We start from the raw sequence: 138058 nt of genomic DNA on the forward strand, positions 1-138058 counted from the left end.
GTTCTCCGGGAAGCAAGGGTCGGGCTCCACAGTCCCCCAGGCTGGGGTTCCAGGGCCCCCGAAGCCCCCACACTCACCTAAAGATGCTCCTGAAGCCCCTCGAAGCTCAATGTGACCCTTAGCAATGACGCCAGCGTCGGACCGGAAGCGGAACGAAGACCGGCCGGAAGCGGGACGAGGCAGCGCACTGGGCAGCCTTCCGCACGGCTAGAGCGCCGTCCCTGGAGCGGTTCAGGCCACGCCCATGCGAGCGAAGTCCAACCTTCCTATTGGGCTGAATGCCTGTTCATCCTCAATCCCGACCCAATCGCAAGCTTGCGTGTCACTTGGAACCGCACGGAGCTATGGCTATGCGAGCTGTGGGCGCAGCATGGTCACCTCTCTGTCTTTACCAGGAGAAAGCAGTCTGGGTCTTGGGGCTGGTTGGAGAGTGGGCATGGGAAAAATATCCTAGCGGAAATGCTCTTATTCGTGCAAGAATTATTTATTGAATGCTTACCCTGACAAAATCCTTGCAAATGACCTACACGGTTTGGCCCCCTTTTATACTCTTATCTCCTTCTCTTAACTGCTGCGGTTCCAGGCACACTGGCCTCCTTAGCAGTTCCTTAAACGTGCAGGCTGGCTTCCCCGTAAGGGCCTTTGCACTTGCTGTCCCTTTGGCCTGGAATGCTCTTCTTGCAGTTGGCTCCCTCCATCATGTCCTGCAGGTCTTTGTTAAAATGTCACCCTATCAATGAGTCCTTCTCAGTCCAAATATTTAAAATTGCTGTCTTGTCAGTTTCTTCCCTACTTTATTTCCCCAAAGCACTTATCTTCTGACATACTGTATCCTTCCTTTTATTGTTTATCTTTTTTTGTCTCCCTCAATATATAATAGAAGCATCATAAAGGAGCAAGTTTTGTCTCATTCACCATTGTTTCTCTAGCACTTAAAACAGTTTCTGGCACATAGTATAGGTACTCTATAAATATTTGTGGAATGCGTGAATTTCTTGTGTGAATAAAGGGGGCTTCCGGGCACTGGAAGAGGAAGCTGGGAAAGAGACCTGCTTTTGCCCCTCCCCTCAGCCTGGCCTCCAAAGCTTCTCACATACTGTGCTGGGTGCAGCGTCCAGGCCTAACTGGGTTGGGGGCCACTTATGCATTCTGTGTTCATCAGCGTTGTAATTATTTGTGGAACTGCCTGTTTACATGCCTGCACCCACCCCCTTCAATGAGATCTTCCCGAAGCCCAAAGCCCTTCCCTGCTTAACCCCCTCCCTGGCTCCCCTGTGCCCTCAGGACAAAGTCCAGGCCCCTTACCATGGCCCACATAGGCAGTTCCAACTGGAGCTTTGTGGACTGAGCCGTGGTCCCCTCTCCAGCCATGCTGATATTTTAGTTCATTGAACAGTGCTGTGAGATCTACCTCCAGGCCTTCGATTACTCTATTTCTCTGACTGGGACATTCTTTGCCTACCTGACTTTTCAAATCAGCTATTCTCTTCTCCAGGAAATTTCCCCTGACCACCCCCCTGCCCCCACCTCAGGCTAGGGCAGATCCCTCTTTTTGGTCCCCCTCTACCCCCTAGAGTTTCCCCATCCCAGCCCTGACCACTCTGGGCTGTCCCTGGCTGGTGATGGGTCTGTCTCCCCACTGGACTGTGAGCTTCCTATGGGCAAGGTCCAGGGTCGTCTTGGTCACTGCTGAGTTCCCAGCATGGCCCATAAGGGGACCACTCAGTAGGCTCTCTTCAGAGGCTCAGTAGTTCCTAGAACAGGGTACGCTCTCCTTGGGGTCTGAGTTCTATGGCCCCCAGCTTGGAGTGGGGAAACAGAGTAGATGGTTTTGGGGCATAAGCTCTAGGTCTAATTCCTTGATGGTTCCTAGCACTGGGAGGTCACACAGTAAGCCCTTTTTGGAGTCTGAGTCCTCTCTTCAAGGTGGGGACAGTAAATAAACTCGAAAGTTAGTGATTGGGTCTGATTCTTGTGCAAGTCCCAGTACAGGGCAGGCACACGGTAGGCAGGCCCAGTGGGGACTGTCTGATTCCTCTGCGTGTCCCACGACACAGTGAGCACACGGTAGGTCCCCCTGTGTGTTTCGGGATCACACGGGGCTGTGGAGGCGATGTGGGTGTGCTGGTGCACACAGGCTCCCTAGCAGACGTAGTTAGTATCCGTGGGAAGGATGCAAACAGCACGCACAACGATGCTTGACCGTGTATTTTTATTGAGTCGTTGCTCCCTGTCCGCTCTCCACGCAGTCGGGATAGACTAGGCCAGGCACGCGGCCCCCGAAGCGGTACGTGTACTTGCGCCCCCCGCTCTTGCGCACGATGTCGCGGCGGTAGTAGTAGCGCAGACCTCGGCTCAGCTTCTCGTAATTCATGCCGGGCTTCCTCTTGCGCTCGCCCCACAGCCGCGCCACCTAGGGCGGAGGCCGGGCTTAGTCTGAGGGGGCGGGAGAGGTGAGGAGTGGGAGGGGCTTGACAATAGATGGGTGGGGCGGGGTTGGGGTTCTGGTCTGTCAGCGTGGAGGTTAGGCCCGGCGGAGCGGGGCGGAGTTGAGGGCGAGGCTGAGGGCGGGGCCTAGCACTAGGCGAAGTGCTGCTGGTGGGGCTAAACTGAACACAGGGAGACCCAGGCGGGACTAAGCGGGTCTGGGAGGCTGCCCCACCTCTTTGGGGTCGCAGAGTTGGAACTCGCGGCTATTGCCCGTCCAGCGGATGCAGCTGCTACGCGCCCCGTCGTGGAGTAGCTCCAGGAGGAACTGCCACAGCTGAATGGGACCTGCGGGGTGGAGGCAAGTGAATACTCAGGTTTCCTGGCCCCAGATCATGTCGCTTCGATGACCCAGGAATCCGGATCCCCTCCTCCTCGGGGACCGAGTCCGGATTCCTCCGTCTAAGGGACCTAAGAGTTGGCCTTGGGGACCCAGGCATCGGGGCCCCCATCTTGGAGATTTAGGAGTTTGGCTGCCCCATCTTGGAGACCCAGGGATCCACATCCTCATCTCTTTCCTCTTGCCTAATGCAGGAGCCTAGGTCCTCCTCCCTTGCTCTCGGGAAGACTACCCGTGTCTTAGTCCTCTCCTCCCTGGGGACCCAACAGGAGGGCCACCGCCCCCTCCTCTCTCGAGCCCCACCAGTTTCCCGGTCCCGCCCCCTTGGCGCCTAGGCCCCGCCTCACTAGACTCCGGCTTCGCTCCCTTGGGACAAAGTGTCTCGGACCTCACCTCGGTGGTTAGCTTTGGGGTAACAAGCCAAGGTTGCGCGGTCCGACTGCTGGCTCGGTTCGGAAGAAGTGGTGAGATCTGAAGTCTGGTACTCCTTCGAAGAGGTGGTGCAGTCCGTATGCAGCCCCGAGTCCCAGGAGATGGTATAGTCCGATCCCGCAGGCCCGCCCCACGAAATGGTAGAGTCGGCGGGCGGCTCCCCGCCGAGGCTCTTGCCCCAATAGGTGGCGCCGTCCGGGCCAACAGAATAGTCCCAGCTGGTGGAGCTGGCGGCGACCTGGACGCCCGACCACGAGTTGGCACTTTCCGCGGAGGTGGCGCAGTTCTGGGCGGCTGCCCCCTCAGAGCCAGCCCAGAGGGCGGGACCCAGGGCCTGGGAGACGCGGCTCCAAGGGACCGAGCCGGTGCACGGCAAGTCTGTCCAGTCTCCCGACCACGGAAGAGCCTGAGGGGCGGGTTCTGTGAGGACGAACGGACCCCAAGTGAGAGGAGCCCAGGTGTCCCGATCCCTGGCCCCCTCGGGGGTTCTAGGGGTCGAAGCTCGCAGCCCTGGCGCCTGGGGCCCCACGCTCCAGGATCTCGGTCATGCCACCTTAAGGGCACAGGCGTCCCCCGTCATATCCCCGTTCCCCCTCAAAGATCGGGGAGTCTAAACCTCTAGTCACAATGGAGGACCCCAGTCCCCTCCTCCCCCCACCTCTCCGCACACACTCACCCGCCCCCCATGGAGCTTCTGGGTACGGTAATGCGGAGCCCCAGTCCGGCTGTGGGAGCCCTGAGAGGGATAGGACGTAGCAGAGTTTAGGGGATGGTGTGCACAATGACTAGAGACTCCCCTCAGCCACTCAACCCAGTGGTCTTTATTTGTCAGGGACTGAGAGTTATTACCCCCGGCCCCTACTCACTCAGACCTGGGACTCAGGAGGCTGTCTGGGCCCCTCCTCCTTCAACCTCTGGAGTTCAAGCCCACACCCCTCTCCCCGCTCAACCCCAGGAGTCCAGGCACGCCCCCTTCCTCCCTTAGACTTAGAAGCCAGCGTCTCACCTTCCCCAGCGCTCAGGGGTCCCAGCCCACAGACACTTTTCCAACCTGTCTCCGCTGTCAGCCTGTCCCCTTGGAGTGCCAGTTCAGGGAAATAGAAGTCGAGTTCAGCTCCTTCTGCAGGCAAGAAGGTTAGAGCCCCGTCAGGGTCAGTGGAGGCGCCCACCTGAGCACCCTCCCCACACACATTGTCTCAGCCCCAGCAGCCTACCCAGACCTGACAGCCTGCTCCCCAGGGGCACTTCCTGTGCTGATGCTTCATCCCAGTTCCACAAATCCATGGCTGCTCGCTGTGAATATTCTGGGTCAGAAAAAAAAAGGGCCCAGGGTGAGCTTAGGGACCCTGGAGTCTGAGCCCCACCCCTTGCTTCACTCAGACAGAGGAGTCCGGGCCTCTGCTCCCTCCTTCCCCAGGACCCTGGATTGTTGGCCTCCAGTGTCCTTTTCTCTCAGACCAGGAGTTAAGGGCCCCCAGACACCCAGACCCAGGAATCCAGGCCCCCAGACACCCAGACTTCCAGTCCCCAGTTCACAGCTCACCTCTGGCAGGTCCCTCTGCCCTCAGCCGGGGGTCTCAGCCCCATTTCATACCATGCACCCCCTCCCCCCGGGGGCCTGGGCAGGAGGGAATTTTCCAAGACGTCAGAGCTGGGGGTCGCAGCGGGGGTCGAGTTGCAGGGGCTGAGGCGGGGCCGAGCTGTGTCACCCCTGCCCCACTCCCCTCTGCCCCCAGAGATGGCCATCCGCCTCCACGGTAGCTTTGGCTGTCCTGCCGCAGGGGTTGCTTGGACTTGAACAGGAGCTTGGGAAACAGCAGGCTGGGAGAGACCCGGGTGAGGAGGGGTGTTTCCGGGGTGACTGGGGCGTGGGGGGGGGGCTTGGGGACTTGATCCTGTGACACGGGAGGTGGTGGGGGAGGAGAGCCTGGGGTCAGCTGGGCTGCGCCAGGCTTATCTGCAACAGGAAGGGGGATTTCCGGCCAGACCCCTGGTGGGCAGACGTCACAGTCCACAGGGGGCCAGTGGGGGTAGGTTGACCTGGGATCCTCCACCAGGCCCACTTCTCCCCTTCTGAGGGCTTTGAGGGGAAGTCCTGGGGCTGCTTCCGAGGACAGTAGCAACAACAGTATGAACAATAACAACAGTGATAATAATAGCTAACATTTATTGGGGGCTCATTACATGCCACCGGCTGTGCCCTGGGCCTTTGTTTAATCCGCTTACCAGGTAGGTACTAGTCTTATCCCGATTTTATGAAAGGGGAAATTGAGGAGGAATTCCTTCCACTTTTCTTCATCTCCAGAATCCATGCCCTTCCCTGCTAATAACAGTTTAGGACAAATGGGGAAATTTGAATATGAACTGAATATGAGATATAGAATTAGTCATTTTCTTAGATGTGATGATGGTACTATGATATGAAAGCTACCTCTATAAGGAACACTGAGATATTTAGGGGTGAAGTGTTGTGTCTGTAACTTGTTTCCAACGATGCAGTAAAAAAACAAACCATGTATACTTGCGACATGTACATGCACACGTGCAATATTTGGGACACACTTATACTAAAAAATTATTTGTTGTTTGTCTTAAGTTCAAATTTAACTAGGTGCCCTGTATTTTTATTTCCTAAATCTGGCAACCCTAAACCCTGGTAGCTTGGGTTCAGAGCCTGTGCTTGTACCCATCCTACAATATTGATAAGTAAATATTTACCATTAAAAATAACCTCTTTAGGGCTTCCCTGGTGGCGCAGTGGTTGAGAGTCCACCTGCCGATGCAGGGGACACGGGTTTGTGCCCCGGTCCGGGAAGATCCCACATGGCGCGGAGCGGCTGGGCCTGTGAGCCATGGCCGCTGAGCCTGCGCGTCCGGAGCCTGTGCTCCGCAACGGGAGAGGCCACAACAGTGAGAGGCCCGCGTACCACAAAAACAAAAACAAAAATAACCTCTTTAATATGGGCCATTTCCAATATTCACCCAGTTCAATCACTAACCACTTGCCATTCTGGGGGTGGGAGGAGTGGGGGGTGTGGGCACTGCCCTTCATTGTTACACGAGGGAAACTGGGCCTCAACGGGAAGAGCAACTTACTAGGTCACACAGTGGGTGGTCCTGGGGCTCCTGGGATTGGACCCAGCGCTGGTTGAACCACAGAGCCCTCGGGCATCACCAGTCCCTCCATCCATCTAACCCAGGGGTCTGAAAGGAGTCTCCACCTGCTGTGCCCCACCAGGCCTGGAGCCTCCTCTCCCTGAAGCTGGCCTCTCTCCTGTCTGTATGTATCTGTCTCTCCATGTCTCTCTGCCCTGGGTTGACGTCCCTGGCCCTGGGTCTCTGTTGTACCAGGCCTGACTGCAGTAACTTTTTTTTTTTTTTGCCACACCTCACAGCTTGTGGGATCTTAGTTCTCTGACCAGGGGTTGAACCTGCACCTTCAGAGGTGAAAGCAAGGAGTCCTAACCACTGGACCCCAGGGAATCCCCCCAAGTCTCTTCTCATGTCTCAGTCCCTCCCCACCTGTCTTTAAGTGTTTCTGTCTCTCTCCCTATCTCCTTATCTGTTTCCATCTCTTTCCCTCCCTGGGTTTTTTCCCCATCTGCCTTCCCATTGTACTGCCTCAGACCCACAATTCCCGTCTCTTCCTGTCTCCCTCCCCACCTCTCTGTCTCTGCTCACTACATCCCTTCCATTTCGGTCCCTCTGTCTCTCAACCCCATTGATCTTTTTCTGTCTCCCCTCAGGACTTAAATGCACACATTTAAAACCCGCCTTTCTGGAATCATTCTTCTTTCCATCTCCTCCTTTGCCTGCAGTGAATAGAAGAGGGTCAGGAGTAGGGAGGGCTAGTGATGTGGGGATGGGGTTTGAGGGTTCTGGAGCTGGGTGGTCCAGCCCAGGTGGCAGGGGGCTGAAGGGTACTTCCTGCCATTGATGGGAGGCCCTCACCCCTCTAACCAGACTGGAAAATGTGACGTCAGAGGGGGCAGTGAGGGAGGAAGACAGGAACTGAGGAAATTTGACACCTTTCCTGGGTAACTGGCTTCCCTGAGAAGCCTTGGCATTGTTTCTCCCCTCCCTCCCAAGCCCTCTCCCAATCAGGGGTTCTGATGGCTATGTCCCAGGGAGGCCCTCATCCCCTCCCCATGCCATCTCCCTCCTTTGCCTGGTCACTGCTCCAGCCTCCTTCCAGAACCCCAGATTTTTCTAAAGTGCAAATCTGTGATGCTAGTCCCCTGCTTAAACTTTGTCTCAGCTTCTCAAGGCTGGCTGCTTTCAGGGTAAAGTCTAAGCTCCCAGTTTGGCATTCAAGTTCCTGCATGGACACTTCTTCAGACAGGCAGAGACAAGCATGGAGCTGAGAAACAGGAGTTGGGGAGAGACTTACAGATGCAGAGAGAGAAGAGAGACTCAGAGAGATACAGACACTTAGAAAGAGACAAGAAACAGAGGGGCACTCACAGAGAAACAGAGAAGGAGAAACAGAGAAACACTCAAAGAGATAGAGCAGAAGTTGGCTGGATTTTGGCAGAGTGAAGAAACTAGAAAACAGTCTCAGAGACCTAGAGGGTGACAACTGCAGAGACTAGGAGAGAGAAAAACAGGAAGAGAATGAGAGTCTCAGAAGTGGCCAGTGCCTTGAGGAAGCCCCTCCCTGACTCCCAGGATGGCTCCCATCCCAACCCTGATCACTCTGGGCTGTGACTGTCTGGCTACAGCCCTATCTTCTGCCACTGGACCATGAACTTGGAGGGAACAGGGCCTGTGGCTGTTTAAGTCACCATTGTGTCCCCAGCACTGTCCAGGCCCTTGATGAGAGTCTGCTGAATGGATGAAAGCCTGGAAGGCTGTGAGCTCCAGAAGGGCAGGGCCCAGAAGACCCCCTTATCTTGGTGCTGAGAACACAGGGTGGAGTCAGAAGACCACAGGTTTGAGCCTCTGCTTGGCTTCGGCCTTGCCCTAAGCCTCTACTTCCTCCTCTGTGGAATAGGCCGCACTGGACGTGCACTTAAGAGGTTTCAAGAAGATGTAAGGGGCATGCAGCAGGGACCGAAAAATGCCCATCTGCATATTTGAGTAAACTTTCAAGGCTCCCCACTATTCCCAGAGTGGGGGATGCTAAGCCCTGCCCCCCAAAGAGTGCTTCCAAGCCTAGCCAAGGATGGAAATGAACGTAAATTTATTGAAACTGGTTTTGGGGAGGATGGGTGGGTGGATAGTTGAGGATTTCCCAAAGAACTGTGGGGAGGAGCCAGCGCCCGGCCGGGTGGGAGCGGGTGCCCAGCCACAGACCCTATCTCAGGCCCAATTTCTTCTTCTCCTTTTGCTTCTTGCGCACCACGTCCAGGTTCCGGTCCTTCCACATGCTCTTGCGCAGCTTGATGGGGCGTGAGCCCACATACTTCCCTGTGGGAGGGAGGGTTCATGGTCAGGCTTGGGGTCAGGCTCAGGCCAGATGCCTGCCATGCCCACTGACCCTAGGGAAGGCTGCACCCACCATTCATCTCACGCATGGCGCGCACATAGTCGCTGGGGTCCTTAAAGCTGACGAAGCCATAGCCCTTGGTTTTGCCCGTGCGCTTGTCGCGGATCACCTTAGCCTTAAGGAAGGATGGGAAGCGGCTGAAGGCTCGTGCCAAGATGTCATCATTCACCTCATTGCCCAGATCCCCACAGAAGATTCGGAAGTCATCTGGGGTTGGGAGAGAGGAGGTCAGAGGATACAGATGTCTGGCTCAGTCTTATTTAAATGACCCCACCTTCTCTGGAAACATCACCAAGCCCTCTTCCTCTGTATGCCCTGCAGTCTCTGCCTGGGGCCCTCTTGGTCATAACAGCCAATGCCTGTATAGTATTTACCCTGTGCTAGGCTCTCTGCTAAGCACCCATGAGGTTCTAGCACATCTGGCACTCCCAACAACCCTTTACACCAAGGCACAGAGAGGTCAAGTCACCCGCCCCAAGTTAATCAGGAAGCGGCAGAGCTGGGACAAGAACTCAGGCATCTGGCTCCAGAGTCCTCACTTTTAACTAACTGCCCTGCCCTGCCCCACCCCAGGGCCAGCTCTCCCATTCCCTCGATGAAGCCCCTACCTTCGTCATCCCAGCCCTGGCCTGTCCTCCAAGCCCACAGCATCCTTTGGTCTCCTGAACACCTCCCCATGGACATTCCCTGGGCCCCTGACACCCACTGGCTCCCATAATGGCACCCCGGTACCACAGAATTCATCGTTCCTCAGCCCTGCTTCCTCTGCAAAGCCCACTCTAATCCCCCTTGAGTCCCTTAAACCTGAACATACTGCCTGATTCTTCTCCAAGGCCAACTTCAGCTGCCACTCCTGGACATATCCCCTGGGCTGGGCCTGAGCCTCGACCAAATGTGCCCAAGCCCAAAGAATCCCTTCCCCCGGGAGCATCTACTATTACCATCCCCTTGCTGGAGATGAGGAGAATGAAGCTTGAAGGGCTAAGCGACTTGCCCAAGGCCACGGAACTAGGGCCTACAGCCTGCACTGGCCACATCTGGGCCGGCGCCGCCATGGCTCTGGCCTGCGGTGGGTAGACGGTCCCAGGGAAAGAGGCAGAAGTCAAAGACTAGGGTGGGAGGCAGGCCCCTCTCCTTGGCTACCGCTGTGGCTGCCCCATAGCTCTGGTGGTGACTGAGGACACTCTCTGAGAACAAGTTAGTTTACCCCAGGCAGAAATAATCTGACAAAGGGTAGGACCTTCTACAAACCAACCAGTCTGAACACATCAAAAAACTATTATACATAAGACAAAGCAGTGGGAGGGAGACAATTCTCATTAAAAGATAATCTAGTGACACAAAACCACATGTATTCTGATTCAGGGGAAAAACAGCTATAATATAGTTTGGGGACAACTGGGAAAATATGAATATAAACAGAATATGAGATGCCACAGAATTATTGTTAATTTTCTTAGATGTGTTAACTGTGTAATGATATGAAAGAAAATATCACTTTTCTTAGGAGATGAATACTGAGGTATTTAGTAGTGAAGTGATAACTTCATTTATAATTTACTTCAAATGACTGAGCAAAAACCAAAAAAAGATACAAACACATGGAAAGTTAAAGTGAATACAGCAAAGTGTTAATCGCTGAATCTAGGTGGTAGATATATAGTTGTTAACTGTGTAGTTCAGTATTAAAATTTTTCATAAAAAGTTAGGAGACAAAAGAATGCTCTTTCACTTTTAGCAAGCCAGGCCCCTCATGAATGAAACAGAGGCCAGAAGGTCCTAGGTGCCAATCCCCTCCACCAAGTTCTGTTCAGTGGCCGGGCAAGGGCCTGCCCCCCAAGTGTCCTAGTCTGGCTCTCCCCGGGGTGGGCTAACCCACTCTGTAGGTGCGCCCTACAGAGAGGTGTGCAGTTACCTGGGTCGCCTTCCCTTGGTGGAGCAGCACAGATCCTGCACTCGAGCCCACTTACCTGCATCCCACTCCAGCAGGCTGGGGTCCTCCCAGCTGCTCCCAGCTGCTGTGCGAATGCAGCGTTTCAATTTCTCTGGCTTTCCTTTCTTCTTGTCCTCACCTAGAGGCTCTGGGACCTGCAGAGGAAAGGGATGGGGTGCAAAGGGCTTGATGCTGGAGTCTGCTGGACCCATATGCCCTCTTCATGTTCCCCCACTTTCCTCTGCCCACCTGGTCCTCCCGCCTCCATAGCTGGGGCGCTGGATGTGCTGCTGGGTGTCAGATGTGTGTGTCTGCCTCCCTATTCCCCATGTCCTCCCAACCCCTCCAATTTCCTGGGTCCCTCCTACCTCCACAGATAGAAGATGACATGTGTTTCTGCGTGAAGAAGCCCCTGGGCTCCTGTCTGCCCAATCAGCCCTTTCTGTGCCCCCACTGCTCTGCTCCCTGCCTACCTCAAGAGCCATAAGCCCAGGGGGTGGTTCAGGCCGAGGGGGCCGGGGTCTCGGACGCAGGGACAGGAGCTCAGGAATGCGCAGCGGGGGCAGTAGGCCTCGCACAACTTCCAGCGGCAGGGGCAGGGGCTCAGGCTCGGGCAGAGGCATGGCCAGGGCCAGTGGCAGGCTGGGCCCAATGACTGCAGGGCCAGCTGGGGTGCCCCCTGCCCCCACAGCCACCGCTGCGCCAGCCTCCTCCAGCCCGGCCGCTGCTGCCACCACAGCCTCCTCCTTCTCTTTCAGGCCCAACCCCAGGCCGAGGCCCAGCTCTCGGGGTGCTGCTGGCTCTTCCTGTAGGAAAAAGGAGGGCATGAGGGGGGCCAGATCACAGGCTCAGACCTCACTACCACCTCCATCCTGTACAACAGAGCAAGGGCTTGGGCACCAGAGAGCAGGCAAGAGACACCTAGACAGGGAAAGGAGTCTCTAGTTAGAGACAAACACAGGGATAGAGAAACACAGGCAGAGAGACAGACAGACATAGGGACAAAAAAAGACATGAAGACAGAAAAACAGAGACAATCAAAGGAAAAATAGAGATACAGAGAGAGAAGTACACCTGTAACTTGTGTTTTCTCTCTATACTTTCCTTATAAAAAGAAAAAAACAGAAAGATATGGCCACAGAAGGAAAGAGGGAAAGACAGAGACAAAGTCAGAGAGTGAGAAGGCAGAGACATGAAAAGCCACAGGAAAGGCGGACTTGGTGGACACAGCCCACCGGGCCAGGATGAGGGCCTCCCTGCCCACTGCACCTCTGACCCTCAGTTCCCTGTACACACTCACCAGAGGAGGCCTCAGAGCAGCCATGGAGCCAAGAGGGGGCCCTGGGGCCCGAGCCATCGGTGGCAGCATCATAGGTGGTCCAGGGGGGCCAGGCAGAGGGGGGCCCACGAGGGCCTGGTGAGGGGGCCGCAGAGCCATAGGGCGGGGGCCACCTGCTGTGGAAGAAAGAGCAGAATCTGTCAGGGTGTTAGTGGGGAAATCGGAGGGCTTGGGGAGGAGTTACGTGGCAGGATGATGACCCTGGCCCCCTCACCTGCTCTCTGTAGCACGTGAGGGATGAAGGCTGGATGCAGAATAGGGGCCCTCTGGGGGGCCGCAGCTGTGGGAGAGATGGGGGTGTGTGTCAAGGGGGACTGGGGCACTTGGGGCAAGGTGTGTGCTTGTGGGTACTCTCAGAACCAAGAAATCTGGAGAAGAGCCTGGGGAGCCTTCTGGGAGATGCAGGGTTCTTTTCATTTGTTCATTCAGCAAAAACTTACCACTGATGATTTCCTCTGGGCCTGGCCCTGTCCTGTGCAATGCTAGGGACACACCAAAGACCAAGGGCTCTAAGGGAGCTCCTGGTCCAGAGCAGGAGAGAGCAGACCTATCACCAGAGTGACAGCCAGAGAGATCAGGGCTGGGATGGGGGAAAGCCCAGGCAGAGTGATGGAGGCTGGGAGTGGGGAGCCCAGGAAGCAGTGGGAGCTCAGAAGACCTATGCCGGGGGGACTAGAGAAGGCTTCCTGGAGAAAGGAACCTGTAAGCTGAGACCCAAAGGATAATGAAGAGTTGGTCAGGCAAAGGGTGAGTTTGGAAATATTACTAGCAAGGAGAACATTTATAAACAAAAATGTTTCCCTTTTCAGTTTAGTGTAATCGTAATAGAGGATGTTAGAGTTGGACAGCATCATAGGAGAATGGTCAAGAGGTCAGTAGGCATCCAAGCAGTCTCGTTGGCTGAACCGTGTATGTCCTCTGGAGGGCACTGGGGAGCCACAGCAGGGTTGGAAGCTGGGCAGGGGACTATGTCAGGTATGCACTTTGATCAAAACCATACTAAAGTGTAGGAGGTGTTAAACCTTAAGTAGCACAATTAACAAGTACAATCTAATAGAGATCACACCAGAACTTTACAGAACACATACCCTTTTCATACACATAAGGAAATACTAATGTCACAAAAATTGTGTGTATAAAGGTCATCTCAACAACACAAAGTAGGAGTGAGTGACCTGTGGAGAGGATAGATTTTAGTTGATTTTGGTTAGCTTGATTTGGGTTTAGTTGATAGGTTTTGGAAGATTAAAGTTGGGCGACAATGAGCAGGGGAGAGAAGGGACCTCAACAAGAGCCCTGCTGGTATATCCCAGCAATGTTTGGGGCTCCTGAGGAGGAAATGCGGATCTCTCTCTGCAAGGGGCTGGGTGATGTAGGGTCCTGACTGACAGGTGAGGAGCACAGGTGCTTGTTTGATGGTTTGTTCATCCCATCAACAGAGAGCACGTAATACTTACTAGCTGGCATGGACCTTATATTTTAGAGAAAGCAAAAGATGATAACCATAATAAATAAATTGTACAACTGTTCTAAAGCATGAAGTGCTATGAAGAAACATAGCAAAGCGTAAGGATTAGGAGTGACAGTAAGGGGGTTGGTTTGCAGTGATCAAGCGAAGCCTTACTAATGCCAAACTGACAAAGTACACGATCAGGTTTATGCTTTAGAAAGACAATGACATCATGGGGATGAAATGGAGAGGGTGAAGTAGTTGAAACAAGAGTGCTTGGTGGAATGTGGGATTTCCTGGCCCCAGACCTACCTGCTCGCCGCAGGAACATGGCTTCTCGAGCCTCTGGACTGTCCAGGTGACTCCGATCACCAGGACCAAAGCCAACTGTTGGGAGGGGAGAGATGAGGATGGTTGGAGGAATGTCCCAGGCATCCCTTTTTCACCACCTTGCCTCCCTCACTCCACCACTCCTTACTTACCTGGGCCCACAAAAGGTGGGCCACCCACCATGGGAGGAACCACTGTGGCTGCAGCGGCTGCTCGGGCCTCCAGAGTCTGTTGGACCTGTTGGAGAGGAGGCTTGGGTGAGAGGCCTGATTCAGTGCCCCCAAGCTGCCCTGGCAGGCTCACCTGGGAGGCCAAGGGTTTCATTCTTTGCACTCTGTGGCTATCTATCAAACTTTAGGTCTCGGCTAAAACATCACTTTTCAGAGAGGTTTTTGGGACCACACTAGCCGAAGGTGTCCTTAGCCCCTCCCAGTTGCAACTTCTCTCATCATCCTGCTTCATCTTCCCCAAAGCACTTAGCACTACCTGAAATTATGTCTAGCGTGTCCTCCTTCTCTCGTGCCATCACCCTGGTCCAAGCCACCATTATCTCTTGCCTAGAGTATTATGGTAGCCTCTTCCTCAGATTCCTTGACTCTGCCCTGGCCCCCTATAGTCTGTTCTCCAAACACAGCCAGAGCGACCCTGGTGACATCTAAGTTGGATCACATCACCTCACTGCTCAAAACCCTTCAACTGCTTCCCATCTCAGAGTAAAAACCAAGGTCCTTGTGATGACCAACAAGGTCCTACTAGATCTGTCTCTACCACCTCTCTGTGCTGTTCTCCTCCCACCCTCTCCCTTGCTCACTGCATTCCAGCCACACTATTCTCCCTGCTGGTCCTTGAACATGTCAGGTATGCACCTACCTCATGGCCTTTGCATTGGCAGTTCTCTCTGCTGGGAATACTCTTCCCCCAGATATCTGCCTGGTTCCCTCAATCATGCCCTTTATATCTGCGTAAATGTCACCTCCTCAGAAAGGCCTTTCCTGATCGCGCTGATAAACCTCTGCCTTTCTTACTCTACTTTGACCTGTCTCTCAGTAGTAAAATGTAAACTCCAAAAAGGTAGTGATTGTTTTTCTGTTTTGTTCTCTGCTATATGCCTAATGTCTAGAATAGTACCTAGTGCAGAAAAGGCACTGGAAAATTATCTGTTGAGAGAATGAACAAGTTTCATTTACTTGTTCTCTTTTTAGTAGTCTCTCTCTTCACTACTCATATATACTTAGCTATAAAACACTTGAATGTGACTAATGATACTGAGGAACTATTTAATTTTAGTATGAATTTTAAATAAATACAGAACATTTCCATCATTGTAGAAAGTTCTACTGACCAACATGATCTAGAATAAAAGCTCCCAAAGGGCAGAAATATTGTTTGTCTTAGTCACTACTGTGTCCTCAATGCCCGGCACCTGAAATATTTGTCACACTAATTAATCAACAAGCCAACATGTTAATAGCTCTCTGTATACAAACACTGTGTTCAGAGGCAACGTGCTCTATTATATGCGTTAGTTCAGCCGTACCTGCTGGTATGTGTTGGTGGCGATAATTGGGCGGATCACAGGAGCTGCTGGGACTTGCATTGCTTCTACCGTGGGGACGGTGGGCACCGCAGGCACAGCAGTTGGGATTCCTGTAACCGGAGCCCCCAGAACTTCCTGCTCAAACCTGGGGTGGGGGCAGGACAGACACCACAGCTCAGGACCTTGCACCAATTCTGGAACGCTGGGTACATCGCGACAGCGCCTTCACCCCTGCCAAGCTCTCCTTCTTACTCCCGCCCCCACAATCCCGAAAGTCCCATTTCCCCAAGATAGAGCCATCTGTCGGGCCTATCGTGGCCTGGAGGGTCCAGGGCTCTGGCTGTGGGACGGCTCTTATCGCGCCCTGTCGCGGGCCTTACAGGGCCATCTCCGCCTCCATCTCCTTCAAGCGTTCCTCGCCGCTCTTGCCCGGGATGCCAGCACCAGGGCCCGGGACCACAGGTCCTCCTGCACCCGGGAGTCCCGGGGCTGGCCCCGCCCCGGCCATCGCTGCTGCCGTCGCTGTCGCCACTACTACCGCCTCAACTCAGTCGCCTCCGCCGGTTCCGCTGTGTACTCCCTGGCTTCGTCAGGGTGGGCGCCAGCGGATGACGTCTCAGCGAGAGTGACGGGCGCCGGTACATGACATAATGCGCCAACGGGGCTCGTCAACGGGGATCTAAGGCCAATGAGAACCCGGCCACACCCGAAGGGCCCGCCCCAAGGAGGAGTATAGGCCAATCAGAGTGCCGGAAAAAAGAGTTTTACGGAAGACTCTGAGTCTATGAGAGTGCAGCCGAGCGAGACCACCACGCCTACATGAAGGAACACGGGCTAATGAAAGTACTGTAAAGTCAGTTGTCCCCGTTCCTGAAGTGGAAACTTGATCTTTAAGAATTCAGGAAAGTTCGGAGGTCCCACCCTTGCCACCGCGAGGCCCGTTCCGGAAGTTTTAAAACACACTGAAATCCGAATGATCCCAGGGCAGGACGAGGCTGGGTATAGCTGGGGGCCGTGGTCGCCCACTCTGGGGTAGACGGACACGCTACCAGACAGTGAGTCCCAGAAAAAACAGGGACATGATGTGGGAAGCTCAGATGAGGTGCCTGACTCAGGCTTCCTGGAGGAGGTGACGTCTGAAAACTTCTGCTGGATGAAAATGAGAGAGATTCTGGGTAGGAGGAATACAGTTCATGCAAAGGCCGAGAGACAGTAGTCAAGTGCGTCACCTCATAAGGTCACGCGTATAGTTTCGGTGTCTGTGCTTTCTAGGGATACAGCTGACCCCTCCTTTTTTTTTTTTTTTAGTCCTCAAAATGTTTTATGAATATTTTCAAAAATACACAACAGTAGGGAGAATGAACATCCACGTACCTCTCAACAATTACTAATATTCTACCCTTCTTGTTTCGTCTATACTTCTTTTATTTTTTTGCTTTACATTATAGCAAATTCCAGACGTCTATCAATTCACCCATAATAGCTTCATGATGTCTCTCTAACATAAGGAGTATTTAAAAGGAAACGAAACAAAACAAAAACAGCATTTTCACACCCAAGAAAATGGGTATCTTAGTATCATCTAACACCCAGACTGAGTTCAATTTTCTCTGCCTCAAAATGTCTTTATACTGGGGACTTCCCTGGTGGCTCAGTGGTTAAGAATCCGCCTGCCAATGCAGGGGACACGGGTTTGAGCCCTGGTCTGGGACGATCCCACATGCCGTGGAGCAACAAAGCCCGTGAGCCACAACTACTGAGCCTGCGCTCTAGAGCCCGCGAGCCACGGCTACTGAAGACTGTACACCACAACTACTGAAGCCCTCTCGCCTAGAGCCTGTGCTCTGCAGCAAGAGGAGCCACTGCAATGAGAAGCCCGTGCACCGCAACAAGGAGCAGCCCCCGCTTGCCGCAACTAGAGAAAGCCCGCGTGCAGCGACGAAGACCCAACGCAGCCAAAATAAATAAATAGTAAAAACAAAAACAAAACTTAATGTTACCGCTTGCCTTGGTTTCTTGAAGCTCCAGTTTGAATCAGCATAAATGAATGCTTTGTTAAAATACTTTGTTTGCTTCTGTGTTAGAGATGTTATAAGAATAGGATGCCTTAAAAAATTATTAACTAGAGTCCACACTTTATTCAATTTTCCTAGTGTTTACCTAATCTCTTTTCTGTTTAAGCATCCCATCCAGGATAACACATAACATTTAGTTGCCTTGTTTCGTTAGGCTCTTCTTGCCAGTGACAATTTCCTACTCTTTCTTTTTCATGACTTTGATAGTTTTGAGTACTGGTCACGTATTTTGTAGAATGTTCCTCATTTGGTACCTGTCTGATGTTTTTCTCATTATTAGGCTGGGGTTATGCTTTTTTTGGGCGGGGGAGGGAGACCACAGAGGTAAAGTGCAATTTTCATCATATCATACCAAGGCTACATACTATCAACATGAATTATTATTGTTAACTTTGATCTCCTGAAGTAGCACTTGTCAGATTTCTTTATTATAAAATTACTTTTTAAAAACTCCCTGGGGGCTTCCCTGGTGGCGCAGTGGTTAAGAATCCACCTGACAATGCAGGGGACACGGGTTCGAGCCCTGGTCCAGGAAGATCCCACGTGCCGCGGAGCAACGAAGCCCATGAGCCAGAACTACTGAGCTCACGTGCTGCATCTACTGAAGCCCGCACGCTCTAGAGCCCGTGCTCCGCAACGAGAGAAGCCACCGCAATGAGCAGCCCACGTACTGCAACGAAGAGTAGCCCCCGCTCGCGGCAACTAGAGAAAGCCGCGCGCAGCTATGAAGACCCAACATAGCCAAAAATAATAAATAAATAAAAATTAAAAAATAAAATAAAAACTCCCTGGGCTTCCCTGGTGGCGCAGTTGTTAAGAATCTGCCTGCCAGCTCATGCAGCTCAATATCAAAAAAACAAACAACCCAATCCAAAAATGGCCAGAAGACCTAAATAGACATTTCTCCAAAGAAGATATAGAGATTGCCAACAAACACATAAAAGGATGCTCAACATCACTAATCATTAGAGAAATGCAAATCAAAACTACAATGAGGTATCACCTCACACCGGTCAGAATGGCCATCATCAAAAAATTTACAAACAATAAATGCTGGAGAGGGTGTGGAGAAAAGGGAACCCTCTTGCACTATTGGTGGGCGTGTAAACTGATAAAACCACTATGGAGAACAGTATGGAGTTTCCTTAAATAACTAAAAATAGAACTACCATATGACCTAGCAATCCGCTACTGGGCATATACCCTGAGAAAACCATAATTCAAAAAGAGTCATGTCCACAATGTTCATTGCAGCACTATTTACAATAGCCAGGACATGGAAACAACCTAAGTGTCCATCGACAGATGAATGGGTAAAGAAGATGTGGCACACGCATACAATGGAATATTATTCAGCCACAAAACGAAACGAAATTGAGTTATTTGTAGTGAGGTGGATGGACCTAGAGTCTGTCATACAGAGTGAAGTAAGTCAGAAAGAGAAAAACAAATACCATATGCTAACACATATATATGGAATCTAAAAAAAAAAAAAAAAAAGGTTCTGATGATCCTAGGGGCAGGACAGGAATAAAGACGCAGATGTAGAGAATGGACTTGAGGGACACAGGGAAGAAGAAGGTTAAGCTGGGACGAAGTGAGAGAGTAGCATTGACATATACACACTACCAAATGTAAAATAGATAGCTAGTGGGAAGCAGCTGCTTAGCACATGGAGATCAGCTCGGTGCTTTGTGACCATCTAGAGGGTTGGGATAGGGAGGGTGGGAGGGAGATGCAAGAGGGAGGGAATATGGGGATATATATATATGCATATAGCTGATTCACTTTGTTATACAGCAGAAACTAACACAACATTGTAAACCAATTATACTTCAATAAAGATGTTAAAAAAAAAAAAAAAGAATCCGCCTGCCAGTGCAGGGTGCACGGGTTTGAGCCCTGGTCCAGGAAGATCCCACATGCCGCGGAGCATCTAAGCCCATGCGCCACAACTACTGAGCCTGCACTCTAGAAACCGCGAGCCACAACTACTGAGCCCGCGTGCTTAGAGCCCGTGCTCCTCAACAAGAGAAGCCACCGCAAATGAGAAGCCCACGCACTGCAATAATGAGTAGCCCCCGCTCGCCGCAACTAGAGAAAAGCCCGCGCACAGCAACGAAGACCCAACCCAGCCAAAAATAAACAAACAAACAAATAAATAAATTTATAAAAAATAAATTAAAAACTCTCTTTTTATGCTCTTTGGAAGGAATTTACTATGCACAGCCCATACTTAAGGGGTGGAGTAGTTAAGTTCCACCTCCGTGAGAGTGAGATATCTACATAAATTATTTGGAATTCTTTTGCACAAGGGATGTCTATTGTACCCCCTTTATTTCGTTATTAAATCACTTGTATCAGTATGGACTCATGGATATTCTATACTTTCGGTTATTATACAATTACACTTTAGTTATTTTGTTGCTCAAATTGTTCCAGCTTTTAAAATCCTATTAAAGTCTTTTTTTTAACCTGAAAATTTCCCATCTCCTGCCTTTTTCTTCCTCCCCCTTTTCTTTCTCTTTCTCCCCCCACCCTCTCTTTTTTTTGTCTTCTATTTGCTGCAGAAACTGATCAATTGTCCTATAGGACGTCTCACATTTTGGATTTAACTAATTACGTTGTTTCACTTGTTCCTCGCTGCCTCCTCTCCCTTGCTTATTTATTGCAGTAACAGAAGCTTGATTAGATTTAGGTTTAATTTGGTAAAAGAATACTTAAGAGGTAATCCTGCTGTATCTCATCAGGAGCACATGGTATCTGGTTGTACTCCTTTGGTGATGCCAAGATTGACCAGCAGTGTCGTCCTGTTCCATCCATTTTAAAAAGCTCAATCAATCTTTCCATTAATAGTTTTAGCAGCACTTGATCATCATTACCTGTATCTATTACTTATTAACATATGGAAGATAGTGGTTTTCGAATTTTATCATTCTCTCTGAAATTATTAGTGACTTCTATAAACGTCCTCCTTATCAGGAATTGGGTTACTTTTTCACATACAGGAAAGAAGACAGAAAATGCTTGATTCTTTCTCTATTTTATATTGGGGGGGGAAAGAAATGAGTTGGTTACTAACACCCTTCAAAGGTGACCAGTGAGGAATGTGTGTGTGAATATCAATATGAACTGACATTTTCAAACATATTTATGTGCTTCAAGTCATTGCAGTCATTCTTTTTATTAAATATTTATTTTTTATTTATTTATTTATTTATATTTAATTTTTTTTTTGGCTGCATCGGGTCTTAGTTGTGGCATGTGGGATCTTCACTGAGGCATGCAGGATCTTTTGTTGCGGCGCGCGGGCTCTTCCTTGTGGTGTGCGGGCTTCTCTCTAGTTGTGGCATGCGGGTTTTCTCTCTCTAGTTGGGGCACACGGGCTCCAGGGCACGTGGGCTCTGTAGTTGGGGCGCATGGGTTCCAGAGCGCGTGGGCTCTGTAGTTTGTGGCACACGGGCTCTAGTTGAGGCGCGTGGGCTCTATAGTTGTGACACGCGGGCTTAGTTGCCCTGCGGCGTGTGGGATCTTTGTTCAAACCCGCGTCCCCTGCATTGCAAGGCGGATTCTTTACCACTGGACCACCAGGGAAGTCCCCATTGAAGTCATTCTAATTGCTGCTCAAAATGTCCCATCTTTAGCCAGTGGCAACGCCTTCATACAGACTCCTGAGTCCTTTTGACTCAATCCCAGTAGTTTTGGAGGACGACCTTGCTCTCTGGTACAAAATGCTTCATACTCATTTTGCGCATTTCCTGCCCCAGACCTAGAATCAGCTATTTCCCCAAGGATCCCTGGTTCCTTTGAGTCAGAAATGGTATTTAGAGGCCACAGCCTGGGCACTAGGTTGCTCATTGTTACTGCGTTGTCATATGTAGAGCTTTTCCGTGGACTTAGCTAGGGAAATATATATATATATAATACATATTTATATATATTTATTATACGTATTATATATATAGTTTAGAAAGAGAAAACCCCATGAGTTCATTCTAATATTTCCAATTCAAATGAAAGATTACAGGGTATTACTTCTTTGATTTTGTATTTGTATCTCTTTTCTTCTTTTTTTAAAAAATATTTATTTATTTATTTGGCTGTGCCGGGTCTTAGTTGCGGCAGGTGGGGTCTTCACCGCCACGTGCGGGATCCTCAGCTGTGGCATGTGGGATCTTTTAGCTGCAGCATGAGGGATTTTTAGTTGTGGCATGCGAACTCCCAGCTGCCGCATGTGGGATCTAGTTCCCTGACCAGGGAGCGAACCTAGGCCCCCTGTACTAGGAGCCCAGAGTCCTAGCCACTGGACCACCAGGGAAGTCTCGTGTATCTCTTTTCATTTGCATTAAAAACTTAGTCCCCAGTAACATTAGCATAGCTACATATTTGCTTTAGTCTAATATATAATTTCAAAATATATGATGTTGGGTCTCAAAATTTTAAACTGTATTTTACCAAAATAAAAAAAATCAGTATTATTATGAACAATAAGACTATTTGAAAGTAGGTTGCAGACATCATCCTTAATACTTCAACACACATTCTCTAAGAACATTCTCCCACTTAACCACGATACCATTATCACACCAAAGAGATTTTATAAAGATACAGTATTATCCAATATACCAATCTCTCATTTCTCATATTCAAATTTCCCCAGTTGACCCAAAAATGTACTTTCGCGGGACTTCCCTGGTGGCGCAGTCGTTAAGAATCCGCCTGCCAATGCAGGGGACACGGGTTTGAGCCCTGGTTTGGGAAGATCCCACAAGCCGCGGAGCAACTAAGCCCGTGCGCCACAACTACTGAGCCTGCACTCTGGAGCCCCCAAGCCACAACTACTGAAGCCCACACGCCTAGAGCCCGTGCTCCGCAACAAGAGAAGCCACTGCAATGAAGAGTAGTCCCTGCTCGCCGCAACCAGAGAAAGCCCGCCTGCAGCAATGAAGACCCAACGCACCCAAAAATAAATTAAAAAAATTTTTTTAATGTACTTTCGGGACTTCCCAGGTGATCCAGTGGCTGACTCTCACTCCCAATGCGGGGGGACCCAGGTTTAATCCCTGGTCAGGGAACTAGATCCCACATGCCACAACTAAGACCTGGTGCAGCCAAATAAATATTAAAAAACAACCCCAAACCCCACAAAAAACAACACTCCAAACCAAAAAATAACCCCAAAATGTACTTTCAAACGCAAATGCTTAAAAAAACTTAAAACACCCCACCCTGATTCAATCAAGATTTTGCATTGCATTTGGTTGTCATGTCTCTTTTAATCTAAAACAATCCCCACTGTACCCCCACTGACTTTCTGAAGAATATGATCTAGTTGTTTTGTACAAGGTCGCACAACTTTTATTTCACCCAGAATGTCTTTGGGATAGATTCCTATAAGTAGCATTGTCTGGGCAAAGAGTAAATGCTTATATCGTTTTCTTTTAATTAAAAAAATTATTATTATTATTTTTGGGGTTTTATTAATTTTATTTATTTATTTTGGCTGAGTTGGGTCTTCGTGGCTGCGCACGGGCTTTCTCTAGTTGCAGCGAGCGGGGACTACTCTTCGTTGTGGTGTGCGGGCTTCTTATCGCGGTGGCTTCTCTTGTTGCAGAGAACGGGCTCTAAGCGCGCGGGCTTCAGTAGTTGCAGCACGCGGGCTCAGTAGCTGTGTCTCACAGGCTCTAGAGTGCAGGCTCAGTAGTTGTGGCACACGGGCTTAGTTGCTCCGCGGCATATGGAATCTTCCTGGACCAGGGCTCGAACCCATGTCCCCCACATTGGCAGGCGGATTCTTAACCACTGCACCACCAGGGAAGTCCAATAAATGCTTATAGAGTTTTTCTGGAGATGATCCCACAGATATTCCATATTGCACATCCACTGATGTATCAGAGTGCTGTTTCCCATAGCCTTACCAACAGAGGGAGCTGCCAAAATTACAGGTTTCCTTTTTCCCAGTCTGGTAGGTGAGAAATGTATCAAAGTGGGGTTTTAATTTGCTTTTCTCTTAGAGAGTTTGAGCATATTTTCTGAGAACTGTCCATTCATATATTTTACCCATTTTTCCATGGACTTGGAATTTTTCTTTTCCACTTTGACACTACACACACACACACACACACTTTTATGTTATAAACTGCGAACATTTTCCCCCAATTTGTCATTTCTTCTTAGTTTTTTTTTTTTTTTTTTTTTTTGCGGTACACGGGCCTCTCACTGTTGTGGCCTCTCCCGTTGTGGAGCACAGGCTCCGGACGCGCAGGCTCAGCGGCCATGGCTTACGGGCCCAGCTGCTCCGTGGCATGTGGGATCTTCCTGGACCGGGGCACGAACCCGGGTCCCCTGCATCGGTAGGCGGACTCTCAACCCCTGTGCCACCAGGGAAGCCCTGCTTTTTTTTTTTAAACCAAGTAAAAGTTTCTTTTATTTTTTTTGTCAGTACTTCTCCTTACTGCATCTGGATTTCAAATCATATTTTGGAAAGTTTGTCCAACTTCTAGTTTATAGAGGAATTCACCTACATGGAGCTCACATTTTGTTTGAGGACAATAAAAGATAAAGTAAAACAGTATGTTAGAAGATGTGCTATGGAGAAATATTGAGCAAGGATGGGGGTAAGGACCCTCTTGTTCAGTAGGGGGGTGGCTCGGAGCTGAGATGAAAAGGAGGGGGGACACTAAGGTGGTACATAGGAAGGCAAATGTGTAAAGACTGGGAAAGAGTAGCCAGGGATAGGAGAACTGGGAGAGTGAGGGTGCTCTGGAGGCCAAGAGAGGAGTTATGGGAAGGGAGGTGGAAAATCAGGTTTAAAATCTCAAAGATGTCAAATATCCCTAATTTGTAAACTAACTGCAACCCCAATAAAACCCCCATCTATGTTTGTATTTCTTCTGGGACCAGGCAAATTGGGTATAAAGTTCACTTCATTTGGGAGAAAAACCTAGCAAGAGACAGGGACACATTGAAAAATAAGAGCAAGACGGCAATCAGCCATTTCAGGTACTAAGACGTATTACACAGCCTTTATAATTAAAACACTGTGGGGATGGCACACAAGCGTCAGACAGACAGTGGACTTGGAGAGAACACAGATGCAGCCAAATTAACCGTGGAAACTTAGTGTATGAAAAGGTGGCATCTCAAGTCACCTAAAACTACTTTATAAAGTTTAGGGATGTAAAGTTTTACTTTATAAGTTGAAGATAATTCACAGCGAAATGCTACAATCTAATCAGTACAGCTAGATTAGTTCTGAAAAATCTATACACCTGTTTAACCCCACCACCTTCAATGTACAACATATTCCCAACTCGAGAAAGTTTGTCTCCTCCTTGGTTGATCCCTGCCACCCAGCCCTCCTTCAGAGGCAATCACTGCTCTGAATGAGAATTTTAATAAATGATAGTGAGATATATTTAAAATAAAATTGAATCCATTTAGATAAATTCCAAATGGCTCAGAGATTTAAAATTTACATTTACAAAAGAAATTGTATAAAACTAGAAGGCAATGTCATCTCTTAAACCCTCCCCTCTTCCAGCAGATGCACTGCCTCCTCAGCCCTCACACCAACACATCTGAACGCAGGGCCTTTGCATGTGCTGTAGTCTTCCCCTCTGCAAGCCTTCCTCAGATACCCATGTACTTCCTTCTCTCTCTACCTTTACAGAGTGTCACCTTTGCTGTGTAGCCCTCTATTTAAAAATCACACCACTACAACCGCTTTTTCTCCACAGCAGTTCTTCCACATACTAAATATTTTGCTTACTTATTTTGTCAGTGGTCTGTTCTCCTGTCCTAGAATGACAACTCCCTGAAGGCTGGGACTTCTGTCCATTTTTTTAGTGCTGGATCCTCAGTATTTAGAGCAGGTGCTTGATTACTTTTTGTTGAGGGTAGAAGTGACGAGGAGAGTTTCAGGTAGGGTGGGGCACACAGTACCCCATTCTCTTGGCTTTAGTGGGATGATAGGACAGTGGCAAGGCAACTGAGAGGAAAAACAGAAGAGCCTGTGAAGGGGGACGGCAGGTGTGGGTAGAGACAATGGGCTGGCGCATCCAGGCAATGCTTTCTTCCGAAAGTCTTATTAAGGGAAGTGAAGTGTTGGGGTGAACGAATGCGAAGCTCTGGGCTTCTCTTTGAGCCACGTCTTCATCTGCACAGCTGCTGCAGGGCGCCTTGGGCCTGGATCCAGCGCAGCTGCCACTGGGGCAGGGACAGGCCTTGGCAGAGCTCCCCGGAGAGGGCGGCTTGTCCTGGCTGCTCCCACCTGGAGAAGGGGATGGCATGAGAGGGAAGGCCTGACCTCCAGACCTTCTCTGGCCTCCGCTCAGCACCATGCTCTGCTTGTCATCAGCCCCCCACCCCCACCCCCGCCCGGTCTAAGTTCTGCCTGTTCCACCAGTCAGCCCCCACCTCATCGTGCCCCCCTCTCACCAGTCCCCCACAACTCCCTGCAGCTCGGGGATTCGCTTCAGTGCTTGTTTCAGCAGGTTCTCCAGGCGCTTCAGAGCCTGCCCCAGGTTCTCTTTCTGCTCCTTTTCCTGGGATGCCCAGATCTGCAGCAGCTCTGCAGGTTAGAAACCCGGGGGGCAGCAATGAATCCTCTGGCTCCCTGGTGCCTTGCAGCCATTGGGTCACCAAGTCTCCAATCATCTAGCCTTCACCTGAGCATCTCTCCTAATCCTCTCTCTCCTCCCAGGTCCTCTTACCATGTGCAAGCCCACCATACCTGAGGCGTCATTCTGAATGCCTTCCTCCTTCCCCCTGATGGTCCCTCGATCTCCATGGCCCAACCCTCAGTGTCCTCCCTGCTTCCTTACTTGTCCCCCAGCCTTCCTCCTTGGGCCCAAACCTCAGTCTCTTATCGGTCCATCCTTCACATGGCAGCCAGAGTGATCTCACAGCCTAAACCTGATCCTTTCCCTCTCCTGCTTGGAACCCTGCAAGGCTCCCCAGAGCCCCAAGACAGAGCCCAGGCTCTCAGCCTAGTACTTGAGGGGTGCATCATGTGACCTCTGCTTACTACTCCTAAGCAAAACCTCACCTGTCTCCCAGGGCCCACTGGAGACACCATCTTTCCTCCTGGACAGCTCTCACCTCTTTCCCCATTAAGCTCTCAGCGCCAGCACATGGCACATACCCAGCGAGTGCTTGCTGAGTGAATCCAGGAATAAATGACTTTTCTGAGTTTCAGCTTCCTCTCTGTAAACTGGGGTCTTATGCTCCCTTCCCTTATGGTAAGGACTGGAAGACACTGTGCATGTGCAGATAACAGTGACTAGAATCACACCAGAGACAGAGTGCTTACTGCAGCCAGGCACGGCTCAATACCCTGTTTGGGTCACCTGACTGAATCTTTCCAACAACTCTGTAAGGTATTATGATTATGCTTATTCCACTGAGGAGGAAGCTGAGGCACAGGGAGATCACGCAGCAAGGAAGAGGTGGCGCTGAGAAGAGAATCCAGGTAGTTTAACTACACAGCCCACTTTCTAACTACTCAAGTATACTACTGTTTGGTGATGGATGAGTATTTGGCAATTCAATGAGCAGTGCTGCCTCATGGTTAGGAGCACAGACCCATGTTAGATGGCCTGGACTCAAATCCCAGCTTGGCTGTCTGGGCAGCTACCAAGCCTTCTGCTTCGCAGTTCTCTCCTCTGTAAAACGGAGAGAACCCCTGGGCTGCTGTGCAGATGAAACTAGTGAGCATGCTCAAAGCACTCAGCACACTGTATAAGCAGTGGGTGTTTGTGATTTCTCCTGGACGCTGACGGTCCTGGGAAGGGGCTGGGATGCTGGATAAGGAAGCAGGGCAGGCCTACCCCGGGTGGATGGTCCTGGCGGCAGGCTGGTCTTCATGTGGAGCAGATACCAGCATCGGAGACTTCGCTGGTCCTGGAGGAACAGAAGGTCCTGGCGAAGAGAGGCAGCCTTCGGAAGGAGCAGCTCCGGAGCCTGGAGGAAGGGGGAAGGACAGTCACCTGGGGTGGGGGTAGAGGTGGGAAGACGGGTCCTAAGGGACACGCACTCACCTTCCCTGCGGGCAGCCCCAATGTGTGGCTCAATACTATGAGGCTGGAGCCTCTTGGGGATGCAGGATGCAGCTGGTGGATGGATGGCAGGACCGTAGGGAGGGGCTGCAACCTGTGGGGGAAAATCCAGGTTGGGTGGGGCACTGAGAGGGAGGCTTGGGTTCCAGAGGCTCTGGGGGCTGGGAGCTGGACTCAGGAGGCCCAGGAACTTGGAGGTGGGTCTGAGGACTAGGATTCCAGCATGGGGCTGAGGACCTGAAGGTGAGGTCTGGCAGCTCGGGAACACTGGGAGGACTGGAATTGATTTTGTGGAGTGGGCCCAAGGAGCAACAGTCATCCATGGCAGGGGACATGGTGATGGCCCAGTCTCACCCTCCAGGGCTGTGCCGCAGCAGGGTGCCCAGCAGAAGATGCGGCAGATGCTGGGCTCCCTCCTCTAGACACCGAAGCAGCTCCTGGCTCTGTGGTGCCAGCATCTCAGATGTGGGGACCACTTTTTGCCGAACCAAAGCTAGCACCTGTGGGGAAGGAAAGGGATGGGAAGGGCAATGTGAGGCCGCTTAGCCCCCTCCCTAGGAAACCCAGCCCTACCCAGAATTTGCCCCAACTCCCATCTCACCTCCCCAGGGCTCCGGCACAGGCTCGTCTTGCTGGCTGAGTTGCCCTTGATGAGCAGGCGGACCTGTTCCTGTGTCTCCTCCTAGGCAACAGAGAGGTCACGGAGATGGGCTGCTTTTCCTTGTCACCTTCCAGCCTCTGCCCTTGCTCACCCCTTTGCACAGGTCCTGATTCCTCTTGGGAGTCTCACCCTGGCCCCCTCCCCTCACCAGGAGGCCCAGTTCTGGATCTTAAGGGTCCCGCCTCACTCCAGCCCTCCACCAGGCCCTGCCACTTCTCCCGGAGTCCCGCCTCTCACCACCAGTTGGCGCCAGTGCAAGATCCTCTGCTGTTTGGCCTGTAGCTCCTGGAGCAGAAGCTGCCGCTGCCCAGCAGCCTCCTCCAGCTCCTGGCTCATGGCACGCAGGGCCTTGAGTTCTGCCCACAGGGCAGAGCTCCGGAGCCCCAGCACCAATGCCTGCCTGGGGCACGAGTAGAAAAGAGCAAAGGAGAAGGAAGGTGACTAAGACTCACCACAGAGGAGGGAGATCAGATCTGCAAGGATGCACAAGGAGCCATAGCACAGGGAGACAAACCAGAAGAGCAAGCAGGGATGCAGAAACAGGAGCCACAGGTGCAGAAAAAGTCCAATAACCTGAAACCTCTGGGAGAGAGATGGCCTAGAGGCCTCTGCCCATGGAGACCCCTCACCTCTCGCTGGATCCCACAGTACATCTCTCCATCTGCTCCATCAGGCCTTGGAGGTGCCGGGTCAGGATTTGATGGTCCTCCAGGAGGGGGCCCCGCTGGGTGACCAGCGCAGCCACAGACTGCCAGCCCTCCTGGAGCGAGGCACAGAGTCAGGGTGGGCATGGTCCCTGGGGTTGGGGGCTGGGGGAGGGGATCGAGTGGGTTGGGAAGGGGATGGAGTCCTGGGGGTCACCTGGATGAGATGCACCATGGACGGCAGGGCCTGGCTAGAGTTGGGCTGGTCTGGGGCCTGGGAGCCGAGAGTAGGGGCCGAGCTGCAGAGAGAGGAGACCTGTCCCCTTGCCTGGGCCCTTGGGGGTAACCAATGTCAGCCCACCTGCCAGATTGGTTACTGGGTTTCAGTTCCACCCCCATCAGCAGGTCACCCTGCCTGGTCCTGACCTGTCCCAATTTACTCAGCCCACTGCCCTGCTCTGACTGTGGGAGCATCCACGCCACACCTGGCTATCTCTGTATCTTGGAGCTCATCCACGGTGCACAGGGACTGGATCTCTGCCTCCCGCTCTGCAGCCAGATGCTCCAAGGCAGCCAGGATGTGGCCCGGAGGGTGGTTTGTCAGCAGTGTCTGGTGAGGAGAGGAGTGAGGTCAGGGCAGGATGGAGGAGGGCTACGAGCTGGGACCCATGGAGAAGGGGAAGGATCACGAGTTAGGTCCTGGCACCCTGAGGTTTACATGGGGCAGAGGGTGTGTCCTTTTTGAGAGCCCCCTCACCTCCACTGAGCTAAGCCACTGCTGGTAGGAAGTTCCAAAGAGATCATCTCGAGGGGTTCTGTGGAGTTGGGGAAGGGGACAGAGAATGTTACAGAACACATCAACTCACCCTCTAATGATCACCACCACCCTATAGGGTAGGGGTTGTCATTGTCCCCATTTTAAGGACTGGAAACCAGGCTCTTTCTCTACACCTGTCAGACTTGAGTTCCCCACTTAATATCAACTCGCTGGTCTTGGGCCCCTTCACGTGTGCTGTTTACCTGGAACACCCTCTCAACCTTTTACCCTCCTCACCAGAGAACCCGTCCTGTCTCCTTAGCTGGGTAAGGCATTTCATTTGGGTTCCCTGCGCCTCTCAGGCCTCCCCACCCTCTGACAGCCCCAACTACCTGGGTTGTCACTGTCTATGATCGTCTGTTTCCCTCTTTTCCCAGCCTGGGAGCCCTATCAGGGCAGGGCCTGGGCTAACAGAGCCCGGAGGCCCAATGTCTGTAACAAGTGACTACCCCCAAAGCCCAGGTTCTTTGCAGGGTCTTGGGGGTTGAGGGATACTCACGGAATGCTGCCTCCCTTGGCCCGAGGCATCAGGAGCTTCTGCAGGAACTGGGTCCGGAGGCTGCAGGCTGTTCGGACATCACCCTGTGAAGAAGGGAGTGTAGCATGAGGAGGGCCCAAAGGTCCACCGAATCCCAGGCTTCCCACCTTTTCCCCCATGGCCCAGGACTCTTACCAGGACCACAGGCTCCAGGCTCAGGGCTGCTGATGTCAAGGGTCCAAAGTTTATATCCACTTTGGCCTTCCTGGAGAGAGGAGTGCAGTTGGGGCTGAGGTTCCTGGGAGGAGGGAGCTGGCAGCACAGATGTCTGTGTCCCCTCTCGCTGCCAGCAAAGCTAGCCTTGATCTCAGAGGCCAACCCCAAATTAGACCACTGTCATCTCCTGGCTAGATGACTGCATTAACCTCCTCATCGGTCTCCCTGCTCTTGCCCACTGCAGTCTGCTCTCTACCCAGTAGTCAATGATCCTATTAAAACCTCATACAGATCATGTCATTGTTTTGCTCAAAACCCTTGAAAACAATGTGATGTGGCCCCACTACACTCAGAAAAGCAACAATGGGTATTAGAACTCTTCTAAGCACTCCGCGTGATTTGACTCACTCAATTATCATACCTACCCTATAAAGTAGGTATTAATATTATCCCCATTCTATAGTACTTAGAAACTGAGGCACAAAGAAGTTAAATACTTTGCCCAAAGTCACACAGCTGTAAGTGGCTGAGCCAGGCCATGAATCCAGCCTGAGAATAAAATTCCAATGCCTCCATGGCGCTCTGTCCACCTCTCCAACCTACCACCTCACGCTCTCCCTCTTGCCTACGAAACTTAAGCTGAACTGGCCTCTTGGCTGTTCTTCCCACATGCCAAGCTCAGGGCTCTGCTTCTGCTGTTCCTCTCCATGGAAATTCCTCCCCCAACTCAAATGTTACCTCCTCAAAGAGGCCTTCTCTGACCATCATACCTAGGGCAGGATGTCCCTCTCCCTTTCTATCATATCACCTTTTCTTCATAGCGCTCATCTCTACCTATGATTACAGGGTCTGTCTCCTAGTTTACCACCTGTCTCCTCTGCATCACAGTGTGAGGTCCATGAGGGCAGGACTGTCCCGTTTACCGTTTTTTCCCCCGCACCGGTGTTCTAGATATATAGCTGGCACTATTCTAGGCACTGGAAATACAGGTGGCTGAGATGACAAAACTTCCTGGCCTCATGGATGTTATATCTTAAGGAGTGGAGCTCAGAATTCTGGAACCCAAGAAGCGTTCAGGGCAGAGCACTGGGTCTTTAAGAATGTGTCTACCCAGCCTGGTGAGGGCTGCTCCCTGGACACCTGAGGCTTACCGCTCTATGTCCTGCAAATGCTTGAGCTGATTCTGCAGCTGCTGCATGGGACCTTGGAGCACACGCTGCTGTCTTTGCATGGCCCCAGCTTGGGCCCGGAGGAGGAGAGCACGACGCTGGGTGTCTTGCACGCTCTGTAGGGCCTGCTCCATGGCCATGTCTGTGAGAGGAACAGGGGCGGCCATCAGTACTTTCCTTAACCTTGTTCTGCTGCCCATCTGTCCAGCCCCATGGGTCACCCTGAGCCTCAGTCTCTCGCTCCAACAGCTCCAGGCTCTGGTCTAACTCCAGGATCTCTGCCCGCAGGTGGGCAACAGCGGCTTCCAGCTTCAACTTCCGACGGGCCTGGTGGAATCAGGTACAGGGTCAGATGCATGGCCTGGCTGGGGCTCGGCCTGGCCTGACTGCCCTGTGTGGAGCAGCAGTCTCTTACCTGCCCAGTTAGGTGGCAGAGGGTTTTCCCTAGGCAGTTTCGGTGCCTGAACTTCTAGGACCAGAGGAGCACTATGGTACTATCCTGTCCCCCTCCTTCCTCCTGGGATTGCCTCATCTAGCCTCCCACCCTGTTTCTTGTCTCTGTCCCAGTCGTCATCTCCCCACTGAGCCCCACACCTGGGAGTCCTGAGGTCTCCTGGAAGTCTCCCCCGCCCCAGATGTCACCTGGGCACCATGCACACATTGGGTCCCATATTGGTCTCAGTATCTCTCCCAAACCAGTCTCTTTTCCCAACCTCACCAGCTTTGATGCCCCATATCCATGTCCCCCCAACCACAGCTCATACCTTCTCCCCCTAGACTGTAAGCCCTGTGAGTACAGGGATCAGGGCTGTTTTGTGACACAGTGACCCTAGCATCACCCAGCACAAGGCTGGGGCTAGAGCAGGTCTACAAGTCCTCTTTTTGGATGAAAGAAAATCTTGCAGCACGTGCTTCTCACCTCTGGACTGTCCTGGTGGCCATACCTGAGGAAGTGAGGCCAGAGTTAGGGGATGACAGGGACTTCCAGGGGGAGACGGGACGCTGAGGCTGTGGGTGGGGACATGGCTTGAGGGGGCTGGGGAAGACAGGAGGGGACAGCTTTGAGGACCAGTTACCAGAGCAGGTTTCCCCGGATCTTCTTGACATTCCTATAGTGGAGAGGTAGGAAGAAGGGGAGTTACTGTAGGACTCGCCTAGGTCCCCTCCCCTGCCACAGCTTCCCTCATGCAGCCAGGCTCACCTCTGGCTGTGCACATGCCGCAAGACGTAGGCCCAGATATCGGCCCCCTGGCCCAGACACAGCCTGTGGGAAAAGTATGTAAGGGGATGCCTGGGACGTCACACAGGGTGGAGGATGTTCATTCACAGGGTGGTGGGGGGTAAGGTCTTTACTAGGGAATTCTCACCTCTTGGGGGAGGGAGGGTCCATACTTTTGGGGGTAAGGTATTCCCTCCTGGGGAGTTCTCAGTCACTGAGAGGGTGGGCTTCTCACTAGGTGTAGGGGTATTCTCATTCCATGGTGGAGTGCTCCCTTTCTCCTGGGAGAGGGTTATCTCCAGTCACTTCCAGAGGTGGGGGTGAGGGCTATACTGCCTGGAAGGGCTCTCTCATTATCAGCTGTGGGTCATCACTCCTATACATTCAATCTTCAGTGGGGTGATCTTTGCTGACTCCAGAGGGTCCTCACTGGCTGGGCTGGGGTGTGTGGTGGGTGATGAAGTGCTGCAGGGACAGCCTTACTCTGGAGATCCAATTTCCCCACCGGGAGGGGGCATTCATTACTAACTCACTGGTGCAAGGGACCTCACTCTGGGCGGCCTCACAGGATGGGCGCGGGAGTGTTGGAGTCACCGCCAGGACGTCCTCACACAGTTCAGGATTCTCTGCCTGGATTTGCTACTCGGGGGGCGGGGGCGCCCTCAAGGGTTATTCTCACTCGGGCAGAGGGGGATGGGGAGGGCGGCGCGTCTTAGATGAAGATGTGGTTCTCACTCCCCGGGACTCTATCTCCAGGGTGGGGAGTCGTCACTCCTAGAGAGGTCCTCACCTGCGCAGCGTCGACTCCGGGGCCCGGGCGGCCACGGGCGCCTCCATCTCTTCCGCCGCCCAGCAGCCCAGTTCCCGCGCTTGCTGCGCTAACTCCATGACAGCGCCTCAGCCACCGCCTCCCGCCCCTTCTTCAAGTGTGGCTTCCGCCTCTGACGTCACGAGTGCGCCGGAAGTGACGCCATCGATCGCCAGACAGGCAGGGGCTTTCCGGCTCTGCAAGATGTCAGAGCCGATCTACGTTTCTCATGTTTGAGGGTCCGGTCCCTTTGAGTGGAGATGAAAGGGGCGTGGAGAAACGGTGGGGGCCCGCTAGCCTTCTGCGTCCTCCTTCCTACTACCATCTGTTCCCTAAGAGACAAAAGGTCCCCAATGCCTCCCTTCATTTTCTTGACAAAATGGGACTTTCATCCCAGAAGGATGAGAATCAGGCGAGGAGATGCCAAATTTACTGCTTTTTGGTTTCAGAAACAGGGTGTCAGGTCTGAGTGAGGGATAGAGGGCAGATGGCATGACCCTAATATCTCTCTGGCATGCTTTCTTCTAGGTATTCGTTCGTCCTTACCATTCTGTAACATTCGTGAGCTGACCCTGTGCTGGGGACACCCCGGTGGCTGAGACAGCCCCAGTCTCAGCTACTCGAGCCCCAGTCTCAGCTACTCGAGCCCCAGCTACTGGAGCTACCAGTTCAGTGAGGGACACAGACGCATCACCAGGTAGGGATGGTAGAACATAAGCAGCAGGGGTGGGTCAATTTGGGACACAAGGAATGTGAGAGGTCTATGGAGTGCCCCAGAAAGCACTGGATACTAGGGGTGGAGTTCTGGAGAGCCCACTCAATCTCAGACATGGCCCTGAGAAATGGCAACATTCAGGGACTTTTCATTCAATATGATTCATCACTGTCCTCAGTGTCCAGTACAGAGCCTGACGCTCTAAATAGTTGTTGAAGAAACAAATGGCAGGAAAGGTGGTGGGGGTGAGACTAAAGCTGGGAACGCTGGGAGGAGGATGGAGCAGGATGAAGGGAGGAAGGGGTTGAGGACAGTGCTGGACCACTGTAGGGCTGTGGAGAAGAGAGGAGACTGAGTGGATGGGTCATGTGAGGTTGACTGGCTGTTGAGGGTTGAGATCCAGGGCTCTAGGCTGGGGATTAGGTGGAACAGACCTTGAAATGGGGAGGTGAGAGAAGGGGCAGCTTTGGGGGAGATGCTGATAACAATGTGAGACTCTGTGGGTGTGAGGACACCCACAGAGGGGACATCCAAGGGTCAGCCGAGCCTCTAGTCCAGGGAAAGGGGGACCATGATGTCACCACTAAATAGCAGATTTCGGGGAGAAGCTGAGTTCAGCTTCAAATTCTTCATAAGGGCTGAGATGCAGAAGAGGGTGCCAGGGGCTGATGTAATCCAGATGGGCTTCCTGGAAGAAAGACTAGCAGCTGCTACTCCACCATCCTGATTTCTCAACTTTCCATTTCTTTCAAGCATCTCCACCCTTCCAACCTTTGTGGGTTGTTTTGCTGTTAAAAAAAAAAGAAAATCAATTAGACAGCATGTTTGCCAAGGGCCTCTGGGACTTTAGAAAGTACTTTAGAAAGTACTGGCTGTTAGAAAGTACTGGGGACTTTTTCAAGGGACTTTAGAAAGTACTGGCTGTTAAAGGAATGAAAAGACAAGTCACAGACTGGGAGAAAGTATTTGCAAAACACATATCTGATTATTGATGAGTATCCAAAATATGCAAAGAACTCTTAAAACTCAACCATAAGAAAATAAATAATCCAATTTAAAAATGGATGAAAGTTATGAACTGGTGTCTCACCAAAGATGATATACAGATAAATGCAAATAAGCATACGAAAAGTTGTTCAACATTATAGGTCCTCAGCGAGCTGCACATTAAAACAATAATGGGTTACCTCTACATACCTATTAGAATGTCTAAAATCCAAGACAATGACAACACCAAATGCTGCTGAGGATGTGGAGCAATAGGAGCTCTCATTCATGGCTGGTGGGAATGCAAAATGATAAAGCCGCTTTGGAAGACAATCTGAAAAGGCCATATGCTGTATGATTGCAACTGTGTGGCATTGTGGAAAAGGCAAAACTATAGAGATCAGTAAAAAGATGGTAGTGGCCAGTGGGTGGGGGGTAAGGAGGAAAAGGTGGAACACAAAGGGTGATTTTTTTAGGAGGGGGAAACTATTTTGTATGATACTGTAATGATGGATATGTCATATTATGCATTTGTAAAAAGCCATAGAACTGTACAACACAGAGTGAGCCCTAACGTAAGGTATGGATTCTGGTTAGGAATAATGTTTCACTCTTGATCATCAATAGTAACAAAGGTACCATCCTCCTGCAAGATGGTAATAATAGGGGAAAATGTGTGTGGAGGGAGGAGACGTAGATGGGAACTTTATTTTTTGTGTGGTTTTTCTCTAAGCATAAGACTTCTCACAAAAAAAAAGTCTATTAAACAAAAGAATTGGCCGAAAGCTGGAATATTGTTTAATGAATATCTATAACCATAAACTAATGGCAGTTAATCAGATGCACCTTGACTCAAGCTATATAATTATGAAAGGATTCTTTATCTGTTTTGGATAAAAAATTAAAGGCAAATAAGGAATAATTGCCAGCAGTTTCCCCTCCAGCTCTAAAAAAAGCCAATAGGGATTATTAGGCACATCCTCTCAAGACACCGAAGAGAGAGCAGAGCTGGTCATGTGACCATCTCCCCAGCAACCACTAACCATCTTCTCCCCACTCTCCTCCAGTCTCTGTGTGGTGGCTTTGTAATGTGTCCACTTGACTAGGTTGAATGAGCTATTTCCTAGAATCACCTTCTGTGTCCAGTTATGATGGGATGGAAGAGATTCTTGGGCAAGATTTGGAGGGGAGAAGTGAAGCAGCTGCCCTTTTGTAGATCACACAGGTTGTCACTGGCTGGCTGCTGGCTCATCATGTTTGCATAGGGCAGCAGCCAGGCCAGCAATTGTTTCACCTTCTCCTGGCTCTTCCTTCAACTTCTCCAACTCCTGGGCCATATGTGTGTTGAGCTCCAGCTTCTTCTGTGGCTGCTCATACCAACAAGGTCAGAGGCAAGCTTGTTCCAGCTTGTCCTAGCTTCCCCCCATTTTACATCTGTCTTCCCTTCCTAACAACAGCCTGCCCTGTGCACTTCGAGTGCCAGCATCTGACACTAAGACAACAATATTAAGGATTGCTTAATGACTCCACCAATTGTATAAAATCAAATCCCTGTTTATCTATCGATTGATCTATCTATCTGATATATCTCCCCTAGTGGTTCAGCCTCTCTGATTGAACCCTGATACAAGGAGGATACTGAGGCCAGGGCATGGAACCAGGGCAGGGGATGATAGGACTGAAGCACTGCAGGGGGCTGGTGGAAGTAGTGATCAGGCTGAACTTATCAGGGAACTTATCCTTAGGTTAAGACCTTTCCAGAGAGGAAAGCAATGTTCTCATTGGGACATTACCTGTCAAGACTCCCTCCCTCTCACATCTGAGCTTTTATTCCTGTTGTGCCCCCCCAACTCAATTACCCTTCTTTCTTATCTTCAAAGGCTACCTCCTCCTCATCCTTTAGATCTTCCTCCCTTTATTTATTTAAAATTTGAATTGTAGGGAATTCCCTGGCTGTCCCGTGGTTAGGACTCCATGCTCTCACTGCCAAGGGCCTGGGTTCAGTCCCTGGTTGGGGAACTGAAATCCCACAAACTGCACAGCACGGCAAGAAAAAAACAAATTGAATTATAATTAACATGCACTATTATGTTAGTTTCAGGTATAATGATTTGATATTATTATACATTATGAAATGATCATTACAATAAGTCCAGTTACTATCTTTCACCATACAAAGTTGTTACGGTATTATTGGCTAGATTCCATATGTTGTACATTACACCCCCATGACTTATTTATTTTATAGCAGGAAGTTTGTATCTCTTAATCCCTTTCACTTATTTCATCTGTTCCCCCACCAGGTCCCACTGGGGACCACCATTTTGTTCTCTGTATCTAAGAATCTGTTTTTGTTTTGTTTTGTTTGTTCATGTGTTTTGTTTGTAAAAATTCCACATAAAAGTGAAATCATAGTGTTTGTTTTTCTCTGATTTATTTCACTTAGCATAATACCCTGCAGGTTAATGCATGTTGCTGCAAATGGTAGGAATTCATTTTTTTTAATAATTTATTTTTGGCTGTGTTGGGTCTTCGTTGCTGCGCATGGGCTATCTCTAGTTGCGGTGAGCAGAGGCTACTCTTTGTTGCAGTACGCGTGCTTCTCATTGTGGTGGCTTCTCTTGTTGCGGAGCACGGGCTGTAGGTGCACGGGCTTCAATAGTTGTGGCCCGCGGGCTCAGTAGTTGTGGCTCGCGGGCTGTAGAGCAGAGGCTCAGTAGTTGTGGCACGTGGGCTTCGTTGCCTTGTGGCATGTGGCATCTTCCCAGAGCAGGGCTTGAACCCATGTCCCCTGCATTGACAGGCGGATTCTTAACCACTGTGCCACCAGGGGAGTCCCTGACCCACTTTTAAAATTGGGTTGTTTGCTTTTTTGATATTGAATTGTATGAGTTCTTTGTATATTTTGGATATCAACCCCATGTTGGTTATATTGTTTTGCAAATATCTTCTTTCATTCAGTAGTTTGCCTTTTTGTTTTTATGGTGGATTCCTTTGTTGTGCAAAGCTTTTTAGTTTGATGTAGTCCCATTTGTTTATTTTTGCTTTTGTTTCCCTTGCCTCAGGAGACATCAAAAATAATATTGCTGACTGATGTCAAGAGTGTACTGTCTATGTTTTCTTCTAGGTGTTTTATGATTTCAGGTCTTACATTTAAGTCTTTAATCCATTTTGAGTTTATTTTTATATATGGTATAAGAAAGTGGTCATTTTCATCCTTTGCATGTAGCTGTACAATTTTTCCATCATTTATCGAAGAGACTGTGTTTTCCCCATTGTATTTTCTTGCCTCCTTTGTTGTAGATTAATTGACCATATGAGGGTGGATTTATTTCTGTGCTCTCTGTTTTGTTCCATTGATATGTGTCTGTTTTTCTACCAGCACCATACTGTTTTTTGTTGTTGTTGTTGTTTTTTTGCGGTACGCAGGCCTCTCACTGTTGTGGCCTCTCCCGTTGCGGAGCACAGGCTCCAGACGCGCAGGCCCAGCAGCCATGGCTCACGGGCCCAGCCCCTCCGCGGCATGCGGGATCCTCCTGGACCAGGGCACGAACCCACGTCCCCTGCATCAGCAGGCGGACTCTCAACCACTGCGCCACCAGGGAAGCTCACCAGTGGAGCTTTAATGGCTATTTAGGGAGACGTGAGAGATTAGAAACTAAAGGAGCTGAATGTGTGCAATTGGGTTTTCCTGCCTGCCAGTTTTCCCCGTAAGATTTTTCTGAATTCTTGCCAAAATGAGTAGCTGGGGTTGGATTAGAAAGTTTGCCTCACTGGAAGGAGAAGCAATAAACATGATAAGCATGTTTATAGAACATGACAATTTGATTCTAAAGCGTGTGGCAGGGGTAGGGATAAGTCAGAAGATTGGGATTGACATATACACACTACTTTATATAAAACAGATAACTAATAAGGACCTACTGTAGAGCACAGGGAACTCTACTCAATATTCTGTAATGGCCTATATGGGAAAAGAGTCTAAAAAAGAGTAGATATATGTATATGTATAACTAACCCACTTTACTGTACACCTGAAACTAACACAACATTGTAAATCAACTATACTCCAATAAAATAAAATAAAACGTATGGGGAAAATCAAAGCCTCTAGAAGAGCTACAACAATCTTGAAGAAGAACATGGTTGGGGGTTTACACTATATAACTTTCAATGCTTACTGTAAGACCTACAGTATGACGGTGTGATATTGGTATAAATATAGACAAAGAGACCAGTGAAGCAAAACAACGAGTGCAGACATAGACTAACATGTACACAGTCACTTGGTTTAAGACAAAGGTGCCAGTTTAATACAATGGGGTCAGGAAAGTCTTGTCAATTAATGCTAATGAAACTGTGTATCAATATAGTGAGAAAATGAATGTTGAATCCTTCCTTACTTCATACCACATCACTTTTTGCATAATATCAACCTACAACTGTGCTGTCCAGGGTGCTAGCTATGAAATTAATTCAGGATGGATCACAGACCTAGATATGAAAGCTAAAACTATAAAACTTCTATGAGAAAACACAAGAGAGTATTTTTTATAACCTTTGGATAGGTAGACAAAGATTTACTAAAGAAGACTCAAAAAAGCCTAAGCATAATATTTAAAATAATTGGACTTTATTAAAATTTAACACTTCTTCTTGTGAAGACACCACTAAGAATGTGAAAAGTTGTCACAAATTGAAAGAAAATATTTGCAAAAAGAGAAAAGCGAGCAGTTCAACATTTTTAATGAACAAAAACATGAACATGCATTTCACAAAATATAATTTCTACATGGCCATAGCACGTGCAGGGTGATTAACATCCTTCGTCGTTAGGGAAATTCAAACCGAAATTAAAAAGACTGTTGTCAACAAATTTTAGCAAGAATGTAGGAATCCATCTGTATTCATTGGTTGCAAGAAGAAAACCAATTCTTTTACAGAACAAGAAGCACAGAGTAGCACTGAGCTGAAACAAATAGACTGCCAGATATTTCTCCAGCAAAGATAGGTTTATTTGGGATCAGCAGAGAATTGCAGTTGGGGTCTGCGACCATGGTGAGCCATGTGCAAGTCCCCGAAATGCAAGGGAAGGGGGACACTTTTAAGTGGGGAAAAGGAAGTTGGGAAGGCTATAGTAAACAAAGAGCTGAGGGCTTTTCATTGACTGAATCCTTGTCAGGAAAGAAGAGGCATCTTTCTTCTTCCTGTTGGGCTCTGCTATTGATTCAGGGCACAGGAGTGCCCCCTTCTGGTCTTCTAGCTCTACTCGATTAAGATTTATTTTTACTAATTTTTACAGTAGGCAGGCAGGCTCCAGGCACAAGTACCTAGCTCTGTTTTCAGCTTTTCTCCTAGTCCTGCCCTTATACCTGGTTTTGTGGTCAAAGAAGACTCTAGATTGTGTAATCTAAGGGAACTTCAGAAGTTGGGTGAGCCCCTGGGGGGAGCATGAGGCGGCACAGCCCTTGAAGTTCACTTTTGCTTGCTGACATGCCACCAAGCAATGGCTCTGGGTAGTGTTGCACAGTAAACCCTTAGTGGTTAGAGGGAGCGATGGTCTCCCTGGGACGTAGCCCACTGGCCAAGAGACACATGACCACCAGCCATGGGATCCACCAGGCAAGAAATACACCAGCCAAGGAACTCTCAGCCATGGAAGGGGGTTCTCATTCTTATTGGCCTGTGTTGGTGATTTCTCTGGTATGAGATAAGGAGCACCGTAGGGCAGTATGATTTCTGCCTACACGACCCCTACACCTTCCAGCTTCCATGCTTGCAGAGACTGAGGAGGGTGACTGCCTAAGATGTGAAGGGCATCGCTGAGTCCATCGTCTTAGGAGATCAACACACACATGCACAGACAGATACAGACACACTCAGGTCCCACGTGGCTTGTTCCTGGCTGAGGCTTCCTGGCTCCTTCTCTCTGCCGAATGCTCTTCCTTTCCATATCCAAATCCCACCGTGTCCAAGGGACCCAGGGGTCAGGGCACTGCCTCATTCTCTGTAAGAATGAAACTGCCAGGCTCTGTCCTCAGGCAAAACAGAAACCTTCTGCCTTCCACTCTCCAGTCTGCTCAGGGCAGCCGGAGCAACCCCACAATCTAAATCAGATTCTCCCCCTCCTTGGCTTAAACCCTCCATGTTCCCATGGCTCTTGGGATCAACCCCAAATCCCTCACCCAGGTGTTCAGGCTCTGCCTTGGTCTGTTCCTCTCCTCTTGCCTCCACACTCTAACCACACTGCCTTTGTTTCTGTTTCTGGATCACACAACTCTCTTTCCCACCTCAGGACCTTTGCACTTGCCATTCCCCCTGCCTGGAACTCTTTCACCCTGATCGTCTCATGGCTAGCCCCTCATCCAGGCTTGGATGTCCTCTCCCCAGACAGGTCTTGCTTGACCTCCTCACTCCCCATTTCACCTCGTGTCACCCTCCTGGGTCCCTATCCCTTATGTCCTAGTTATTCCCCATAGCCCTTGGTCCTCTCTGAAATCATTTAGTTTATTTATTCAGGTTTTCCCTGTACTTCTCCCCATCTACCCCATGGACTGCGAACTCCGGGAGGGCTGTGGCTTTGTCTCTCTTGGTTGCCGCTTGGCCTTCAAGAGCAGAGCACTGCCTGGTGCACTGTAGGCTTCCAATATTTACATGTTAAAAAAAAATTACATACTGCCCTTTGCCTATTAAAGAATCAACCCAGAATGTACTAGCCAGTACTTGAGGCCCACCCACTTCATTCACTGAGTCAATCAGGAGTTCAAATTGGGAACAACAACAAAAGCAAATAGTTGAGACTTACCTGGTGGCGCAGTGGTTAAGAATCTATCTGCCAATGCAGGGCACATGGATTCGAGCCCTGGTCCGGGAAGACCCCACATGCCACGCAGTAACTAAACCCATGCGCTTCAACTACTGAGCCTGCGCTCTAGAGCCCGCGAGCCGCAACTACTGAAGCCCGCGCGCCTAGAGCCCGTGCTCCGCAATAAGAGAAGCCACCGCGATAAGTCCGCCACTGCAACGAAGAGTAGCCCCCCGCTCTCTGCAACTAGAGAAAGCCCGCGCGCAGCAACAAAGACCCAACACAGCTAAAACTAAGTAACTAAATTAATTTTTTTAAAAAGGCAAATAGTTGAAACCCCACACCTTTGTTCATTGAATCAGTCAAGAGGACAGGCAGAGAACAGGGGTGGGGAGGCGTGCCTAAGTAACGCTTCCTTAGTACATTGAACCAAGCAGAATCTGGATCTAAATGCTTGAGGCACCGCCCTCCCAGCATCCTCCGTATCAGGGCAGCCAATCACAATAAAGTGGTAACCAAAAGAGGCCGCGCCGCTGTGACTCAACTCGCCAGGGCAGCCCCAGGACGAGGATGAGTGAGCGGACAGCTGTGGCATTAACTGTGGATGCTGATCGGGAAAGAGTGGGGAGTTTAAGGGAACAGGGAGGGAGTCAGGAGAGGACAGCCAGAGCTAATATGGGATAGACAGGGGGATGATGGGTGTCTGAGTGTCCAGGAGGGAACTGTAGGGTCGCAGGAATGTTTTTTGGGAAAAGGAAGGGATTTGTGTGGGAAGGAGGCTGGAGGTTAGAAAAGAATGGGAAAAGGTTATGGGAGACAAAGAGAAGATTATAGGGGTCCAGGAGAGGGTTACATGGGATAAGGAGGTTCTTGTGGGACAGGGAGAGGGTTAGGAAAGGACCAAGGGGAGGTTATGGAGTCTCAAGAAGGGGTTCTGGGGGAGACAGGAAGGGATTTATATGAAAAAATGGAAGGGTGTATAGAGGCAGGGGAGTGTAGGACAGACAAGTCATAGGAGGGGGTTATGGGGAACAGGGAATTATGGGGGACAGGGAGGTTATGGGAGGATGCATGGGTTATGGGAGGTGTTATGACGGACAGGAAGAGAGTTATAGGATCAGGGAGAGGAATGAAGCAGGACTAGGGCAGAGTTACAGGATGGGGAATATGAGCTATGTTGCCAAATCTTGGCCCCCTATGCATTGATGCCGAATAAAAATACGGAGATAGAGATTTGGAAGATAAGAAGTAGAGAGGCTTTTTATTTTCTTTGTCAGGCAAAGGGAAGACACAGTAGACTAGCACCTCAAGAACTGTCCCACCCCATCCTGGGGAATTACAGAGGGTCTTATAGGTGGAACTCGCAGTCCAGGGTAAGCGATAAGGATCAAAGTGGTGAAGGTCTTGCATTCTTCTTCTTCTTGCAATATTTTAAAACAGTCACTGCTGGCATCAGGCAGCCTGGTAATTGGGTCCGTTCATCCCTGGGTTACTGGCCTGTGACCTCCTTTCTGAAATGTAAACAGGTACAAGGGGTGATTAGCTACAAGAGAATGCAGCGAGAGTAAATTCTGGGTGCAGGGTACAATTCTTATGGAATCAGAGAGTAATTAGCTTTGTTTAGCGTTGTGAAGGACAAGTCTAGCTACAAGTGTGTGTTAGTAGTAACAGCTAAAGAATAACCAAGATTACTTAACTCTTTCAGGCCTGTTTATGCTGTTTCCCCAGCCTGTTCATTGTTGCTTATTTTCCTTGTTTATCAGAAAAGTCTCATTTCTATTTTTGCTGCAACAGGTACAGACAAAGGATTACAGAAGTGACGAGAGGGTTAGAGGGGTGCAGAGAGTAAGTAATCATCTAAAGCAGTGGTTCTCAAAGCCTGGTCCCTAGCCTGCAGTAGCAGCCTCACCTGGGAACTTGTTAGAAATGTACACTCTTGAACCCTGCCCCAGAGCTAAGGAATCAGAAACTCTGGGGATGGGGCTCAGCTTTCCGTTTCAATAAGTCCTCCAGGTGACTCAGTTGTATGCTCAAGTTTTAGCATCCCTGGGCTAAAGTGACCATTTAATTTAACCTCCAAACTGAGCACTTTTTAGACGAAAAGGGGAGCGCTCAATAATTTGGTAGGACCAGGCTTAACTAACTGGATAGCACCCGCAAACCAGGATGGAGCACGTTATTGGAGAGCAGGGATGGGTTTAGGGAGACAGAAGAAACATTCAGCGTTTCTAAGTTACTTGGTGGGTGTTATAGGGCCAGTGGGAGTATTACATGGAGCCATTGTGGTGCCACAGGGTCCGTTTTCCCATAGTGGTGGCCAGGGTCATTGTGGGGCAAGTATTTCCAGCACCCTCCTGTTGGTGGGATTGATCCTGCGAGTCCCCGTTACTCAGCATCTGCTGACCTTTCTTGGTCCCTCTGTACACCCCACCCCCTCTGCTGGAGTCCATGGCTGCTGTGGCTGATGTCCGGGCCACAGAGTTCAAGGTCACTGTGATGCAGCCGGTCTACAAGACAGCCTTCAACATTCCTGTGAAGGACTACACGCTGCTGTCCATTTTTTCAGTTTTCTACTTCTTCCCACTGGGGATACCTGCCAGGGTTCTCCTGCTTGATGGGTGGGGATGAGCCATAGTTCTGCCTCTGCAGAACACCCCCAAGCCTGCCCCCTTTCCCCTTCCACGGGTGCCACAGGAGCTGGCCCCTGCCCAGCTCCCCCTCCTCTCTAGTACTAGCCCCAGCCCCTTCTCCATTCCACCCTCCCTGCTACCCTGGGATTTGTCCTGACCCTGTTCACCATCCTGCTGACCCTGCTTCTTCCCTCAGATCCCCGTATGCCCCTTCCTGCCTGGTCCTGCCCAGGCCCCCTGCACCGTCTCACTCCATTGCTTCCTCCTCTCCTCCGCCTCATCCTTCCTCCCCTGATCCTGATCATGGGCTCCAGGTTCTCTCCAGGGGACCCTTCCTTTATTTTGCCCCTTTTTAGAAAAACATCAGGCTGTCTTCACCTCCACAGACATGGAAAGCAAACAGTTGGAAAACAAAGTCAGAGCAAAGAAAAATTCGAAGTTGGCCTTGGGCTTCAGCAACGTGGCCGTGATTCTAGGCCAATTAGTGCTCCTGTTCATCTTTATGCCACAAGACAACTCAGAACACCTAGCAGAACCATGAGCCGGGAGACCTTTTTGGCATATGCCCCGTGCCCCTCATAGTACCAGGCCTTCTTTCTCCCCTGGGAACTTCTGGACTTGGATTTGGACAGTAGTACCCTGTCCCTGCCCCATGGAGGAAGTCTTCCCTCTGCCACCTCTTCTGGGAGCAGTCCACGTGATGCCTTCTGCGTGATTGTGTATGTGTATTTGTGTGATTGGTATATGCCTTTACACGACCCCATGTACTAACAACTCCTATTAGTATCCTGGAGGCTTCATCCTTCATTCATTCAACAGGTTATTGCACACTTCCTGTGTGCTAGGCATTGGGCTAGGGCCACAGGAGTCAGTGCTGAACAGGACAGATTAGGCCATGGCTTCAGAAAATATATGTTATCTTGAGGGAAGTTAGAACATAAATAAGGAAACGCAACTTAACAAGGTTACTTTGGACCATCATAAATAATATAAAGGTGGCTGGAGGATGGAAGGGAGACACATATGATAACGTGTTCAGGAAAACCTCTTTTGGGGGTGTGTGAAAATTTATTGAAGTGTAGTTGATTCACAATGTTGTGTTAGTTTCTGGTGTTCAGCAAAATGATTCAGTTATACAGATATATACGTATATATATGTATAAGTATATATACTTTTTCATATTCTTTTCCATTATGGTTTATCACAGGATATTGAATATATTTCCCTGTGCTGTACAGTAGGACCTTGTCGTTTATCCATATAATAGTTCACATCTGCTATTCCTAAACTCCCACTCTGTAACTCCCCAACCCCTTGCCAATCACAAGTCTGTTCTCTGTGTCTGTGAGTCTGTTTCTGTTTCATAGATAAGTTCATTTGTGCCATATTTTCGATTCCACATATAAGTGATAGCATATGGTATTTGTCTTTCTCTTTCTGATTTACTTCACTTAGTATGATAATCTCTAGGTCCATCCATGTAGCTGCAATGGCATTATTTCATTATTTTTTATGGCTGAATAGTATTCCATTGTGTATATATATATATATATATATATATATATATATATATATCCCACATCTTTTTTATCCATTCATCTGTCGATGGATATTTAGGTTGTTTCCATGTCTTGGCTATTGTAAATAGTGCTGCTGTGAACACAGGGGTGCATGTATCTAGGAAAAGCCTCTCTTAAGAGGTGACAGTTGAGCTGCGGCCTGCCTGAAGCATGAGAAGGAGAGGGCTATAGAATTACCAGGAGAAGAGAGAATCAAGCAGACAGAACACCAAGTGTAATCTTCCCGAGGTAAGAAAGAGTAGGAAAAGGGGAAAAGCCAGCAAGCCTGGAGGATAGCCACGGAAATATGTTAAGAAGTCAGTGTGGAATGGTGAGCAGGGAACATATCACCCAGAGCCATGAGGTCATGGTAGCCATGTTCATGGTGTGGAGTTTGGATCTGAAGTGTGAAGGGAAGCCATTGGAGATATTAACCAGGAAAGCACAAGATCTGACTCCTATCTTAAAAGGTCCAGATTCCATGCCTGGAGGATGTAGAAGGTCACGGCAGAACGTTTTCCTCCCTCACGATTATGAATAAAAGAATAACTAAAAATTCATATTTTAAAATCATCGAAGAACTATGGAACGTAAAGGGTAAAATCTCAAGAAGCTGAATTCCAGTGAATGAAGGATCCATCTTAAGTAAACAGAAATCAGACAGTTTTTCTCCTTTCTGGGGATTTTTGCCAAATGTTGGCATAGGTGGGTAAAGGGTTGGGCCTGTGACAGAGGGACTGTTCTGGGGAAAGAGAAATGAGAAAAGCTTTTTAAAGTCAAACGGGCTGGTGTGGCAGGTTGAAGGCTGGAGTGCACAGCCAAATGCACAGCTGAAAAATACAGGATCGGAAATTAAGTATTATTTTGCTGGGCTTAACAACATCCTGGATGCAGTAGAAAAGATCAATATATTCAAACCAATTTAATAGAAATTATCCAAACTGCAGCACAGAGAGGAAAAGGAAGCAAAAGGATCACACTGTCTGAGTGCTATCAGACACGATTTAGTTGTCTTAACATAGTTGTAGTTGGAGTCCTATATGTAGCGGAGCTCTGGTACAGAACAGATTCAATATGTGAAAAGATAACGGCTGAACATTTTCTCTAAATCATGGAAAAATGTTAATCCAGAGATTCCAGAAGCTCAGAAAGGTCCAGAGAGAAAATCGTTAAAGCAGCTGTATCCATCAGGATTCTCCAGAGAACAGAATAGAGATGAGATAGAAAGATAGAGAGATAGAGAGAGAGAGGGAGGGTGAGGGCGAGAATGAGATTTATTTTAAGAAATTGGCTTATGTGATTGTGCGGGCTGGCAAATCTGAAATTTTAGAGTATACTGGCAGCCTGGAAATTCAAATAAGAGTTGACGTTGTCATCTTTACTCCGAAATGCATAGGGCAGGCCAGCAGCGTGGAAACTCAGGCAGGACTTCTGTGTTACAGTCTTGAGGCAGAATTCCAGGAAACCTCAGTTGTCCCTCTTAAGGCTTTAACAGATTGGAAGAGCCCCACCCACATTATGAATGGTAATCTGTTTTACTTAACGTCAACTGATTGCAAATGTTAACCACAGATATGAACTACTGTCACAGTAACATCAAACAACTGGGCACCATAGCCTAGCCAAGTTGATACATAAAATTAACTAACCATCACAGCAGCCACAGAGAAAAGACACCCTGAACTTCAAGGGAACAAAAAAACCCCCTAAAACAATCTTCTTTATTTTTCTGGTTTTATTGAGGTATAATTGACAAACAAAAGTGTAAGGTATTTAAAGTGTACAACGTGACGATTTGATATACATATGCATTGTGAAAGGATTCCCCCATCCATCACCTCACATGTTTATTTACCTTTGTGTGTGTGTGAGAGGACATTTATATTTGACCCTCTTACCAAATTTCAGTTATACAGTATAGTGTTATCAACTAAGGATTATCTTCTAATCAGAAATAATTGAAACCAGGAGACATTAGAATGACATTTTCAAAGTACTGAAAGAAAAAAGCAACGCTGTTCCTCCGCTCTCATTCCTGATTGGCTGGAAAGACAAGAAGGAATACATAGCCTAGGAATTCATACCAGCCAGCTGCTCGTCCAGCCCTACCATCACTTTGTCCTCCTTTCATGATTGGCTGACATGCACAGGGGGTGTGTCCTGGACAGATCCGCCGTCCTGATTATGCTGGCCCTGCCCACCCCTCTGTTCTTTTTTACCAACTGGCTGACAGTTGGTATGGACTGGCTTACTTTCCTGATTAGGCTGATCCAGTCTCTCCTTTTTTTTTTTTTTTTTTTTAAGATTTATTATTTATTTATGGCTGCGTAGTGTCTTAGTTGCGGCACGTGGGATCTTTGTGCGCTAGTTGTGGCATCTGAGTTTTCTCTCCGTAGTTGTGGTGAGGTTCCAGGTTGCGTGGGCTCTGTAGTTTGCGGCCAGCAGGCTCTCCAGTTGAGGCGCTGGAGCTCAGTAGTTGTGGCACGCGAGTTTAGTTGCCCCGAGGCATGTGGGATCTTAGTTTCCTGACCAGGGATCGAACCCGCATCCCCTGCATTGGAAGGCGGATTCTTTACCACTGGACCGCCAGGGAAGTCCCCAGTCCCACTTGTTGATTCTCCTCTTCTGATTGACTAGAAGTTGGAGGAAGTCTTATCAAAGATGTTGCATCTCCTCACCACCCTCTTCCGGAATTTTGGCTCCCAGTTTAGACAGTTAGATCAAGAGACCTGTATCCCTCATTTTGGCTTCTGAACCCCATTCTGAACTTTGCATACTTCTCTACACAAGAATACCTTTTCTAACTCTATTTTCTCAACTTCCCTGTCAGGCATGGGGAGTGGGGAGTGGGGAGTCGGCCTGCCCTAATCATAAAATGCAGCCTTGAGTTCTCACGGTTTCTATCAAACATCTGTGAGTTTTGCCTTTGACTCCTCCAGCCATGCCTTCATTCAGCAAATAGTGAACCACCTGCTGTGTGCCAGGTTCTGTGCTGGGTCCTGGGGGCTCTCAAAAACGCAAGACATTGCTGAACCCACCCTCCTTCATGAGGCTCCCTTATCCTTTGTCCCCTGAGCACCTACCCTTGCCCCTTTCCTGGTTCTCACAGCTCTCAGACTGTGCTTTCATCTTCTTTAATAGTGTGCTTCCCAGAGTTGTGTCCTGGCCCTGCCCTCCCCTCCTTGCCCCCCAACGTCCCCCCACCCCAGAATACAAGGACCACGGGCAGGCAGGACCGTGACTGTTTTTTTCACTGCAAATCTCAGTGCTCAACAAAAAGTTTGGCATGTAGTAGGTGCTCGGTAAACATTCCATAAATCATTGAATGGAGGTTGGTTTTCATGTGAGGCCTTTTTGTCAAATGGTGTCTGGTGTGATTCTGTGTATCCGCAAGTCTGTGAAGACTCTCCAGCCAGGCTACCTGTGTTCAAATCCTGGCTCTGCCACTTACTAGCTGTGTGACCCTGGCCAAGTCATTTAACTTCTCTGCCCCTCAGTTTCTTCATAGTGAAATAGGAATAAAAACAGTACTTTCCTGATGAGGTTATTGTGAGGATGAAACGAGCTCACACGTATAGTCACTGAAGACAGGGCTGAGTGCAATAAGTTCTCAGTGAGTGTCAGCTGTTATCCTGGGTTTCCGGACACTGTGTCTGTGTGTGTCTGTCCCGCTGTTTTATGTTGGGGACTTGTGTCTTTGATGGACAAGGAACATTATCCCAAGGCAGGACCACGTGTCCATGTCAGTATTTGTGACTATGATGGCTGCTGCATACTGTTGAGTGTCCCAGGGACCCGAGATTTATTCATTCAACAAAAGTTTGTTGTGTGCCCACTATTTGCTATTCTAGGCACTGGGGATACATTAGTCAAAAAAACCAACCAACCAAACAAACAAACAAAAATAGGCATGAGGTGAGCCTGCCCTCATGGAGCTCACATTCTATCAGGAGGATTCAAAAAATACAGAAGAACCCAGATAAATAAGAAAAATTACATAAGTTAGAAGGTGATAAATGCTATTGGTGGGGGACAGTGGAGAAGGTGATGGAGATGGAGAGGGCAGGAGGGAGACCACGGGTTACAATTTTAATTAGGTTAGTCAAGGAGTCTCACTGGGAAGACAACAGTTGTGTAAAGACCCGATGGAGGGAGAGAGGGGGCTGTGCAGAATCTGGGGGAAGAGCATTCCAGGAAGAGGAAACAGCAAATACAAAGGCCAGGAGGCAGGATGCTGTTCACTGTGTCTGAGGCACAGCAGGGAGGCCAGTGTGGCTGGTGTGGACCTGGGGGTGGGGGAGGGTGGGAGGAGGTGAGGTCAGGGAGGAAACAGGGCAGCTCACCAGGACCTCGGGTCCCAATGTGAGGACCTGGCTGTTAGCTGGAGTGAGGTGGAGCCCCAGGAGGGCTCTGAGCCAGGAGGGCCCTGGTTTGACTCAGGGGTTCACAGGCTCCTTCTGGCCTCATGTGGGGAGCAGACTGTAGGGGCGGGATGGGAGCAGGGAGACCAGGGAGGAGGCTGCTGCGAGAGCCCAGGCAGGAAGGGATGGAAGTTGAACCAGAGTGGGAGCAGAGAAGGGAGGGATGGTTGGATTCGGGATGTGATTTTAAGATCCCAGATAAGGAAGCCTGGCAACTTCCTGAGGACAGTTGGCCTTTGCACTTCTGGACAAAGGTGGGAAAGGAGCAGAACACAGGAGACCTGGCTGCCAGCTTAGCCAGGCTGGGGTGACCTTGCCCCTCACTCCTTGACCCACTGCCTGCTCCCCTGCCAGCTGGAAGAAGAAGGGGAAGCAAGGTGCCTGCCTACTGGACCCCTAGCATCAATCTTCCCAGGGTCTGGAGTGGGGGATGCAGGTGGGGGAAGGGTGACCTGCCCAGGAGGCGAAGGGCATTGCTGAGTCCACTATCTTATCAGAGACCAAACACAGACAGAAAATCAAGGTCACAATGAGTTCTTTCACTCAGCAAAGGCCAGCCTGGGCCGACTCTGGGCTGGGTGGTGCAGGCACAGAGTGGTGACTGAGGCATCCTGGATCCCATCCTCCAAGTCCAGGGGGGAGGTGAAATGTCACCAAATAGCGACAGCCCAGACTGGTCAGGCTTATGAAGGAGGAATTAAGGGTCAGAGTGGTCAGGGCTGGGAAAGGGAAGCCTAGGGGTCTGTGGGAGCCCACGGTGGGTACCTGACCTAGCCTGGCGGGTTGTCCCAGATTTCCTGGAGGAAGGGACATCTGTGCTGGAGCAGGAAAGACAAGAGGTAGTTGAACGTTGCGGGGGACACAGGGCGAGTGTTTCAGTCAGAGGAAACTGCACGTGCCAAAGTCTTGAAACGATTTTTTTTTTTTTTGGCCTCGCTGCGCGGCTTGTGGGATCTTAGTTCCCTGAGAAGGGATCGAACCCGCGCCCTCGGCAATGAGAGCGAGGAGTCCTAACCACTGGACCGCCAGGGAGTTCCCTTGAAATGATCGTTCTGACAAGCGGACATCCTAAACCATGGAGGGGAAGTGGCACAGGGGAAGAAGGAGGGACAGCCAGGGGTCTGATTCCAGCAGGCCTTGTAGGACGCTGAGCCCCTAAGAGTGTTTGTGGTCATGATTCTAAGGAAACTCTTGTTCAAATTCCCCTGAAAACCGACTCAAATGTTTGCCATCCATTTAATAGTCTGTCCTCTAACAGTCAGGAAAATTTTTTTCAATTCTGACCATTAATTGTTCTCAAAAAATTCTCCATGATCCGTGTGCCCCAGGCTCAGAGAAATCTTGCTCCGCCGTGCTGAATGGATCGTGTCACGCTCGCGAGATTCTTGTGAGAAGTCTTTGCCCCCGAATGGTGCCGGGAGCTGCCCATCCCCTCTCCACATGGCACAGTCCGCCCCGGCGCCACTTCAAGTGCCAACGTTGGCGCACCTCCTGCTTTATCCAGATCCTGCCTGTGGGCAACCGCCTGTGTCCACTCCTGAGACAGGGTTAGGGTTGCTTGGACACGCAATGAAGGAATAAATGCACAAGCAAAGATCCTCCAAAGACACAGAACTTGAAAGCTGTGTACCATCTGAAGGCTGTGTAATCAGGGGGGCTGAAAAAAAAATTTAACTGGGCACTGACCAGTCAGAATGGATGAGGCCCTGAGGCTAGAGCAGGGTCAGGCTGGGCCGGGTGTGGAAGGTCTGGGGGCTCAGACAGAGGCTGTGTTTCCACTGTTTGAATCACCAGTCCAGCTGAGTGCCAACTGTGACTGTGTCAGTGTTTTTTTTTTTTTTTTTTTTTTTTGCGGTACGCGGGTCTCTCACTGTTGTGTCCTCTCCCGTTGCGGAGCACAGGCTCCGGACGCGCAGGCTCAGCGGCCATGGCTCACGGGCCTAGCCGCTCTGTGGCATGTGGGATCTTCCCAGACTGGGGCACGAACCCGTGTCCCCTGCATCGGCAGGCAGACTCCCAACCACTGCGCCACCAGGGAAGCCCTGTGTCAGTGTTTTGAATAGAAAATAAAGAGATCATAGAACAGCCCTCTGGTCATTACCTCTTGATATCCCCCAAATGTCCACCCCGTTCCAAACTGCTTGAAGGCTCAAAAATAAAGCCCTCCCTGACATGATGCAGGACACACATCTCGGCTGTGCTTCTGCCAATCACGAGAAGCCACAGGCAAACTCAAACCGAGGGATAGTATACAAAATAACGGAGATAGCTTCCAAAATGTCAAGGTCATGAAAGGCAAGGAAAGACTGGGGAAATGTCACAGATTGGAGGAGACTAAGGAGCCAGGACGACTAAATGCAAAGTGTGGTCCTGGATAGGATCCTGGACCAAGAAAATGACAGGAGAGGAAAAAATGGGGAAATTCAAACAAATTCTCTAAGTTAGTTCATAATGTCATATCCATGTTAATTTCTTGAATTTGATCATTGGACTGTGGTTATGTAAGAGAGTGTCCTTATTCATAGAAGACACATGCCTAAGTATTTATGGATAAACAAGCATCCTGTCTCTGACTTACTCTCAAATGATTCAGCCAAAATCTATCTATCTATCTATCTATATAGCACAGACATGGTCAAGCTGTTAAATTTAGGTGAAGGGTAGGCAGGAGTTCATTTTACCATCCCTGTAACTTGTAGGTCTAAAATATTTAATATAAAGCATTGAAAATTAACATAACAAAACTAAGAAATGAGAAAAACAAATGAGACAGGGACCAGAGAAGGAGAGTCCCTGAGTTTTGACAGAGGTCCGCACAGTATCACAGGTCAGCCCTCTGCCTCCAGTGATGTTGCCTCGGTCTCTGCACCTGTGACTTAGGTTGTGGGCTTCCCTAGTCTGTGCAGGCATGACTGCATATCTGCCCCAGGCCCTGGACACAGCGAGAGGCTCCAGATGAGTTCCCAATGACTGAGACTTCCTGAGGGCCTGGCCGGTGCTCCAAGTTTGCTAGTGAATGTTCCCAACCACTCGAAGAGATAAATCCTGTTTCAATCCAACAGTGACTATTGAGCAACTATTGTGTGTCTGAGAGCACTGTTCTGGGTGCTGTGTATACAGCAGCAAACACAACCAAGTCCTGGTCTTCCCTCTCATGGGACAAGATTGACACCAAACAAATGAGATACAATGTCAGGTTGGGATAAAGGGTGTGTGTAAACAGAGTGAGGGGATGGAGCCTGATGGGGATGCAGTATTATAACTGAGGACTCTCTGAAGAGGTGACATATGAGCTGAGACTTGGAGGTGAGCAAAAGCCATGCTGACATCTAAGGAAGAGGGTACCAGGCAGCAGGAACTGCAGGTGCAAAGGCCCTGGGGCAGGAATGACCTTGGCCTGTACAAAGCACAGCAAGGCCAGTGCCAATGGCTTGGCAGTAGAGACAGCTGGGGCAGGTGAGCTGGAGCCAGAGCTTGCAGGAATGATTTTGGAGTTTATTCTGAGTGAGAAGGGAAGCCCTTGGAGGGTTGTAAGCAGAGAAGTAACACAAGCTGTTTTACACATGTGACTCAGAGAGAGAAGCCCCCAGTGAACGAGTGGACTCATTGTAAGGGCAGTGAGTGTGACTTCAGCCCTGCCTCCTCTCTTGGGGTTTCCTGCAGCTGGGTGGTGGTGGGGAGAGGCTCCGGCTGCTCCCAGGTGACCTGCGCCAGAAGAGAAGGACATTGCCAAAGCAATTATCTTATCAGATCTACCCACACTTGCCCCTGGAGACACGTCCACCCTGTGAGGCCCAAGCATGAGAATATCAAGGACCTGCCATTCCACCAGGCCAGCCCCTCACGTCTGCCCATGGAGATCCCTGACTGGAGGGGTTTCGAGGGGGTTCCCAGACCTCAAACCTGGCACTAAGCACCAAGTTCAAAAAGTCCTTTCCCTACTCTGCACCGTGGTTTCCCCACCTGGGCAGGTTGGGGTGGGGACAGGGGAATGATTGAGGGCTGTGATGGCTGTAGCTGGAGTGGGGCATGCCTCTGGGGTCCTCTGAGCCTCAGTTTCCCCCTCTGCACAATGGGAATAATAATGCTGCCTTCACAGGGGTTTCTTGCAAGGACCCATGAGAACACATATGTGAAGCACCTGGCACATGTTTGGCAGTGCTGCTGTGAAGTGTGAGTGTTTTCACTGATGGTACCATATGAGAGCCAGGCTCCGGGGTCAAACCTGGGCTGGAATCCTGTCCCTGATACTTAGTCATCGCAACCTTAGGCAAAGTCCTTGACCGCTCTGTGCCTCAGTTTCCCCATCTGTATAATGGGGGCTAATAAGAGAACGTAACTTTGCAGGGCTGTTGTGAGGAGCTAAGGAAGCATTCAAGCAAAGCACACAGGGCAGACCCAGCACTGAGCAAGTGCTCCCTGAACTGACAGCTATTACAGCACCTGCTGTGAGCACCCCCCCCACCCCTCCTCCAGGTGTCTGGCGCGGCTTCGAAGAGGACACTCTGCAGCCAATCTGCCTGGTTCTGCGTCCTGCCTCCCACGTCCTAGCTTGGGGACATGGGCAAGTGACTTCACCCCTCCGTGCCTCCGTCTCCCCATCTGTAAGGGGAGAATGGCACTCACCTCAAAGGGTAGTTGTGAGGTTAATAAATTAATATGTGAAAGCCCTTAGCACAGTGCCAGGCACATAATGAGTACCATATGTTTGCTATTCCTCTTGTTAGTACAGCTATTCCCAGTGGTTCCCTGATCTCAGTGACAGGTTGCGATGGGGTCCGGGCAGGTAGAGCAGCCCAGTAGGGAATGCCCAAGCTGCCCGGGCCTGGAGGTCACCCCAAGGAGCCCCGTGATCAGCTGTAATCAGGTCCGCCCTGCTCCACCTCCTCTCTCCCTGGGTATATCAGGGCTGGTCCAGGTCCCAGGTTCCGTCTCCGGCAAAGGAGGGCGGCTGCACCGGGCACCATGGGGAAGGCAGTGAGTAGGGTCAGGGGTCGGGGGGTGGAGGTTGGAGGCAGGGGTTCCAGAGGGACCTGATGCCTTCCCCGTCTCCCAACCCCCAGGAGAATTACGAGCTGTACCAGGTAGAGCTGGGTCCTGGTCCCAGTGGGGACATGGCAGCCAAGATGAGCAAGAAGAAGGCGGGCAGTGGAGGGGGCAAGAGGAAGGAGAAGCTGGAGAACATGAAGAAGGAGATGGAGATTGTGAGCAGAGGCCCCAGGGGGCCTGGTGGGGTGGGGGGCGGGGCGGGGCTGGGCAAGGGGAGGGGTGGGGACCCGCGAGACAGTGAGTGTTGTGCCTCCTCCATGCAGAACGACCACCAGCTGTCAGTACCCGAGCTGGAACAGAAATACCGGACCAGTGCGACCAAGGTGAGCTGGGGCAGAGGGAGGGGTGGGTATAGGGAAGAGGAGCCGGGGGTTGGGGGCGCGGGGGATGGGGGGAGAGGGAGGGAGGGAGGGGGGGAGAGAGAGAGAGAGAGAGAGAGAGAGGGAGGGAGAGAGGTGGGGGGAGGGAGAGAGAGGGGGAGAGGGAGGGGGAGAGAGAGGGAGGGGGAGAGGGAGAGTGTGGGGGAAGAGGGGGGAGAGAGAGAGAGAGAGGGAGGGAGAGAGGGAAGGGGAGAGAGAGAGGGGAAGAAAGAGAGAGAGAGAAGGGGAGAGAGAGAGAGAGAGAGAGAGAGGGAGGGAGGGAGGGAGAGAGAGGGAGGGAGGGAGGGAGGGAGGGGGAGAGAGAGAGGGAGAGGGAAAGAGAGAGTGTGGGGGGAGGGGGGGAGAGAGAGGGAGGGAGAGAGGTGGGGGAGGGAGAGAGAGAGGGGGAGAGGGAGGGGGAGAGAGAGGGAGGGAGGGGGAGAGAGAGAGGGAGGGGGAGAGAGAGAGTGTGGGGGGAGAGAGAGAGAGAGGGGGAGAGAGAGAGGGAGGGAGAGAGGGAAGGGGAGAGAGAGAAGGGGAGAGAGAGAGGGGAAGAGAGAGAGAGAGAGAAGGGGAGAGAGAGAGAGAGAGAGAGAGAGGAGGGAGGGAGGGAGAGAGAGAGAAACACATTAGGAAGGGCCAAACAGACCAAACAGAGAGAGAAGATAAGAGAAGCAGATAAAAAGAGACAGAAGAGAAACAGAAACAGCAGGAAGAAAGACACTGAGAGAAAGGTGGGAGAGAAGAGAGACACAAAAAAGGGATGGGGAGAGGGGCGGTAACAAAGACGGAGAAAGAAAGGAAGAGGCGCAAGGCAAGGGGTGGGGCAGGGAGAGGGAGGCAGGGAAGGAGAGCTCTCATTGATGAGAGGAGAGTCCTTAGTGACCACCAAGACCCCACTCCTCCCGCCCCCAGGGCCTGTCTGCCAGCCTGGCCGCCGAGCTGCTGCTGCGGGACGGGCCCAATGCCCTGAGGCCGCCGCGGGGCACCCCCGAGTATGTCAAGTTCGCCCGGCAGCTGGCGGGCGGTCTGCAGTGCCTCATGTGGGTGGCCGCTGCCATCTGCCTCATTGCCTTTGCCATCCAGGCCAGCGAGGGCGACCTCACCACGGACGACAATGTGAGTGGCGGGTGCTGGGGCCAGACATGGGACACAGGGACCTGGGGGACAGAGGACATTGAGCATGGGACTCAGAACACGAATGACATATGATGGGGATATAGAGAGATGGAAAACATCTCTAAGACATGGGTCACGGGGGCCAAAGGACATTGGGATATGAGACAGACCCAAGGACATAGGTCACAGGGGACGCAGGAGAGACTGTGTCACAGAGATAGAGGACATAGGCAGGGATACAAAGACATAGACATGCAACACTTAAGATATGGGACTTGGGAAACAGAGGGCATGGGACAGGCCAAGGACAGAGGGCGCAAGGGACACTGGGACTCACACGTGGGCACAAGGGCATGGGGACACAAGAGATACAAGACTCAGGACACAGTACATGGAGAGACATAAGATATTAGACATGGGAGCACAGAGAAATAGAGAATAGTGAGATGGAGGACAAGAGGACATTGGATATATGACCGGGGTCAGGACAAGGGACATGGGGATGTAGGGACATGTGACATTGGACAGAGGCTTGAAAAGTCTTAGGACATGTGACACAGAATGGGGACTCAAGAGTACATAGACATGGGGAGACATCGGACATAGGCACCTGGAATTTGAGACATGGGACACTGGTCATGGAGGACACAGAAAGCGAAGCATGAGATCTGCAGCACACGTGGAAATGGGGATGTGAGGGCACAGGAACTGTTGGAATAGGGGACACAGAGGATGGCACACAGATGATGAAAACACAGAACATGAACCTTGGAACACAGGGAATTTAGGACACGGGAACATGGGACAGAGGACTGTGGGGAACGCAAGACTTGGGGGGCACAGGAAAATGGAACACATACCACCAAGGTGCATGGTGACATGGGGCACAAGTCATAGAGTATGGGGCCACAGAGCCAGAGGAAATGGGATGTATGGACACAGGGACATAAGACATAGAGAATACAGGGCAGTTGAATGTGGGATATGAAGAACATGGGGACAGGGACACAGGTCACAGGAAATAGTGCCTGAGGCTTCCTAGTAGAGTGGGGGAAAACCACGGAGGTGACCTTGGAGGAAAACTACCAGGGCACCAGAGAGCAGGCAGGTGGCCTCAGGCAGGGAGCTTCCAGCCCCGAGTCATAACCCAGCCCCTCTCCACCTCCGCCAGCTATACCTGGCCCTGGCCCTCATTGCTGTGGTTGTGGTCACTGGCTGCTTCGGCTACTATCAGGAGTTTAAGAGCACCAACATCATCGCCAGCTTCAAGAACCTCGTGCCCCAGGTGGGTCTCCAGCCCCTGGCCACTTGAGGTTCCAAGTCTCCACAGGGGCACTGGCAGTCTCCTGGCATCTCTCTGTGGCCCCTCCCATCAGGCCCAGCCCGGCCTTCATCCCTGGCCTCCATCTCTCCCCACAGGTCCTCACCTCTCCCCACTTTTCACCTCCCCACCTCCCCACCGCATGCAGCAACTTCTACCCCCATTCCCTACCCTGCTCACCTCTGATGCTCTTGCCCCACAGCAAGCAACGGTGATCCGAGACGGGGACAAGTTCCAGATCAACGCAGATCAGCTGGTGGTGGGCGACCTGGTGGAGATGAAAGGTGGGGATCGAGTGCCAGCCGACATCCGCATCCTGCAGGCCCAGGGCTGCAAGGTGGACAACTCCTCGCTGACCGGAGAGTCTGAGCCACAGACCCGCTCGCCCGAGTGCACACACGAGAGCCCCCTGGAGACCCGCAACATCGCCTTCTTCTCCACCATGTGCCTTGAGGGTCCGTGAGGTCCCCACCCACCCGCCCAGCTGACCACGCTGCCTCCATTGCCCCCTTCTGCTTCCTTCCGAGACACACTGCCTCTCTACATCGCGTGACTGCCAACTCTTCGGGTCACACCGCCTCTCTAGCTCCCACTATTGCCACCCCTTCCCAGGTCACGCTGCCCCCGCTGCCTTCCACGACTGCCCCTCCTTTGGTTCACGCCACTGTGCGTGCCCCCAGTGCTGCCCACCCGGCGCTGAGTCACCCTCTTGGCCCCACTGCAGGCACCGCACAGGGCCTGGTGGTGAGCACCGGCGACCGCACCATCATCGGGCGCATCGCATCACTGGCCTCGGGAGTAGAAAATGAGAAGACACCCATTGCTATCGAAATTGAACATTTTGTGGACATCATCGCAGGCCTGGCCATCCTCTTCGGTGCCACATTTTTCATAGTGGCCATGTGCATTGGCTACACCTTCCTGCGGGCCATGGTGTTCTTCATGGCCATTGTGGTAGCCTATGTGCCTGAAGGGCTGCTGGCCACTGTCACAGTGAGTTGGGGAAGCAGAAGAGCGGTGCAGTGAGCTGAGAGGCCTGTCCATCTGTCTGTTCGTTCATCCGGGCTTCCCTCCATCCTCTCCCTATCTGTCCATCTATCCATTTTGCTCCCATCCACCCACCCACCTTCCCGTCATCCATCCTCCCCCATCCATCCTCACCCCAATCCATCCCCCCCATCCCCCCCCATCCCCATCTCTCCACTTATCCCATCCATTCAGGAAACACCCACCGGGGCTACTCTGGGCCATGTCCTGTGCCACACGCTGAGGACTCAGAGATGAACGGGCAGGGGCTTTGACAGGAGGCGGCTGAGGTCCAGTGTTGAAGGCTGTGGGTAGCCTTCAAGAGTCAGCACTCAGTCCAGGGCCAGCCCAAGGGGAGGCTCAGGAAATGTTAGTTTTCTCATTTTGATTGTGCTGTAAGAGAAATTACGGAATCTCAGCTAGGGCAGCTTAGAGCAGGGCCTGGCTACGTATATCTGGTGGACAGATTGGGGAGGCATCCCAAGTGGAAAGCACAGGCTGGACGAAAGCTTGGAGGCAAGAAAAAGCCTACTCTTTGCAGGGGGATGCTGCATAGGCAGTACTGTGGCTAGGGTAAAGGATCCCCGGTGCCGGGAGAGGAGGGAAGTGGCACTGGGAGCAAGGCCTGGTCCCCAAGCCTGCATTTCTCACCCTTCCCCCAGGTCTGCCTGTCCCTGACAGCCAAGCGGCTGGCCAGCAAGAACTGTGTAGTCAAGAACTTGGAAGCAGTGGAGACACTGGGCTCCACGTCAGTGATCTGCTCTGACAAGACGGGGACCCTCACTCAGAACCGCATGACTGTGTCCCATCTGTGGTTCGACAACCACATCCACACTGCTGACACTACAGAAGACCAGTCAGGTGTGGGGGTGGGAGGAGACAGCAGCTGGGCAGGATCTGGTAGATGGTGGAGACCTAGTGGGGAGCTCTGCGGTTACTGAAGGGAGCCTGGGGAGGGCTTTGCATTAATGGAGAGGGGGCTCCATCTGATCAGGCGAAGGGCTGCGTCCTGGGTCTAGGGAGGGGACTAAGCTGCAAGTCTGTGAAGGGGCTTGGTACTTATTGGGTCTCATGGGAGACGATACTGAGTCTGGAGAGAAAACTCCGTCCTGGGGTATGAGGAGTTGTTTGGGTCCCACCCAGGTCTGGGGCGGGGATCCAGTCCTGATTCCGGGGGGCGGGGCTCGGTTCTGGTATGGGAGAGCTCCTTCGCGGCCCCAGCCTGGATGCCTGACCTCCAGGGCAGACGTTTGACCAGTCCTCGGAGACGTGGCGGGCGTTGTGCCGCGTTCTCACCCTGTGTAATCGTGCTGCCTTCAAGTCGGGCCAGGACGCAGTGCCCGTGCCCAAGGTGAGAGCCGGGGCGCTCGGGGGAGGGGATCCCGGAAGCCTCCTGCTGCAGCCGGGAGCGCTCCTGACACCGGCCTGCGTTCCCAGCGCATCGTGATCGGGGACGCGTCGGAGACTGCGCTGCTCAAGTTCTCGGAGCTGACGCTGGGCAATGCCATGGGCTACCGCGAGCGCTTCCCCAAAGTCTGCGAGATCCCCTTCAACTCCACCAACAAGTTCCAGGTGTGTACCAGCCGCGGCCGGCCCCGCCCACGGTCCAGTCCCGCCCACAACAAGCCCTGCCCACTTCAGGCCCCACCCACATTCAGGACTGGCCTGCGGCTGGGCTTCACTCTCAGTCCCCTCCCTCTCCACAGCCAAACCCCACCCACATCTCCCGTCCCGCCCACCCACATCTCCCGTCCCGCCCACAGCCAAACCTCACCGAGGTCCCGGGCGTTCCACCCGCTCTCACCTGTCAGGCCCTTGGTGGGGAGAAGCTCCTAATCCAAATCCCGCTCCAGTCCAACTCCGACCCAAATTCTGCCCGTTCCCCACGCCCAGTCCCCTAACTAGGCCCCTAGGTCCGCCCCAACCCTCAGCCTCTACCAAGGACCTGCCCACCAAGCAAGCCCCTCACCCTCGGTCCCAGCCTGACCTTCCCAGAGCTATTCCGGCAGCGCTTGGGCGCCGTCAGCCCCGCCGTTCCCCAAGCCCCGCCCCTCCCTCTTGACCTCGCCCACAACACCGCCTCCTCCTCCTCCCACAGTTGTCCATCCACACCCTGGAGGACCCGCGCGACCCGAGGCACGTGCTTGTAATGAAGGGGGCCCCAGAGCGCGTGCTGGAGCGCTGTAGCTCCATCCTCATCAAGGGCCAGGAGCTGCCGCTGGATGAGCAATGGCGGGAGGCCTTCCAGACTGCCTACCTCAGCTTGGGAGGCCTGGGCGAACGCGTCCTGGGTAAGACCCCCAAGCCAGGGTAGAGGTTAAACCCGCGTGCGAGGAGGCGCTAGCACGGAGCCTGCCCGACCTTCCCGGCCCAGCCCTGACCCTGACCTTTCCCATCATTGCTTGACAGTTGACCTGCCCCAGTCTACACGCTCAACTTTGACTTTCCCTATCTCAGTCCTGAACCCTGTCCTCAATGCCTACCTTGACCCAACCTCTCCCAACCTGTTCTCACCTGGGTCTTACCTATCCTGACCCAACCTGTGATCCCTTGATTTTCCCCAGCTCTTGCCCCAGCTGATGACCTGCCCTTGCTTTCTTTCACCTCTGCCTTTCAGCGTACTCCTCTTGACCCTTTGACCTCCCCCCCCTCCCCGCCCGCCAATTTTTGTCTCGGTTCCTTAAACTTCCCTAACCCCTGCCTCAACTCCGGAAGGCAAAAACCTGTGGTCCAATTTCTGGATCTTCCACTTTACTTGGTGTGTGACCTCTGGCAAGAAACGTCCCTTCTCTAAACCTGTTTCATCATTTGCAAGATGAGGATGCTAGTAGCCTCACAGAGCGGTTGTGGGGATGGATTCAGATACAGTTGTCCCTCAGTATCTATGGGGATTGGTTCCAGGACACCCACCACACTCCCCCACACCCTTACCCGACAGATACCAAAATCTGCAGATGTGCAAATCCCTTATGTAAAATGGTGGAGTATTTGCATATAACCTATGCACTTCCTTCCATATACTTAAAATCGTCTCTGGATTACTTATAATGGCTAATACAATGTAAATGCTATGTAAGTAGCTGTCGGTGTGTGGCAAATTCAAGTTTTACTTTTCGGAATATTCTGGAATTTTTTCCAGAATAGTTTTGATCCACAGTTGGTTAAGTCTGCAGATGTGGAACCTATGGATACAGAGGGTTAGCTGTAATGTGAATGAAGGATTCAGCACAGGGTCAGGCATCCATAGGTGCTCGGTGCAAGGCACCTGGTGATTTTACTCATCACCTGGCCTTGCTATGAAAGGGTTCACCCAGGACTCCTCTCTGACTTCCCTGTTTTCTGGTCAGGCTTCTGCCAGCTCTACCTGAGTGAGAAGGACTACCCGCATGGCTATGCCTTCGACGTGGAGGACATGAACTTTCCAACCAGTGGCCTGTGCTTTGCGGGACTCGTATCCATGATAGACCCACCCCGGGCCACCGTTCCTGATGCTGTGCTCAAGTGCCGCACAGCAGGCATCCGGGTATGCCCCTGGGGAGAGGACCAGGCAGGGATGAGAACAGAGGATGGCAGTGTTTGGGGATGAGGGGCCCTGTGACAGAAACCCACCCGAAAGTGGCTTGAACCACAAAGGAATATATTGGTTCAAGAACTGAAAAGTTCTGGGGAATGAAGCTTCAGGTATAGCTGGATCCAGGAATTCAATGTCTTTAGGAACTTGCCTTTCTCCACGTCTCAGCTCTGCTTTTCTCTCTGCTGGCTTTATTCTCAAGCAGTTCTCCATTGTGATGGACAAAGGTGACCACCCTCCAGCAGCTCCAACTAACGTCCCACCTGTTTAGCCACCCCATCGAAAAAAGAATGCCTCTCTGACAGTTGTACCAGATTGGGTCACATGTTCTCTGAACCAATCACTATGGCTGGGGCTGGGGGATGTCCACTGGGGAGGACAGGGAGAGTGGGTTAATCTGAAGGGGTCAAGGGTCTGCTGGTTCCCCTTACAGGTGATCATGGTGACAGGTGACCACCCCATCACAGCCAAGGCCATTGCAGCCAGTGTGGGCATCATCTCAGAAGGCAGTGAGACAGTGGAGGACATCGCTTCCCGCCTCCGTGTGCCCGTGGAGCAGGTTAACCGGAAGTAAGCCCCCTTCAGCCTTCCTTGTGGTTCTTCCCACACCCCACACAGACTGAGGCCCCAGCGATGCCCTCCCACCTCCCTCCCTAGGGATGCCCGCGCCTGTGTGATCAATGGCATGCAGCTGAAGGACATGGACCCATCAGAGCTGGTCGAGGCACTGCGTACCCACCCTGAGATGGTGTTTGCTCGTACCAGCCCCCAGCAGAAGCTGGTGATTGTGGAGAGCTGCCAGCGACTGGTGCGACCCTGCTGATGAAGGCAAGCAGGTGGGCTTGGCTGGCCCTGGGCTGCCCTCTCACTGACCAACCTCCCACCTGTACCCACTGCCTGCAGGGTGCAATCGTGGCTGTGACAGGGGATGGTGTGAATGACTCCCCAGCCCTGAAGAAGGCAGACATTGGCGTGGCCATGGGCATTGCCGGCTCGGATGCCGCTAAAAATGCGGCCGACATGATCCTGCTGGATGACAACTTTGCCTCCATTGTGACAGGCGTGGAGCAGGGTCCGGGCTGGGTCAGAGATGGGGGCAGGCGGTGTGGGCACAGGAGGAAGTGGGCTCTGAGGAGACTGAGGTGCCTGCTGTACTCCCACAGGCCGACTGATCTTTGACAACCTGAAGAAGTCCATCGCCTACACACTGACCAAGAACATCCCTGAACTGACGCCGTACCTTATTTACATCACTGTCAGCGTGCCCCTGCCCCTCGGGTGCATCACCATCCTCTTCATAGAACTCTGTACCGACATTGTGAGTCTACATGATGCCCCAGTGCCCCCTACCCACATGGTGCCCAGAGACATATGCCCACAGACAGGTGTGAGGGACAAGAGACCACCAGGGAAAGTCTTGAACTCAGAGTGATACAGATGTGTGTATACCAGACAGCCAGATGTGGACACACAGGCAGGCAGGAAGGTAGCCACGGACAGAATTACAGACGGGGACACATAGGTGGACACTCAGATAGGCAAGGACAGATTCATGGACACACGTGGACTCAGATATGGACACTCAGACAAACAGATTTTACAGACACGGATATCTGGCCAAACTTGGATCACAGACAGACATCCCTCAACAGACATGGACAGATAAACAGCATCAGATAGACTCCAAGGCAGAGAGACAGAAAAGATCCTCAGGTCCAGCCACAAATGCAGCCAGGTGCACGGCCACGTCACATCTTTATTCAACAGCACTTACATAATGTCTGCTCTGGGCCAGGCACACATTAATTACTTAATTTTGTCCTCATAACTACTCTATGAGATGAGCTTTATTTCTTTATCATACCCATTTTACTGATGAGCTAACTGAGGCTTAGACAGCTTGAGCGGCTTGCCCCAGGTCACACAGCTAATAAGTGGCACAGCAGGGATTCAAGCCCAGGTATTCAGGTACCCCAGAACCTCTGCCCTCAGTCAGTACACTCTGCTGCCACTCTGTGTCCACAAACAGATGGGGTGGGGGACAGGGAGGAGGACACATGTACACAGAGAGACAGAAGAGATTCAGAGATAGAGAGTGACAAAGAGAGATATAGAGACAGGAACACAGAGACAAAAAAGCAGAGGCACAGTCACAGAGAAAGAGACTGGAGATGGGGACAAAGAAATGAAGAAAGTAAGGGACAGAAAGAGAGAAAGAGCGCGCAACAGGGAAACAGGCCAAGACCAGAGGACCCCAGAGAAGAAACAGACAGAGAGGAGGACAGAGAGGAGGGGGGCCAAGAAGGCAGAGACAGAGAACACCCAGTAGCAGAGATAATGCAGATGCTCTGATGGAGGCGGACACCAAGACAGATGGGCACACACATGTGGACTGGATATGCTGACATTCCTGACAAGGGCCAGCTGGACCCAGGCTGTCCAGGCAGGTGTGGCTGTGTGGTCACCGTGGGTCCTGCCTCCTAACCTCACTTCTGTCCCTGCCCACTGCAGCGGGGAGGGGGGCTCCAGAGAGTCAGGGACAGGGGCCCAGGCGAGCCATCAACCCCAGTTCCTTCCACTCCTGGCCAGTTCCCCTCTGTGTCCCTGGCGTACGAGAAGGCCGAGAGTGACATCATGCACCTGCGTCCACGGAACCCGAAGCGTGACCGATTGGTCAACGAGCCCCTGGCTGCCTACTCCTACTTCCAGATCGGTGCGTGCCCCAGGGTGGGGCGTGGCTCCTCTGCAGGGCTGCTCGCCTGCCGTGGAGTCTCTAACAGGGGCTCTGCCTTGTTCTGGATCTTGGTGTCTGCATTTGACCCTGGATCTCTGTCATTCTCTGAGTCTGTGTCTGCACACAATGGTCTCTATGGTCCCCAGTGTCCCTTCTCTGTCCCAGGCCTCATTCTCCATGACCCTGTCTCTGGGTCACTGCCTCCTGTCTTTTTTGGGTTCTCTGGGTGTGTCTCTGTTCCTGCCTCTCTCTGTGTCCTGTCCCTTGTGTCCCTGTCAATCTCTCTTGGAGTCCTTGTCTCTGTGTCTGTCTCTCCATGTCTGTCACTGTGTTCTTGTCTGTCTCCATGCCACTGTTTCTGTGTTCCTGTCTCTGTGTGTGTGTCCCTGACCCTGTCTCTCTGTGTCTCCATCTGTGTCTCCCTGTGCCTCCTTGCCTCTCTCCCAGGTGCCATCCAGTCATTTGCTGGCTTCACTGACTACTTCACGGCCATGGCCCAGGAGGGCTGGTTCCCTTTGCTGTGTGTGGGACTCCGGCCATACTGGGAGAACCACCACCTACAAGATCTGCAGGACAGCTATGGCCAGGAGTGGGTGAGCCCCTGCCCCATCCCATGAGTCCCGTGACTCATGGGATGCCACCTACCTTGAGTGTGGCCCACACTCATTCCTCCACGTGAGACTGAGCTCAGCCAGAGCCTCCCAGACACCCAGGCTCTCTGCCAGTTCTGAGGTGAGGGGCCTTTCCCACCACTGTCCTGAGCTCCGAACTCCTGCTTCTGATGACCCCAGCTGCACATGGGTCCTCTCTGCCCTGACAGCAACACATCGTCTCAGGTGTGGAGCCAGTACCACCCCCCCACCCCCCACCCCCATTCTGTTATTTTCCCCGCAGCATCACTTACACAGAGTATTTGCATGTGTGGCTGACTTCAGTGAAAGTCTGGAGCAGAGAGGCTAGATCTGGCTAGCGGGTGTGTTTAGTTTGCTCTACAGAGCGACAGATCAGGATATTCCCCTTAAACATTTACTGTCGTGGTTAAGAATATAGATCTTAGGGCATCCCTGGTGGCGCAGTGGTTGAGAGTCCGCCTGCCGATGCAGGGGACACAGGTTCGTGCCCCAGTCCGGGAAGATCCCACATGCCGCGGAGCGGCTGGGCCCGTGAGCCATGGCTGCTGAGCCGGCGCGTTCGGAGCCTGTGCTCCGCAGCAGGAGAGGTCACAGCAGTGAGAGGCCTGTGTACCGCAAAAAAAAAAAAAAAAAAAAAAAAAAAAAGAATATAGATCTTAGAGCCAAATGGCTTGGATTCATTGTCTGCCACTGCTCCTCACAGCTGTGTGACCCTGGGCAAGGTATTTTGCCTCTCTGTGCCTCAGTTTGCCCACCTCTAAAGTGGAGAGCATAATAACATACTGATATTATCTCAGTGATTTTCACCGCGGTGATTTTCACAGTGTGGTCCCCAGACCAGCAGCATTACCTGGGAACTTGTTTGAAATGTAGATTCTCAGTTTCCCCCTCAGACCTCTGGGATCAGAGACTCTGGGGGTGGGGCTTGTGTTTTAACCAGTTCTTCTGGGGATTCTGATGTATGTTGAAGTTTGAATACCACCAATCCACCTCTTAGGATTATTAGGAGGATTAAATGAGATAATACATGCGAAACACTTGGGACCTGGAGCATAGTAAGTGTTCCTTACACAATTAACTGGTATGTATAAAAATAGTTATACTGAAGAAGTGGACTGAATAGCGGCTACCCCCTTTGAAAGGGCATGTGTCGTGTTCCTCAGAGGCCCATCTGGCCCACTTTGGTCATTTTTGCCATCTGCCCGGGTCCTGGAGTCACTGGACTTTGAAAATCCTGCCTCAGGATTCGAATTCTCTTTTCCCAGGTGCCTCCTTTCGGGTGCCCGGGACATTCTACATCACTCTTTTCATTATGAAAGCAACTGGCCTGGCCTACCGCTTGCCCAGGCAGTGACGGCCAAGCTGCACTAGGCCAGGTTTCTAGGCCCCGCACTCTGGGGCCCTGAAAACGTGGCAGATCCTGCATCTCTCCTCTGCCCTCACCCCAGCCTCTGACGCAAGGAAAGGAGTATTTAGGGGTTCGTGGCCCTAGGCCCCGCAGGCCCGGCTGCCTGCAGAGGCTCTCCGCCTGGGTTCAGGCTGCTCGTGTTCTCTCCTGGCCCACAGACGTTCGGGCAGCGCCTGTACCAGCAGTACACCTGTTACACCGTGTTCTTCATCAGCATCGAGATGTGCCAGATTGCCGACGTCCTCATCCGAAAGACACGCCGCCTCTCTGCCTTCCAGCAGGGCTTCTTCAGGTGTCCCCAGCTGGCCCCAGCCCCGCCCCCACCCTGCCCTCCGAGCCCTGGTTGCAACTCCCAGCAGGTCCTGACCAGGGCTTACTGCAGCCAGCAAACCCCAGCACTGGATGTGCTGATGTGCCGGTGCAGGTGCTAACGTTCCTTATCAATAGCTGGCCAATAGCTCCCACCTCATGCCTCTCAACTGGCCCGTCTATGTTTCATCAGCTAACGGGGTGATGCTGACAGAGTTGGTGTCCACTGCTGGAGAGGCGCGGGCCATGCCAGTGTTCGATGTTTAGAACATCTCCCTGCTGCCGCTATCTGACCTCCTCTGACCCAGTACCCTGATTCCCATCCGGTCCCCAACTCCTCATGGCCTATCTTTGTCCTGTGTCTGCCAGTCTGAGCCTCTCCCATCCTGCCCCACCTGCAGGAACAGGATCCTGGTGATCGCCATCGTGTTCCAGGTCTGCATCGGCTGCTTCCTGTGCTACTGCCCCGGAATGCCCAACATCTTCAACTTCATGCCCATTCGGTGAGGGGGTTGTGAGCTGCATCGGGGTGGGCCTGCAGGACACAGACCTGGGGATAGCCTTGACCTTGCCATCTCGCCTGTGCCTCAGGTTCCAGTGGTGGCTGGTCCCCATGCCCTTTGGCCTCCTCATCTTCGTCTATGATGAGATCCGGAAACTTGGAGTTCGCTGCTGCCCAGGGAGTGAGTGTGGAGACTGGGGACCTGGGGATGGAGGGCTGAAACTTTCTCAGAGCAGCGGCCCTGACCTTTGATTTCCAGTACTTGACCTCCAAGCCCTTGACCCTCCATATCAAACCACCACTGAGCTATAACCTCTGAGCCCCTGGCTCCCCCCCACCCCAGCCCCGCCCCAAATCCCCCCAGCACTGAGTCTCCTTTCTCTCTCTCTCCCAGGCTGGTGGGACCAGGAACTCTACTATTAGAAGGACCGCTGTCTTCAAGTCATCCTCGAATCCACCACAGTAGGGGTGGGGGTGGGGGACACGTGGGACCCTCCGGACAGCCACCAAAACATCTGAGCAGTCAAGAGTCCCAGCCCCACCTGTGTCTGCTCTTGTGGCCCACGGCAACTCAACCTTGGGGAGACCCTCCCCACTCCCCTTCCCCATCCACCCTCCCGGAGGAGCAGTCCCTAGGCCCAGTCCTCTGAGCTGGCCTCAGGGAAGCCCCCTCCTGAATGGTGGGGGGACTTTGAAGGGGAGTGGGAACGAGCAGCTCCCGTGACGTGGCTCTGTCCTTAGGACTCCAGGCCAGCAAGAGGGCTGCTTGGGGGGTCTTCTTTAAAAACACACTCATGTCTGCATGATAGCAATAAACCAGCTCACGTCCACTGTGTTTTTATTCAGTGCTGGGCATCGTCTTATTAAGTGTTTTTTCATGAGCCCCTTTGATCTCCCACAGCCCTACAACTTAGGGGCTATTTGTTCCCGGCTGTATCTCCAGTTTCTAGAACACAGCCTGGCACATAGTAGGTACTCAGTAAACGCTGCTTCGGGGAGTGAATTCCCATCTCTTTGCCTAGGTTACAGCATTTCTAGGCGAGCTGGATGTGGCCACGGGCCCTCTCCAGAGAGGTGCCTTTAACCGCTCCACTAGCTGAACACCACCTCTGGGCTCTCCTTTCTCAGCACCCACTCTCCCTCTCTGGTCAGAATCCTTTCCACCTCAAGCATCCCCTCCCCCCTTCACAAGAGTTTCCTCTCTGACTCCACTTATGCCTTTGCAGCTGCAATGGGCACCCTATCACTGGTTAGTCCCAACCAACTCCTGGAGGCCACGTCACAGGTCCCCTCCTCACACCCCTCACCTGAAGTTAGCCCTCCAACTCCCCTGTTGGAGACTCCCCTGTCCACAGCACCCCCCCCCCACCTTTGCCACTGCTTTTCCCAGTCCCCTTTCTTGCCTCTCTTCCCCTTGCTTTGACGAGTCTCTCTGGCTGGACCATAGGCTTCTCCTTCCTCATCGGCACAGTGCCCCCTTCCCCACTGGCCTCAGTTCTGTCTGCAGTGGTGCCCACATCTGTCTCCAGCTTGCCCCCAGCGTGTTCGAGGGGACCCACACTGGCCTCTGCATCATCCTCCAGACCTGATCCCACCCACTGTCCCATCATCGCAGCTCCTTCTCCCTGGGAAATGTAATGAGCCCTCGGGGAGCTTACAAACCCCAAACTTGGGTTACCCTGGGCTCCTTCACTCTTTCCTTTCTCACTGGTCATCTCCCTACTCCCCCCACCCCCACCCCACCTGGCCAAATAAGCTGGTCACCACCTGTCTACTCTGCTTCTAGCCACTCTTCTCCTACCCCTGCCGGCCCTGCCCTGGTCCAGGCCGGCCTTCTGCCTTGAGTCTCCCCATCCACCCAGCAGCCATGAGCTCTTCCTAAAGCCCAAACTGACTGTCCTTCGCCTGCCTAGAACTCTCCGTGGCTCCCCACTGCCCAGGCTCAGAGCCTTCTGTCATCTGGCCCCTGCTGACTTCTGCAGTCTCACAAGCCCCCGCCCCCCGAACTCATTCAACCAGCTCTTGCTTCACTGGAAAGGCCAGGCCCTCTCTGACTTCAAGGCCTTTACACGGGCCTTGATACCTGCTTTCTTCTCTGCTCCACTAACATCCTCTTGGTCTCAGCTCACACATCCTCTCCTCCAGGACAGACATAGCCCTCTTTTCCCATCACAGCCCTGATCACTGTAGTCTAGCGAATCAGGCCCACCAGTCCCACCAAGCTCCACCCATCACAGCCCTGATCCCTCTGGCCTGTGCTCCCTGATTGTCCCTGAGCCCCATGACAGCTGGGACTGTTTCACAGACAGGTGGCCACCAGTAAGGGGCCTGGATCAGAGTGCCTGCTCAGCAAATAGTTGTTTAACAGTCATTTCTGCAACCTTCACTGTCCCAATATGTGCAAAAGGCTACATGGGGCATAGGATGGCGGTCCGGGGAAAGCAATGCCACTGCATATACACCGACGTGGGCTGGGGGAGCGCCCCATCTACTCCCTTTTCATATCAAACTCAGGGTGACCTCTCACCTCCCCACCCAAGACCCCTGTGGACCCTGTCTTGACTAGGAGCGATGAGGAGGAGGTGGGGCTAGATGGTGGTTGCCCCACCTTAGGGTAAATGCTCCCTCTGAAAACACCAAGACTCACAGCAGAGCTGAACAGAGCTGTGCTTGGTGCCTTTCTAGGCCCAGGGTCAAATAACATTATCACAGGACCTGGACAGCCTCGTGGAGGGAGGGAGGGGGCACCTGCCCTATCCCATGCCCTGGGGGATCCCACTGGGAACACCAGGACTGGGGAGCACCTTCCCAGGTGGGCAGGACTTGCATCCAGGTGCAGCTTAAGCATGACATTCAAAGCCCTGCTTCTAATCCATCCGCCTCAGGGATGGGGAGAGAAAGGGGCAGGAAGCTGGCCCTACTAGACCAGGGAAGGGCTGGGATGAGAAGGGTGGCATTCAGGACAACATGCAAATTGGTGGGCTCAACAGCTCTACTACTGGGCTGCAGCTGTCTCTGTACTCCACCCTAAGAAGACTCAGGCCAGGATTTAATCTGAGGATCTCAGGATCACAAAATAGGCCCTCAAGGGCAAAACCAACAGTCAAGTCACTGGACTGTTCCTGCGCAAGGAGGAGCCCCAGATGGCTGTAAGCAGGGAAGGGTGAGCTAGTAAGACTGAGGTTTCAGAGATCCCCTTGGCTGCCATATAAAAGGTGGATGGGGGGAATTTCCTGGCGGCGGTCCAGTGGTTAGGACTCCACACTCCCATTGCCGAGGGCCTGGGTTCGATCCCTGGTCAGGGAACTAAAATCCCACAAGCTGCGTGGTGTGCCCCCCAAAAAAAAAAAAAAAAAAAAAGTGGATGGGGTTTGGTTTGGGGGCTGGGAACCTAGGAGGTGACCAGCCGGGGAAGGGCCATGTGGGAGAGGGCCAGGTTAAGGCTGTGAGGAGAAGCCCCCAAGAACCATCTCTTGGATTCTAGCTCCCCTCTATCACCTGTTCCCTGAGGGCCCTGGTCTCTGCCACTGCTTAAAGACTGTCTGCTTCAAGCCCTCAGTCAACTTGCGGAAAACAGGAAGCAAAGGAACTGGTCCAGGAACACAGGACAGATGAGTGCTGGCTTGTCTCCCAGCTTGTCTACCTGGCTCCAAAACAAGGGCCTCTGGGACCCAGGAGAGCACACTGTTGGTAGATAGTTCCAGACAGAGAGACAGAGGCAGAAACAACTTTCCAAATACTGTTTACTTCACTGAAACCTGGAGACAGGGAAAAGGTACGTGAAAGTCTGGGCCACCAAGCCTAGGAGTGCACGTTGACAACAGCGACATACAGGGCCAGGGTGCTGAGGGCCAGCAGCCCCGTCACCACTGCTCGGGCCAGAAGTGCCGTCCAGCTGCCCAGGGAACACAGGTGGACGAAGGTCCTGTGGGGAAACATCGCAATGAAGAAGGGAGAAGAGATAATCCAACCCATTTGGGCCCATCCTCGAGCCCCACCCAGCTCACTCCATGACGAAGGCCTTGTAGACGCTAAGGAACATCAGCAGGAGGACTGCTGGCCGGAAAGTGTGGTACAGGTCGTAGCGTGTTATCATCCACACCTGGGCAGATGCGATGATGTAATGGACCTGAAGGGAAGCGGGAAGTCAGGGCCAGGCCTCAGGAGGAGCAGGGTCACCAGCAAAAAGGCGCGTGTGTGGGAAAGCAGGACTGCGTACCAGACTGATGTTGGAGTCAATGCTCATCTGGATGTACTTCCAGTCAAACTCAATGCCCCGAGCTCCAACCCAGAGAGGGATGCAGCTGAAGAAGGCAAAGGGAAGGATTCTCCAGTACCCAGACACCCTCAGCACCCAGAATCTGAGCCCCCACCCTCCGGCACCCCCCTGGAACCCAGGTGTCCCTTCTCAGGAATCTGGGCTCCAGGCTGCTGCACACACCGGGACATAATGAGCTCGGCGGTGGCCCAGCCCAGGGCAGCAACCATGATCTTGTATTCCCCCTTGCCGGCATTCCGGGACATGACAAGGTTTAGGCCTATCAGGTCTGCCACATCCACGCTGGCCTTCATGAACTCCTGTGGGTCAGGTTGAGGCTTGAGTAAGCACAGGTGCCAGGGGGCCCCACTCCTGCAATCCCTCCCCCTCCCTTGCCCCACTCACCCCAATGAAGTCATAGATGCCGCCTTCCCAGGTGGGAAAGAAAGTGGCCAGGAACAGCATCTGAGACCAGAAAACAGAGAGGTCACCTCAAGGTGAGGGAGACCAACCACGTGGGTTTAGTGGGAAGTTAGTGTGTTATGTGGAGGGCAGTACACTGGGGTTCTGGGGGCCCATGAGGAGAGGGACCACCAGATGGAGGCAAGAAGGCAGGAGCAGGGGAGGTTGAGGGCAGGGGCTTGGAAGTCTGGGTTCTGTGGTGATCACAAGGGATCAGGGTCAGGTCTGAAGGTGCTGGGGCTGGTTACCCACCAGGGCAGTGGTAGCAGTGCCGGTGGGACCTTGGGGGTTAGTTAGAGGCTCTTAGCAGTATCCAAACCCTTCTTAGTCATACAATTGAATGTTCTCAATGTTACTAAAAGTGCTATACAAAAGTTGCTTGCGGACCTCTCCTCGGGCTCCAGCCCATCCAAGCCCGGCTCCTCCCCGGGAGGTCTGGGCGGGGTGGGCGGGGTGGAGGGGGCGAAGCCCTCGCGCGGCACAGCCGGCGCCCTTACCTTGCACAGCTGCACGAAGAGGTAGGTGACCCCGGCCTGGACGCACTTCCAGAAGGCGTTGTACTCGGACCTGCGGGAGCGGGCGGTGAGGGGTCGGCCCGGCCTGCGCCCCCCTGCCCCGCGGCCGCCCCGCAGCTGCCCCGCACTCACAGGCCGCTGCACTTGTAGGTGATGAAGTAGGGGAAGTAGGCCAGGGCGAAGCAGTTCCCGAAGTGGAACAGCGTCATGGCGCCTGCCGCCCGGCTCGCCGGAGCGCACCTCTCTGCCTCGGCTGCCTGGCGCCCGAGCCCGGGCCTGGCGCCCACCGGCCTCTGCCGCGGCGCGCGCGGCCTTCTGGGAGCCGGAGTCCGCGGCGCGGTGCGCTAACGTCACCAGGCTCCGCCGCGGTGCCCGGGCGACACACGGGAGGCCGAGCCGGTGCCTGCGCGATCCCGACCCCGCGGGAGCCGCTCTCGGGGTCAGGGCGCAGGGCCTACCGAGCGCGTGCGGGGTGGGCCTGGATCCCGGACCCGACCCCGCTGTGACCGGCGCAGAGACACGGGGCGCAGCTGTGAGCCCTCAGGGTTTTTATTTCACCGTTGGCGCAGCGGCGCGGGCCCCTCGCGCGGGACGCCCTCTTTCTCCCGGGGGGTCGAGGGCGGGGACGGGAGAGACGGGTACCGGCCGGGAGCACTGGGAAACTGAGGCGGGCCAGCCTGCTTCACTTGTCTCGGCTGAACATGTAGCGGAGGAGGTCCACCACTCGGTGACTGTAGCCATATTCGTTGTCGTACCTGGGGAGGGAGGGATGGAGGGGATTCAGGGGATCCCTCCCGACCACCCCCAGCCTCCCTTCACGTTCTCTGACCCCTTTCTTCCCCCTTACCAGGAAATGAGCTTCACGAAGTTGTCGTTGAGCGTGATGCCACCCTTAGCATCAAAGATAGACAAATGAGTATCGCCAACAAAGTCCGTGGACACGACCCGGCCATCAGTATTTCAAAGATAAGCGTGGGTCGTAGAGCAGGGACCTCCAGGAGCTCAGGCTCGTGGGCACACTGTCATCCATTCATCTACAGTATCTGATGGAGCCGCCCTCTGTCCAGCTGCTGGGGACAGGGTATGAGGAAGACAAATGGGGGCTATTCAGGTAGGGGACTGGCCAAAGGATACAGACTGCAAACAGCCTCTGAGGCTGCACCAACAGACATCTCTTCCGGGGAAAAATGCACGTGGAATGTGGCAGCGAGAGGCCCTCCCTGCGGGGAGGCAGTGAGTCTGGCTCTGGACGATTAGGAGGATCTGGTCAACTCCAGCCCTCAGCAGGGTCTCAGGTGGAAAGAACTGCAGCACAAAGGCCCTGGGGGTTTGGCCCTAGCATGGTGGAAGGCCACAGGAAGGTTTTCAGCTCTGGGGGTGATGTGATCTGATTTCTTTAAGAGATCCTGGCAGCTGTGTGAGGGTGGACCTTCAGGAGCTAAAGCAGGGAGACAGCACCAAGGTGGACGGACAGAACTGGCAGTACTGGGAGCAAAGAGATGTGATACCCATTCCTCACAGGGAAGGCATCTGGCTGTGGCCGGCCCCGAGCAAGTGTTGAGAAATGGGAGCCCTTGTCTTGTTCGCTAAGCATATATCGAGCACCTGCTATGTGCCAGGCCCTGGGAAGATGGCTGGAGCTATGGAAGTGAAAAACGAGGCCCAAAGTCTCTGCTGTCTTGGAGTGTACATGCTAGCAAGGCCCACAGTGACTGTGAAATGACACTTCAGGTAAGGAAAAGGGCCACAAAAAGAACATCTCTCTGAGATGAGAGGTTGAAGTAGCGACTTGGAGAAGGTGAGGACAGACTATGTGGCCACCTGAGGGAAAAGCTTTCCAGACCAAAGGGGCAGCAAGTGCAAAGACTCTGAGGTAGGGGAGAGCTGACCTTCCCAGCCCTGCAGTTCCTATCTTGATACGCTGCAAAAAGCTCCTTGGCAAGTGGAAAATCACGTTCCCTTCCCAGAGGCCTCTTCCCAGGGTCCCTTCTGCTCAGCCCCTACCTCATCCTCAGTGTAGGCAAGGATGCCGGCCATGGGCCCCTTGGCTTCTGCTTTTATGGCCTCCTCGATGCCTGAGGACGGGGTAGGCTGGGCCAGGCGGCAGGTCAGGTCCACAGCAGACACGACTGGGGTTGGCACTCGGAACGCCATTCCAGTCAGCTTCCTGGAGAATCCCACATCGGGGGCGGGAGTCAGAACCCAGGGACTTCATCATTTCCCCCTTGTCTCTGCTTTCCGCTCAGGAGACACCTCAAGGATTGGGGGCTAGTCCAGTCCTCCTGGGTTGCACCCCCCACCCTTGTTGCAGCTTCATGCCCTCATACCCTTGGAGGTCTTGGATGACTTTGCCCACAGCCTTGGCAGCCCCTGTGGGGGCCGGGATGATGTTCTGGTGGGCACCCCGTCCGTCTCGCCAGGCCTTCTCCGATGGCCCGTCCACTGTCTTCTGGGTGGCAGTGTAGGAATGGACTGTGGTCTTGGGGAAGAAGAGGGCTGAGGTGAGGCCTTTTTGCCCCCAAGCTCCCACACCGCTTTTTCCCAGGCCCAGGGTGGTGACCCAGGGGTGGAGGCTGGCAGGGCCTCCACCACCGTCACAGGAGGGGCACATGCAGGCAGGGTCCAGAGTTTAAAAGGCTTCACCACTGGTGGGCTTCTCGTCCCCAAGCCAGTCTCTCCCTGTTAACCCCACACGCTAAGCAAGTATGGGAGGAAGAGGTACAGTTTCTCAGCCGTGCCTCCTGCCCCAGCCCCTCTCCGCACCTCACCATCAGCCCTGCCACAATCCCAAATCACTCATGGATGACCTTGGCGAGGGGGGCCAGGCAGTTGGTGGTGCAGGATGCATTGCTGAAATGGCCGGGGTGTGCAAGGCACTGTGAGGTGAGTCGCAGAGCCACCCTTCCACCCTTACCTCCTTTCAGGGTTTGCACCCAGGCTTGGTTTTGTGAAAAGTCAGGCTGGGGATGAGGGAGCATTGGGGATGCCGTCAGACCGAACGAGGCACCAGAGGTGCAGCTGGGGGAAGCTCCCCAAGCATGTTCTCCAGAAGTCGTGCAGTTCTAACAGATGGTTTTAGGGTAACATTAACAAGATGGCTGTTAAGACTTTGAGGAGGAGAAGTGCATTGATGTGAAAAGAGCACCAGGGGCCGAGTGGGAGTGGGAGTGGGAGTGGGGAGGGTGAGTCGGATTCCTCCCCACCGCAGGCTGGCTTGTCCTCCAGGCACACACTTCAGAATGTTGCTGCCCATTGCCTGACAATTTTCACAGAGCCGGGGTTATAGTCCTTTTCGTTCACCCCCATGACAAACATGGGTGCCTCTGGAGAGGGCGCGCAGATGACCGCACGCAGGGCACCTGCCTCAATGTGGGCCTAGGGAAGGCTCACAGGTGTCATGAGGTGCTTCAAGTGCCACACCCCCTGGGCGGCCCTGGGCACCTGTCCCGACTTACTGTAGTTTCCTCTAAGGACAGGTGCACGCCTGTGGCCTCCACCACCACAAAGGGGCTCCCGACAGACTTCCGGGGATTTCTTTGGGCTGCTTGCTGTGGAGAGGCGGTAGCACCGTGAGTCAGTCTCTCGCCTTCATAGTCCGTGGCCTTCACCATTTGAAAGGCTGACCAGACACCTTCCTGCCTGGCCGTCTGTTCCCCTCACCCCACACACCCCTAGCTGCCCCAGATGGGTCCAACCCTGCTGGCCTTTCCTCTCATCGCTAACCCCCCGAGTGGGCCACTTTTCTTGACTGTACCTGCTATGCCTGGGTACAAGCCGCCACCTCCCCAACTCAGGCCGCAAGCCTGCCTGGGGGACCATCTAGACTACTCCCAGCCAGGTCAGGCCCTTACTACATATGCTGCCCAGGATGTAGACCCCAGGAGGGTGAGGCCTGCCCTACTGCTTCTGGCTTCAGTCCTGGCAGCTTCATCACAGCCCTCCTAGCCCTTCTTCTCTTGACTCCTCAGCTCCTGCAACAGGGATCCTGCTGCCAGAGGCCAGGCAAGTCCCTGAAAACACACAGCACATCCAGAGAGCAGCTCCCAGGGGTCTGAAGCCTTGAGGCGGCCCTGGGGCTAGCAGCGGCTAGTGGTTTATATTGGAAAGGTAAAGGAGATTTTCTGTTTCTTGTTTTATCAACATACATTTTCCACTCGATATCAAACATTCGTGTGTGAAATATGTTAAACATCTACTATTGCTGTTTTCTACTTGGCTTTAGCAAGCAAACAATACGTGGGTAAACTCTATACGAATCTTTTCCCTCAGCTTTTATCACAACTGCAGTATTTGCTTCTGTGATTGTTAGTGTCTGTCTCATCTTCTAGAGCACTCCATGGCAGCAAGGCTGGGTCTGCTCCCTCCAGAGGGGTTCAGTCAATGTTTGTGTGTGGTTTCTTTTTATTAGCCATTCTACACATGTTTACTGAACACCTGCCATGTGCCTATGTGCTGAGTGCTTTACCTGTATTGAACTCCTTTAACCCTGATGACCTGAGGTAAGTACTGTTATTACTGGCATTTTTCAGAAGAGCCAGGACAGAACTGAAAAGAGTAGGGGCAGAGCTGCCTGGGAGCACAGGCAGGCTGGCCCTAGGGATGAATGAATGAGCAGCTTCCTCTCTTCTCCCTGGGCCACCACACATGGTTCTTCATGCTCCCTGGTCAAATGTCAGGTCACACTGCATCATCTGACCCAAGTAGCTCTTCTCTGATGCCCCCCTCATTTCCTGCCTTCCAAGCTGGGGGAAGGGCACTTCAACAAATTCCTTTGTAGCAGTTGTTGAGCGAGCATGGGGCAGAGACTCGGTGCCCCTGGAGACCCCAGCCCCTTCCCCTAGGCTGTCATGGGCCCTGCCCTCCTGCCCAGGGGCTTCTTTTGAGGATTCTGTTCATTCTTCAAGGAAGTACTGAGTCTGCCCCGGGCCAGGGCCTGCGCCTGCGGGTGCCAGAGAAGCAGGGGTGCCACAGGCTGACAGGGCCCTCCTTGCCAGGAGGCTGCGTGAGCCCTTCCTGGTGCTCCTCACACGCCTCTGGCCGTGCTCCCTGCTGTGGCTGTGGTGGGTATGCTGAGGAAACAGGCTTGGGGAAGTTCATTGCCTTGCCCAGGGTCACCCAAGTGGAAAGGGTGGAGCGGGGCAAAGTACACACACAAGCAACGCAGCTCGTGCTGACGGCCTGGAGGATATCCGAGGATATCCGCAGTGGCGCAATGGAGAGCAGTGGGGAAGGGGGAAGACGCGCTGCAGTCGCCAGGGAAGGTGGCACCTGAGCGGGGCACACAGTGAGGGGGCGGCTGTGTGGGGACGGGGCAGCGCTGGGAAAATACCCCAGGTGGCAGCAACGATGGCGCCCAGGCTGAGGAAGGAAAGGACCCAGTGTGTCTGAGTAATGACTGCTCTGCTGGAATTTGGAATTGTTTTTGCTGTCATGATTTCAAATTTGGGTCAAGCAGCTTCTCCCATTCTCACTGACTCTCCAGTCCCCACCTCCACCCACCCCTGACCACCTGACCACAAATAAACAGTGGGGCTGAGAGTGGACCTGCTGGGAGGAGTGCTGGGAAGGCTGCAGATCTTGCCTGGGGCTGGAGAGAGCTCACGAGTGTGCGTGTGCAAGCGTGTGTAAAATTGGAAATTGGAGGCAGCCACAGGGCCGGCAGTGGCTGATAATTTACATTAGAAAGATAAAGTAGGTTTACTGTTTCCCATTTTTATTTTTTTTGGTATTTTGAAAATGTATTTGAAGCTTATTAAACATCCAGTGTTATTGCTTTTGACTTACAGATTCTAAACATATCTTTCAGTGAAGGAGTATTTGTATCAGTGAGAGCTATGTGAAGTGGGTTTTAAGAAGAGCTGCTGGTGCAGGGTCCCGGGAGGTTGGTGGCCAGTGTCGCTGAGGTGACAAGGGAAGGCTGGGGAGCAGGGCATATAGTTGGTGGGAGGCCCCATCAGCAGCTGGGATTTTATTTGTGGGGTGATGGGAAGCCACTGGAGGGTTTAAGTGGGGGCGTAATCAGGTCCAGTTGATGTTTTGAAAAGGTCTCTGTGGCTCCTATGTAGGAACTGAGTGGGAGCAGTTGGCTAGATGGTGATGCCATTTCCTGGGAAGGGAGATGAATAGATTTGAGGGTTGAAGGATAATCAAGAGTTGAGTTTTAGACAGGTTGAGCGGATATGCCTGAGAGAAAACACGCACATGTGCGTTAAATAAAAAAGTATTTTGAGTACAGTGGGCCCCCTCTCCAAACCAGTACCCAGAGGCGTGTGCACACACAATTTGGGGGGTTATGAACCCCATGTGAGAGTCTGGAATCCCCTTCTAGTCACCTCTACATCCCCTGCATTAGTATATTGCAGGCTTGCATAAGACAGCCGCCCTTACCGCTGGAAGACGCTGATCTCATTGTTACCGACGGCCAGCCGTCCATTCCTGTATTCCACGCTCCCCTTGTATTGGCCGTGGGTGGAGTCATACTTAAACATGTACACCTGCAGGAGACAGAATGGCTCCTAGTCTTGGGCTGGACGGGGAGCGAGCATTGCCAGGGAGTCCTCACTTCAGTGACGGTTCCACATGGCAGCTGAGCGCCTTCCACAGAGCTCCCCTGAACCCCTTCCCCACCCTGGTCCCACTCTCCCCGGTCCTGCCCTTTGTCTGCTGCTCATCATGTATTCTGGGTCGATGAACGGATCGTTCACTGCTACCGCCTTAACACCCTTCTCCATGCAGGCACGCCGCACCAGCCGACCAGTGCGTCCAAATCTGTCCAGGAACGAAAGCTGAGGGGGTTGCCTCAGAATCCTCAACCAGCACGCAGAGGAGGGGATGAGGGGGAAGGGGGTGACAGAGGAGAGTCCCACTCAAGGGGACTGGGTGGGGAAGAAGGCAGCCGTCCCTGTGTGGGCCAGTGTCTTGCCCAGATGACCTCACCAGCCTGTTCACTGCTTTCTGTGCTTCCTCTGACCATCTGTCCTCTACCCCTATTCCCAACCTTGTAGCTGGGTGGATCTTGTAGAACTTCGGGTCAGATTATATCTCTTGACCTGAAAACCTCCACCACTCTCTAACAGTAAAGCCAGGTCCAGACTCCTTACCACGGTCCGCCAGCCCCCTGCCAGCTTTCCGCTGCCCTCCCTCTTCTCCCTTGCTTGTGCCACACCAGCCATGCTGAAATCCTGCCCGTCCTTATTACACTGAGCTGCCACCTACGCCCCACAGCCATTGCTTGCTGCACAGTTGTCACTCAGGCCTTACTCCAGTGTCACCTCCCAGAGGCCTTCCCTGAGTTCCCCGGCCTAACACTGCCCTCTTCAGTCTTACTGTACTTCCCACCGGAATGTGAGCTCTCTGAAGGTGGAGCCCTGTTTACCTTATCCCTGTGTTTTTCCAGGATGGGCAGAATGAAAGCATTGCTGAGACATGAAGAAATGCTCCAGTTAGTAACTGAGGAGAGGCCGGGCCCTAAAGCTTCAGGAACGGCTCAAGGGCCGGGGCGACTCACCCATTGACGCCAACAGTCAGCTCCCGAACCACAGAAACCTTCTTAGGTGCAGGAGGTGGAGGTGGTGGGACTTGCTCTTTGATTGGCTGGGGCTCCGGAGGGGGTGGTGCTCTGGTCACTGTTGGGAGTGGGGGAGGGGCAGTGAGCCGCACCATCACTGCGACAGAATGAGCCATCTTTGCCACCCAGAACCTGCTGCTGGCTCCTGGCCCTGAGTGGCCAACCATATAGCCCAGTGTTTCCTAAACCGACCTGATCAACAGAATGAGCAGGGGGTGGGCTTGTTTTAAAATATCCATGCCAGGGCCTCTTCCCTGGAGATTCTAACTCAGTGGATATATATTTTTAACAATTGCTTGGGGGTGATAGTCTCTGTGCCTCAGTTTCCTCCTCTGTAAAATGGAGATGATAATAGTACTTCTCTCAGAGGGTCACTGTGAGGATTAAATGAGTGATACATGTAGTGCTTATGATAGAGTCTAGGAAACATTCCATGTACGTTAATATTTCAAAGATCATTTCCCAAACTTGCCTGATAATTGATCTAGTCCAGTGGTCCCCAAACTGTTCTGGTAAGAATCACCGGGAGGCTGATTCCTAGGGAAATCTGACTCTAGGTTTGCACTGAGGCCTAGGGATCCTGTTTCCAACAAGGTGATGCTTACCCTCAGAGAAGTTTAGGAAACTTCTCTTGTAACATATGAAACAAATGGAAACCCATTTGTCTCTTGTAACATATGGAAACCCATATGTCTCTTGTAACATATGAAACAAATGGAAACCCATGTCAGCTTCTGCCTCTCCGGACACACAGATCTACACCCATGCTGCACTGGGAGCACCTGTGCTTGAAGCTATGCCACCTGAGCTACAGGTGAGGGCTTCAGGTAGGGAGGAGAAGCGTGGAGACAGCAGTCAGGGGCCTAGCTGGTAGAGGGTTTCAAGCCGGGGGTCAGGCCTTGATGTCAGCTCTGGCTCAGCCACCTGCCAGCTGAGTTGTTTTGAGCAAGTTAATGAAACTCTGGCCTGTTTCTTGATGTCACATCTGACCCTCCACCTGGGGGCTACTGTAAGGACTCAGTGAGATCTCAAGGCCCAGGAGGTGCTGATTTTAATAGAGGGGAGAAAGTCTGACATGAAGTGTATTCGTGAGGAAAGGGAGAGGGAAGGGATTGGAGAGAGCCTGGAGGATGAAGGTAGGAGTTGCGCTTGGCACCAGAATCAAAGGCACCTTGGAGGGGGTGGGGTTAGGAGCTGGGGGTCAGCCGACCTGTCTCTCTCCCTGGTCTCTCCAGGCTGCCACAGGCCTTGTGGCGTGGGGCTGGGCTGTGCGTGTTTCCAGTAGCACTACAAGTTCATAAAGGTATTAGTCAGTGTTTACTGGTGGTTATTGGTGACCTTAAGAATGTTTGTATCCCTGGGGGTTCTGTTTCTGCTCTCATGAAAAGGGGAGATTTGTCCATATGGGTGAAGAGTGGGGATCTGAGCCCACTCAGTGACCTTTGAAAGCCCAGGTGGTCCTTCTCTCACAACTTCCCCCAGCCTTCCCTTCTCCCTTTGCTCCAGGGTGGGGTACATGGGCTGGAGGAGAGCTGCTGCGCTGGGAAGGAAGAGCCCGGAGGAGCTTCAGTGATGAAGCATCAGCCGGTAGGTGAAACACTGGATCGGGTGTGCTCTCTACCAATTACAACGTCGCTCCCATTTCCCGGGTGCCGCCAAGGGCTAGGTGCGGTGCTGAGCTCTCCACATGCATCAGTTCACTGAGTCCTGTGAGGTATGTGCTATATACCCACTTTACAGTGGGGAAACCGAGGCCCGAGATCACTGAGCGAGTGATAAGCAGGGAGAGTTTTCAAGGCCCACAGCTGTTAACCTGCCTGCTGCTGCGTCTAGCAGGGTCTCCAGGACCCTGGAGCCCCGCCCAAACCCCGCCCCGCGTCGGCCGCGCCCACCCCTGCGTTGCTGAGGCCGCCGACTGCCTCGCCCGAGGCCAGGCAGGAGGCCGGGAGCGAATGGGGTGGCCCTCCGGAAGGCCTGGATTCGTCTGGCTGGAGCGTGGAGCGTGTGCGCGCACCTCTGGCCGGGGGAGGTAGGGCGAGCAGGGACTCCGAGTCCCAACTCCACTATTCCCGTGCTGAGACCCAGAAACGTGCTTTGTGTCCTCTTACATCTGGTGGCCGCTCTGTAAAATGGGGACACTAAACACTGAACTCAAAGGTGGTTGTGAGGCTTCACAGAGCGCACACCTGTAAAGTGCTCGGCACCTGGCGGGCTCAAGTGTCCTCGCTTTGTGCGATCCAGGGAGGACAAAGTCCACCGATCCCCAAGCGGCTCTTTCGCAGCAGCGTCAATTTTATGTGAAACCTCGCTCGCCCAGGTACTTCAACAACCAGCGGCTGTCCTAGAGGTGTCCCCTCGTAAACCCGGCTCCGGCCTCCCTCCTGGCCCCTGTTTCTACCCTTCCACCGCGCTATTGGTGCAAAACCCAACCTGGGGGCGGGAGTCTTCGTCCCCTCCACCATCGCCGTAGAAACCACTTTGCCGGCAAACCCGGTGGTGAGGAGGGTGGGGCTGGAGGGAGCAGGGGCAGCGGCTCCGGATGGAAGAGCCCCGGCAGGCAAGGCCACCCCCCGCATCTCCTGCCCGGCTCCCGGTGGACACTATTGGTGCGCCGCTCGCCGTCAGGTACTCAGACCCGGCTACAGGAGCTCCCCGACCGCCCTTTCCTCCCCTCCCCGGGGTCACTCCGCCGCCTCCCTCACCTGGGCAAGGCTGTCGCGGGAGCTGGACAACGGTGACATTGGTGAGGGTGACGTCGCGTTTCGACATGGCCTCCTAAGGTTTCATGGCCCAGCCAGCTGCCTCGGCACCCGCCGCGATGTTACTGCGAGACGGGGGCTCGGGGGCTGGAGGAGCTGGAGCGTCTTTCCGTGACGTCACAGTCCAGTGACGTCACAAGAGGAGGCGGCGCGAAGGCCCCCTCCCAGTTGAGACCTGTGGCCGTGTACCACCGTTCCAAGCCCACCCCTGGCGTCTAGAATGGAATCCAACATTTTACACTGGTCTTCAAAGCCCTTGCTCTGCTGTCTTCTTTCTTCTTTCTTCTCCTTGGGCACACCGGCTCCATGCCGGTCTGGACCCTCTTCTGGAATTACCCTAGCTATTTCTTTGTGCCTGGAAGTCCTACCCAGGTCTTCCCTTGGCTGCCTCTTGGTTTCCCTCAGGTGCCGCCCTTTGAGAGGCCCTCCTAACTCCACATCTAAAGTTCTCTCCTTTCTCAGTCGCTATCTGCCATCAACCCCACTCCCTCCGTCTGCCCGTCGTCCGGGAAGCCTTGTCTGACTTCCCATCCTGGGTTAAATATTGCAATGTGCATAACTGCTCTAGGGTTACACTCTTTACTTTCCACGCAGCATATGTCTCTCTAAAAATCATCCAGTTTATTCGTTAGCTTGCCAATTGTATTTGCCCACTAGAGAGTGCTTGTCTGCCTCCCTATTTTTTTTTTAGAAAATCAGTTTTTGTTTTTTAATTAATTATTTTAATTTATTCATTTTAATTTATTTTTGGCTGCATTGGGTCTTCGTTGCTGCGCATGGGCTTTCTCTAGTTGCATCGAGCAGGGGCTACTCATTCTGGTGGCTTGTTGCAGAGCACAGGCTCTAAGCACGTGGGCTTCAGTAGTTGTGGTGCACGGGCTCAGTTGCTCCGTGGCACGTGGGATCTTCCTGGACCAGGGCTCAAACCCATGTACCCTGCATTGGCAGGCAGATTCTTAACCACTGCACCACCAGGGAAGCCCATGCCTTCCTCACTTTTATACCTGTTGACTAGAAGAATGTTTGGCACTTGAAAGGTACTCCCTCAATAACTAGTACCAGAATGAATGAATAAATGTCACCTCCTGAGGTTTCTTCTTCTTTTTTTTTTTTTTTTTCGGTACGCGGGCCTCTCACTGTTGTGGCCTCTCCCGTTGCGGAGCACAGGCTCCGGACGCGCAGGCTCAGCGGCCATGGCTTACGGGCCCAGCCGCTCTGCGGCATGTGGGATCTTCCCGGACCGGGGCACAAACCCGCGTGCCCTGCATCGGCAGGCGGACTCTCAACCAGTGCGCCACCAGGGAAGCCCCTGAGGTTTCTTCTGGTCTCCAATCTTAGAGCAACCCCCGAGTCCTATCCTCTCACAGCACTCTGTTCTTTTCCTTACGGTTTTTCATGTAGTTTTCCATGATCAAGTTACTGACTTACTTGTTCATTGTCTCCCTGTTGGGCCCACTCTTTTCTGTTTTGTTCACCACTGGTCCTCCAGCTCCTAGAACTGTGCCTGACACAAAGCAGGCTTTCAGTAAACATTAGCGGAAGAACAAATAGACAGACGGCTCCCATCCCCCAAGGCATAGGAGGTGGGGGCTTGCTTGCGTATCTGTGACACACAGGCAGGCACCTTCCCCTGCAGGGCCAGTTGGCACACAGCTGTGACCAAGATTTAGGGGCTGTGGGATTTAGGCCAGGAAGGAGTCATCATTCCAGAGAGAGGTGTGGAAGCAAGAAGGGGCAGAATGACATAACCTCTTCTTTCGCCAGACCTCCATGAGAACTGAGTTTGCTAAGCACCTGCCGTGGCACAGAGTAAGGGTGAAGCGCTCCTGCTTGGATGGCCCGGGAAGGGTGGAACTGAAAATGAATTGAGTGTACAGCGGGGGAGATTTCAATGAACCAAGACCGAAAAAAACAGAACAAAGGGGGACAAATTTAACATGTATAATCAAGATGGGGGAAAAGCGTACACAAATAAAACCCGGACTGAAAAGGGACCAATTTGGTGCGGCTTTACAAGAATAGATGTGAAAAGCTAGATGCAATTAAAATTGTCTTAGAAAATATGAGAGATCAAAACTGGTACAAAAAGAAACGACAAATCTGAGTAGGCCAATAACAAGAGTTAAGATGTATCTTCCCAAAGGCTGATTCAGATCCCGATGATTTTATGGGCAAGATTTGCTGAAGCACGGGGAAGAAATATTTGCCGTTCTGCAGGACCTGCTGCAGAGCCGAAGCAGAGCTGGGAAGCCAAGTAGCAGCTCCTGTGCTGAGAGGCTGTGGGTAGGGCACGCGCTCTGAGGCCCTGTGGAGCGGCAAGCACACCGTGTATGAGCACATCGCATATTGCGTGCTTTGTGGGCGCTGCGGTAGCTCAGCTACTGAAACCTCCTCTATTCGCTCTAGGAAACAGCACAGCCACGTTACTAAAACCAGCAGAGAAAGGACAACTCCGGGCTAATCTCATGTACGGAGATAGATGCCAAGGTCCTGAATCAAATAGTGGCAAATGGGAATGAGGCACTGAGGAGAGGGACGGAGGCTGACAGAAGATGGTAGGGTGGGGCGGAGAGAGAGGTGGAAAAGAGACATGGAGTACGTTTCGAAGGAAAAATCCCACCTCTCAATCTCGGGGCGGATTAGAATTCTGAAGCTCACCCTTCCCTACCCAGCAATCTCCTGGCATGGGAAACTCCCTCATTCAGGTGCTGGACAAGGGCAGGAAAGTCACACCTAAGGTTGCCCAGAGATTTGACTTTGTCCCTGGACCGTGAAACTGGGAACAGATTTGGCGAGCTCAAGCTTGGAGAGGTGGCACAGTTAGTCACCCTCTGTAGACAGAACCTAGAGATGGCAGAAGCTTCTGGGTCTCTGGGTCTGGGAGGTGGTTCTGGGTGGAGCCAAGTGTCCAGGATCTAGGATGGAACCTTGGGTCCTCCAAGGGGAGTGGGCCTTGTCACCCTTGTTTGAGCAAAGTCTGAAAGCATGTGCAGCTTCTCGTCACACCTGGGCACCCACACATATAACTCTGCTGACCCCACTTGCTCACACCCTACACATTCCTTTGTGCCTGGCCTTTCCACCAGCGATCCCACCACCACCCCCTCTCCCAGGCTCTCCTCTTGGCACCCAAACCAAATATCTTTTACCCCTGCACCCAACTGTACCCACCCACTGGCCCCTATCCTTCTGGTCTCAGGCTCCCTCTGAACTAGCTCGACAGACCTACCAACGACAGACCTACCAACCACCCCCTGCCCTTCCCTCTGATGTCCCTCTCCACACCTAGGCCACACTCTCAGCTGTTTCCCTCTCCAACCCTTGCCAATATGTCAACACTTGAGGCTTCAGCTGGGACTTAGGAGGCCTCAGGGGGAGGAGGGCAGGAGGGATGAGCTCCTGGCCCTCAGCCCAGCTTCTGGCTGACAGTCTTCTGCTGCCCTGGGTCTTCAGCCCCTCCCCACGACTGCCTCAACTGGCTTTTCAGGAGACACTGCGTCCTGCCCCTGCTCATGGCAGTCAGCCCCCTGCCCTTGCCCAAGGGCTGGGAGGTAGGACAAGAATGTGATCCTGGCTCCAAAACCTGCAACCCTCAACAAGGGACCTTGTGCTGCTCTGGGGATACAGGCAACCTTCCCTCCAGCACCCTCTGAGACTCAGGCTCAGGCCTGGACTTTCTTCCCCTGGCATCTTCTAATCCATCCATTTGTTCAAATGTTTACTGAACCCCAGGCAATGTTCTTGAAGCTGGGGACGTGACAATGATCAATACAGACAAAGGCCCTCTGGAAGTTTACTCTCTGATAGGTGAGACAGACCATAAAATAATTTCAGATCGTGGTAGGAGCTATAAAAACTAAAGGATGATATTACAGAGTATAGCTGTGGGGCGGCCAGGGAAGGGTCTTTTTGGGAAGGTGACATTTGAGCCAAGAAGAGAGTGAGGAGGAAACCACCTTGTGAAGATCTGACTTCTGCATTCCAGGCAGAGACAACAGCAAGTGCAAAGGCCATGAGGCAGGAATGAGCTTGGTGTGTTTGAGGACCAGGGAGAAGACCCGTGAGGCCGGAGCATAAGAAGTGTGGGCGTTGGGGGTCAACAAGAACAACAAACGACAAGAACAAGGTCTGATGATTCCCTCAACTCCCCGGGGTTGCTCCCCACCCCCTGCCTGTGCCTCCCACCCTTCCAAAATCTTGCTGCTGGGGAAACTGGATCCTTAGGTCCCCGGAGAGGAGTGAAGATGCTGAAGAACCAGGCCTGGGCCCCAGGGATGGAGGGTGCCTGAAGGTGCAGTTGGGAGAAAGGAGGCCCGACAGTGGGTGAGGAATAGAAAGGGGAAGTGACTGGAAGGGCAGACATCTGGGCTCCGGGGTGGAGGGCCTGAGCTGGGCAAGGAGCACAGATGCCATGTGAGTCTTCTCCATTTATGACTCACCTACTCTTCCTCCTCCTCTTCATTGCTCAACCCCAAATCTCCCTGGGAATTACCTCACTGACTGGAGATCAAGTCAGTGCCTCACAGGGTAACTGAGTCATGAGGGGTGGAGCAGAGGAAAGGAAGCAGAGGATAAATAGTAGCTGTGCCTCCCTGGCCCCTCTCTGCATCCTCCCCACTTCCCCAACAATATGCATCTTGCCAGTTTGCTCAGCTCCTGCTTCCTCTTGCTGCTGCTGGGACCTTTGCCTGGATGGGCGGCCGGTGCTGACCCCGTTAAGAAGGTCACTGAAGGGATCAGCAAAGGGCTGAGCAATACAGAGAGAGAGGTGGGCAAGGCCCTGGAAGGCATCAATAATGGAATCCCTCAAGCTGGAAGGGAGAAAGATTTTAGTGGACTCAACAGTGTGGGGAGCCAGGCCGGTAAGGAGCTGGACAAGGGCGTCCAGGGGCTCAACCACAACTTGGACAAGGTAACCCATGGAATCAACAATGTCGCCGGACAAGCAGGAAAGGGAGCAGAGAAGTTTGTCCCTGGGGTCAACAGTGCTACTGGACAGGTTGAGAAGGAGGCAAACAAAGTGATTCAGGGGGTCCACGATGGGGTCAACCAGGCAGGAAATGAGGCAAGTAGGTTTGGCCAGGGGGTCCACCATGCTGGGAAAGAGGGAGAAAAAATAGTCCAGGGGGTCCATCATGGAGGTAATCATAATGGAGAGGAGGAGGGAAAGTTTGGTCAGGGGGTCAGCCACGCTGCAGGGCAGGCTGGGAAAGAGGGAGAAAAAATAGTCCAAGGGGGGCATCATGGAGTTAATCAGGCTGGAAAGGAGGTGGGAAAGTTTGGTCAGGGGGTCAGCCACGCTGCAGGGCAGGCTGGGAAAGAGGGAGAAAAAATAGTCCAAGAGGGGCATCATGGAGTTAATCAGGCTGGAAAGGAGGTGGGAAAGTTTGGTCAGGGGGTCAGCCACGCTGCTGGTCAGGCTGGAAAGGAAGTGGAGAAACTTGGCCAAGGTGTCCCCCACACTGCTGGTGAGGCCGGGAAGGAGGAGGACGGGTTGCATCAGACGGTTCATGATGGGACCAACCAAGCCGGCAAGGAAGCCAACCAGCTGCTGAATGTAGGTGAACAGGGGTGGGGAAATGGGGAGAAGGCTGTTGGGGAGGGAGAGGTTAAACCCTTGGGACATTTGGGGCGCCCAGGTCCCTATCATTTGGTGAAAGAAGCTTGGGCAGCTCTGTAACCGTGTCCTCCTTCTCCCTTACAAAGGAGCTGGTGGTCAGCTGGTCAGAAGGATTAAACCATCTTATCTGCAAAGCCCTGTATCAGAGAATGGGAATGGGACCCAGCCCCACCTTCAGGGGCTGCCTCCTAGTTAAGGAGATCTAAAGGGAGGGACGTGAAGCCTCTCCTGGGGAACAGGAAGCAGTGACTGAGGCCAAGGTCTATCACGGTGCGAAGAGAATGAGTGTTGAGAAAAGCCAGAGCATCCGCTGGAGCTTGAGGAATAGCTTTGGGAGAAAAGCCCTGTTCTGTTTAATGTTCATAACAAGCCTGTGAGGTAGGCGGGCTGAGGACTCCCTGATTCTCAGGTAAGGAAACAGAGGCTCACCGAGGCTTAAGGGATTTGCCAAGGTCATGTGGCTAGCACACAGCTCTGGAGAATCACAAGTCGGAGTTCCTTCTCTTCCTCCCCACCGCCCCACCAGAGGAGGCCTTCTGGAGGATGTCTGATCCCCACTTACATAGGGGGAATAGATACCGGAGCCCAGGAGAGGCAAGCAGAAGCACGCACAGCGTAACAGGCTCCAAGGAGGAACAGGAGAAGGCTGACTCCCGCCTGCCCCAGGTCCCCACTCCCCAGTCTCCACGAGGACTCTTTGGGACACCGTCTTGAGGACTGGCCCACGCCTCAAAGCCCATAGCTACAGGGGCTACCAGCCACGGAACCAGAGAGGCGTGGGGTGGGGAGGAAGAAACTATGTAGAAAGTGTGCAGGGTGAAGGAGGGGCTCTGAGTTAGATGCCAGGATTCACCAAATAGAGACCGAGAGAGGGCTGTTTGTTTGGGGATTTGAGGCCGGCAGCAGCAGTGCAGCAGGGGAGACACTGCTGAGTGGGGAGAGGATTAAGGACAGGGATCCCCGAGTTAGGGATCAGGTTAGCGTGTGTGTAGAAGGGGGAGCTTTGAAGTCAGGGCTGGGGTTATACTATGGTCCTGGTATTTGCGTGGCTTCTCTGGGTTCCCTTTCCAGTTGGGCCCCTTCTCAGTGACTGAGAACATCTCATTAACTGAAAGAAAAGGGAATTGAGGGAAGACTAAGCAGTCGGGGCAGACGTTCTTCCTGGCTTCTCCTCCCATCTCTCACAGAATTCCCACAGCAACATGGGTTTCCTTTCTGGACAGTGAGGGGCAGGGGGTTAGCCTATGCCTTCTGCCCCAGCCCCGGTCGCCCTAGGGGAAGCTGGCCACTGGGGAAAAGGAACTTGGGAGACCCTTAGGGTCTGGGGGGCGTGTAATGACAGCCTGGGCTTCATCCACAGGGCAGTCCTCAAGGCAAATTCACTCACCAGAACGGAGGGGCTGCAACCACAACCTTAACATCTGGAGTAAGTCTCGCGAGCAGAGAGTGGGTGGGGGGCGGTGGCGTGGAGGCTCTCCTAGGAGGGCTGGTGCGACAGGTGCTGGGGACTAACCTTCTCGTCCTTGAATTTCAGGCTTTGGTCAACAAGCCCTTCATTGACCTTTCAGTTCTGTGGAAGGTGAGTGCCCACGTGGTTTCTACTTCCTACTTGGGACATGCTCTTACATCCTCTTCCTGTTGCCTGTTCACTGACAATTGCACTGTGGACAGACACTCAGCCTCTGCAGACACCATCCAACCCATTTTCCAGCTCTGGTTTTCCTTTCCTCACTGCTCTTTGCCCTTCACATCCTGCTTTCATCTTTCGGGCGCTTTCCGTTCCCACTGAGGCACAAAAGTCCTGTGTACATCTCGGAGCCAGGAAGGGACGGGCTGCTGAAACCCTCCCCTCTGTGTGCCTGTCCCCTCTCCGCGGCATCTCCCGTCAGACTCCCTCCCTGTTCTGTGCATCCCTCCGCTGCTCTGTCCCTGCTGCCTTGTGGCAACGTGCTGGGTGGCGGGAACCTGTAGCTCTGTCCTCTCCCTGGTTGACAGCAACCTACCTGCCCCGCCAGCCCAGGAGAAAGGTTCCTGTGGGATGCTGGTCCTCCCTCTGGGCCCAAAGGAAAGTCCTAGCTCTTCTCTTTGCATTTAGTACATTCAGATGCCTGAGCCTGGGGCAAAAGGGTGAGGGTGTGTAACAGCCCTAAGACTTGCCAGGAACCCAAAGGCACACCCTTGTTTGTTCCCGGGTTGTGGAGGTGGCAGGGGATCCTCTCAGGCAAAACACACAAGGCTTCTCTGTCCCTACAGAGGCCCCTGGCACCTCTGCCTGGGAGGACCGTCTCCCTATTCTTCCTGAATCTAGGTGCCGCCTTCCGTATGTTCTTCCCCAGAACATAAGCAATTCCGGAGCTAGAGTAGTCAGTCTCCCTCCCATCTCTCTAGGGTGCATGAGGGTAGAGTTCTTGCGACTGTGTGCCCTGCATCCACCCCCTCTCTCCTCTCTTCCAGAGCCTCACCAACATCATTCTCTAAACTGACGAACTGGCCTTGTTGAACAGACTGACATTCCTGTTGTCATATCAGCTGAAATGACCCGAAGGAACCGGGGGGAAGTAGGAGGATAGATTTCTGGAGTCCCTTAAGGGGCTGTACTGAGATTTGTGGATAATACAACACACTGTACTCTCATCATGGTTCACTGTGCTCCCTCAGGAGGGATTCGTGGAGGGGAGGCTTGTCTTTTCTCCTCTTGCTTCTTCACCGGAGACGCTGGGGGGTCTGATGCACAGGATGGGTTGATCTGGAGATTTCAGGCTGATCCGATGGAAGAGGGCCATCACAGGGATGAGCCATGCTTCACTAGTGCAAAATTCATGCTCAGCACGGGGAGGAAATTCGTGCAGGGGAAGCCCCTCCAGGCCAGTAGCGGGGGAGAAGCACCAGGGAAAAAGTGGCAGGAACCTTGGTGAAGCCCAAGGGGGTAGCATCCTCATTCGGGAGTGTGGCACCAAAGGGATATCAATAGTCACTTGTGTGTATTGCGCAATCAGGGCATGCGAGGCTCCCTGCGCTTTGCCTGCATGACCTCACTGAATCCTCCCAGCCACCCAGTTAGGTAAGAGGTGCTGCTATTGCCCCATGTTATAGAAAATCCCATGGAGGCTCACGCAAGTTAAGAAACGTGACTACGGACACACAATAAGTGGAGGGAGAGCTACCTAAGCCTAAGAGCTACCGAGGACATTCTGAAAACGAAGAGGTCTCTCTCCTGTTTAGTATCAGTAAGGAGGAGACTCAGTGAATAGGAGAGAGGAAAGAGGTACCTGTGGGAGATCCTCTCTTGGGGACGAGGGCCAAAGGCTCAGGGGGGAAGCCACTCTGATGACAGGAGGCCTCTTTACAAGGACAGGAATAGGGACACGGAAGGCCCGGCTCAAAGCCCGGACCAGTAATGATAGCAACCACTACATCCTGAGCACTTCGTAGCTTCCAGGTACTGTGTGAAGGGCTGTTCCTACTCTGTAACCATTTAAGCCTCCCACAACCCAAAGACAGAAGTTCCCTTATGATCCCCATTGTATGGATGAGGAAACTAAGGCTCAGAGGGGCCAGGGCACTTGCCGGGGGCAACCCAGGAGAAAGCAGCAGGCCTGTCTATTGCCAGAACCTGACCTTGCACGGTCACCTGTAACGTCTCTAGAACACTTGCCAAGCACGGGCCTGAGCGCTGAGAGACCTACATTCCAGTCAGAACCGTGCGCCTGTAGGCCGCATCCTTCCCCTCCAGGTGCCACCATTTCCTCCCATGTAAAGGGGGGTGGGTGTCTGCAGGAGAGGACTGCAAACATGGCTTCCAGCTCCAAAATTCCATCAACCGTGGGACCAGAAATAAGAGACAGCGTTCTTGCCCTTTGGGGAATTTACAGGCTTCGTGGGGAGATGAGGTGTATAAACAGAACATGAAAACAAATACAAAGCGATGCATCACTAAGGACTAAATGCCACAGCAGGGAGGGGAGGGGCCTGACGTGCACAGTAAAGGTGGTGCTCCTGGCGCTTTATGTTCTCCTTGTTTTTCCTTATCTGTAGAATACCACCATTTTTTTTAAGTTTTATTTTAATTTATTTTTTACTTTTTTTTTTTTTCTTTTTGGCTGCGCTGTGTGGCTTGCGGGGTCTTAGTTCCCTGACCAGGGATTGAACCCGTGCCCCCTGCAGTGGAAGCGCTGAGTCCTAACCACTGGACCGCCAGGGAAGTCCCCAGATTACCACCATTTTAATCACATGTGTTGCTTCTCTCCCCTGGCAATATTTTCCTGCAAAGATGAAAGAATTTTATAGTGGCTACCTGCATACCCGCCACTTAGATTCCACCCCTAGCACATGACTACGCTTGCTTTATCGCGCTTCCACTCATCACACACCTCGCCATCTAGCCACGTACCGATACATTTTGGATGTATTTCCTAGTAAATCGCAGACCTTTGTTTCATGCATTTCAAGAAGCAGAAGGGTTCATTCCTACCACACATTTCCTGAAGGTCTACTCTGTGCTGGACATCTTTGCACCTGGACTGGAGGAGTCCCTTCCGAGAAGGGAATTCTTCTTTCAGAAAGTAAAAGCTTTCATTGATTTTATTGTATGCCCATGTTCTTGCTTGGTTGGGGGTCCGGGAAGTGCCAAAGAGATATAGGATAATGAGTATGTGCTGGAGGTCAATCCTGGGAGGCTTCTGGAAGAGAAGAGCTGAGCCAGGACTTAAAGGTGAAAGCGGCATGGCTCAGTCCTGCCTTGAGGCCTGGTGGGCTGCTTCCTCTGCTAAGAGCGTCCTCCCTGCCTCTATGCCTCTGTGTGCCCCACCTCCCCGAACCTCACCCAACCTGAACCTAGGGACGCCTCTGTTACTCTCTCATGGCATGCTGATACCGGTCTTCCCAGTGCTGTGACAAGCTGTAATTATATACTTACCTGTTTCATGTCCATTCTCCCCCTAGACTAAGAGGTTCCAGAGGAGGGGTCGAGGCCGGGTACACTTGTCTGGCAACTAGTAGAGGGGAGCCTATTGGCCTGAGCGGACTTGGGAAAGGCCTTGGAATGAGGGTGAGCAAGGACCTGTCACGTGGGCCAGACAGGGAGAGCCAGGCGAGGGCATGAGAGGGAGAGGGCAGTTTCTGCAGTTGTGCAAGAACAGGGAGAAGAGTCTGGGCGGGACCCTCACAGCCATCTTTTATTGGGTGTTCACTCTGGGCTAAGCACTTACAGACATGATTCATTCACCCTCACGACCTCCCTCGAGGTAGGTCCCACGATTATCCCCTTAGACATGGTGAAGCCGAGGCTCAGAGAAGGGAGAGGGTTGAGGGAAGCCACGCAGCTAGTAAGCACTGATGGCCAGCTCCTCGTCCAGAGCAACTACCTGCTGGGGACCTCTGCTGGAGGGGCAGCAGGCTTCCCCCGTGACCCTGGGGTGGGGGAGGGGCTACTTCAAAATAAGTCCCCTTTACCAAGTTCAATCTGACCCCTTTACCTGGGTCAGATTCTGACAGCTCCATTTTTTTTTAACCATTTTAATTAATTAATTTATTTATTTTTGGCTGTGTTGGGTCTTTGCTTCTGGGCACGGGCTTTCTCTAGTTGCGGCGAGCAGTGGCTATTCTTCGCTGCGGTGTGCGGGCTTCTCATTGCGGTGGCTTCTCTTGTTGCGGAGCACGGGCTCCAGGCGCGTGGGCTTCAGTAGTTGTGGCACGTGGGCTCAGTAGTTGTGGCTCGCGGGCTCTAGAGCGCAGGCTCAGTAGTTGTGGCGCACGGGCTTAGTTGCTCCACGGCGTGTGGGATCTTCCTGGACCAGGGCTCAAACCCACGTGCCCTGCAATGGCAGGCGGATTCTTAACCACTGCGCCACCAGGGAAGCCCTGACAGCTCCATTTTACCATGATCTTGTATATGATTTTGTATGTTTGTTTAACAGCTCTAGGCCTCCGTTACCTTATGTGTAACATGGGAATAATATTTATCTGTCGAGGTTATAGTGAGGACTACGTGAGATCATGCATGTGAAAGCACCTAGTCTTCTGTTTGGTTCACAACAGGTATTTAATAAATACGCCTTAAGACTGATTTGAGGTGACCCCTCAGGTCCAGGGATGTCTCAGGGTAGTTTTTCCCAGAAGGCAGAACATGGGACTGCTGGTGGCATGGGAGAATTTAGGTGGTTCGTGAGGATGGCTTTGAATAAGTCTGAATCACACAGTGAGAAATTTACTCTTTTCTTAATTCTCTTTGAAGCTTTCTGATTAGGTAAAGAGGAAGACTCCATTTCTGTGCTGGTGTGCCTGGAACACCTCTCTCATACTTGCTAATCTCCCTTTTTAACAAAGAGGGTACAGGAGCTGCCGCCAGCTATAATGTAATACGATTGTTTGCTTCTCACTTTGTTTTTCTGGTTCTTTCTATATATGGGCCAGTGAGCCTGGCTTTCCACTTAAGAGTGGTGATATAAAGTATTCTCTTAAAATATACTTAAGAAAGTAAGCTGGCTTAAAGAAAAATATTAGTAACAGAGAAGGGAGAGGGCAGCTCTACACCATGGTGAGGGTGTCCCGCGAAGGAAGTGTGGGAAGGAGTCCTGGAGTCAGTGAGCGTGCACACCACCTCCTGCCCTGTGGTCCTGCCCCGCGGGAATGGGAAGCAGCAGGCTCAGGGGGCTGGGATGTCCATCACCAACCCCAGAGGCCTCAGATTTCCTCCTGCTCTCTGCCCTTTACATGGCCCCGGAGCAAAATCCAAACTAATTCTGTCCAGGGAAGAATGAGGGCTTCGAAAAGCAGGGGAAGGTCTGAGACACGGAGATGACAGAATACGCTGGAAGCCAGGCTCAGGAATGAGACAGGCTGGGCTTAGCTTTGCCTCTACCGCATACTCACCATGTCCCCTCTGAGCCCCAAGTTCTCGGTCCCTAAATGTGGTGTCTGCTTCTCCACTCCCAGGAACCCCAGGTCCTCCCGTTTGGCACTGCCTTGGGTCACTGGGACTGGGACCCATCGCCGAGTCATCCCATGGGGAGGCAACAGGCTCTGGAGTCAGGGAGGCCATGGGCCCCGGGGTGGGGGATGCTCTCGCCCGTGGGGTTGAGGAAGCGGCCCATGCTCTTGAAACACTGGGAGTGAGGCTGGCAGACAGGCTGAGAATAAGACCGATTCTCCCAGGGCTGTCTGAGCCTTAAAGTGCTTAGTCTGGTGCTGGGCACCTGGATAAACTGCAGCTACAGCGATGATGACGATTTTTATTGTTATTACCCCCACCACTATTATCATCATTAAAGAGTCAGCGATGGGATAATAAGGAGCTAGGAAGGAGCAGCGGAGGACAGACAGGCATTGTGTTTACATCGTGAGAGGTGATGGGTGTTACATGTTGGGGTGAAGGTGTTGGGGTGGAGAGAGAGACTGACGGAGAGACGCTGAGAAAGGCGGATAGAAACCGGCCCCTCCTAACTCGGCGATGAGTCCCAGCGATACAAGGCAGTGCCAAGTGGGAGGGCCTGGGGTTCCTGGGAGTGGAGAAGCAGCCTCGCTCGCTGAGCAGCGATGAGACCTCGGGAGGCTGCCCGAGTTCTGCATCCTGAGCTGGGCCCAGGGGAGAGGGCCACTGGCTGACCCGGGGCTCCTGCCCCTGTGCTGACCCCTCCTCCCTTACCAGTGCCACTCTGGCCCCTCTGGGAGGGGCTGGGGGCAGCAGTGGGGGTGCGCTGGTGTAGTCCCAGCCCTCGCGGCAGGCCGTGAGCTCACACACGTGCCCCCACCAGGCCCGGTAAACAGGATGGGTGCCTGGGTCAGCAACTCCCTCCCTAGGTCTTCCTCGCCCCCTCATTCCTTGGGGGTGGCCCGCCTGCCTGCCCAGCTCCCCAGCTCCACCCAGCTTTCTCAGCTCAGAGCAGCCGGGATGCTAACTGAGGCGCCCCGATGACCCCTCTCAGGGTCGTAGCCACTTCCTTCCCCGACAGATGCCTGGCGTCCCCACTGAGGGCGGTCTCCTGGGTCCCAGGCTCTCTGTGGCTGGAAGGTGTGGAAGTGTGAGGCAGTCACCTTTAGGTGGCAGTATGGGAGGGGAGAGAGATGGGAGAGACAAAGGCCGATGGAAACGGAGAGGAAGGCTGAGGAAGGGCACCTGCAGCGGCAGGTGGCGTCCTGCCATTCTGGCGTCCCCGACCCAGGCTGGCTCACACCTAGGGTGGGTCCTATCCCGCTGGGTTCCCTACCCTCGCCCCCCTGATGAGGTCCTGCCTGATTCCTCTCTCCTAAGTCCCCCCCCCCCCCACACACACCACCTCTAGGAGACACTACCAGCCTATCACCTCAGATGCGACCTCCTACCCTGCGCCCCAGACTCCTGGGGTTGGGAAATGGGAACACTTTGGCACCGGTCTCATCCCATTTCCCCCTCCCTCCCTGATGCACGGGCTCCCTCTCTGTTTCGACACAGGCTCTCAGGCTCACAATTACAGCTCACCTATGGGTGGCTGGGCCTGAGTCACTGTGGGGAGGGACTCTGGGCTGCCCAGCCCTGCCACCTTCTTCCAAGCTACAGTATAAGGAGTAGCAGCGGGGACAAGGGCTGTGGGAAAACAGGAACATCTGGGAAAGGAGAGAGAAGACTGCAGACCTAGAGGAAGGGAGAACGAGAAGTCAGAAGGAAGGAGAGAAGGGAGGAGGGCACGCAGACGCAGGGAAAGAGAAAGGGCAAGCGAGTAAACTTGGGTGGGAAGAAGACACTCAGGAGAGAAGGAACAAGGCAGAGATGAAGCTACAGGGGTGTCTGGCCTGCCTCCTGCTGGCCCTGTGCCTGGGCAGTGGGGAGGCTGGCCTACTGCTGAGTGGAGGGGAGAGCTCTGGAGCAGGGGCCATGGAGACCACTGGACACGGGGCGGGAGAGGCCATCAAGCACGGAGTCGGGGAGGCCACTGGCAGAGGGGATGGAGAGGCAGCGGGTTCTGGAGTCAAGGAGACCATGGGCCCCGGCGTGGGGGATGCTCTCGCCCGTGGGGTTGAGGAAGCGGCCCATGCTCTTGGAAACACTGGGAGTGAGGCTGGCAGACAGGCTGAGAATGTCATTCAGCACGGAGTGGACGCTGCCCACAGCTCCTCGCAGGGGATGCCTGGCGGCAACGGTGCTTTGGTGAGTGGCTGGAAGCCGGGTGTGGAAATGGGAGGCTGCGGGCAGCTGGGTTGAGAGTCCTGGGAAGCAGTTAATAGGAGGAAGGGCTCCCTTATTGGTGGCTGTCAGGGCCAGTTTCCTTCTACGTTAGGCATCCCTCCCCCACCACCCTGAGGTCTCTCTCCACCTGCTTCTCCCTGTGGCTTCTCTATCTGAGTTGCTCTGCCTGTCCTACCCCATCCCAGAGGGAGGTGGCCACACACACTCAGTGCGGCCACGTTGTTCTTGCAGGGAACCAATGGGCAGCCTCCATCTGGAGGCCATGGCTCCTCTGGCTCTCCAGGCAATCCTGGAGGTCCAGGGATTCCCTGGGACCAGGTGTATTCTGGAGGCTCAGGTGGCAGCTTTGGGACCAACTCTCAGGGAGGCTCCTGGGGCCACGAAGGCTATGGAGGGGCATACAACCTAGGCACCAACACTCAGGTACATCAGGACATCACCCTGGCCCTGATGCCTGCCACCTCCCTCCCTTCAAGCCCACACTTTTGGCGTTTCCCCCGTGTCCTTCCCGATCCCATGCTCAGTCTCACCCTCCCTGCAGGCAGATGTGGCCCAACCTCCTTATGGCTCAAGGAGAAGCAGCGACAACCCAAATGCAGAGGTAAGAGGAAGAGTCTGTTTGGATGCGTGTGATAGAAAGTGGGAGAGACGAAGAGGAAAGAAAGATGGGCAGGGGAGGGGTTGAGGGAAGAGGCAGATAGGACAGGGGAGAGATAGGTGTGGGGAGGAGGCTTGGAAGAGTGAGATGGGCATGGAAGAGAGATGCGATGGGAAAGAAGGCCAAGCCAGGGAAGCAGGAGAGCCTGGCCTGTGGGGATGGCTTTGACTGAAGTCTCAAACCTCACCCGTCCCCTTCCCTCTGCAATGCACCAACCGCCCACCATCTGGCTCAGGTGGAAGCTCTAGCAACTCTGGGGTAAGAGGACAGGACAACCTGGGGCATTCTGCAGAAATTCTGCTCCCCTCAGACCGGGCGGGAAATAGTCCTGAGCAAGGGAGGCCGGGGAGAGAGGAAAGCAATCTCGGTGTCCTCATCTTTAGACCTCACTCTGATCTCTTCCTGACCCTCAGGGAAGCAGCAGTGATGGCAGGAACAGCGGTGGCAGCATCAGTGGTGGCAGCAGCGGCGGCAGCAACAGCAGCAGCGGTGGCAGTTCTGAGCTCCACTGGGTAAGTTCTCCTTTGTTGAAGGCAGAGGTGGGGCCCCTGGTGGTCCCTGCTGAGGAAACCCACTCCGAGGTCTTCCCGAAAGCTGCCAGCCCCAGGGTAGGTGGCGTCACCGGAGCTGTCATCCTGGGCTCCCTCAGCTTCTGTTCCCCACCTTCCCAGCCTCACCAGGAAGTGTGGCTTAAATGTGCCCTCTAATTTCCAGAAGAGGTGCCCTGCCTACTGTGCTCACTCTAGCCCCTCGTCATCCACTCCCTGATGCCGGGGCTGCCCTGTCTCCTGTCTGACCTCTATTTCTGCAGGCGTGTCCACTTGGCGAATTGGACTAGAGCTGGGGTAGTGGATGGAGCAAGAGAGGTGGGCACAGGGAAACATGACACTTGTTTGGGAAGCTCCCAGGAGGATTGGGGCAGAACCGCACGTGGAAACTTAAGGACATTTACAGAGCTGAGGTGTGGACGCTAACAAATACAGTGTCCCTACGTGAGGGGTGAGAGGGCCAGGAGGGGACCACTACCTGGCAGCCGGATTGGGGTGGAACTCCCATCAGGGGTCCTGCTGAGAGGGGGCACAGCTGGCTTCCTTGGGGATCTGGGAAAGGCCTCAGGCAAGAGGAGGGTCTCAGGCAAGAGCAAGCCAAGTGTTAATTTACTGCTCCCTGTACTACCTGCTTCCCCTCCCCCCACCTACAACTGACCCTTCGAAAACTCTAGAAATTTTGATCAAGGCGGTTACTCCCAGGTAAGGATTCTAGGGGTCCCTTCTCCTTTCTAGGTTCCAGGAGAGGGTGAGGGGTGAGGAGAGGCAGGAGGAGGGCCGAAGGAGCCCCAGGGTGCCAGGGTCACGGCTCTTATGAAGTTGGTCTCCAGTGGCTTTTCCACCCCTGGCATGAAGTGGAGGTTGGACGGCAGCAGCTCAGAATCCCCCAATTACCCCACATTTCCAAATACACGTGGCCACACCTACCCTTCTCCGTGCCCCGAATAACTTCCCTCCGTGACTGACCGGCTGAAGATGGGACAGTGTGGAGCTTGGGCAGGGCGTGAAAATATCATAGTGCCTATTATGGGATGACTTCCTATTTTGGGAACAATTTGGGCCCTTCCAAGCCCTTTGGAGACCCCACATGGACTCTCGCTTTCCCTTGCTGGGATACAATACCAGCTCCTCCTTGGGTAGCAGGGGTGGAAGTGGTGGGAACAAACCCGAGGTGAGCGTCTGGCGAGGGCGTGTCTGTGCAGATCTGCCCCAAACAGTGGGAAGGAAAACAAGAGGCGTTGAGGGATGGGCGGGGAACGGGCTGACTGCCGCCGGGTCCGGGCCAGCCACGGAGTTAAAATACTGCAGTCTGGGGATTGGACTAGGTGTCTTCGTGGGACATGAGAGTTTCTCTTTCTCTCTCCCGCCGTGCAGTGAAGTCCACGTGTCCGGGGAATCTGGGGGTCAGGTGAGAGGCGAACTTGCAGTGACGGCAGCTCATCACGGCAGCTGTGCGCCCTCCTCAAGGCAACTCCGCTTCGGCCCCCCGTCCTAAGGCTAGCTCTGGTCCCAACTCCCTCTCTGGGGAATTTACAATCTAGAGGGAAGAAACCAAACACATGCTCCTGAAAAGACTAACCAGCTCCGAAGTAATAATTAATTGCAGATCCTTACACGATATACCTCACTTTATACCACAGATGGGGCTGTGAAAAATCGTATGAAAACCAATCCTTCTAGAAACATGATTGTTTCAAACGTCCTATACCCTGCGGGGAAACAGTATTCGGGTGACTTCTCTGAAGGACTTTGGAAACAGTGTTTCGAGAGCGTACATGGAAACAGTGTTTCGAGAGCGTACATTTCCCTCCTAGTTATTCTGGAAATCTGCCTCTCCCTCAGCAACGGCTGTGCTGACAGAGGAAGTGTTGGCTAAGGCTCACAGGAATCACCTAGAGGTCTTGTGAAAATACAGATTCGCATTCAGCAGGGCTGGGGTGGGGCTGAGATTCTGGTTTCTAACAGGCATCCTGGAGAGGCTGCCAGCCCGTGCCCCGGGGTTGAGTGGGGCCCACAGGGCGAGGAGCACGCCTAACGGGGAGGAGGAGGCGAGGGGTGGTGATGCCACCTGGAAGGCTCTCGGGAGAGCTCCTTGCATATCAGGGATACTAACCTTTCATGGGTAGACAGATTTTAAGGAACCCTCTCCCAGTTTGTAATTCTATTTCTAGTTTTATACTACCAAAGTCTTCAATATATCATGAGGTGAAAAAACAGACAAAAATGACAGAATCATCAAGGGGGTATTTTTTTAAACCATATTTAAGAAGGCAGGGTTGACAAGTGGAAAGGCAGTGAACTTTGATTCAGAAGATGAGGGGTTCAAACGCCAGCTGCGTTACCTGTCATCTGTGTGTCATCAGGCAAGTCGATTAACCTCTCTGAGCCCAGGCTCCCTCTTGGGTAACATGGGGACAGCAAAGCCTAACTTTTCACCCCCCTCAGTTACTGCAGCGCTTTCTGCATCATAATCACATCAGGGTGGTTCAGAGTCCCAACACTGGAGTCTGACATGGAGACAGATGCTGAGAAAAGCTGTTGGACAGCCCTACGTTTCAGTTTCTCCATCTGTACAGTGGAGGCATCTCCACGTGGGAAAGAGGCGGGTGGAGGCGCAGTGCCCCGCGCACAGTGGGACTACATATTGGCTACTAGCAGTGTTGGGGGGGGCAGGGCATCGGGGGGAGCACGAATATGGATATGATTCGAGGGACTGGGTGGGGTTATTCTGCTGAGCAAGTAGCGAGTCAGTCCAGGAAGGCTTTCTGGAGGTGGGGCTCTTAGGTACTGTGTTGAGAAGAGGAGAAGGTGGATTGACCAGAGGCGGAGAAGGGTGGGCCAGGAGTGGGATAATAGGTGGCGTGCATGACAGGATGTAGAGCTTGACCATCAGTTCCCTTTTCCCCACCCAGGGGCAAGGGTCTGGTGGGGGAGGGGAAGCTGTCAATAGAACCAACATCTTGGTGAATGAGGACGTCACTCCTCCTTGGGCTGCCTCCGCCCGACACCCACATCTCCTGCCCCTGCCTCGTGCTCACAGCTGGGTCCTTACTCTCATCCCATTTCTCGTCCGTCCCTTAGAACTCTCAGCTGTTTCCTGGGCTCTTCGGCTTGGACACTTTCTGGAAGGTGAGTTCGACAAGAGTGCTCTGCTCGCTCTCCTTTGCAAAATCAAACCTCTGTCCCTTGGTCCCACAGGCTGAAGTCTTCTTTCTATAATGATTGTCAGCAGTGGCCCTTGACCTCTCTTGTCCTGGGGCCCTGAGCCAATTACATGATGACCCAATTTGGTCATTCTCCTTCTTTTTCTCTGCAGAATTTAAAATCCAAGCTGGGTTTCATGAACTGGGACACCATCAGCAAGGTAAGGGCTGGAAGGCCGTTCATTCTGATCTTTGTGGGAGAAGGGATATAGAGAAGAAAGCTAAACCCTTGCTTGGTGAGCCAGGGAGCAATGATGATGGTCACGAAGACAGCACTCCACCCAGTGCTTCAAAAAGAAAAGATGAAAACAAGGAGGAAGGACAGCAGAGACCTGAAAAGAGAGGGGGAACTTGCAAGCAGCTGGGAGTGGGGGGACCAGGAGGCAATGGGCCTCTTTCATGTCTCAACATGCAGACCCGAACTGGTCTGAACCTCAGTTTCCCCTTTGACACCAGAAGGTTAAGGGGAGAGTCAGTAGGCCTAATCCTCAGGAACCAGAGGCAGAGGTAGGGGACGGACCGAATCATCAGGTGAAGCTAAAAGACCACCTGAGGACTGACGCCCAGAGAGACGGGAAAAGGAAGCGAACACGCCGAGAGCCTGGCGGTGTCGTGAGTCCGGGCCCTGCACATATGCAATGTTAGGAGTCGCTTGGGGCCCAGAACCTGCTTCTCCTTCCTCCCCGCCCACCCCTCCCTCCTGCAGCGGAAGCCCTGGCCAGGCTGATTTGACACCAGAATAGCAGATGTACCTCCAGAGCAGAGGGTGTGGACTGAGAGAGGAGGCGAAGAACAAACAAACAATCCAGATACCAAAGGCAGAAGCTGCAATCTGCGGGCCACTGACTGTTTGATTCATTTTTAAAGAACAGTATGGCAACACCGGGCCCCTCTTGGTCAGACTCCCACCGCCCACCACAGTTCTTCTAGCCGCCAGCCTGGCTCCTGTGAGCAGCGTAGTTTCTGACCCTTCACGTAAAAGAAGGCAGACTAGGACCCCTGCCCTCCAGAACGTGTGAGGGAGGGGGTTGGTGGCAGGTGGGGAGGCAAAGGGACAGCCCTCAAGAACGTCACTTTCTGGCAGTAAGGTGGGGAGTGAAAGACAGGAGATGCAGAAGCTCCCAGCTACAGCGGAGTCCTGTTTTGGATGCACAAAATAGACTGTTTTGTTCTGTTTCGTAAAGAACTGTCTCTGGTAGGGGTGAGACGCCCTACCATGGACCACGGGGAGACCAGGCCCCTGAGCATGGGGCACTTAGGGTCTGATGGGAGAACCAGGGCACACACAGATACTTCCCAGAGGGCCAGAGGACTGACAGCCAAACGTTTTTGCACATCCAGGGGGGCAGTAAGGGGAGTGCTTGCAGTCAGGCGGCATTCCTTTGGGGTGGCTCCTCCGAGGATCGGATCTCCTAGGGAAGGGGCAGCACAGAGGTGGGCAGAGAAGAGGATGGAGCGTCCCCAGCTCCTTCACGGCGGAGGGAGGGGCGACGAGGCAGCCAAGGACTTCAGCCAGGGTGAGGAGTAAGGAGGGGGGACCAAACGTTCCTGGCAAGTATGGGGGCGGGGTGGGTTTCAAGCCCAAGCTGGACTCTCTGGATTTGCCCCGATGACAGCCGTGGGCCAAAAGGTCCCTGCGGATTTCCGGAGCAGGGGTCCAATCTACCCTTGGCTAGGTCCACGAGTCCCTGAATTCCTAGTCATTGACCTCCCCCTTAGGACTAATTTCTTTGCTCAGGACCAGAGGAGTTTTCACACCCCGTGACCTCCAGATGAATGGGGGCCCCACCCATTCTCTTTTTTAAAAAATTTTTATTTAGTTTTAATTTTTATTTTTGGCTGCGTTGGGTCTTCGTTGCTGTGTGTGGTCTTTCTCTAGTTGCGGAGAGCGGGGGTTACTCTTCATTGCCGTGCGCAGGCTTCCCATTGCGGTAGCTTCTCTTGTTGCAGAGCACGGGCTCTAGGTGCGTGGGCTTCAGTAGTTGTGGCACGCGGGCTCAGTAGTTGTGGCTCGTGGGCTCTAGAGCACAGGCTCAGTAGTTGTGGCGCACAGGCTTAGTTGCTCCGTGGCATGTGGGATCTTCCCGGACCAGGGCTCGAACCCATGTCCCCTGCATTGGCAGGCGGATTCTTAACCACTGCGCCACCAGGGAAGTCCCCCTGACCAAGGAAGCCACTGTCTCCCCACTAATCTCAACTCTGGTCCTTGAAATAAATATCAGCTCTCCCACACTCCTGGTGTCTCCTCCTTTCTTACATCTCCACTGTTGTTCCAGGAGGGGTTAGGAAGGGGAGACTTCAGCCCTACAGCTTTGGGAGATGGGCTGGAGGTGGCGTGACAGGTGCAAAGGTGGGCATGTCAGGGGCAGGTTCTGGTCCTGAGGTTTTGCCACAGCTGTGTTCTGCCTGAGGCCGGGGGGTAAATGGGGCTAGAGAAGAATGGTGTCATGTGCTGTGTATGTGGCGGAGGGGTGGTCAGTGGCTCCAGAGACCTAGCTTCTCTCTCCTTGTTTCCAGAAACAGTTTTCTGGTGTCCCTAAAGACACCCAGCTCCCCCTGGACCTTAGTCACAGTGAATCCTGTAGGCTGAGGAATGGTGGTCGCAGGAGCAGAGGGGCTTAGGTGAGCAGGGGTCAGACTCCCTGCTCACCTGTTCCCCACTTTCATCCACAGAACCAAATCCCAGACCTCAGGACTCGCATCTTCCTCTACTTCTGTCGACTCTGGGAGGTAGGAGAATTCTCCGTCTTTGAAGAACTGAGGATCCTGGTCATCCTGTCCCTTTCCCCTCCCTCCCTCAAGGCAGCTACCCCTCCCTCCAGCCTACTTGTCACAAAATTCCCCCTCTTCTCACTTTTGAGATAGGTAATCTCAGCCAAGTCTTATCACCAATGCCACCAGAAATGCTGACACCCTCAGTCTCTGGTAGGCTTATCTTTATCTAACCCCAAACTACACCCAGCGCCAAACTTTCCCAACCAGCTGCCCCCCTCCACCCTTGGAATTCTCTTTCCTCATGGCCCACTCATCTCTCCTTCTCCCTCCAGAAGTTCAAACAAAGCACTCCTTTCTTGAACTGGAAAGCAATTACTGAGGTAAGGGCAGTGGGACCCCTCATTTCAGGGTCGGGAAGCTCAGCTCTGAGGACGTGGGGTTCTGGGCCCTGGGCAGTGGCTTGCAGGTTCTGTTCCGGTTCCTCCCCATCCCTGCTGAGGGGGGGTGCCTTGCTCCCTTCCCACTTTCCTCCCTTCCCACTTTCCTCCCTCTGCGCAACGCCTCACCAGTGGAGGTGGGATGGGAGAGGGAAGCTGTGAGTCACTGAAGAAGGAGCAGAGTGGGAGGTCCTCCCTGGGATAAAAGCCGAGGTCCAGGGTTAGGGCCTCCACAGGCACAAGATCATGAAGCCAGCCACTGTCTCCGCCTGCTGCTGTTCCGGCTGGGCGTGGCCTGGCTTGGGGGAAGCCACAGCTGCCGTGAGCAGGTGGAGGGGACCATGGGGTGGGGAAGAGGGAGGGACCTGGGACTGGGGCCAACTCTCAGAGCTGGAAAGGGGTCACTAAGGAGGAAAGTTGAAGGGCGGCGGGAGGGCAGTGTGCATGGGGGGAGGACGGAGGGTCATGGTCGAGTGCAGGCAGCTGCAGGGGGTCTGATTATCTGGGTTCTGGGAAGGATGGGCAGGGCCTCTGGGTCCTGTCAAAGGCCACACGTCCATTCCGCATGGCCAGTGGCCTTCGGGAATCAGGACGCTTGGGCACTGAGGCAAGGGCTGCCCACTCACTTGTCCATGTGGGCACGTGAGGCTGGACAGATGGGGCCACATTGTCTGATTTTTCAAGAAAAGCTAGAAATCTGGTTTTCAACTAATTTAATTTAAACATGTGGACCAAGCAAAAAATGTCTGGAGGCCTACGGTCTACCAGTTTGTGCCCACGGTGTAAGGCCTAATAGTGGGGTTAGAATTCAGGTATGGGTAAGGCAGAGAGTTAAGCCAGACTTGGGAAGAACATTCTGACCCTGAGAGAGAGAGTGAGTGAGTGAGTGTGTGTGTGTGTGTGTGTGTGTGTGTGTGTGTGTGTGTGTTTCTAGTAGAGAAGTGACAATGGCAGGAACTAAACTTCCCTCCTACTGAGGAGATTCTCCTCTTGCCTCGATCGGGGCAGGGGAGGTGGCCAGCGCACCTGCAGTGCTTCTTAAGGGGACTCCATCTCCTTTCTTGTATTTCTCCCCTTCCTTTCTCTCCTTTGACCCAGAGCTAACCTAACGTACTCCACTTCGCCTCTATGAATAACAGACCATCCTTCCAAGGACCGTATAGAGAACAGCATTTGGGAACAGGGATTAAAAGGCCTGTGAGGGGAGCGGGGTTTGCTGCAGGCAGAAGGCGGGCTGGGGCTGAGGTGCCCAGCTCTGCCCCGGGAGCTTGTGCGGGTACCGCTCATTTGTTATTCTAGCTCCGGCTCCAGGTGCCTGGGTGGCGGAGGTGTTGCCAACCCGTTCTCTACCCTGGCTGCCCAATGCTGAGTGTAGAGATCTGTCCTGTGTCTATCTGGGCCATCAGTTTCCTCCAGGCCTTCTCTGTAGGCAGCGCTTATCACAGACCACTGAGAGGGGTTGGCTGGGCTGGGCGGGATGCTGGGGCTCTAAAGGGAGGGCAGAGCCTGGGTGGTGGGATACTGGAGCCTCGAGAGTCCAGCAAGGCCTGAAGCACCACGGAGCCACCCTCACCGCGGCGCCCTCTCCCTTTGCATCCGTGTGTCATCAGACCAGAGGAGGGTAGGCGCTGCTGGTCAGGTGAGCCCCTCCCTCAGGAGGCCCTAGAAGGTCCCTGGTTCCTCTCAGCCTTGCTCCCGGGTCTGGCCAATCTGCAGTTCTCTCTCCCCATGCCCCCCGTTCTGTAATTTTCTCAGCCTGGCACGGGATGCCAGGATGCGGCAGCTGTAGCTTCTAAGGTAACTGCCACCCGACCACCTGATTCAGACTTCACTTCTTTCCTTGGTCTCCTCGCCTCACCTCCCCAGGGACACTTGAGGAGCTGGGAGAGGTGGAGAGGGACGAGAGAGGCAGGGCCATCTGGGCTGGGACCATAAAGCGAGGTGAGGGCGTGGACTCTGGCTCAAGGAGATTCTGTAGAAGAAAACACATGACACAAGGAGGGGAGGAGGCAGGGGCTTCGAGAAAGGTCCAGCCAGGGCCGGGATGTGGGAGCAAAATGCCTTCATCCCTTCTCTCCCGCCCCCTGCTTCCTTCCGCAGAACTACGATTATAACCAGCAGAAATACCCTACTGCCAGTGGGGGGCAGCACTCAGCCCAGATCCCCACTAAGGTAAGGCTTGCAACCTTCCTGACTCCCACTGCACGGGGTCTGCCTGGGGGTGACAGGGGAGGCCTTCACTGCCAAGGTCCTCTGGGTAGGCTAGCTGAGGCCGAATCCTGTTCGCTTTGATAGTCATGTCTCCCCACCCCTGTGCAGGGGGACTCCAGCTCCCTGAGAGCAGTTTGGAAGAGAAGGGTAGAAGGGTCACACCCACTCACTCAGAAAAGGTTCTAGGGGAGCCGTGGGTGCATCGCCTGCCATGGAGAAAACTGGGACCCAAGATCCTCTCAGTGAGGAATATAAGCCTCCAAAAAAAAAAAAAAAAATCACACGACACACGGCAAAACAGACAGACAGGTTTCCTTTGTCTGCTGACCTTTCTTGGGGAGAGGAGGCCAGCCCAGAAACTCTTGGTTGGTGGGAAAATAAATGCTTCCTTTCACAAAGGAGATAACAGGAAAAACAATGTGACGATTTTGTTTTATACGGGTGCAAAGAAAACAATCTGATAAATTCAGTAAATGAATGTGCTACATACTAATTAGGCTGGTTAGAAACGCACAAACAGGCAGTATTATCCCTCCATCTCTCAGAGTAATAAAGCCCCTGCCCTTGGGGAGAGGACTTCTACTGAGAGATCAGAAACTAGCTGCTGACTGAAAGGAGGTGAAGATGTAGTTACACTACCTGTGGGTGTCCACTTCTGCCCATTGCTCGTGGCCAACTTCTATCCCCCTAGCAGGCAGAGGGAGACCTACCTTTCCTCTTTTCACTCCCCTTGGTCAGTGTGTGCTCAGGGACCATATTCAATATCATCTTGGGTAAAAGGCGCTCAGGGCGAGATATCTGCTGTGGCTGAAGGGCCACAGTCAGACCAAAGGACCTTTGGGGTGATCCTGGCCTGAGCCTGTCCCCGCCATGGGCCCTTCCTGAGCCCTAAGGACATGGTCGAGAACAGAGAGGGCACCGAGGTCCTCACCTCACCTCCTCTGATCTTCTCTTTACAGTGCGGAGTCACGGTTTCTTCCTCGGTAAGTACTGGGGCAGAGAAAATCCGGCTGGCGAGAGAAGGGGTCTGAGGCCAGAGGGTGTGCCGGGGACGGCGCTCTGTCCACTCAGACATTCTCCTCGTCCTGCAGGCTTCCCGGGCGCGACCTGACCTGCTGCAGTGGGTGAAGTTTTGGTAGGTGAGTGTCAGTGAGCTGTGCAAGGCTGCAGCCAGGAGCTGAGGCCCGCCGCCCTGGGGGTGGGCGGGGGGACGGAGGGCTGGGGGCTTGGCCCTCCCTTTGCTCTGGGTGGACACACTAAAGGTATTAAGGAGGAGACCCCAGCGTGGGGTGTGGAGAAAAGCTCATGAGAAGATGACCTAGAACACTCGGAACACCCTCTGAGTGCTGGGTGGTGGCCTGACAGAGGCAGGGCCAGAGAACAGCAAGGCAGGCTCGGTTAAGCAGTGGGAACAGGATAGGCATTGTAGGGCGGGGGCGGGGGGGACTGTAGTGAGGGGAACCTTTCGGGTTTAAAGGCTCAGAGGCAGAAAGACGCGAGTCGCCGGTGGGGAAGAGGTAATATTTGTTTTAGGGAGGAGTGAAAGTGAGGGGACCGCAGGTGACATAGGCAGGACACGAGGGAACTGTGGGCGCAGAAGCTGGGTGAGAGGATGCCTGGTTTCAGCAGCTCTAGGAATGGCCGTGTTCTACCATTTTCTCTTTTCTTGTCTTCCAGAAAATCACTTGCAACTGCGACTGAAGCCCTGAGAACCATCAGTCATCAAGGGACCTGACTGTGCCCCTCCCCCAGCTCTTGGTATGGGTGCTAACACCTGCTTTTTCTAGGTTGGGTACCTATCTGTCCATCCCTTGTTTCCTCCCACCCACTGTGGTGTCTCCTTGACCGTCAGCCTCAGTGGACACACCAGCCGTTGCTTCTTCACCTGCTCCATTTTGTGACCTGAAGTTACCGTGACAGAAATTCAGGAGGCGCCGCCTACTTTAGAGTTTCTCTGTGGAAATAAAACATGAGTCTTGTTTCCCTAAGACTTTGGCAAATTTTTTTTTTTTTTTTTTTGCGGTACGTGGGCCTCTCACTGTTGTGGCCTCTCCCGTTGCGGAGCACAGGCTCCGGAAGCGCAGGCTCAGCGGCCATGGCTCACGGGCCCAGCCGCTCCGCGGCTTGTGGGATCTTCCCGGACCAGGGCACGAACCCGTGTCCCCTGCATCGGCAGGCAGACTCTCAACCACTGCACCACCAGGGAAGCCCAACTTTGGCAAATTTTATTCTTTAATACTACACTGATGGCCTGGATCAGGGAGGAGGGAAGAGGGAGGTTCAGGGGCAGGTAACTCGCCTTCTTCCTGAGAGGGGTATACAGGATGGGCCGAGAGAGAGAAGACTGGGACGTCCTGATGAGAAGTAGCGGATCTCACCGGGCCTGGGTTTCTCCATCTGTGAAAAATCATCTTTGCCCAATTTACATGTGACTAGCAGGCTTACTGCACTTGGAGCAGTCACGGATGTTCCGCTGGCCTGAAAAAGCCACAGGGGAGCTACTGAAATCAGGAGGTGGGAGTTAAGGGGCTCTTCCAAGAGAGGAGACCCATCCTGGAGGGTCAGGGCAGGGCAGAAGGAAGAGCGAAGGAAGAGCGTGGGACCGGCAGAGAATACGCCACAGCCTCAGCCTTGTGCACACGCCAAGGTGTGGACAAGGGTGAGTCTGGGTTGATGTGTTTAGGAAGCTGGGGGGAGTGGCGAGTCCCCAGTCCCTCGTCACATGCCGTAGAGGCTCTCCAGGAGACAGAGGGGTGGTGAAAAACTTCTACTCCATTCATGCACCAGGGAAACAGCCAGAAGCTGGGGCTCAGGCTGAGCCCGGGCTGATCACCAGCGGAGGAGCCCTGGGCACGGGGCGGGGAGTCTGTGCTTAGCGTCTCTGAGCAAAGTCCCGCCAAGCCCACACAGTGAGCCTAAACGAAGGGGCCCCACCGCTCTCTGACACCTCGGAGGTCCTTGACCGCCTCTGGCGGACCCAGGAAATGAAAGGAGGACGGGAAGCACCCTGCCAGCTTCAGTGATGCCCTCAGAGATTGCAAGTTCCCCGAGGGCACGACCGCTGTCTGCCTCGATCACTGTTGCGTTCCCAGGGCTTAGCACAGGGGCTGGCACAGGGTGGGCCTCGAACGATTGATGAATAAAAGAAAGAAGCCGGGCCCCAAAAGGACTTGGGGGAACCAACTTGATGTGCATCCTCTTCTCACTTCTGTCCTTAAACGGCGGCTCCTGCCTTCTGTTCACCTTGGGTTTCACCTGGGAAGGGAGGGCCTTGCACTACCTCCTCGCAGCCACAGGGAAGAGAGCGCGGTCCGTCCCGGGGCCTGAGGCTCAGTCCTTCCCGCTGACTGACAGCGGGCTTCCTGGGGTGTGGGGTGAGGGCTACAGACTGCTGGACCTCGGGTTGCCACGTGCCGGTCCCTGAGGGACTGAGGGAGAAGCTGAAGGGGTCAACATTGTTTCTGGACTTGGGGCGTTCCTGGTCCAAAAGGCTGAAAGCCACCCTGTGAAGTTTAAAGCACAGGCTAAGGCCCTCAGGTGTGAAGGACTCTCATAAAACGGCAGCCTCCCCTTTGTCCTGCCGGAGCCTCTGAAGCAGCTTCGTGGCAGAGCCTCCGACGTTCGATTTTCCCCTAACGTCCATTGTCCCACGGCAGCCAGGGAGTTTCCCCTGCTCAGAATCCCCCACGAGCTCCATTAGTTGTAGAGTAACATCCCCTCGGCGTGGCTCCGCACCGTTCGCCTCTGCTTCCCTGTCCAATGTCAACCTGGACCTGCTGGGAAAGGCTCCCAAGGAACACCGCTGCTACATTTCCCTGGAACCTGAGATCTTCAGAAGGTTGAAACTTTAACGACTTTTGGTCTAAATTCAAAACCCCAAGCCAGCTGAACCGAGGACACCTACCCAATCGCTCTCACGTCACCTTGTTTTATTTTCTTCACAGACCTTGTCATGTTCTCGAAATGATCTTGTTTCCTAATTTTTTGTTAGGTTATAATCTGTCTCTCTTTAACTGGAACACAAGCTTCACAGGACAGGTACCCTGTCCATCTCGTATCCTCGGCACCAGGAGTCAAAATGGCTGCATAATAAATATCTGGGTTAGAGGATGGAAGGAGAGATCAGAATTAAGTGGGCTCAATCCAAGAGGTCTTCCTGGGAGAAGTTTAAGCAAAGCGTGCACAGGGCAGAGGGTGGGCGGTGAAGGAAGAAACCAGACCTGCTGGGCAACGTGATTGCTTTCTTGGGTGTGACCCTAACCTGGCAGAGGGAGGACAGGACGGGACAGGGATGCCCTGGGCTCTGCCCCCCAGTAGCCCACACCCCAGCCCCCTTTCTCTCCACTGATTCTAGGCTTTTCACCTAGATATTCACCAAGACCCTGAGGCCCCAGTGTGCATCCCTTCAAATCCCCCGTTCCCTCCCTGAACCCAGGAGGCTGGCTCCCAGCCCCTAGGTGTGTCTGTAATGCAGCAACAAGGCTGGGCCTGGCCTCCTACCCACACTCAAGTTCTGGCAGATTTGGGGTGGGGTGGGCGAAGGCCTGTGGGAAAACAGGGGTTTATTGGTATTCTTGGAGTGGGAACTAGATCAAGCAGACTTGGAGCTGGGGTGACGCAGAGCCAGGCTCTGTGCCTCTGTCCGACTCCACTAACCCTCTGTGATGCAGCCGACGCTGAATCCCAGGTAGATTCTCCTGCCACCCGTTACTCCAACCGCTGGGACCTTCTGCCAGTGAGGATCCCCCTACCCTCTCTTCCCCAGCCTGCCCCACCATTGGACACTGCACACTCGGGGGATCACAAACTCACTGAGGCAGTTTAGGTGGGGGAAGGGGAGGGAACTGGGAGAGAGACACCAGACTCTAGATTAGCATTTACAGCAGAAATCATGTAAAGCCAAAATTACCCTTGAAAATGCCAAATGGAGATCGATCATAAGTCTAGCACAGCCAGTTCTTTTCCTCCAGAAAAAGAACGGAATTCCTTTGGTTGTGCACATGAAGTAGTAGGCTTGTAGTTAGAGGCATTATATAAAAGAACCCAGCTTTAAACTCTAGAACTTCCAACACTAGAGCTAGAAGACTGTCTTTTAAACACACACTTGCTGTGACAAGATGCTCATACTATAAGAGGCATCCGGAATCTGAGGCAATCACAAGTTCACCCTGAGACGTATGCTCATTGAGTACCATCCATCTCTCAGTTCTCAGTTTTCATTTGGCAAGAGCATAGCTTAACCCACCGAAACGAATGCATGTCTGCTCGGAGCTGCCACCTATGGCTGTGCAGGCTGCACACCACAAAAGGACATCTGGTCGAGAGGACAAAAGGGGGCTACCTGCAGCCTTGCCCCCGGACTCTCAGGGCATGGGTCTCATTCATACAGGGCGCTAGGTGGGCTGGCCGAGGCCCTTGGTAGGACACAGTACAGCAAAGGGGCAATACAGGTGCAGCCTCTGGAACTCTGGGGTTCTAACACTGGCCTTGCCACGCCCTGGCTGTGTGACCTAGGGTGAGTTATTTAACCTCTATGTGCTGTGGTTCCCCTGCCTACAGAATGTGGATAACTTGTTAGTACCTGTCTCACAGAAGCACTGTGATATTTCAGTGAGATCATGCATTTAGAATACCTAGCACAAGGCCTGCCCCAGAGAACGACATCAATAAATTGGCTAACGTTATTATTAGCCGCATTAGCATGAGGAGGAACAAGGGAAACAGGGAAATGAATTTGTTGGAAAAGAAAGCTGGAGCCCAGCGGATGACGGCGTTGGGCTCCTCTGTTGCTCTGGAGTTACCCGGGCTGCAGTGCTCCTCCACTAGCAGGTCTGATTGGACTTCATCACCGAATATCAGCTCTCCTTTGTTGATCCTTCATTCTGCTCATGCTTCATTCAACTTCGTTCACAGCTGACGCTATGCCGACAGAACGGCGGTGAATGAGCTCTTTCAGTCCCTGTTAATGAATTGGTGAGAATTCATTACACATAAAAACTTGTGTCCTCCAGAAAAACCTTTTGGGGAGGCGCTCCACCCATCTGTCATTTTCTCACTCGTCCCCTCTAGGAACACCAGCCTTGCGTGACGTCTGCGTGGCACGGTCATCTGTGCTTAGCGGGTTTTCCTCAAGCACCGTCTCCTCAGGTAGCTCTGCGAAAGGGGACGTACCGTTAGAAAAACGGAGGAGGCTTCCTGAGGCCGAAGAGGGGCGGGATGCCGGGGACTGGGGAGTGGGGGCAGGAGGAGAATCGAACTGAAGTACCAGGTTCTGGGGCTCATGAAGACTGTTGGCGGATAAGCCCAGCCCGCTACGCCTCCAGGCCTGTTATCTCTGTGTATTGCATCAGGACGGGGTAAAGAGCCCACGCTGAAATGAGGTGTTGCTTTGTCCTGGCAGCACCCGTCTGTGTTCCAGCACCTCCCTTTTACACCAGGAGCCGGTTGGGCCACCTGAGCCTCAGTTGTGGAGAACGTTACTCGATTAGGACGTTCTATCACTTTGAGGTGATACAACTGCCAAGCTGGGGGAGTCGGGTGGGGAGCAGAATAAGCTCAACGAAATGGTGTGGGTGCTCAAAGTTCAGGACCTAGAGCCCAACTGGGTAGCTCTAAGACCTATTTTTGCTCTTTTGTGTTTCTCTATTCTTTCTTTCTTTTTTTCTTTTTTTTTAATTTTTGGCTGCGTTGGGTCTTCATTGCTGCACAGGCTTTCTCTAGTTGCGGCACATGGGCTCAGCAGTTGTGGTTTGGGGGCTCTAGAGCTCAGGCTCAGTAGTTGCGATGCACGGGCTTAGTTGCTCTGCGGCACGTGGGATCTTCCCTGACCAGGGATTGAACCCGTGTCCCTTGCGTTGGCAGGCGGATTCTTAACCACTGCACCACCAGGGAAGTCCCTGTGTTTCTCTATTCCTTGTCTTCTTAGCTCAAGACAGTTACCTCTCTGAAGACCCAAGAGTGTAAGATGGGCAGCTGGATAATGGGTCCGGCCCCAAAGGAAGAAAGCACAACTTGGTGGAAGGATGCTTGAATTCTAAGATATCCAACCTAGCGTATGCTGAATCCACCTCCACTGTGTAAGGGCATGGTGCTAGGGCATGGTGATGTATAGGTGATTAAGACATAGTTCCTGACCTCAAGAACTTGATATTCTAAGAGGGAAGAACACAAGTTACTCTAGGTACAATGCCAGAGAGATACAAATGAATTGCTATGGCAATTACGAGAAGGGAAAAGTTTGGGAAGGGGGATGACAGATGATGGGAGACATCTGGGAAGCTTAATCCAGGATGGATGTTGGGTTCTGAGAACAAGAGATGAGAGAAGGGCATTTTAGGCATAAGGGGTAGCATGGGCAGCTGCTTGGAGGAGGAAAAAGAAGGATATCTTTGGTAAGGAGTCCAGTTTGGCCAGAATGTGAAGTATGTGCAAAGGGAATGAAAGAAGGAAAAGTTAGAAGGGTGGATTGAGGTCAGAGTATGGAAGGCCTTCAATGCCAGTATAGGGAGTTTAGACAGAATTGGATAGGGTGGGAAAAAGCCGGAATTATAAGAGAGGAACGAAGAGATATAAGGCAAAGTGACAAAGACAAAAGGAGAGGTTGCTTGGGTGCCATGGCCAGTCTCTGGGAGGGACAGGTCCAACCTGTCTCCATCTCAGCTCCATTGGCATGAAGAACCCCATTGCCAGCCTACCTTCCAAGTGCCCAGGGCAGAATGTGAATTGAGAAATCCAAGGCAAGTGGGAAACAGTCCACACCTCCCCTTCCCAGAGCCCCAGGGGTGGGCGACAGGATCTGGGGGTGAGTCAGTAGGGTGGGGACCCCAGTTCTGTTCAGATCTGCCTCCCTGGGAATATAAAGGGCAAGCCTTGCCTTGCCTCAGAACACCCCAAACTTGACACCATGAAGATCCCAGTTCTTGCTGCTGTGGTTCTCCTCTCTCTCCTGGCGCTCCACTCTGCTCAGGGGGCTACCCTGGGCAGTTCTGAGGTGAGCACGTCACCTGGGTTCTCTTTCTCTTATACCTGTTAGCTGACTCAATCGGTCACTGGATAAGTGGCTCTTATCTTTGGCTATTACCAGGGGCTGAATGAGAAGCTGGGGCTCTGAGGAAGGGAAGAAAGGAGGAAGGAGACAAAGCTTTCCTGGGAAGGGGCAGAGAAGCTTATATTTCTGGAAAGGGTGGTAAAGTGTGGGGTAGAGGCTGGACATCCTGAGAGGAGACAGGGGCTGAAGTTGATCGTCTGGGTTCAGCCCCACATCTGTTTTGTTTGTATCCCTGGGAATGGCTCTCAGGTGACTAGAAGCGCCCTGCTACCTCTGGAGCTTAGGCCATACCAAGAATCCTTAGGAGTCAGTCTCCAGCCAGGAAAAATCCTGAGGTCCCTCTCTCCCCACCTTATCGCACTGTGAGGGGGATGGGGGATTGCGCATGTCGGATTTGCAAGTCTACGATAGGGGTCACAGACTCCACTGCTTAGGATCCCAGCAAGTGATGTCCGTGCGCAAGAGGGCTGGTGGGGCCTCAGGGGAGGTGGAATGAATTTGCCCAACCTGGAAGGGGACAGTCTCTATGCCATCTGACTGCTGCTAAGTGGGAAAATGTGCCCAGTGTGGCCGGAGTTTAAAAATTTTCAAGAGAAACTGGAAATCGGATTTCTGAATTCTTACTAATTAAAGACCTTTAATTCAAATTAAAAAACAAACAAGCCAAATTGTGATGAGATCTAAACATTTGGGTCTAGGCTGTAGGCTACCTGTTTGTGACCTCTGTTGTCACAAGGAAGAAATGAGGGGCAATGAGGCTGGGCAGCTAAGGTCGGGATGGCAACAAATCGGAGGCACTGAAGTACGGGGGTGGGAGGTGGGCTTCCAGCTGGAGCAGGGAGACGGAGACTCAGACTCTGGTGGCAATTCAAGCCACAAAGCAAACCGACCTCCAGAAGTAAAGGCAGACAGGGCACCTCAGAAACTTGGCCCCCACCTGCCTTCCAATCTCCTGTGCCCAGCTCCGTGGGCTGAGCGTGGGTGTCTCGGGAACACCCCGAGTCCACGGCAGAACTGCACTAGCTCGTTTTTCTTGGGAGGAATCCTCTTTCTCCGCCCTCTCCTCCTGCTGCCGACGGTGGATGCAGGCCTGGGCTCCGACTTCTCTATCTCCCCCGTGCCACTCTCCCATCCCTTCTCGACATGTGTACATCTGTCAATCATCCGCCACACTGGGACAGAGTGGGTTAACGGAGGCGCCATGGTGGAGAATGGGACTGGCCTGTGGAGGGGAGCAGAGCTGGCAGAGAGGGTTTGGGGAAGGGGATTTGCCATCGTGTGATTGATCATTTGTCTCCTTTCTCCCCTTCGCTTTCCAGGAAGGAATCACCATTGGTAATAATGTGGCAGGAATCAAGGAGGTAAACCACCTGTTTTCCCACCATCTGACTACGAGTTCGTCCCCCATCTGTTCATGTTCCTAAATAACTTTCTGAACACCCTGCTGCTTTGCCTAGACGGCTTATGCCCAGTTTCCGAACACTGAAAAGTCGCGACCTGTAAGTTTAATTCTTTAATTCGGCCCCCATATATATCTAAATCCTAAAGGAGATCGAGGCCTGAGTAGAGAGCTTGCAGAGCTGTCTTGGTCCTTCACCTTTCCCAGAGGGCTAGGGGCTCTGTCCTTCCCTGGAACTGATTCTCTTCTTGTCTCTTTCTCTCTCTGCAAAGGTTCTTAGGGATAATGAATTCCTGAACTGGAAGGCCCTCTTCGAGGTAAGCAATTGGGCGCCCTTTTTCTCCTGACGGTTGGTCCGGGTAGTGGCAACGCATTCTAGTCTAGCCCTTTTGGTTCTTTCCTGGGAGGGAGTAACTGTCCCACTTAGATGCTGCCCAACTGAAGAAAACTTCCCGGGGAGGCTGTCGTGGCCAGACCTTATTTTCCTAACGTGGCCCACAAAGACAATCTCTGAAAAGGAAAAACTTAATCAGTCAAGAGTTTATTCGAATTCCCTCATCCTCCAGGAAGACACTGAGGCTCTAAGTTGGGTGACTTACCCAAGCTTAGAAGGCTAAGTCAGTGGTAGCGCTGGAATTAGAGCCTGTAGTGCGTGACCCGCACATACTCGCTACATGCCCTCTTGCAAATGTCTTAACTTCTCTGAGCCACGGTTTCCTCATCTGTGATGTGGAGACAATGACAGTACCAACATCAAAAGACTGCTATGGGGCTTCCCTGGTGGTGCAGTGGTTGAGAGTCTGCCTGCCGATGCAGGGGACACAGGTTCGCGTCCCGGTCCGGGAAGATCCCACATGCCGCAGAGCGGCTGGGCCTGTGAGCCATGGCCGCTGAGCCTGTGCGTCCGGAGCCTGTGCTCCGCAACGGGAGAGGCCACAACAGTGAGAGGCCCGCGTACCGCAAAAAAAAAAAAAAAAAAGACTGCTGTGAAGACCAAATGAAATCATGCCCATAAAGCAGTCAGTATAAGGCAGGCACAGAAGAAGTGCTCAGGAAATATTAATGCTTACTGTAATTATAAAACAATGACACTGTCACTGCTACAGAGTCTTCAGCAAGCGCTTACTGATCCATGCTCACCTGACCTGTAACACATCACTCTCATTCTCTTTTTCTGTTTTAGTCTGTCAAAAGGAGACTTCCTTTCGTCAACTGGGATGCTTTTCCTAAGGTAAGAGGCAGTGGGCATTAGGAGAGAAAGGAGGCTGGGGGTGAGGGAAAAAGCAGAGGATCTCAGTGGGAGAGTGGGGAAAGTGAAAGGAGGATAAAGCTTCTTCTGATCAAAGCTAAGTAAATCACACAGAGAAACACATATATCATATGATATCACTTATATGTGGGATCTAAGAAAAGGCTACAAGTGAACTTACCTACAAAACAGAAATAGAGTTACAGATGTAGAAAATAAACTTACGGTTACCTGGGGTGGGGGTAAAGGTGCGGAGGGATAAATTGGAAGATTGGGATTGACATATACATACTCACTACTATATATAAAATAGATAACTAATACAGACCTACTGTAGAGCACAGGGAACTCTACTCAATACTCTGTAATGGCCTATATGGGAAAAGAATCTAAAAAAGAGTGGGTATATGTATATGTATAACAGATTCACTTTGCTGAAACTAACACAACATTGTAAATCAACTATACTCCAATAAAGATTAAGAAAAACAAAGCTAAGGGAAATCGCAACTACTATAACTCAGAGGAGAACAGGAGCTTAGACTGGGGCAGAGATTCCTTTCCACCAGGGCGCCACCCTATCCTGGGCTTTCTTAGTACTCCGGCTCCCCGCCTCCAAGGGTCTCCAAACTGACCGTACCCTCTCTCCCCACAGCTGAGAGGAATGATGGGTAAAGCTGCGGATGCCCAATGACCAGCCCCTTCGAGACCCAGCACTGCTGATACCACTGAAAGAGGGGGCCAGTGTGGGATCTGATCACCATCCTATCTATGATCACTCTTTGCTGCCTCAGTAACTCCAATAAAATGTTTTCCAAACAAACGGCTCCCGTATCTGCATCTCTGCCCTTATCCTACTGGGCTCTAGAAAGGAATTAAGATGGAGTGAGCTCCAAGGCTGATAGGCAGAAATCTTGACTTCTGAGAGGGTAGGAAGTAGTGAGACAGGAGAAAGTGGGAAGGGCAGGTATATCAAGCCGGCAAGAGACCCCTTGTGTCTTAGCACCTTAGTACTAGTTGATATCCTTGAGAAGCATGAAGCTGTGAGTGGTTTGGTAACATCCCCAAGGAAGCAATCCTGCCCCCTGAACTCCTGGCACCCTCCCCGACGTGCCTTCTGGGAACCTGACTCCTCTGATGGTGGCAATTCGGTATAACAGAGCTATCTGGAATCCAAGGCTCAGGACCCAGCTTAAATCATAAGAGTTCATCTGAAATCCTGTTTTTAAAATTAAGTAGGTTATAAATAAAGAAAACTGGTGGTGTGACCCTGGGTCTTTCTAAGCCTCCTTTCTTTATCTGTGAAATGAGTGTGGAAATAAACAAGAATGATAATAACTACCTTGAAGTTTTGTTATGAAAGTCAAATGAGATAAGGTATATACAGCCCTTTGCACAGGGCCAGGCATAGAGTAGGTGCTCAACAATTGCTTGTTTTCTCCACTAATCGCTCCCCTCCCCCAGAGCTACCACTCATTATTCACTCACTCACTCACTCACTCACCAATCCATCCATCCATCCATCCATCCATCCATCCATCCATCCATCCATTTACTGAAAAGGTCTAGAAATGTGGAATGGATTCAGTTTCAGTTCCTGCAGGTGTACTCTGTATGGAATCTGTGTACTCTGTGTGCCTGCTCTGTGTACTTAAAATGTTGCATTAGTTGGGATTTTTTCTGGTTTCTCTTGAAAACTGGGAAAATGAGAAAACAAGGGACCCGCGATTGGCTTAAATCCAAGTAATAGCTGCCCTCTTTACCTAGGACGTGGTCTCCAGATCAGCAAAGTTCCACTTGTCAAGTTTCATTTATTTAATTGTCTTTTGGCTCTTACAAGCAACTGAATTTGCAAATTATGGCCTGTAGCTTACTTGAAGTGGTAGACTACATAGGGAAATTAAACTTGTGTAGGGGGAGGAAAAACTTCCTTCTACCCTCTTAAATGCTGCAGCTGGCCTAATAATTAAACTGACATGAGACAGATTAACAGGAGAAAAGCAAACAAATTTAATTTTTTTTTTTTTTTTACATATACACAGGTGTCTTCACAGAAGGAAAATGGAGACCCAAAGAAGTTGTTAGGTCCAAAAGCCTGTAAGGTGCATACCTTTTTACAAAAAGAATGATAAATTGTGGGGATGTGACAAAGCAAAGGCCCTTGGACTAGGGGCAATAAATCGTGGCTCAGTGACTAGGAAGTATGTGAGGGAAACTAATGGAAGATAAGGGTTATTTTAGTAAGTTTGCTTATACAGACCGGAGTCAACTCCCAGTCTCTGATGATAAGAATGTCCTTCTCTTCCTGGTACAGGGAGGGCACCTTTCTCAAGGAAAAATTTACATCCTGCTCTTAGATAGAAAGGGGGAGAGCCCTTCCTGTACCTGCTGTTTCACAAGCGTCTTCAGCTCAAAATGATCAGTAATCAATAATTAAAGAAGAATATTTTGGGGTGGCATGTTCTGAATCCCTTCACTTGGTTCCAGCTTTCAAGGAGCTTAAAGTCTAGATGAATAAGACATGTAAATGTTGTTTATACCCGTCCTTCTAGTTAACTTACAACAAGAGACACACACACACTAATGAGAAGCAACTTATAAATGAGCTCATTAATGGAAAAGAAAAAAATGGAAAGTGGTCAAATGTCACAATCAATTAAAATATTTTGCAAAGACTGAGTGCTCATAAACTGGGTGATAGGAAATGGAGTAGAGGAAGAAGGAGGGGAAGTCCTTAAGCTACATTTATTGAGTGGCTAGGTTTTAGGGGAGGACACAAGTCATCACAGAGAAGGCAAGAGTACCTTTGAGATAAAGCAGTTCTCAAAGTGTAGTCCTGGCATCAGCAGCAACAGAACCACCGGAGAATTTCCGAGAAGCAGAAATTCTTGGGCTTTACCCCAGATCTACTAAATCAGAAACTGGGCGCAGGGCCCAGCAGTCCATGTCTTAACAAGCTCTCTAGGTGAGGCTAACGGCTGGAGAACCACCAAGAAAGGAAAGCAAGAGAATGATTAATGCAAAATTCAGGATAGTGGTTACCTCGTAGGTGGAGAGACCATCATGTGACAGGGAAGGGGCACAGGGAGGCGGATGGAAGTGACAGAAGGCTTCTATTATTAATGTTTTAATTTTTTCCTTAAACATATCAGAGGGGAGGAAAAAATATCTTTTCCTTCTACCCTTCGAGGTTCTTGGCTCGGTCTCTGTGACGAAAGACAGGTTAACAGGAGAAAAGCATATAAATTTATCTAGTATAAGTCTTACGTGACATGGGAGCAATCGTAAGTAAATGAAGACCCGAAGAAGCAGTCAAACCTGTATGTTTTTGTGCTAGTTTTTTTTTTTTTTTTTTTTTTTCGGTACTCGGGCCTCTCAGCGCTGTGGCCTCTCCCGTTGCGGAGCACAGGCTCCGGACGCACGAGCGCAGCCGCTCCGCGGCACACGGGATCCCCCCACCCCGGACCGGGGCACAAACCCACGCCCCCTGCATCGGCAGGCGGACTCCCAACCACTGCGCCACCAGGGAAGCCCTTGTGCTAGCTTTGATGGAGAGTGGGAAGTCATGGGAAAACGTGACAGGACAAAAGGAATATGAGCTCAGTGTAGGAAACTGGGGAAACTTAGCAAGGTGTGTTCACTAAGATTCCTCTTGGGGGGTCCCTCTATCTTCGAGACAAGGATGATCCTTTCCCCTGGGTCTGAGGGAGGGCACTTCTCACATGAGGGTCTTATGACTTGCTTCTAGGGAACGTCAGTGAGTCCTTCCTGCACCTATTTTCTCGAATTCCTTCAGCTTGAAATATTCAATATGCTGAGGCACCATATTTTGGGGTACGGTGTCCTGAACCCCGCCAATACACATTTTATACATACTTATGTATGCAGCGTTCCACGCCAATATGTGACCAAAACAAGAAAATGGCTTTGAGTAATTTGTGAGTGCTGGGGGGATGCAGAGTAAAGAAACAGCTGGAGTCTAGGAAGACCGGAATCTGGAGGAAAAGAACTTGCAGACATGCTTGTGTAAGTGGGTAACGGATGCACTCTAGAGCTAATGAAACTGACAAAAATGTACCAACATGGGTGAGATAATTCAGAGGATTCAAAGAACAGAAGACAAGATACCTGTTCTCTCTGGGGAATGTGTAGGATGAGAAAGAAGCCAAGAAGTAGCCATACTTCACTCTACACTTTATAAAAACAACCAATGCATTCTGTGTGGACATTATGCCACTCATTAAATAGGGTGTAGAGATATATGTTGAAATATGGAACAATCTCGAAGATATGGTAGAATGAAAAAAAAAAGGGGGCAGAGCAGTGTGAATAGTATATTAGAAAAAAAGATGGTGCAAATATATGCTCTTATATGCATAAAGTATCTCTAGAGTAAAACTCAGGAAGTAACAGTGATCACCTCTGGGGACTGACGTACTCGCACTCTGTGCCCTTTTGGATTTTATGAGAAAAATTCTTTTTACCATGTGTACATATTCAAAAGGATAAAGTAAAAAAACAAAACCTTAATAAAACAAACACACCAAAAAACCTTCTACATTTTAAGGTGTCAGGGCCTAGCCCGTGAACTGGCCCTGCGTAGACACTTCTTACTGAGTGAATGATATGGATTTCCCATACATTTACCACACCCTTCTGCTGCTCAGAGTGTGGTCCTTGGACCAGAAGAATTAGCACCACTTGGGCTTGTGAGAAAGCAGAATCTCAGCCCACCCCAGAGCCAATGAATCAGAATATGCATTTTTATTTTTATTTATTTATTTATTTATTTTTTGCAGTATGCGGGCCTCTCACTGCTGCGGCCTCTCCCGTTGCGGAGCACAGGCTCCGGACACGCAGGCTCAGTGGCCATGGCTCACGGGCCCAACCGCTCCGCGGCATGTGGGATCTTCCCGGACCGGGGCACGAACCCGTCTCTCCTGCATCGGCAGTCGGACTCTCAACCACTGCGCCACCAGGGAAGCCCCAGAATATGCATTTTAACAAGACCCCCCCCCCCCGCCCACCCCCATAGGATTCAAATGCACAGTGAAGTTTGAGAAATACTGACTGCCTGAGGCATTATGTTAAGTGCGGTGCAGAATGCCTTCAAGGAGCTTCTGATCCAGCTGCAGTTAAAGGAAGTGCATAGGTAGAAAGCGTGGGATACAACTAGAAAAGGTGCATTTAGATTCGGCAGAAGGGAGAAATTCTTTTGGAGTCAGGGTAAGAAAAACTAGGGGAGGGACTTCTCTGGCGGTCCAGTGGTGAAGACTCTGCGCTTCCACTGCAGGGGGCGTGGGTTCATCCCTGGTCAGGGAACTAAGATCCCGCATGCTGTGCTGCGCGGCCAAAAGAAAACGAACAAACAAAAGCCCTCCAAAAACTAGGGGAAGTGACCTTTGAGCTGGGCATTGAAGAATATTTGAAAAATATTTTTTTAAAAAGTGTACTTTTGTTCTTTTGGAGCAAGGGGGAGGATGGTGGAGGGTCCCCCCAGCAGGCAGAGCAGAAATGCAGAACTGGTAGTGCAGCATACTGAATTGGGGACATTGTAATTCAGCCTGGCTACGGGGTAGGGGCTGAAGGCTGGAAATGCAGGTTGGGTCTGATGATGGAGGGCCATGGATACAAGGCTGAGAAATTTCCACCCCATCCCGCGGTCAGTGAAGAGATTCCTGCGGGTGGTAACAATCACAGCAACAATAGCCACTCTTATTTGGTTCTTATCACAAGCCAGGCTTCATGCCAAGTGCTTTGCATGTATTATCTCAGTTGGTCCACATAACAACGCTATTAGATTGGCACCAATATCCCCATCTCACAAGTGAAGAAACCGAATCTCAGAGAGATGAAGTACTTTGCTTAGGCTCACACAGCCTAAACAGAGCCAGAACTAAGCCCGCATGGACCTAGGACATTACCCCCACTTTAACTGGAGTTGTACAACATTCATTTGCTTTATAAACTGGGGTTCTATATAAGATTTTGCTGGACAAAATGCTTCCATTTCATAAAAAAGTTTGGACATCACTGCTGAGAATGATGGGCAGCTGCTGAAGGCATTTAAGGCATTATAGCCTGGTGGTTAGAACACAAGTTTTCAAATCAGTCAGATCTGGTTTCAGATTCTGTTCCTACCACTTTACTAGCTATGTGACCTCTGGGTGACCACGCTGTTGGGGCCTCAGTTTTATCATCTGTAAAGTGGGAATAATATCAATACTTTATAGGAGTTAAGAAACACTCAATAAATGTTAACCTAACATTCATATTAACAAAGGGTAGCTGTTATTAGTACTCTCTGTAACTCCAGTCAGATCATGACCCAGATAGATTCACACTGAGAGAGCTAATATTCACAACTGCATGCATTTGCTCTCTCCTAACAGATGAGGAAACTGAAGCTCAGACAGGTGAAGTGACTTTCCCAAGGGCATCCGGAGAGGAAGCAGCTGAGCCAGGTTTTGAACCCAGGTTCTGTTAGACTCCAAAGCCTTAGAGCTTTTAATAATTCTAATTTCCTGTCCATAACACACAAAAAGAGCGCCTACCATGTGTAAGATATTGTGTTAGTACTTTACATTTGTGATCTTATTTAATTCTTACAACTTTATGAAGTCAGTACTATAATCAAGTCTGTCTTATACAAAGGAAAATAAAACTCAAAGGGGCAAATCATGGCTCGGTTTAACTTTCTGTCAATGAAGTTTCTCGTCAAATTTCTGAATGATAAAACCAGGACTGAAGTACAGAGTTGTGCCTACGTGCACCCCAGCAAGCGCCATCCAAGGGATACACTGGAAACTTGCAAAATATGCAAAGAGGCAGGTACCCGGATTCCCACAGCAGCAATGCTTGCAATAGCTCAATGGTGGAAACCACCTGTATGTCCATCAACAAGAGAATGGATAAATAAAATGTGGTATGTCCATCTGGTGGAATGGTAGATATCCAGCAGTGAAAATGAGATAGAGTTACGTGTATCAACCAGGCTGAGGTTAAAAAATGTTAATTGAAAAATGCAAGTTGCAAAATAGTACCTGCAGTGTGAAACCATTAATACGAAGCCTAAAAACATGCAAAGCGATGCTATGTGTTTATGGGTACATCTACCTGCCGTAAAAGTGTAAATACCAGTGGGAAGGATTTTCACTAACTTGAGGATTGTGTTCCCTCTGGGAATGGAAGAAAATAGGTTCAAGAAAGGTACAATCAGGCTTCAGCTCTATCTATAACGTTTTAGTTTTTAAAACAAGTCTGAAGCAAATAGGTCAAAATGTTAAGATGGATAAAGCTGAGGGATATGTACGCCAGGCTTTGTGAATGTGGTTTCCCCTATTTTTATGTATGTTTGAAATATTTCATGTTAAAATATTTTAAAGCAACAACAATAAAGACACCTTAATTTCAACCTGCCCAAAGCCCTTCAGCCATGAAGGGGTTCTGTGGCTGACACCGCACTCCTCACGCCACCTCCTAAGTACAGTGGGTCCTGAGAGCCTGGTTTGCTTCGTTACAAACGCCCACGACACTGGCACTGTGGAGGCAGCCCAAGAACTTCGACAGAGGAAATGTCCTCAGATGCTTCTGAGAAGTGAACACAACGTGGCACCCTTGACAACTATCATGCTATTAAGACCTCCCACTGCATTTCCCAACGCCCAACAGAAAAACCTACAGCAGAATTCCTGGGTGCTCCTCTCTAAAGCCAACGACAACCCAAACAAACAAAAAGCCCCCAGTCCTCTCCCACTAACAGGCCCCTCCCATTCCTCATATGAACCTGAGTCTCCCAGACCGGGGACTGGAGTACTGGTCCTCAGTGCCTCCTACTGCAGCTGACCTCTTTCACAACTGCTGTCCCACCAGACCCTCCATCACCCGTGGATACACAGTCACCTCCCAGGAGCCCTGAAAGCTCCTTCTTTTACGTTAAATCAGATCATGCCGTCTTTCCACTCTTGACGCTCCGATGATTTCCCGTTACTTTCAGAATAAACCCTACCAACTTTACGATGGGCCTCTTCTCCTATCTCCCCGACTTCCCTGCTCACTCTGGTCCAGGCACCCAGCCTCTCTGGGGCTCCTCCAACAGGCCCAGCTTGCCCCCTCCCTACATGACTCATTCCTCACTGCCCTTGCTGCCTCACTTCATTCAGTTCTCTTGAGATGACAGCTCCTCTGTGAGACCTTTGCAATCTGACCACACTACCTAAAGAATCACCTGCCCTCGTGATCCTCTAATTCTGCTTGATTTCTTGTTATAGCATTTATCGCTACCAGAAACATCTCTACTAACTTGTTATCTTTAGGGTCCTCAAGAGCTGCACCCTCCAGTGCAGCTATCCACTGTCCACATGTGGCCATGGAGCAGTTGAAACGGGACTCGTCCTAATTGAGATATGGGGCAACTGTAAAACATGTACAAAAAACAGTATACGTATCTCACGAGTATTTTTATATTACATGTTGGAATAACATTTTGGATATATTGGGTTACAGAAAAGATATTAAAATTTACGTCACTGGTCTTTTCTTACTTTTATCAAAATCTGGCTATTGGAAACTTTTAAATTACATATACGGCTCACATTCTGTATTTTAGATAGAGCTAATCTAGAAGAAGATCAGTGCTATGAAGATAGGAACTCTTTTGCTGCCCACTGTATCCCTAGCACACAGTGCCTGGCACACAGTAGGCACTCAATAAACACTTGTGAATTGAATGAAGGACCAATCCCCTCGTCCATGCCTAAGCTTACATGCACATCAAATACCGTTCTTTCACTCCCCCTCCTACAGGCGAGGAGCCCTATCTTAAAATTCCCCAGTGCCTCTCATGTGATTCTCTGCATTCCTGATACAATGTGTCCTCACGGGGTCACTGTGATCATCTCAACCAGAAACCCTCCCCCACCATGACAAACCTCACTCCCTACATACAGCACCCTCATCACTCATTCTCAGCGTAGCATCAGGAATCAACGTCCATCTAGCATTGGTGACCTGATGAAAAGGTCCCTCAAGACTTCTGATGATCACAGATCCCCCTTACGGCTTATGGCCACGATAGCCCTCCTCACTAATTCCCAACAGAACCTCTGGGGCTCCTCCCCTAAGGAAGCAGGAACCAGAAAACTAATTTTGACTCCCTAAATTATCTCCAAATCAGATTATTCAGAGTTACAGAGGCAGGCTGGCTGGATTGAGACACCAAGGTCTCATTCACCATACAACTTAAAAACTGTGTCCTGGCAACTCCCTGGCAGTCCAGTGGTTTGGACTCCGCGTTCTCATTGCTGAGGGCCGGGTCGGGGAACTAATATAATTCCACACGCCACGTGGTGTGGCCAAAAAAAAAAAAAAATTGTATCCCTTTACCAGGCCACCTTGTTATTTCTTATCAATCAAATCGTCTGCACCATGATATTGCCCTGGATATATTTTTGTATAATTCATTCAGTGTAAACCTTTGCGACATGGCACGATATTTGTAACACGTTTTACCTTGGCTTTGATTCATTTCTCAATATACCGCAGAGAAACCTCCCAAGGTCTCTCCTGACCTGAGAGAAGCCCTGTCCAGCTCCCTGCCCAGGAATAAGTCCTCCTCCCCTTGAGCCCCAAACTTATTTCCATCTTTTAAAATTGATTACATGTTGAGATAATATACTTTGAACGTGTTGGGTTAAATAAAATATATTAACGTTAATTTTATGTTTCTTTTTACTTCTTATAATGTAGCTATTAAAAAATTAAAAATGGCTTACATTGTATTTCCACTGGAGAGTGCCAGGGTTGATAGAAGGATACAATGCAAAGCTCTTAGCCCAGTGATTGACACATAATAAATATCTGATAAATTCTCTAAATGCATTTTTTACAGGTTGCTTCCACGTGAAAAGTTTTTTTGCTGTTTATTGAGGATGCAGCCATGAAAAAATTTGAACTGCCCTGTGGCGCTCAGCTCTAACTGGGGAGACACACAATAGGTAAGTGAACACAGAACAAGGCACTTTCAGATCATGATAAATACTCTCTGAAAACGAAACAAAACGGGCAGTGGAACAGCAAGAACTGGCAGTGTCTCTTTAATTAAGGTATCAGGGAGGTCTCTATGAGCTGGTAACATTTGAGCTGAGACATGGATGACTAACAAAGTAGCTGGTCCTAAAAGGCTTGGGGGCAGGGGTTCCAGGCACAGGGAAGAGACTCTGTAAAAGCCTTGAAGTAAGAATGAAGCTTCTATAATTGAGGAACGGAAAAGAGCTCTTGTGCTCAGGAAAAAGTTAGTAGGAAATGAGCCTGCAGAGGTGGAGGTGTGGTGGCAGGCTGCTCATAAGGGCCCAGTAGGCTGTGGTCATTGATATTTGAAGTGTGACAGGGAACTTTTGTAGCCATGTCCACCCAGTTCTTGCAGAGAATGAAGCCCTAACACTCTAAGGCATCCATTGCATGTCATGAATTAGGTCATCCCCTATTGTATTAGCAAGAGAATGGTACTAGCCAGTATCATCCTTTGGAAAATTGAGTAAACAGTCACTCATACCATTCTCTGCAGGGCTTAGTTCTCTCCCAAGACCCTGAGAAAGGCTGCATGAGAGGATATTTAGCAAGAGATTTGAAAAAAGATCACTTTGACTACAGCGTACTGAGTGGAGGGCGTAGGGGCCAAGAGGCAGGAATGGAAGCATGGCGATCTGTGAGGAGTCCTCCAATGTGGCTCAGATGAGAGATGGCAGTGCCTTCCACTGGTACTGCAGCTCGTTAGTGAGAAATGAGTATGTATTTTGGAAGCTGGAACCAACTGGACCCAATGCATTAGACATGGAGAGGAAAAGGAGAGAGAGAGAGGAAGGAGTCAAGGATAACTACTGAGTTTTTGGTTTAAGCAACTGGGTGGATGCCAGTGCCATGAATGGTGATTTGGATTCTAGTTCTGCTGGGGGACCCAGGGCAGATAAGTGACTTACTCTCTGCTGAGTCTCAGTTTTCTCATCTGTAAAATGGGGGTTGCCATGGAGGTTTGATGAGATCATGCACGGAAAGCACAGGTCTGGCACACGGTAAGCACTTAAACTGCTGTTATTATCATCGTGATCATTCCTGTAAAATTAGCACACTGCAGCAGTTAAAAGCAAGGGCTTTGAAACCAGTCGGACCTCAGTTGAGTCCCTGCATTGTTATGTGACCTTGGCAAGGTCAATTCATATCTCTGAGCCTTAGGTTCTTCTTCTGTAAAGGGGATTAACAGCAATATCCTCCCTTCAGATCCAGTTGTGAGGATTCAGTGAGTCCTGAATATGAAATGCTTAGCACTGGGCATAGTACATAGTAATTGCTCAGTAAACAGGGCCTAAGTGCTAGAGTAATTTGACTTTTCTTCTGTGTGTGTTTGGGGGCAGAATTATTACTTAAAATAAGCCTTTTTTAAAAAAACATCTTTATTGGTAAAATAAGTATATATATATATATATTTTAAAGGGAACTTTATTTTTATTTATTTATTTATTTTTGGCTGCATTGGGTCTTCATTGTTGCGTGCAGGCTTTCTCTAGTTGCGGCAAGCGGCGGCTACTCTTCATTGTGGTGCGCGGGCTTCTCATTGAGGTGGCTTCTCTTGTTGCGGAGCATGGGCTCTAGCCGTGCAGGCTTCAGTAGTTGTGGCATGCGGGCTCAGTAGTTGTGGCTCACGGGCTCTAGAGTGCAGGCTCAGTAGTTGTGGTGCACGGGCTTAGTTGCTCCACGGCATGTGGGATCTTCCCAGACCAGGGCTCGAACCCATGTCCCCTGCACTGACAGGCGGATCCTTAACCGCTGCGCCACCAGAGAAGCCCTAAGCCTTTATATTTTTATTATGAAAAATATGTGCTCACTGGGAAAATGCAAACAGTACAGAATTATGTAAAGTAGCAGGTGAGAGCTGACCTACCTCTCCTTCCCCTAACTCCGTAAGTAACCACTGTTGGCTGCTGCATAGCCTTTCCCAATTTCTCTCTCTCTCTCTCTCCACCCCCCCGCCACACATACACACCTGTGTGCATGCACGTTCCCCTCTTCTTCTGGAGGCACAATAAAACGATGGCTGAGAGCTCAGCCTCCAGAGTAACACAGACCCAGGTTCTAGTCCTACTGCTGCCACTTTAATTGCCATGAGATATTGGGCAAGTGATTAACAGTCAATCTAAGATTCAGGTTCCCTTTTTGTAAAAAGAAAGGCCATGGCAGTACCGACGTTGTGGTTTGGTAAGGAATAGTGTGTGCACAGGGATTAGCACTATGACTGCGTGTATGAAGGTCTCGGACACTTAGCTGCTACTATTATATACATAATGGATCATACTGTTTACTGTATGCTTTTATGCAACTCTTTTTTCTTTCCTGTTTTTTTTACACTTTAGAAAGTTTTAATTCCTAGCTTTTTAATGCTCTTTTGCAATCCTTCCTTCCTTCCTTCCTTCCTTCCTTCCTTCCTTCCTTTCTTTCTTCCTTCCTTCCTCCCTTTCTTTCTTTCTTTCTTTCTTCCTTCCTTCCTTCCTTCCTTCCTTCCTTTCCTCACTTTAGAAGTTTTAATTTCCCTTTTTTTAATTGAGGCAAAATTGGTACACAAACTTCAGGTGTATACTATTATAATTTGACATCTGTATGCACTACAAAGTGATCACCACCACAGGTCTAGTCACCATGTATCGCCACACGGTTGATCTTGCGTCTGTTTTTGTAGCTAAGATGTCTTGAGCCTCTTTCCACACCACGACTCATCAAGATTCGATGCAGGGTTAAGGAGTTGGACCCCTTGTCATCTCCTCATCCCTAAGTGTCTGCTTCTGAGAGATTCCTGGCTGCATGTGAGTAACAGAGGCCACAGCCTCTGCGGTGTCCGGGCCTCCCAGGATTCGGAGGCAGGTAGTAACCTTGTCTACCCAGGAGGTGGCAGGCAGAGTCCAAGGGAGGACATCAAGTAGCGCAAGGAGAGTGTGGGGCCCTCACAGCCTTTCACCCCTGTGGTCTGTACCCTTGCAACTTGCTGTGGCTTCTGAAGTTGAACCTTGTCTTCTGCGAGGGGGTCACGGCCCCTACTTTCACTTTTCCTTGGGGCACCTCAGGCAGACTTCAGACGGTCTAGAGACCAAGCTAGTCTTAGATCCCAATATACTGATGTCATCGTTTTATAGAACCTGCTGTCTTGAGTATTTTGTAACTGGCTTTATGATTGTAATATGTTTTTTTATTTTCATCTTCCCCCCATGCCCCTGCCACTGCCGTCCTTTTTTGGAGAGCGTCTACTGGTTTTGGTAGATGGTTATTTTCGTCCCAGCTCTCTCCCACCGTACACGTACTGCTCTTTCGTTCTGGGACTTATTCCCTCTTCTTCAATGATCTAAGCTCCCTCCTAGTACCAATCTCTTCTCTATGCTCTATTAATTCAAACAGTCCTACTTTTCTTCTTTTTCTGCTCCAACCGTGTCACAAAACTCAGACATCCTCTTTCATCCTCTTTGCTCAAAGGTCCTTGGATTACTTACCCACGTCTGTACCAGTTTTCCTCTTTGTGAGAGAGCTTGTCTTGGATTCTTGAGGACCATTTCCTCGAGAGGTGAAAAACCTTTAAAGTCTTATTTGCAGAGGAAGTCATGGGAGGGGTCAGACAAATGACAGTGGCATGGGATGAAAGGTCAGGAACAAGGTTGGTGATTTCTTTGGCGCAGGACAGGTCTTGGCAAGGGTCATAACTGTATTAGGGCCAAGAATAATTTGTTTCCTATCTGGCCCATGGGCTGTTGTCAGGATCAAATGAGATAAGAGTCTGAAACCACTTTGTAACATGTGAAGCATCTTATAACCTGTTAGGTATCATCAGTCCACAAAATCACCCACATCCCACCCACGCTGTGGCAGGAAGAGCGTAAGATGGAAAGTCAAGAGACCTGGGTCTGCTATCCACTCGTTGAGAGTGCGGAGCAAGCTTCCTGCTCCAGCAGATTGGTTCAGTCATTTGTTGAACACCTGCCTGTGTCATGGATGGTTCTGCGTGCTGGGGACGCACAGGTGAACAAAAAAGACAGGTTATCCTGGAACCCACATTCAAGAGGGGAAGACAGTCAATAAACAAGTAAACAAACAAATAACAATAATAAAGAAGAAATACTTGAGGCTAACGATGGTAGATTGAATACCCGTGTCTCCTTTGGGTCCCTTCTGAAATCGTACCATAATGACAGTAAAGAGATCTTTCTGAGAGGCACTAGGCCCATAAGGACGGGGAGAAGGAAAGAGGATACGATGCCACCAAAATTTTGGAAGCCCATGAGTGAGTGGTAACTGGTAACTGACTTGGCAGACCTATGAGAGTTGAATCTCAAGCCAGTTGTAGGAAAAACCAAGACTCAACCCAGTTTCTACTGCAGGGCCCACAGAGAGCTCACGAACTGGTGGCAAGAGGTACCTCTGGAAACGGGGGTGAAGTGCAAGCTAACATAAGGGAGAGTGGTTGAAAGTTTATTTGGAAAGAACCCCCAGATCTCTTCCCCAGCTTCCTGATGCAAGGCAACTGCTCCTCATCCAGGAAAAGACTGGAGTTTTATTCTCTGGAGCGGAGAACACAGAGGGTTTTTGGAATGTGGGACACCAGACACACTAGGAAGAGGGAGCAATGTAATGTACATCAGAGATTAAAGGAATGCTACATGTTGAGACCTTCCAGCTGTCTTTTCCATGCGGCTCCTAAATTTCTGGCAGTCCAACTTTCACCCTCCAGGCAGGAGATGAGAAGAATCTTTTCTGGGAACTTTGGTCAGCTCAAGAGGAAGACCCCTAAGCACTGACATGGGAGGTTCCCCAACTAAATGACCCAGCTGAAGCCTAACTCATGGGCTCACAGCTTCCATTCCTTATTTAATACCTATGGAAGGCAGCCTCCAAGACAGCCCCAGCGATCCCACCTCCTTGTATTCACCCACTTGTATAATTCACTCCCCCTTTCAAAATGGGCTGAGTGGGAATTCCCTAGTGGTCCAGTGGCTAAGACTTGGCGCTTTCACTGCCATGGACCTGAGTTTGATCCCTGGTCAGGGAACTAAGATCCTGCAAGGGGCAATATGCGGCCAAAAAAAAAAAATGGGCTGTGAAAAAGTGATGGAAGATCACTTTGAAGATTAGGTTTTTAAAGACTGCCTTCCTTCTTGTCGTCTCTTGCTTTCTTGCTCTGGTGGAAGCCAGCTGCCCCGCAGAGAGGCCCACACGGTAAGGAACTGAGAGAGGCCTCCAGCCCATAGCCAGCAAGGAACTGAGGCCCTCAGTTCAGAAGCCCTCAAGGAACTTAATTCTGCCAACAACCATATTTTTATGTGAACATTTTCAAATATGATAACAAGCAGATGGAGGGCTTCCCTGGTGGTGCAGTGGTTGAGAGTCCGCCTGCCGATGCAGCGGACGCGGGTTCGTGCCCCGGTCCGGGAGGATCCCATGTGCCGCGGAGCGGCTGGGCCCGTGAGCTATGGCCGCTGAGCCTGCGCGTCCGGAGCCTGTGCGGGAGAGGCCACAACAGTGAGAGGCCCGCGTGCCGCAAAAGGAAAAAAAAAAAAAAAAAAAGCGGATGGAATAGTACAATAGAATCTTAACCATCACCCAGATTCAACATTTATGGAGATTTTGCCATATTTTCATTCCTCTTTTTCCCTTTTCTGACTTTAAAGCAAACCCTAGACACCATGTCATATTATTTTTATATACTTTGCATATATCTCAAAAAAGTATTATTCTCCTTCCTTCTTTTCAAGATGAGCAGACAATCAAGGATTCGCAGATGTCTGATGACAACTTCTGACCTAAAGAACAGAGGCCAGGGGACTTTCCTGATGGTCCAGTGGTTAGGAATCCACCTTCCAATGCAGGGGACGCAGGTTTGATCGCTGGTGGGGGAAGTAAGATCCCACATGCTGCAGGGCAACTAAGCCTACGCACCACAACTAGAGAAAAGCCCATGCACGGCGGCGAGGAACCTGTGCCCCATGGCAGAGACCCACTGCAGTCAAAAAAAAAAAAAAGTAGAAGCCAGTACCTAAAAAAGTAACTTGGAACAGGGAGATGAAAATTCCTTAAAGAGATAAGAGCGGATATTATAACCATGAAACAAAGTCAAGAATAAAAGAGAGTATGTGGATATGAAAGGTGATAGCAAAAAGGAAAAATTAAACAGAAGGGCTGGAAGATAAACTTGAGGAAATCTCACAGGAAGTAGAGCAAAAAGATGAAATGATGGAATATGGTAGAGAAGGAAAAATTAGTGGGTCAGGCTAGGAGGTCCCATGTCCCCCAAATAATAGGAGTTCTAGAAAGAGAAAAGAGAGAAAATGAAGGCAAGGAGATAATCACAAAATGTTTTAAGAGAATATCCCCAAACTGAAGGGTACTATCTTGCAAATTGAAAGAGTCCCAGTGCCTAGTGCAATGGATGAAATTTTAGAATACTTGTGAGAAAGGTAAAGGACCCTACAAGTTTCCACTAAGAAAAAGACAGAGCATAAACAAGGAATCAGGAATCAGAATGTCTTGGGTACTTTCAACAAGACTGGGTGCTAGATGGCAATATGGCAGAGTCTTGAATATTCTGAAGGAAAATGATTTCCCATCTAGAATTCCACACGTAACCCATATCAGTGAAGCATGAAGGTAGAATGAAGACATTTTCTGACATGCAGAGTCTCAAAACATTTATTACTTTCTAGAGAAGCTGTTAGAGGACATAAACAAGGGGAGAGAAACAAGAGCAGAGAAGCAAAAGACGTCTCAATTTAAAAACGTCCAGGGGTCAGCTGTACACCTGGCATAAACCACCACCAGTCAAGACTGGAACAGGTCAGAAAGTTCTTGGAGAGATCTCTTCAAGAAGATGAATCTGTCTCCTACTAATAACTCTGAAGGTCTTGAGAGGAGATAAGACAATTGGCAAAGAGTTCGGGTGAAATCAATGACAAGTATGTAAAAAACTGAGGATATGAAAAATAAGGCAACTACGAATTCTGGGGTGGAGGGAAAGTTGTGCAGGGTATAAAAGTAATCATAGTTTACTATAGAGCTCCATTATTTACATAGTCACAGTAATGTAAACATTGAGTATTATTCTAACACAATTATGATGTAAGTATATTATGAATATACAGAGTGGGAAGGGTGCATGTGTGTTTATGTATTGGGGAGAGCCAAATCCACCTCTGACATTGGGGTAAGTTCACAGATAAAACCTTATATTGAAAAATGAGAGAGTATAGTAAAATAAGTAAGTTCCTTACAGACACGAGGGATAAATATTCAGTTGAAAAAAGGTGAAAGCCGTTGTCTCCAGGAAGGGGTAAATGTTTGTGGTGGGGCAAGAGGGTGAGCGATGCTCTTTTTCCCAGCAAACTATCTGACTCATTACACAGTGTGCATGTATACCTTTTATAAAAATAACAAGGAAGACCAAAAAATAGATGATATCAGACAGTGATAAATGCAGTAAAGTCAGTAACTCAGGATAATGTGAGTGAGTTTATCAGAGGGAGGCAGTTTTGGACTGGGCTGAGGAGAAAGTCCCATGAGCAAATGAAATTTAAGTCACAGGCAGCCTGAAAGATGAGGACTCAGCCATGTGAGAATCTAGAGGAAAAGGGTCCAAGAAAAGGGGGCGGTAAGTACAAAGGATCAGAGGGCAAGATCTTAGCAAGTTGTTGAAAGCGCAAAGGAAGAATAAAGTGAGAAGGATGAGGTGCCGGGCAGGAGTTGGGGGAGATGAGCTTTGGCAGATGGACAAGTGTCAGATCAGGCAGGGCCTTGCTGGCCATGGGGACACCTTGAGTTTTATTCTGAGAGCCATGCATGAGCAGCAATTGGAGGCCTCTATGCAGAAAACTAGAATTACATTTTTAAAATACTGCCACGTATAAATATCTATAGGGTGTGAGATACCGTTCTAAGTGTTTTGTATGTATACTATTAAACTCACTTAATCCTCATGATAGCATGAAGATGCGTTAGCCCTTTTTTTTTTTTTTTAGTCAGAAAACTAAAGCACAGAGAAGTTGAGTTGCACAGTGTAAGCCAGGATTCAGTCCCAGTTACTGTGACTGCTGCCTCCTGGAAACCCTTGTGGTTAGTCCAGTGGAGGAGAAGGTCTAGATATGGTGATTCTCAGCCCTCTAAGCTCCCCAACACCTGGGAGCTGTAACAAAATAAAGTGCCCAAATGCACTGGCATTTTTAAAAGCTCCTCAGTGAAGCCAGATCTCAGTGCAGTTGAGAATCTTCAGACTAGAGACTTTTGAAGATTCCCCAGGGTTCCACAACTCTGTCCTCACACCGCCATTTCTGTTGCAGGCGGCATGGGATGGCTCCTGGTTACTGCCGCGGCCTCCCACCCAGGCTGTCTCAGAGCCCAGGCATCCTGCCTCTCGCCAGCCACCACTCGTTCCCAAGAACCTGGCTTCCCGTGCTGGTCTCTGCCCTGGGTACTCAGGTGTCTTGTTCCACCTCTGCTTCCTTTCTTTCCTCGGAGTCTCAGCTGCCAGTCTCCACCTCCCTCCCCAGCGTCCTGTACCAAACTACTGCACACCACATGAATCATGTTTCCTTCCCTCCTTTC

General features: G+C 51.8%; 10 protein-coding genes across 13 annotated transcripts in view; 4 read left to right on the forward strand and 6 right to left on the reverse strand.

Annotated features, from left to right (window-relative positions):
• Positions 1–215, reverse strand: part of COX6B1 (cytochrome c oxidase subunit 6B1) — an 8135-nt gene extending 7920 nt beyond the window's left edge. The window contains exon 1 of the mRNA XM_082677352.1: positions 78–215. The gene's annotated coding sequence lies outside the window, so the exon portion shown is untranslated. The remainder of the gene's footprint in view (positions 1–77) is intronic.
• A 1997-nt stretch (positions 216–2212) lies between these two features.
• Positions 2213–4543, reverse strand: ETV2 (ETS variant transcription factor 2; the record flags this gene model as incomplete). 2 transcript variants are annotated; one of them, XM_082677509.1, is made up of 6 exons in its annotated part: positions 2213–2413; positions 2663–2775; positions 3221–3679; positions 3936–3995; positions 4266–4379; positions 4474–4543. In XM_082677509.1, the coding sequence occupies 6 exons, from the start codon at positions 4541–4543 to the stop codon at positions 2213–2215; spliced, it is 1017 nt and encodes a 338-aa protein (XP_082533635.1). The 2 variants fall into 2 exon arrangements, with proteins under 2 accessions (XP_082533635.1, XP_082533636.1); XM_082677510.1 differs by lacking the exons at positions 3221–3679; positions 3936–3995 and having other exon boundaries at positions 4302–4379.
• Positions 4544–8424: 3881 nt separating this feature from the next.
• Positions 8425–15929, reverse strand: RBM42 (RNA binding motif protein 42). 3 transcript variants are annotated; one of them, XM_082677907.1, is made up of 10 exons: positions 15717–15929; positions 15337–15481; positions 13952–14036; positions 13782–13856; positions 12234–12299; positions 11981–12135; positions 11154–11486; positions 10718–10835; positions 8760–8954; positions 8425–8668 (listed from the first exon to the last, which is right to left on the reverse strand). In XM_082677907.1, exons 1-10 carry the CDS (start codon positions 15842–15844, stop codon positions 8556–8558), a joined length of 1413 nt encoding a protein of 470 aa, XP_082534033.1. In that variant the 5' UTR covers positions 15845–15929; the 3' UTR covers positions 8425–8555. The 3 variants fall into 3 exon arrangements, with proteins under 3 accessions (XP_082534033.1, XP_082534032.1, XP_082534034.1); XM_082677906.1 differs by having other exon boundaries at positions 11981–12156; XM_082677908.1 differs by lacking the exon at positions 12234–12299.
• An 8493-nt stretch (positions 15930–24422) lies between these two features.
• On the reverse strand, positions 24423–33589 carry HAUS5 (HAUS augmin like complex subunit 5). Its single transcript, XM_082676693.1, has 19 exons — positions 33464–33589; positions 32656–32718; positions 32531–32563; positions 32374–32398; positions 31676–31781; positions 31437–31596; positions 30265–30334; positions 30091–30173; positions 29532–29589; positions 29260–29384; positions 28992–29073; positions 28760–28890; positions 28368–28530; positions 28071–28151; positions 27824–27969; positions 27452–27563; positions 27242–27374; positions 25851–25983; positions 24423–25683 (listed from the first exon to the last, which is right to left on the reverse strand). The coding sequence occupies exons 1-19, from the start codon at positions 33559–33561 to the stop codon at positions 25566–25568; spliced, it is 1920 nt and encodes a 639-aa protein (XP_082532819.1). The 5' UTR covers positions 33562–33589; the 3' UTR covers positions 24423–25565.
• Positions 33590–55635: 22046 nt separating this feature from the next.
• Positions 55636–69052, forward strand: ATP4A (ATPase H+/K+ transporting subunit alpha; the record flags this gene model as incomplete). Its single annotated transcript, XM_082677150.1, has 21 exons — positions 55636–55803; positions 55912–55971; positions 56923–57126; positions 58298–58411; positions 58650–58902; positions 59172–59440; positions 60136–60334; positions 60715–60824; positions 60911–61045; positions 61572–61764; positions 62821–62996; positions 63478–63614; positions 63702–63852; positions 63948–64116; positions 64208–64362; positions 65634–65757; positions 66226–66371; positions 67977–68110; positions 68529–68630; positions 68719–68810; positions 69024–69052. 21 exons carry the CDS (start codon positions 55636–55638, stop codon positions 69050–69052), a joined length of 3120 nt encoding a protein of 1039 aa, XP_082533276.1.
• A 3302-nt stretch (positions 69053–72354) lies between these two features.
• On the reverse strand, positions 72355–74176 carry TMEM147 (transmembrane protein 147). The gene is made up of 7 exons (XM_082677353.1): positions 73997–74176; positions 73847–73916; positions 73293–73352; positions 73071–73207; positions 72849–72933; positions 72637–72758; positions 72355–72554 (listed from the first exon to the last, which is right to left on the reverse strand). Exons 1-7 carry the CDS (start codon positions 74071–74073, stop codon positions 72431–72433), a joined length of 675 nt encoding a protein of 224 aa, XP_082533479.1. The 5' UTR covers positions 74074–74176; the 3' UTR covers positions 72355–72430.
• Positions 74177–74546: 370 nt separating this feature from the next.
• GAPDHS (glyceraldehyde-3-phosphate dehydrogenase, spermatogenic) lies at positions 74547–84200 on the reverse strand (the record flags this gene model as incomplete). Its single annotated transcript, XM_082677647.1, is given in 13 exon segments — positions 74547–74619; positions 74712–74809; positions 75869–76031; positions 76192–76343; positions 76633–76656; positions 76660–76714; positions 77121–77239; positions 77320–77390; positions 77393–77412; positions 80252–80358; positions 80536–80632; positions 81372–81489; positions 84134–84200. Coding segments are annotated over 13 exon segments (1164 nt in total).
• A 4620-nt stretch (positions 84201–88820) lies between these two features.
• Positions 88821–92375, forward strand: SBSN (suprabasin; the record flags this gene model as incomplete). The annotated part of the gene is made up of 4 exons (XM_082677648.1): positions 88821–89102; positions 91171–91236; positions 91345–91389; positions 92265–92375. The coding sequence occupies 4 exons, from the start codon at positions 88821–88823 to the stop codon at positions 92286–92288; spliced, it is 417 nt and encodes a 138-aa protein (XP_082533774.1). The 3' UTR covers positions 92289–92375.
• Positions 92376–98517: 6142 nt separating this feature from the next.
• Positions 98518–110536, forward strand: DMKN (dermokine). Its single transcript, XM_082677801.1, has 14 exons — positions 98518–98931; positions 99202–99393; positions 99512–99571; positions 100042–100140; positions 100912–100931; positions 101551–101584; positions 103089–103139; positions 103258–103305; positions 103493–103540; positions 106053–106109; positions 108569–108703; positions 109702–109725; positions 109834–109881; positions 110420–110536. Exons 1-13 carry the CDS (start codon positions 98554–98556, stop codon positions 109879–109881), a joined length of 1194 nt encoding a protein of 397 aa, XP_082533927.1. The 5' UTR covers positions 98518–98553; the 3' UTR covers positions 110420–110536.
• Positions 110537–116645: 6109 nt separating this feature from the next.
• Positions 116646–120131, forward strand: KRTDAP (keratinocyte differentiation associated protein; the record flags this gene model as incomplete). Its single annotated transcript, XM_082677910.1, has 6 exons — positions 116646–116732; positions 118109–118150; positions 118247–118288; positions 118461–118505; positions 119372–119419; positions 120093–120131. 6 exons carry the CDS (start codon positions 116646–116648, stop codon positions 120129–120131), a joined length of 303 nt encoding a protein of 100 aa, XP_082534036.1.
• Between the last annotated feature and the right edge of the window lie 17927 nt (positions 120132–138058).

This window comes from Grampus griseus (assembly GCF_964374135.1).
Source record: "Grampus griseus genome assembly, chromosome: 19".
Classification (NCBI taxonomy): Eukaryota; Metazoa; Chordata; class Mammalia; order Artiodactyla; family Delphinidae; genus Grampus; species Grampus griseus.

What these genes read in the sequence shown, in the direction of transcription:
- RBM42 (XM_082677906.1), bottom strand. Translation starts at nt 15,844, where the DNA reads ATGGCCGGGGCGGGGCCAGCCCCGGGACTCCCGGGTGCAGGAGGACCT. An exon ending in CCACCAACACATACCAGCAG is followed by an intron (nt 14,037 to 15,336) that starts GTACGGCTGAAC and finishes CCTCTCCAACAG; the next exon opens with GTCCAACAGACTCTGGAGGC. An exon ending in CATGTTCCTGCGGCGAGCAG is followed by an intron (nt 12,300 to 13,781) that starts GTAGGTCTGGGG and finishes TCTCTCCCACAG; the next exon opens with CTGCGGCCCCCCAGAGGGCC.
- HAUS5 (XM_082676693.1), bottom strand. Translation starts at nt 33,561, where the DNA reads ATGGAGTTAGCGCAGCAAGCGCGGGAACTGGGCTGCTGGGCGGCGGAA. An exon ending in GCCTGGAGCCTGTGGTCCTG is followed by an intron (nt 30,174 to 30,264) that starts GTAAGAGTCCTG and finishes CCTTCTTCACAG; the next exon opens with GGTGATGTCCGAACAGCCTG. An exon ending in TGGGGCTGCCCGCAGGGAAG is followed by an intron (nt 27,375 to 27,451) that starts GTGAGTGCGTGT and finishes CCCTTCCTCCAG; the next exon opens with GCTCCGGAGCTGCTCCTTCC.
- TMEM147 (XM_082677353.1), bottom strand. Translation starts at nt 74,073, where the DNA reads ATGACGCTGTTCCACTTCGGGAACTGCTTCGCCCTGGCCTACTTCCCC. An exon ending in TCTTCGTGCAGCTGTGCAAG is followed by an intron (nt 73,353 to 73,846) that starts GTAAGGGCGCCG and finishes TTCTGGTCTCAG; the next exon opens with ATGCTGTTCCTGGCCACTTT. An exon ending in TTGACTCCAACATCAGTCTG is followed by an intron (nt 72,759 to 72,848) that starts GTACGCAGTCCT and finishes GCTTCCCTTCAG; the next exon opens with GTCCATTACATCATCGCATC.
- DMKN (XM_082677801.1), top strand. Translation starts at nt 98,554, where the DNA reads ATGAAGCTACAGGGGTGTCTGGCCTGCCTCCTGCTGGCCCTGTGCCTG. An exon ending in CAGCCCAGATCCCCACTAAG is followed by an intron (nt 108,704 to 109,701) that starts GTAAGGCTTGCA and finishes TTCTCTTTACAG; the next exon opens with TGCGGAGTCACGGTTTCTTC. An exon ending in GAGTCACGGTTTCTTCCTCG is followed by an intron (nt 109,726 to 109,833) that starts GTAAGTACTGGG and finishes CTCGTCCTGCAG; the next exon opens with GCTTCCCGGGCGCGACCTGA.